At 41.9% G+C, this 121,896-nt stretch overlaps 6 protein-coding genes and 2 long non-coding RNA genes across 11 annotated transcripts in view; 2 read left to right on the forward strand and 6 right to left on the reverse strand.

The window, feature by feature from the left end:
* Positions 1 to 1,263, reverse strand: part of LOC131686037 (uncharacterized) — a 2,657-nt gene extending 1,394 nt beyond the window's left edge. Inside the window, exons 1-4 of one of the 2 annotated variants that reach the window (XR_009304913.1) lie at positions 792 to 1,263; positions 667 to 732; positions 541 to 607; positions 1 to 453 (exon numbers count right to left, since the gene is read on the reverse strand). The exon at positions 1 to 453 is cut by the window's left edge and continues 1,394 nt beyond it. This is a non-coding gene — a long non-coding RNA (uncharacterized LOC131686037). Of the gene's footprint in view, positions 454 to 540; positions 608 to 666 lie in introns of both variants that reach the window. The other variant, XR_009304912.1, reaches the window with a different exon arrangement.
* Positions 1,264 to 6,705: 5,442 nt separating this feature from the next.
* LOC131686038 (uncharacterized) lies at positions 6,706 to 8,271 on the reverse strand. 2 transcript variants are annotated; one of them, XR_009304915.1, is made up of 4 exons: positions 8,227 to 8,271; positions 8,102 to 8,167; positions 7,976 to 8,042; positions 6,706 to 7,888 (listed from the first exon to the last, which is right to left on the reverse strand). It is a non-coding gene; the product is annotated as an uncharacterized LOC131686038 (long non-coding RNA). The 2 variants fall into 2 exon arrangements; XR_009304914.1 differs by having other exon boundaries at positions 8,102 to 8,259.
* A 21,556-nt stretch (positions 8,272 to 29,827) lies between these two features.
* Positions 29,828 to 56,998, reverse strand: LOC131686039 (glycoprotein 3-alpha-L-fucosyltransferase A-like). Of its 2 annotated transcripts, XR_009304917.1 has the most exons (6): positions 55,997 to 56,998; positions 55,520 to 55,613; positions 32,039 to 32,613; positions 31,567 to 31,750; positions 30,797 to 31,499; positions 29,828 to 30,731 (listed from the first exon to the last, which is right to left on the reverse strand). XR_009304917.1 is itself a non-coding variant. In XM_058970154.1 (5 exons), exons 1-5 carry the CDS (start codon positions 56,080 to 56,082, stop codon positions 30,984 to 30,986), a joined length of 1,455 nt encoding a protein of 484 aa, XP_058826137.1. In that variant the 5' UTR covers positions 56,083 to 56,998; the 3' UTR covers positions 29,828 to 30,983. The 2 variants fall into 2 exon arrangements, 1 of the variants encoding a protein (XP_058826137.1); XM_058970154.1 differs by having other exon boundaries at positions 29,828 to 31,499.
* A 13,179-nt stretch (positions 56,999 to 70,177) lies between these two features.
* LOC131686041 (alpha-soluble NSF attachment protein) lies at positions 70,178 to 92,593 on the reverse strand. Its single transcript, XM_058970156.1, has 5 exons — positions 92,366 to 92,593; positions 91,743 to 91,929; positions 72,221 to 72,352; positions 71,835 to 72,155; positions 70,178 to 71,774 (listed from the first exon to the last, which is right to left on the reverse strand). The coding sequence occupies exons 1-5, from the start codon at positions 92,455 to 92,457 to the stop codon at positions 71,625 to 71,627; spliced, it is 882 nt and encodes a 293-aa protein (XP_058826139.1). The 5' UTR covers positions 92,458 to 92,593; the 3' UTR covers positions 70,178 to 71,624.
* A 133-nt stretch (positions 92,594 to 92,726) lies between these two features.
* Positions 92,727 to 94,261, forward strand: LOC131686040 (peroxisomal biogenesis factor 3). The gene has a single exon (XM_058970155.1). The coding sequence runs from the start codon at positions 92,889 to 92,891 to the stop codon at positions 94,011 to 94,013; it is 1,125 nt and encodes a 374-aa protein (XP_058826138.1). The 5' UTR covers positions 92,727 to 92,888; the 3' UTR covers positions 94,014 to 94,261.
* A 16,722-nt stretch (positions 94,262 to 110,983) lies between these two features.
* Positions 110,984 to 113,243, forward strand: LOC131686042 (serine protease inhibitor 77Ba-like). Its single transcript, XM_058970157.1, has 6 exons — positions 110,984 to 111,494; positions 111,650 to 111,786; positions 111,850 to 112,049; positions 112,124 to 112,415; positions 112,482 to 112,844; positions 112,908 to 113,243. The coding sequence occupies exons 1-6, from the start codon at positions 111,479 to 111,481 to the stop codon at positions 113,172 to 113,174; spliced, it is 1,275 nt and encodes a 424-aa protein (XP_058826140.1). The 5' UTR covers positions 110,984 to 111,478; the 3' UTR covers positions 113,175 to 113,243.
* Positions 113,244 to 113,249: 6 nt separating this feature from the next.
* LOC131686043 (GPN-loop GTPase 2) lies at positions 113,250 to 114,384 on the reverse strand. The gene has a single exon (XM_058970158.1). The coding sequence runs from the start codon at positions 114,187 to 114,189 to the stop codon at positions 113,272 to 113,274; it is 918 nt and encodes a 305-aa protein (XP_058826141.1). The 5' UTR covers positions 114,190 to 114,384; the 3' UTR covers positions 113,250 to 113,271.
* Positions 114,385 to 115,562: 1,178 nt separating this feature from the next.
* Positions 115,563 to 121,007, reverse strand: LOC131681187 (uncharacterized). The gene has a single exon (XM_058961896.1). It carries the CDS (start codon positions 121,005 to 121,007, stop codon positions 115,563 to 115,565), a length of 5,445 nt encoding a protein of 1,814 aa, XP_058817879.1.
* Positions 121,008 to 121,896: the final 889 nt, after the last annotated feature.

Genomic DNA, 121,896 nt, shown 5'->3' on the forward strand with positions numbered 1-121,896 from the left:
AATTCTAAGTGACGTCACTTGCTACTTGCGGTTTGGTTTTACGGGTGTAGACGGAAGATGGCCGGATCGTCGACTGGGTGACATGTTGGTGGTTTACGGTGACAATGGCTGTGTATGGCGGCAGTGGCGGTGCGTCGGTTATAACTGGGACTCTGGTCCAACGGTTAGCCGTCGGAGCGTGTATGGCGTGCGTCCTTCGCCCGGACAGTGGTATTTTCTGCTCTCGGGAGTCGATTCGACCTGCGGCTTGTGGTTGCCGGTTTTCAGGGTTGCCGGCAGGCAGAAGAATGGCGTGGTGGCTGCCGGGATTGTTTCCGGGGGGTCTCGGCACGTGGCGACGGACAGAGAGCCGTATGTTGGCGGTAGTTTCCGTTCCTGTTCTTGGTCCCGTTCTGCGAAGGAATAGGTTCCAGATGACAATCTGGATCCAAGAATAAAAGGTCCTCTGGGGACCTACCCAGAGGTATTAGTTACATAGCCATACAACCATGTGGTACCCGCTACCACCTTCCCGTCTACTTTTTTGTACCCAATTTTTACCTTTTTTTTCCGGTATTTTAATTTGTCTGTGAACCGTCTTCTCACCGTTATTTTACTTTGCGTACCACTAAATTTTAGATAAATATTTTAACGACAATCAACTTAACATGAATATTTTACAAATACCTTTTAAACTCTATTACTCTAGTCCATTAATCAGTCCTTTTGTGTTTGGACTTTTACTAACTGTAACTATAAAAAAGCATTAAATCAATTAACCTGCATCACTTTTAACACTTAACAAAAATTACTTTGGAAAATTAAGAACACCGCGCGCACTTCTTATTCCTTTGATTGTCAGAGCAGAAAGAAGGATCAGGGCCTGGAGCTGAGCCTAAAACGGTGACGTATTCGTAAGTCGGCACCGGAGATGAACCGAACACCTCCGAAGTTTGACAGCTCGGCTATATCCGTTTGCTAACCCTTTTACTGGCTACTCTACCCGTGGCGTGTAGCGGCAGCCAAATGAGACAGGTACCGCTGTAAATAAGTACTGTGAAATGATGTGGGTACCATTTGGGTGGCAGTGGAGCTCGTAGCAGGAAAAGGCAGAGTTGGATTTGCATGCTGGGAGGGCAAAATATTGAACCGCTCAAGGATTGATATTTATTGTGGCGGAGCCATCAATTGCTCATCGTAACCGACGGTTACAATGCCCCATCGTTCTTCCGAAAAATTATAGAATTGTATTTTTTTCGACTAATAGGGAAATTAACATAACGATTTGATAAGATTCTTATCTGGAAATCGACTAGCATAAATATCTAATTAACTTCAGAAATAGTGGTTGGTGATTCTCTAGTAGTTATCTGTGCCCATCCTTCACTCAGTGAAGGAGGCAAGAACTCATGAGTGTACCCCTACATACCAACACATGCGAATGTGTTGAGAACTGTCAACATTTCATTTTCACTCGGTTATTTACATTCGACATTTTTTTTTTCCGCGTGGTAAACTCGCGAGATTATTTTTGCCGCAAAAATTGTTAATTTCGCGTTTACTATTCAACGATTGATCTATCAATTGTGTCTGTCCACCAGAAAGTTTCCGCGCGCGCTGGTTACAGTGGAGTTTCGAGGCAATAATCGGTTTTCCTGGCACTAAACGGTTTATTCGTCCCCACCGAAAGGAAAGATTCTGCCGGAGGAGGCAATTGTACTGTCGTCTACTTTTGTTAAACGTATGTATGGAGCGATCGAAGTAATTTGTTGATTTAACTTTGTCCCTTTCTTAATACAAACAGGTGCAAACCCACTGATGTCCGGACCATCAATGGATAAGGAATCTATGTTCAAAACTTCAGTTTTGAAGATGTGCTTCTTCTTAGGATTCGGGTTTCAGATCCACGGCGGAAAATACTCCGATTGGTTTCCCATCCGCATCTGCCAACTCGTAAGAACTGGTGCCAATTCTGGCCAAAATTTTGCATGGCACATATAGTGCATCAAGTTTAGCGTTGTACGCGTCCCCCGCCGAGGATTGGCGGAAATTCCTTTTGAAAACCCGTTGGCCTATGGAATACACCGGCGCTGAATTTTTACAACGAAGGTTATAAGTATTTATATTCTTATTGTGAGCGTTCTTCAAATTTTTCACTACTATGGAATAAATTTTTTGATCTATTTCCCTTTTCCTTTCCACCCGTTCCTCCTCCGACATGTCTTCCTTGTCCCTGTCCATCCTGTGCTCTCCTCCTTTCCCTACTATTTCGTGTCCGAACAGAATGCGATATGGGGAGTATCCGGTGGCAGAATGGGGAGTGCTATTCAAACAGAATTCGATCTCGGACACCCGCGTGTCCCAAAGTCGCTGATCTTGCTTTACGTATGACCGAATGCATGAGTTAATCGTACGGTTCAATCGTTCGACCGGGTTAGATTGGCTGTGGTGCCTGGAATTAGTCCAATGCTGTATGCCGTATTGGGTTATAAGAGATTTGAATTCTTTTGAGAGAAATGTACTCGCATTGTCTGAGATTAAGTATTCGGGGACAGAGTAACGCCTAAACCAAGCTTCTTCTAGGATTTTTGTAACTTGCGGTGCGGAGATTCGTTTTACCGGTACTAGGAGACACCACTTCGAAAACAGATCCATAATTACCAGGAGATGCGCATGACCTGTTTTACTACGCGGAAGGGATTGAATAAAATCTAGCGCGATAATCTGAAACGGTTTTGTAGTTAAACGTTGTTTGCCGGGCTCGGGGATCTGAGAGCGATTGGCAGGTTTGTTTTGTCTACAGATAGAGCATTTACGGATGTGCTCTCGGACATCTTCTGCCATTTTCGGCCAGAAATATTTTTGCCTTATCTTTGCTAAAGTTTTATCACTACCTAAATGTAAACTATCGTCATGTTCTTCTACTAGAATTTTTGCTCTAAGGGCTTCTGGTACACAGGTTTTCCATGAAAACCGATAATCAAGGAGATCATCTGAAACAGAAATCAGTTTTTTTAGTGTTCCCTTTTCCACTTTAAAATCCTTGTATTTTTCAGGCATTTTTGCAACTTTCCTCATCATATCCACATACCACCCCTCTGTTATATTTAGTTCTTCTACGGATCTCGATAAAGCATCTGCTATCAGATTATCCGCTCCTTTTCTGTGCAGAATAATCATGTCGTGGCGTTGAAGGTCTAAACTCCACCGACATAAACGGGAGGAAGTTCTCCAACTACTTCGCATGATGTAAGTCAATGCGGAGGCATCTGTATATACAGTAAATTTGGTGCCCTCCACATAGCACCGAAACTTTTCTATCGACTTGAGAACGGCAAGGCCTTCTTTCTCAGTCGCAAAGTACCTTTGTTGAGTTGTCGTTAATTTTTGGGAAAAGTATGCAATTGGTTTTTCTACACCTTCGTGGGTTTGTGTAAGAATACCTGCTATTGCAGCATCACTGGCGTCGCAGTGAATGGAAAAGGGGAGCGAAAAATCGGGATTCGTAAGTATAGGTGCACTAATCAAAAGATTTTTGATTTTGATGAAAGCTGTTTCTGCCTGGTCGTTCCAATGTACGGTTTTTGGTTTGTTTCTGAGGAGGTCGGTCAAGGGATGTGTAACTTCGCTATAGTCGATGAGGAATCTTCTATAATAGTTACACATTCCCAGAAACCTTCGGAGTGCTCGAAGAGATGTGGGTCGTTCATAGTTAACGATGGCTGATACGCGGTCTGGGTTGGGTTTAAGGCCTCCGTGTCCTAAAATGTAACCCAGATACGGTACTTCAGGTACACAGAACTGTGATTTCTGCAAATTAATTGATAAGTTGGCTGATCTAAGTCGCTTTGCTACTTCAGCCAACAGAGTTAAATGTTCCTCAAACGTATTGCTGATGATAATTATATCGTCTAAGTAGACGAATACGTTTGGCTCCAGTTCGCCCGCACCCAGGACTCGGTCCATTAGCCGTGACAGTGTAGCAGGACTGTTGACCAAGCCAAACGGCATTCGGGTGAACTGGAACAAACCTCGTCCCAAAACGGAGAAGGCTGTAAATTTACGCGATCTTGGGTGCAATGGAACCTGTAAGAATGCTTTCGATAAATCGATAGTCGAAATGTACTGTGCTGCTCCTAACCGACTCAAAATTCTGTCTGCATGTGGGGGAGGGTAGTAGTCCCTAACGGTTCGGTCATTTAATTTTCGCGCATCCAAGCATAGACGTACTGTGCCATCTTGTTTGTCCACAGGAACAAGGCGTAAGGCCCAATCGCTGTAGGAACGCTCTATTATTTTAGCCTGAAGCATCTTGTCCAATTCGACATTAATCTGTTCTTGTCTCCTCGGTGACGTTGGGAACGGATTAATTCGAGCGGGGGGGAGTTGCTTTGCTTCATCAGTTAATTCAATTCTGTGACTCAACCAGTTAGTAGTGTCTAATATACCTTCCTCTGCTACTTTGAAATGCTTTTTAATATTCTCTAGTTCTATTAGTTGTTCTTCACTCAATTTAGATCTCCGTTCGTCTTTCGCATGGTAATTTTCTGACTCTTCATTTATTTCTATATTTTCAACATCAGCGTGGCAAATCGTCGGTCGAATTTGAAACGATTTCCAAAAATTCATACCCAGAAGAATTCGTCTTCTGAGGCTAGGTACGACTAGGGCTTCAATTATTTTTGTCTCGCCATTAAACGTGACTGGTAGGAACACTGTTCCCCTCACGTGTAACTCCTCTCCATTGGCTGTTCTTAGACACACCTCAGAGGGAAAAAGTTGTAATTTATATCGTTCAATCAGCTTTAGTGAGCCAATCCCGAGAATACTCAGGTGGGCTCCGCTATCGAGTAGACCTACTAAAGAACTACCGAAAATGGTTATTTCAACGAATGGTCTCTCGTCATTCACTAGGTGTATGATTGTTTCATTAATTTCATATAGGGAAGAATGAAAATAATCGGTCTGGAGTACTTTTTCAAACCCATAGGTTTGCAAAGCCTTTAGTTGTTCTATATTAGAGAGGGGCTTTATGAACGCTCGACTTGTCGGCCCTCGGGGACAGTCTTTGACGCGTTTTTTTCGCAAAATGGACAAGAATTCGTATCTACGTTATAAAACCCACATCTTTGGCAGAACCTATGCCTAGGTCTGTCACACTCACGAGCGTGGTGACCATGAAGCCGGCAATTAAAGCACGTACCGTCCTTTGGCGGTTGATAATTTCTCAGTAACGCATTGAGACCTTTCTGTGAATTCTGACCCTGATCCTCTCTATCGGTTCTACGCGAGTTTTTCCCTTCCTCATCCGATACATGGGCACGTGATTTGGAGTTATAAAAATTTCGCGATTTAAATTGGTCGTTCTCGAATTTCTGCCGAAATTTGGGCTTCGCCCCTGTATCCATTTCGTTCACCTGGACGTTTTTGCCCCGTGAATTAGTATCGTTTCCCGACGTTTGGTATTTGTACCAGAAAGTAGCATCTAATCGTCGCCCGAACTTTTTAAGGTCCGCTAAATTATCGATCTCGGAAGATACCGCGTGACCCTTGTAATCCGCGCGTAGATTTCGAAACACGATTTCAAATTTTTTTCGCTCGGTCATTGGTTTGGTCAGCGAGTTGAAAATTTTCTGCATTTCCATAAAATAATCTTGAAACTTTTCGCGGGGACCCTGTTTCCTCGATATCGCGCGTATTTCACTGGTATGGTCGTGGTCTGGACTGAGAAACTCACGCTTGAGCTCCTCCTTTAACTCGTTCCAGGAGGTGAAATCGTCGTTTTCCACCCCTGTCATGAACCAAGTTTTCGCGGCCCCACTGAACAAATGAATAGCCGACCTAAATACTTCTCTGTTAGACATATTCTCCGATTTCGCGTAAAATTCTACTTCCCTTATAAACTTCATCAACGTTTGGCCATTATCGGTGCCATCGTACTTTAGCTTCCAGTCCGAGACTGGTCTTCCTTTACCCGACCGGCGATAAACCCTGTGCCTAGGTTGCGGACGCGATCTATCCGACGACCATCCGGACTCCGTGCCGGAAGAAGCATTTGAACTCGACCTGATATTACGCGATTGTTTCTGTTGTTGTCGCGACGGAACCCTAGCCTTTTTACTGTCTCGATCTGCTTTATTTGAATTTTCAGGATCACCGAAAGACTCAACCTTACTATGTGCGTTATCAATTGAGCTAAACTGAAGCATTCTCTGTGCCCCCATTTGCATTTGTGGGGGCCCGAACATCCATGGGTATGCCCCAGCCTGCATGAAGAATGGAAGTAAATTGTTCTGTATTGGGAATTGACTTGATTGATTATTATCTACTGATTGTAAATTCCTTTTTAGGTATCGACCTGGCGTAACGAATACATTTCCGTCTTCTTGACTAGATAGCCCCGACGATTTATTCCCATTGTTCTGGTTTTGATTTCCGATCGCTAATTTAGACATACTCTGATTGATTTGTTTCTCCATTTCTTGTTGACCCAGCGGCGAGAAAAAAGAAAAATATTGGTTATAAGTTTGACGAATGCACGTGCATAAAGCGTCAATATCCGAGAGATCGTTCTCCTCTTCAGCGTTTTCCATAATGCGTCTAACGCGCGCGAAACAATGAACCAATCGCGTTTTTAAGCTTTCCTTCGTCCCTTCATGTCGTTTATAATTTCCGAGAAAATCTTTGATTTCCTTAACTTTAGTATCAATTATTGAAATTTCCGCGTCGACACTGGTATCTAATCTATTGAAATCTAAATCCGCATGACCCTGTTCTTTTTCTACTTTGATTTGCTCTCTTAAACGTCTGGCGAGAGCAGCGCGTGTTTCCGTTTCAGTAAACTCGATTCCCCGAATTGCTAGTTCATGTTCGATTTCTTCCCTGACTAAGTGGTGGACTAAAAGACTTTTATATTGCATGTCGAATTCTACATCCATTTTGTAAATGAAAGTTGAACAGTTCTACTACACCAAAATCTGCTTCGTTTGGAGGATGAAGCGAAATCTAAATCAGCGTACTGATTTTTACCTCCCCGCGTGGGATAGACAAATTTTATTTGAAAAGTGGGGTTTTTGAAGTTGGGCGCCAATATGTTACCTCGAGCTGCTCAGGGTAGGAGAAATTATGCTTGTCGGTGGTGAATATAAATGTCACCCACCATCATATGCACTCATTTAGAGGGTGACCCATTTGCCTTCGGTAATATCACAGACAATGCAACCAGACGAGGACCAGCAAACGGGTGTACTTACGTAGGGGATGCTCAAAAGCTACGACCTGATAAGACTTACTGGACGACAACCAACGACGAGGGCTGGCGACTCCTTTTGAGTCCGAAATTCGAGCAAAATCGAAACGTGATGCAAGTTCACTAAACCAAGGCTCAGTTAAGTTACAATATCACTAATCTTCATCATTAAACATCTTAACTCTATTTATTACTTATAAATAACCTAATTCTAAGTGACGTCACTTGCTACTTGCGGTTTGGTTTTACGGGTGTAGACGGAAGATGGCCGGATCGTCGACTGGGTGACATGTTGGTGGTTTACGGTGACAATGGCTGTGTATGGCGGCAGTGGCGGTGCGTCGGTTATAACTGGGACTCTGGTCCAACGGTTAGCCGTCGGAGCGTGTATGGCGTGCGTCCTTCGCCCGGACAGTGGTATTTTCTGCTCTCGGGAGTCGATTCGACCTGCGGCTTGTGGTTGCCGGTTTTCAGGGTTGCCGGCAGGCAGAAGAATGGCGTGGTGGCTGCCGGGATTGTTTCCGGGGGGTCTCGGCACGTGGCGACGGACAGAGAGCCGTATGTTGGCGGTAGTTTCCGTTCCTGTTCTTGGTCCCGTTCTGCGAAGGAATAGGTTCCAGATGACAATCTGGATCCAAGAATAAAAGGTCCTCTGGGGACCTACCCAGAGGTATTAGTTACATAGCCATACAACCATGTGGTACCCGCTACCACCTTCCCGTCTACTTTTTTGTACCCAATTTTTACCTTTTTTTTCCGGTATTTTAATTTGTCTGTGAACCGTCTTCTCACCGTTATTTTACTTTGCGTACCACTAAATTTTAGATAAATATTTTAACGACAATCAACTTAACATGAATATTTTACAAATACCTTTTAAACTCTATTACTCTAGTCCATTAATCAGTCCTTTTGTGTTTGGACTTTTACTAACTGTAACTATAAAAAAGCATTAAATCAATTAACCTGCATCACTTTTAACACTTAACAAAAATTACTTTGGAAAATTAAGAACACCGCGCGCACTTCTTATTCCTTTGATTGTCAGAGCAAAAAGAAGGATCAGGGCCTGGAGCTGAGCCTAAAACGGTGACGTATTCGTAAGTCGGCACCGGAGATGAACCGAACACCTCCGAAGTTTGACAGCTCGGCTATATCCGTTTGCTAACCCTTTTACTGGCTACTCTACCCGTGGCGTGTAGCGGCAGCCAAATGAGACAGGTACCGCTGTAAATAAGTACTGTGAAATGATGTGGGTACCATTTGGGTGGCAGTGGAGCTCGTAGCAGGAAAAGGCAGAGTTGGATTTGCATGCTGGGAGGGCAAAATATTGAACCGCTCAAGGATTGATATTTATTGTGGCGGAGCCATCAATTGCTCATCGTAACCGACGGTTACACTCTCTGGCGTCGGTATTTGATCTCGCAGCGGAAAAAGGTCGACGGAAAATAACTATAACATAAAGAAGTAAAGCTAAGACGTTTACTACTCATAATCGCAAGTCAGTCCCATGTTCTATGGAATTCCATATCTACATGGGACTGACTTCCGATTATAGGCTGTTTAGGTGGGGCTACTGTAAAAGCTCCAGCGAATTGTAGATCGGTTTGGAACTAATTTTTGGAAAATGCATACTAATTCTTATGTTCATATTTTTTAGAAAATATAAGAAAACACTATCAAAAACATAACTTTTGACTACTTCTCTACTAAAAGATTACCTAATTCCCTGCTGTGGTTGTAGGGTAGACGAGCCCTTAATCATCTCATTAGTCACGATGTCACACTATTTCGCAGATAACTCGGCTTAACGTAAATAGTCCCTCTTAGTTTATATATAACACATATTATCCAAACTGTAATTCTGTATCATAAAAATTTTGAAATGTATTTTAAGCAAAGAGTTTGGCACCATTAAGGACAAACGTGCGGCACCAAACGTGCCGGATCAAATAAACGAACTGAAAAAAAAACTCGGCTTACAGCGATTGGATTGCACTTAAATAGGTATTAACATGTTTGCTTCGTTTCTAAGAAGCAGATCAATAAATAATCTGACTTGGAAAATGTAAAATATTCGCGTTTGAGCGAAGCGAAAAGTCGAGTACAATGCACCATTATTCATCGTACCATTTGAACTAATGCGTTGAATAGAGATAGCAGACCCTGCACTAAGCTAATGTGTTCAAATGGGTGAGATGAATAGAGGTGCTAAGATTATTTTCTATAACCTTTGTGCCGAGTAGCTAGATTTGGAAGGCATTCTCCAGCTTCACAAAAAAACCTCCACCGAAAGAATGTGAGAAATATCCAACTTCAACAATATTAAAAGCGACATCCTAGTCTAGTCTAGTCTACACAAACACAGCCAATACAAGGGATCCTGGAAAATTGAAGACGTTCGCCTACAATTTTTCTTGGCAATATTAGGTTTGTTGCAGTATACGGACATTGCTCCAGAGCAAACAGGAGCAAAAAATACTTGCTCTTTTCTCTCCGATTTGCTACCAGACGAGGAAAAAAGATGAGAAGAGAGTACAGGAACGGTTTTCTCCGGAGTACCTTGTTTTTCCTGGTACTGGAACAAATCTATTAATGTTTGTGGCAGGCCAACTGTGCAGCGTACAAAATGAAGATGATTCGAAACTATGCGGCAATCAAATTATTTAAAGAAGAATTTAATCAACGAATCATTTCGAAATTTAAATAAGGAACATCGACAATTTCAATTTGATGGGGGTTTTATAAATCGTTGGGAGTGAAGGTTAAGAGGGTTAATGTCACTCCTTTGGTCCTCCTGGGATGGGACAGAGGTATTAGTCTTGCTCCTGATTCTTTGCAGAAACGCTAATGATATGACCAACAAGAATACGCCAGGCAACCCTAATTGACACCCTTCAACACCAGTTTGGCCGTACCAAGCCGGAATGCGGGTGGCAGCGTGAAAATTGTCGAATACGAGTTGGTGTTGCACCAAATGTATACGATCCAAAGCCGGGACCACCAACCAGCCTAGCATAAGCAGCATAAGCTAGACTCACTGTTGCTCATACACCCACGAAAATCGCCATTCATCCAAGTATTACGAAGAAAACCCAATAAATCTCGATCGTGCTTGATGCTTCGAAACCAATAGCCGACACCGCCAACAAAACGCTACCGTTGAATTTTTTTGAAGCGTTTAAAAGTTTGGGATATTGCGGCAGATAAGTTTATTATCGTCTGCTATTCCCATACTAAATCCGTACCACCACAAATCAGAAAACCTTATTCTAGCTAGCTAGCTGCACAATAAACGAAACCGAAGTACTTAACACATCCACACTATCATTAAAATGACAACGACCAAGCAGAGTCTTGCACGTACTACAATTCCCTGGAATTTCGAAATTTAGTTTTAGCATACTTTCAGGTATAGGAATAACGAATCTACTGAAATAATCATACCGAGACCAAAAATCTTTCCTGGTCAGACCATGAGCATATGACGGTTTAAGAGACCAGCGTCTCATACACATCAAGACCACCAACCAAGCATAATACCCATGAGATATAAAATTGTATTTTCCATCAAATTTAAAAATAAAGCTGCATTTCCCACATATTTTTTTTAAATAATGTTGTCTATGCAACTAAATTTTACTGCTATTATACAGACTCTATTTAGTTAAAGAGATAAACAAATTTAATCTTATGTTACACACTGTGAAATCGGGTAGCTGTTTGTGCTTTTCTAAACCATGAAGTTTCATGCTCGACACAGGTTAAGGGTCACTGAACGTAACATACACTAGGAAAGCAGTGCTCAGGCAATTTAACCACCCATTGCACTGCCGCTAGAAGCATAATTGTCCCATGTGCTATGGGAATCCCTATACACATGGGACAATTATGCTTCTAGCGGCAGTGCAGCAATGCCACCAAATATAAATTGCCATACGACCGAGTGTACGTTTTGGAAAACATCGAATTCGCAGCTGATCTACTGGTCTAGTGGTCACTGTGAGCTGTGGGTTGTGTTAAGTCTCAGGACTTTGAAAACAAATTCGATGTTAGGTCTATTTCTATTCAACGTCTCACACTTGGGTCTTACTTATATCATTGCTTCGTCTAAGATTCTATAGCGGTCTGAAGTATAGTTCGAGTGTTCCACTAAAAATACAACAGCTGCCAGCAGCACCAGCAGAAGAACCAGAATTTTGATCATGAAGAGTAGTAGTACATGAACAACATCTATGATTAGTTTCGGTAGCAGCATAATGATTAGAAAATCGGTTTAGGATTCAACCTGAGTGATTTATGTCGAAAAATCGCATCGGGACAGCGGGTAGCAGGCATTCGATAGTGAAATGCTCTCAACCTTCTATAGCAACCAATGCAGCAGGTTCCAATGCACTACCGCTTTTATCCTAAAACAGTGATTTATGCAGATACCACTTTGCAGTAACTGCCCACACACGGACAGGTTACAACTCATCTCCCATACTTGAAATATACCACCACAGGTTAACAACCGGTGTCTTCTTTCGATCAAATTAAGCTCTGTTTCCGTTAGAGAAGCGAGAACAAAATCGACATAAGTGCTGTCAAAATATGCGTGTATATCATAAAGTAAAATTCCGTTCCGTATAACGTTGTCATTAGCTGACCAATTTTCACTTGAACTGTCTCATCGATTTCTTCCATGACTTTGAAAAATGGTTTAGGATTCGACCCGACGAATTTTTATTGGTTACATTGTGGCATCTATTTTAGCAAACATTCTATCGTGCAGTGTTCTGGATGTCTTATGCAGATGTTTGGCAACATGCCACGCAATATTGTGCAGATGATTGTAATGATAAGAATTCCGTATGTGGGGATAAACACCGATAAATTCTTGAAGACCTCTTCATGGCGGGTCCAGTTTTTTTTTATTCATTTCGTTTATTTGATAGGCACAAATGCGTTAGCTTGGCGGTGCCAAATTCTTTTGTTTTTACATTTTGGATATTTTAAAACTAGGAGGTTACAATGGTGAAATATTTTTTTTTTAAAAGAAAAATTTTACAGCTATCTTAAGACTAGAAATAAGATTCTATATACAAGAGAGGGAGCAAAAGATTTTTTTTTATGAAAAATTTTAAAACAAGGAATTCAATAGTAATAGTTTTTTAGGAAATATTTACAGTTATCTTAAAACTAACAATATAGTTTGGTACACAAAAGGGGGAACAAATATTTATGAAAAATTTCACAGGTGGTTTAAAACTAGGGATACAATTCTATTTACAAGATGGGGGACAATAGTTTTAACAAAGAGTAGAAATTACAACTATCTTAAAACTAGGAATACGGAATACAAATTTGATTTTTTATCGGAGACTTATGCTTGGTCATTTCCAAAATCGGTGTAGAAGTAGTTGTATCAAGAACAGGGGAGAGAAGGCGTAGATGGTGACCGGGAGAGAAGAGCAAAACTTGCAACATTCGGGCAAACGGGAGATCAGCGAGACAAATTAGCGCCTCAGTCTAGTAGGTCGGATTGGCGGATGGTATTCTTCGGACCCGCGGGGAATCCTTCAAAAGTCATCGGACCTCGAGTCGCTCTCGCTTCAGTTTCCGTAGTGGTAAGTGCGACGGCGGTTACATAGTTGCAGTCTGGAGCTGATCGGTCCCAAAAGGCAGGAGAAAACTTCTAAAACGAGAAATAAAAAGAGAGGGGCTAAATTGGGATATTTATCGTTTTTATGAAAGTATAAATAAGGACATATAGGGGAAATCACGATTTGCCAGCATATCTCGGACTGGGACATTGGGTGGTCTACCTCGGGCCCGAAGGGAATCCTTTAACTGAGACCTGGCGTCCAAATACCCGGCGCATACCCAGACAACGTGCTCGATGTCGTGATAGCCCTCGTCACAAGCGCACAGACTACTCTCCGCAAGCCCAATACGCCGCAAATGCGCATCCAAGGTGTAGTGGTTGGACATAAGTCGGGACATTACACGAATAAAATCCCGACCCACATCCATCCCCCTGAACCAAGGCTTCGTTGATACCTTTGGGATAATGGAATGTAGCCATCGTCCAAGTTCCCCATTGCTCCACGAGGTTTGCCAACTGTTGAGTGTCCTCTGACGACAAATACTAAAAAATTCGTTGAAGCAGATTGGTCTTTCGTATATGTCACCATTTAATGCGCCCACCTTTGCTAATGAGTCGGCCTTTTCATTTCCCGGGATAGAACAATGAGAGGGGACCCAAACAAAGGTAATTTGATAAGATTTTTCAGATAACGTACACAAGGACTCCCGTATCTTCCCCAGGAAATATGGGAATTGCTTTTTGGGCTTCATCGCACGAATAGCCTCGATGGAGCTGAGGCTGTCCGAAATGATGAAGTAGTGATCTGTGGGCAGAGTGTCGATGATCCCAAGGGTGTACTGAATTGCAGCTAACTCTGCGACGTAAACGGAAGCGGGATCATTGAGCTTGAATGAAGCGGTGATAGTATTGTTGAAGATACCGAAGCCAGTGGACCCATCGAGATTTGATCCGTCAGTGTAGAACATTTTGTCACAGTCGACTTCTCGGAATTTATTATAAAATATATTGGGGATCACTTGCGGGCGTATATGGTCCGGGATTCCACGAATCTCTTCCTTCATGGATGTGTCGAAGAATACAGTAGAATCAGAAGTATCTAGGAAACGAACACGGCTGGGAGTATATGAAGAAAGATTAATGCTCTGTGCCATGTAGTCGAAGTACAAGGCCATAAATCGGGTTTGAGAATTAAGCTCGACGAGCCTCTCGAAGTTTTCAATCACCAACGGGTTCAGAATGTCGCATCGGATGAGCAATCGATATGAGAGTTCCCAAAATCGATTTTTTAGCGGAAGAACGCCCGCCAGCACTTCGAGACTCATCGTATGGGTCGAGTGCATGCAACCCAAGGCAATGCGCAAGCAACGATACTGGATTCTCTCCAGTTTGATGAAGTGTATGTTCGCAGCGGAGCGGAAACTGAAACACCCGTACTCCATCACCGACAATATCGTTGTTTGGTATAACCTGATCAGGTCTCCTGGGTGGGCACCCCACCATGTTCCAGTTATTGTTCGGAGAAAATTGATCCTTTGTTGGCATTTCTGTTTCAGATACCTAATGTGACATCCCCAGGTACCTTTAGAGTCGAACCATACCCCGAGATATTTAAATGTGAAAACCTGATTGATCGTTACACCCATTAATAGAAGCTGGAGTTGCGCCGGCTCACGCTTCCTAGAAAAAACAACCAACTCAGTTTTCTCCGTGGAGAACTCAATACCCAGCTGAAGAGCCCAAGCAGACAAATTGTCCAAGGTATTTTGTAATGGTCCTTGCAAGTCGGCAGCTTTGGGCCCTGTAACAGAGACCACGCCGTCGTCTGCAAGTTGCCTTAGCGTGCATGAATTGGCAAGACAATCGTCAATGTCATTCACGTAGAAATTGTAGAGCAGGGGACTTAGACATGAGCCCTGGGGAAGACCCATGTAGCTAAACCGCAATGTTGTTAAATCGCCATGCGAAAAGTGCATGTGCTTTTCAGACAACAGGTTTAGCAAAAAGTTATTTAAAATTGGCGAAAGACCATGCTGGTGCAGCTTCTCTGACAGAATGTTGATAGAAACTGAGTCAAAAGCCCCCTTAATATCCAAGAAGACTCATGCCATCTGCTCTTTGTTAGCATAGGCCATTTGGATTTCTGTAGAAAGCAACGCAAGGCAATCGTTCGTCCCTTTGCCTTTGCGGAAGCCAAATTGTGTATCTGACAGTAAGCCATTTGCTTCAACCCAATTGTCGAGGCGATACAAGATCATTTTCTCGAACAACTTCCGAATACAGGACAGCATTGCAATCGGCCGATACGAGTTGTGGTCGGAGGCTGGTTTTCCTGGTTTTTGGATGGCGATGACCTTCACTTGCCTCCAGTCATGAGGGACAATGTTACCCTCAAGAAACTTGTTAAATAAATTCAACAAGCGCCTTTTTGCAGTGTCAGGCAGATTCTTCAGCAAGTTGAATTTGATTCTGTCTAACCCTGGGGCGTTATTGTTACATGATAAGAGAGCAAGTGAGAGCTCCACTATCGAAAACGGTGTTTCGTTCGCGGTATCGGGAGGAGACGCGGCGCGGCACGTTTTCTGTACCGGGACAGAGTCCGGACAGATCTTCTTGGCGAAAGCGAATATCCAACGGTTTGAATATTCCACATTCTCGTTGGTACTATTACGGTTACGCATACGTCGAGCCGTACCCCAAAGAGTGCTCATCGCTGTTTCTCTCGTTAACTCGTCGACGAACCGGCGCCAATAACTGCGTTTTTTGGCTTTCATTAGACTCTTCATTCGCCTTTCTAACGACGCGTACTGTTGATAGCTAGCGGGTAACCCGTCTTCCCGGAAGGCCTTATATGCAGTGGACTTTTCCGCGTACAGCTCTGAGCACTCTTTATCCCACCACAGGGTGGGAGACCGTCCATGGGTATTCGCGCTGGGTACTGGTTTAGTCTGAGCTTGATTCGCACTGTCGAGAATCAAGCCAGCCAAAAACCTGTACTCTTCCTCCAGAGGAAGTTCTTGAGTGGATTCGATTTTAACGGATATCGCGGTCGCGTAACTCTTCCAATCAATGTTCCGTGTGAGGTCATACGAGACATTGATTGTTTCCGATGGTCTTGAACCGTTAGCAATTGAAATCACGATAGGCAAATGATCGCTACCGTGGGGATCAGGGATCACCTTCCACCTGCAATCTAACTGTAGCGATGTCGAGCATAGCGATAAATCCAACGCGCTTGCGCGTGCTGGTGGTGTAGGAATCCGCGTCATTTCTCCCGTGTTTAAGATGGTCATGTTGAAATTGTCGCAAAGATCTTGGATTAATGTTGATCTATTATCGTCATGAAGACAGCCCCATACCGTACCGTGCGAGTTAAAGTCTCCCAGAACTAGCCGCGGTGCCGGTAAGGATTCCGTGATATTACAAAGCGTTCGGTGCCCTACCGAGGCTCTAGGAGGAATGTAGATGGAAGCAATGCAAAGGTCTTTACCTTTGATTAGAACTTGACAAGCGACAATTTCAATGCCTGGTGTCGAAGGGAGGTTAATTCGGTTGAAAGAATAGCACTTTTTGATCCCCAAAAGTACTCCTCCATAAGGGTTTTCTCGATCCAGACGGATTATATTAAAGTCGTGGAAGTTGAGATTTATATCGGAAGTTAACCAAGTTTCACATAATGCGAAAACATCACATTTTAAACTGTTTAGTAAGAATTTGAAGGAATCGATTTTCGGGAGGATACTTCTGCAATTCCACTGTAGGACATTGATCGAATCAGTGACCTCGTTTGATGACTTAGCCATCGAAGGATACGATCGCTGCAAGGAGGGGCCATTTAGCAGTCAACTGTTTCAAAAATGTTTGCACCATAGGGAGAAAATGTATCAGAATGCTTTTAAGAGGATCAGTAACATTGAAAGCTGTGAAAATTAAGTCCACTATGTCAGAAAATTTCATTAGTCCGCTACTGGACTGAGTATTTGTTTGAAAAAAGGGAACACTTGGGGTTTTTGGCGTCCCTGGAAGTGGTGGATACTCCTTGTTAGAATTAAAATTTCCAAGTCCTGGAGCAAATTGCTTCGGCTTTAGTGCATCACTTCCGTTGGATTTATTGATTGTAGTTGGCGCACTCTGAGTGGACGACACCTTGGCACCCTTACGAGGCAATCTAGGGGAAGCTTGATTTTTCCTCTTCCTGGACTCCCCTGGGTTAACCAAAGATGTTCCCTCTTGTGGGTCGTCAGATTCTTGCTCAACGCCAGCCAAAAGAGCAAAGGAATTTTCGGAAGGGACAGATGGCGAAGCATTCTTAAGAATTTCTGCATAAGAGCGCTTCAAGCGTTCCTTAAGGGAGCGCTTAATTTTATCCCCGCGCTGTTTGTACGCGGGGCATGATTTAAGATCATGCGGAAGGCCCCCGCAGTAAATGCACTTCTCAGTTTCTCCACTGCAAGTGTCATCCTCATGTTCTCCCTCGCATTTGCCGCACCTTTTCTTATTGCCACAATAGGTGGCTGTGTGGCCCAGCTGCTTGCAATTGCTGCAGTTCATTACCCGCGGTACAAACAGGCGAACCGGTAGACGAACCTTATCCAGGAGGACATAGTTGGGGAGGGAAGACCCGGAGAAAGTCACCCGAATCGAGTCTGACAATGAATAAGTTGTCTTATTATTCTCAGTTTTTGCTGAATACAATTGCTTGCATTCCAGAATCTTCACATGTTCAAGTGAGGGGTCCTTAAAGCAACCAACTCCATACTTCAACACGTCTTCGCACTTCAAACCCGGTTCGGCAACGACCCCGTCGATCTCCACTGCCAAACAAGGTATATACACCTTAAATTGCTTTGTAAAGCGCTCGCTGCGAGCAATCTGGTTTGCCTGGTCGAGGTCATTCACTAATATGCGTATCTTATTAGCTCTAACACGTGTTATCTGAGCTACGGCCGGGTAGTTAGCAGTCAGCTCCCGTGAGATCTCTAAAATATTAAGCGATTTCGTAATGGGCCGGAAATAGACCACCCAGGGCCCAGTTGAACTGGGTGGGTATGTTTTAATACGAGGAGGACTGGGGGAATCAGGGGAGGGAGTAATTTCGGGTTTATCCGGTATATCCATGGGAATATCATTCCCATCCAATGGTACTTCGCCCTCGGCCATTTAGGCACGAGGATAGCACGTGGTGTAAACGAGAGATGAAACTTATATTCAGGGGAAAGGGATCTAAGAAGTAGCGACAGATCGGGGGAAAGGGAAATGAGAAAAAAAAGATACTTAGCTTATATAGCGGCTTGTCCGGTTATTGAACTATTCACTTCACCAACCTAGGCACCGGCGAACAAAGCCTGCCGCAAACAATGACTGGCCTTCACAATGTATATATTTATATTGATCCACTCTATGCACAGCACAAGAAAACGATCTGCTTCGATCGAGAGTTCAGACGATTGTGGTGGCGGGTCCAGTTGATTAGAAAGTAATCAGAACAACTCCTCTTCAGTAAGCACTAATGTGATGAATGTAAATAGCACCAGACTAGCAGTTCTTCCTGCTATGTATATACATGGTCCAAACTTTCAGCGGAACTATTTTCTACATGATCTTCGACAGCAGATCGGCCAAGATATTCGCCGAAACAAGACTGTAGAGTACAGGGAAAAGAGAAAACATTAATAATTATTATTCACGGCACACGATAGAGAAGTTCCGGTACTGACGCTGAGCTCTTCCTTCCCTTTGCACCATAAATACAATTTCTTCATGCACCAAATCCTAATTTTGTAAAACGATTCGCTTCTGCCCCTTCTGTCGGTATTTGATTTGACATTTCGCAAAATGAATACGAAGTCACCTGTGGTTCATTTTGTCACTCACCATGAAATGAACCTCTCACGTCACCCGACTCGACTCCAAGAATAGGGTGACAAAAGTCATGTGACAGTGAAGTGAGTTTTGGCGTCTCACCTCACTCGCCGCGCAGAATAGGGCCGTATGTCTAGTGCGGCGATGTCGGTGTGTAGACCATTATGCAATGCCTGGTCTAGGGCTTCTCCCAGAGATTCTATGTAGGACCCTGCGCCCTTGCCTTTTCGGAAGGCGTGTTGCTGGTAGTTCAGTAGCTGGCGTTATTCAAGGGTTGAGTAGCCTTCTGTTGACCATACGATCAAGGTCTTTCTGGTGCAGAGGAGTAGGCTAATGGGCCGAAAGTCTTTGGCCATCTGGGCCACCTGAGCCCTTTTGGGGATCAAAACAACAAGGACCGTGTGCCGTGACTCCGGGAGAGTCGCCTTCCCAGATTCGGTTGCAGCATTGGAGAAAGGCTCTTTCACCCGCCGATTCCTTGGAAGTGGGTATCCGATGTTGTCGATGCCCGTGGCCTTTCCTCGCCCCTGGCTAAGGGTGTCTCGTCCGGAGAAGCGTTTGTTCCACCCGGGCGATGAATCGGGGGCCTGGGACTTGGGTGGCAGTGAAGCGGTCGCAGAGAGGGAAGAAAAACTTCGTCCCAGTTCATCAGCAATTTTGCATGCCTCAGGGGTCTCAACCCCTCCGATTTCTAGCGAGAATCCGGTATGGCGCCTTTTCCCACTAGGCGTGTTTACTCGTCGCCATATTTCCTCTGGGCGAGTCGGCGTCGATTCCGCACATATCTACATTCCAACTTGTGCATTTGGCCTCGGCGACTGCTTTCCGTTCATCGTTCCGGAGCTAGTGGAAAAGGTTCGATCTGGTGACCCAGAACGGGCTGTCGATCAGCGCTTTCCGGAGTGCTCGTCATCGATTTCTGATAGTGTTTGCGACCTCGGAGAAGCACCAGCAGACCGCCCTCCGCGGGAAGGGGGCTCTGATCCGAGGGATACTGGTGTCAGCGGCGTGTTGGATGGTCCCCACGAGCTCATCCGGCGTGTAGGTCTTTTGTGGGTCGTGGTTGTCCGAAATTGGACCAATAAGCCTCTTTATACAGCCACCGTCGCCGCCGGGAAGTGGTCGGGCGAGGGCTTCGTTGTGGGTGATTATGATGGGGTGGTGATCGCTGCTGCATGAGTCCGACAGGACGGAGCTGAGACAGTCTGCCACCAAGTAACTAGAGCAGATTATAAAGTCTGCGACAGGACAGTTTCTCGAGTGATAATCCGACCCAGTTGCTCTCGGCTTCCAGAATTTCGTTGCAGCGATGGCTAGGGCGGAATGATTCCCAGGTGGGGTGGAGTGCGTTGAAGTGGCCCATTATCAGAAACGGGGGCGGAATCTATAGCATCAAGTAGTTTGACTTCTTACCAACCTCTTGGGGAATGTATAATGAAACAATGGTGCACAGGACAGATATGCGGATGCTATCCGCGAATGCTGGCAGCTCGGTATCCAGCCGAATTCCTTCTCCGAGAATACCGTCTCGATTGGCCATTCCTATGGTTTGGAATATATTATCTCCAGTCCGGAACTCCCATGTGTAGCAGCTCCCAATCCACCGGGAGTCGTCAGTGCTTTCGGGGTATGGGTTTCCTGTATGGCCAGTACAAAGAGCTTAGGTCGGCCGATGATGACCAGGAGGTCTTCCAGGTTCTGTCTTAGCCCGTTGGCGTTTCATAGAAGCGCTAGCGAACTGCGGGTCGAGGGAGTGGTCGGTGTTGGAGTTGGTGGTTGATATTGATCGGGTCCGCGTATTTTTGTGCTCCGTCGTTCCAGCGATGGGCGCCTGTTGTGTGATGTCGGGCTTGATGGTTGCCCCAAGATGGGGTCTCAGGCCCGGTGTTGTCGAAGTTCAGAGTGCTGGGTAGGCTCTGAGATAGGCTACCTGTTACGGTTCGGAGCTGTACAACCGGGCTTCCTGCACCAGTAACTGCCGAAGGCTCATCGGTATGGGCCGGTACATCTGCGGTCAGGGCCAGTGCAGCGGAGAAAGCTTTTTCCCTAACGCTCCTCCGTGCTTTGGTTTTCGTGCCATTTATTGGGCCGTTGGTCTTGGAGGTGTCGCTTTGTACTCTCGTCGGAAGGTTGCAGGGTGCCAGAAGCAACCAGCCACTGGACTAGCGGACCACGGGTCCGGTCCTCTAGGAGCGAGTCTTTCTTGTTCGGGTTGGTTGCTAGAGGGGCTAGCGTACTGCCTTACCAGTGACCCCTCGGGGGGGGGGGGGGGGTTGGCAGAGGGGCCGCGTTGCCGAGTGTTGCTCGTTTCCTACTGAATTCCGATAGAATCTGTTTTTGGTGGGGGGAGATCTGTTTTCGGAGGCGCGGTGTCGCACGTGTATTGATTGCTGCTTCGTTGTCTTCAAAGAAGTTGGAGGCGCTGCGCCGTTCTCGGCATATGGGTTGAATTACCCGGAGGTTTGTCTCAACACCGGCAGCCGCCGAAGACTCGGCGGAGGAGGGCCGGGACGTCTGCTGACCGGACCGGTGCAGGAGACAAGGTTTTTTCCCTGACCTTGTTGATTGTCGTGTCGGGTCCTATCGTTTGCCTTTTTTGGAGTAGCAGGCGTGATGGACCGGCGGCCTGCCCTTCCAGTGATCGCGGTGAGTGTGACGATGGGTCAGCGCGGATAAGTTTTCATCCAGGGAGGATGGTGGTCCGGGTGTTGGCTGATGGTTCGTTTCCTGGAATAGGGTTGGGAGCTGCCGAAAGGTTCGTCGAAGGTGTCAGGCACATCCACAACCGGGGTAGGAGAGAAGGCTTTCTGCGCTGGAAGCGGTTGGGTACCCCGAGCATCTCGGGGATGGGCTTGGCGATAGTTGGGTTAGCTTTTTTGTCGAGGCGTGCCAGCTGTCGTCCTCTGAGACCTCCGGTTGGTAAACCAACCCAAAACAGAGTTTTCAAATTTGTGGCAGCTGTTGAGACCATAATGGCAAACGCAAAAAAATGCATTCAGCACCCCAAAATCAACTGTCAGCAATACCGACAAGGAAGGTAATAACACAGATAACAGACGTTTAGGCTAGAACAAAATTTCTTCAAAAACCTGTGTAAACTTTCAAATTGATATACGTTGAAAATCCGTGTTTCACTATTGCCATCTGCGCAACTGTTTGCTACACGTGTTTGACATATGCACTCTAACTGCATTGTAGTGATCACTGCGCCATCTGCAAACGTTTGCCAAACATGTTTCAGATGTCTGATTTATTCGGAATTTCAGCAGCGGGTATTTACACACGATTCAAATCGAGCCTAAACGTCTGTTATCTGTGGTAATAACAATGACGACGGATTTACACTAATCAACAATAAGTGCAAGAAGCAGGGAAGAACATCTGATCGCGGACACCAAGCCAGCTTCGACCTGGACGTTAAAACCAAGAGAGATGTTACATTTGCGACTGTCGAGGTCGAAATGAAAACCTCGATCAGCCCCGGAAAGCTCCTAAAAAGCACACAAAACTGAAGGAGCTAAGATCCACAACGTAAATTTTCACAAACATAAACTTTATTGTTCCAGCATCGCCCTTTTTTCTTCGATCTTCATTCCACTCTACCTAGAGCTTCTCTCTATTCTCTATCTCCTCTCTCGACGGCAACAATCCTCGTCGAAGCTGGCATACTTAAATCTACCTTACTTGAATTTTTTGTCGAACCTGCCCGTCGCCTTGGCACGGACATAATCACTAAGCGGATGAGATGCTGGAGCGATGTATACCACCTTATCGTGGACTGGCTGTCAGACCCTTCGAGTTCACGCGTTCTGTGCATTTCCACCACCGACCTTTCGCGTCCATCACTCAAGCTGCACCGCTGGTAACGATTGCGATGCACTTCTTTCTCTCCCGACTGTGTTGTTTGGTCTGACCGACAGCCGTGCTCCAGAAAACAAATTCCGAAAGCGAATCCCGAGAAGAAACGTCCAAGAAAAGAAAACTGAAAAAGAACCCCGTTATTCAGGGTCTTTTTGTATGCTTCTCCAACCGACGTTCCCCGGCTTTTCGTAGGAGAGTTCCAACCGTTCTGGGCTTGAGTATCCACCGAAATGATTTTTATCGTCAGTTTGTCCGGTGGTATTCCTTCGGGCTGATGTTGCTGGTCGTATTTCATCAACACGCGACGTTTTATCAGCAACTGGAGCTGCTACGCTCGCTGTATCGGTTTCTCTCGTCCTGAAAACGGCGTGCCCGTTGTAGGCTATGTTCTATTGGCCAGCACCACGTGCGTTTCTTCTCGGGCACGGCCAATGATGCTACTAGCTTTTCCGGAGATTTACCTACGGTTTTCAGAAGTCCAATCCCGTTCCTTGCATCACGACAGCTTCTTGCTGCGATTACAAGTTGTCCTAGGCCTTCTGTGGCGGATCTTTGGGCAAACTTTTACTACCGGTTGTGTCAAAGTGGAGGCGTTGTTTCAAAACGTTGTTGCTCAAGGTACTGCTGGTACGACTTTCTGCTTTTATTTGTTTCGGCGGAAGCTGGGCTGACATCTGCCGATTTTCAAGATAGAGAAGTGTTGCTTGATTTTCAAGCGACGGACTCACTTGGTGTTTACACGCAAATCAGCTTTTTAGTGCTTGGCTTATTCTGCTATATCTCTGTCAAAAAAAATGCGGACGAACATGGTCAGGCCAAAGAGAATAGGGAAAGAGACGAAGAGTGAAAATCAGTCAAAACGGCAACACGCCCTTTATGATGATTTCAACACTAGAATTTTGGCAACCGCTTCTATAGGCAGCACTTTAAATGACTCCTATTATATTTTGAAAACAAACCGTATGTCGATCGATGGATTTGTTTATCAAACGATGTGCATTTCGAAACAAAGAGATGAAATAATTCTAAAGCTTATTTTTACTCATACATATACTCTAGAATGCACCTTACAATCACGATTGAACTAAATTCTGATGAAAATTCAAATTTCTTTTTTGATAGAAGTACAATACTTATCTCCTCCAACTCAGGCATGAGTAATGTTTATTTACATTGCACGATTGGTCTGCTCAATAAGGTATTTTTGGCTTCACACTATTCGTCTCTTTCCCTATTCTCTTTGGGTCAGGCGACTTAAACAGTTTGACGTTTAACTCAACTCGCCTGTGCTAATTGCCCCTAGGAACAAATGCAATTTGTGAATGCGATTTAAAGGCAATTTCAACACTTAGACAAATTTTCTGGCGGCTGAACAGGACTTGGTTGTATTTGCGTTTTTCAAACATGGCGGTTCATGTTTGGCTTATGCTTAAAATTGTTTTTTTAAACGATTGGCATGTTCTCGCTTGTATTTTGTTTGTCTAGTGCACTTCATTTAGACAACAAATGTGGGCAATTGTGGAATGGTGTGTAAATAGAGTGGAACAAGATATCTGACCTAAACTCTTAATAAAAGTCAGATTGTGGTAAGTTTTGGTGTGCAATGCCAATTTAACCATTGATTCTTCCTATAGTTTGGTGGTGATTACCTGGTGTAGAGATATTCCTAAAATAAGAAATATTTGTAATTTTCATATTAGGCAATTAAGGGCGATTAAATGGCGCGTTCCCTGGGCGATTTGGGGGCGATTTAAGGGCGGGTAGAGCGGCTTAAAAATGACGGCGGCAAATCGCCCAAATGTTGCATTTGAAATAGCCCCCTAATTGCCAGCAATTTGCTGGCAAATTGAAGTGCAATTAGCGCATCCGAGTTGGCCAATAGCCCCCCGTTAGCCAGCAACTTGCCCTTTTTGACTGGGATGGGCTATACTATGATACACTGAATCAAAACGTAACAGAGAATTAAATGACCACCCTGACGCAGTATGCCAACAGACAAATTTTTTGTCCCCGTGAAAGAAGGTCTCCGCTCGCAATAAAATGTTGCGCACATGAGATTCAATATTTGTACTATAATATTTACAGGTCGAACGCGATTATCCGTGGATTTGAAAAAAATCTCACCCCGGATAATCGAATAAAACTTTTTTTGGGTTATTTCATGAATTTTAGCTTCATTCGTGGAGAAATTGGAAATAAAATGACCATTTTCCTATTATGGTAAATATGAATGTACCTATTTTGGCCCTAGTCGATTTTTCAGACTTTCAGGGTGTGATTTGTATTTTCAGTTGGTTTTCATTTATTATTCATATTGGTAACGAGTTAACGATATGTATCAGTTGTTTATAGCTATTTGTACAAGAATTCTAAGATAAACTTTTTAATAAGGTCTTTTGCAATACAAGTCAAACTCGATTACCCAGGGCTTAGATTTTCCGAGGTAACTGATTCGATTACTCGAATACCAGAAAAAATAAAGTTAGTAAGTAAACTGGGGGTCGTCTGTTTCTTGGCTCCAGTTTAATTTACGTGGAGTGTCACATATCACAGCTAACATGTCTAGTCATTCTAATTAGAAGAGTGCGTGTTGCGCACCCACAAAGAGATCCTTGTCCTTGTAGCATCATTTAGTTGACCAATACTGGATTGTCAGGTAATAACTACTAGTCTTCGCAAACTTTCCCACTCATACTTGTCACTAGCGAAGGACTACCAGGTTCCCGGGTGCCTCAGCGAGAAGTACTGCTGGCGCCCTCTTTACATAGCCTATCATCCATCTTTGCTTGAGCTACCCAAGAATTGAAATCACCTCCAGTGACGGCCGGGTCTCTTTTCAGAATCTCGTTAACCATTTCTTGACCAACTTTTTTTTCGACCGCGTATAGGGTCCCAAAACTATTTTTCCTTAAAACTGACGGCGTCAAGAAACACGAAAAACCTGGTTTAAAAAAGATAGGTGCTTCTTTTGCAGCTGCTCAATATTTACCTTCCGATGTAGTCCAATTGCATGAAAAAGGTAATTGAGGGCAATCTAAATTAGAAAGTCCCTGGCAGCACTGCTATCTATCCCTGGCAGCACTGCTATCTAAACTACCCTAAACTATCCCTGGCAGCACTGCTTCAGCGGAACCCAATCAGATTAATTGTAATAACTTCTGTTCTAATGCTAATATTTATAACTTTTAGTGCTCAAATGAAAGATCTTAGTCGCAGTTATTAGCCTTACTTGACGTTGACGTGTAAACCAAAAGTTATAGTCATATAGAAACATGGTTGTTCATCAACCAGAAGGGCACGAACGGGTTAAATCTAGAGAAAATTTTCAATAGGACGTAAGTAACGTTGAGAGCCTCTCTTTGTTTACTTTCTCTTTCGTTTATTACGACGTCATTACAACACTTTGAACTAATTTTCCAGTACATATCGAAAGTCGACGGTTTTTACTAGAATATTATGCAAAGAGTAGAGTAGTAAATGTTGAAATAGCAGAGTAATGAACAGAAGAGAAAGACCCCAAAGAGAATCTCTCATTGTTACTTACGTCCTATTGAAAATTTTCTCTAGAAATATGCTATTGGAATTCTGAGCAGGAATCACTTATTGAAGGGGATAATGGGAGAAGACAAATATTGTTTGTGTCAAAGTCCACTGGAACTCAAAGCAGGATATTCATCAGAACATTACACCGGATTCCAATGATATTAAAGGCGAACACGAAATTATTGCGACACATTTAACAGGGCATAACTTTTTTACCATTGGGTAAAAGTCAACCAAATTTTGCACACTTTCTCATTGATGTGTATTGTTTACATGCTGTCAAACTCGAAGTCGTGTTTTTCGATTCAACGAAAATGGAGGTGAACCAACGTTGTTGAACATTCACCATTCAACCGTCTCCAGAGTGTTGAAGCGGTTCCAGGAGCGGTTGACGTTGGACCACGGCAAAGGAGCTGGAAGAAAACCGAGACCGGAGAACAAAAAGAAGCGGATGATTAAAGCAAATCCCAACGTCTCAAGCCGTGATTTGGCTAAAAAGATCGGCATGTCGCAGAGCTACGTCCAGAATGCAAAGAAGAGAGCTGGACTACATACATACAAGGTACAGAACTTCCCAAACCGCGATGAGCGGCAACAATCGACGGCTAAAACTCGGGCACGGAAGCTCTACGAGAAGATGCTGACAAAATATGGCTGCTGTGTGATGGACGACGAAACGTATATAAAAGCCGATTTTAAGCAAATTCCGGGGCTGGAGTTTTTCACCGGCAAGAACAAGTTCTATGTGGACGACAAATTTAAGAAGAAGAAAATGTCGAAGTTCGCCTCCAAATATCGCATTTGGCAGGACATCTGCTCTTGCGGACTGAGGAGTGAGCCTTTCGTGACAAAGGGCACAGTAAATGGCAAGATCTACAAATCTGAGTGCCTCGAGAAGCGCCTTTTGCCGTTCTTGCAGCAGCACGACGAAGCTCCGCTATTTTGGCAAGATTTGGCATCATGCCACTATTCTAAAAGTGTCCTGGAGTGGTATGAGGCCAATTCTGTCCATTTTGTTCCAAAGGACATGAATCCGCCAAACTGTCTGTAGCTGCACTCGGTGGAGCAGTACTGGGCAATGATGAAGCGGGAACTTCGGAAGAGCAAGAAGACAGTCAAAGACGAGAAGGACATGTTAAGAAAATGGAAAAAAAACTGAGAAACTGGTACCGGATGACACTGTAAAGACTTTGATGGAGGGCATCAAGCGTTCAATTTTACACTCAAGGCTCCATCGATTAACTTTTCTTTTTATTCTTGAAGTAAATATATGTATAAAACTACCCTAAAATTTTGGTTTGATTTTAAACATTATAAGAAAATTGGCATGCCATTTTCGGTGTCGCAATAATTTCGTGTTCGCCGTTTAGGACCATGATTCTGTCAGTATCTGGAATAAAGCATAATCTTCAGCAGAATTCTATCTGCAGAAATATTCCACTAGACATTTAAGAAGCTTTTCTCTACAATCCTGCATCAAAATTCAGAGAAAGAACCGTAGAAATGCGGATAAATATTGAATCGAAGTTCTAAAATATATTTCTATAGATTCCATTGGGATGCTAAGAAAACTTCGAACAGAATTTTGAAAAGTATTCAAACAGAATCCTGAGAAGCATTTTATCATTATCCCAAGAGATAGCCAGAAACCGACCGAGCAATGTAGGTATAATGACGTTTTATGTGGCCTACAGTAACCAATGTATTACGAGAAAAATGTACTTTTAGTGTAAAATTAAAAAGTTGCATATTTGGCAATATTGGCATTAAACTTTTAATTTTTTTGGAATCCCTAAACAAATCTTAAAAAAATATCTCGCTGATTGATTCTAGTGCAAACAGTACCAGAGATATAATCCGATGAAAAACATTTTTTAAACAATTTGTTAAAATTAACCTTTATGTGTCCAACAAAAAACACCTATAACAGGCCAACGAGGGTACCCGGGTACCCACAAATTAAAATGCTCATAACTATGGCTTCCTTTAACCGATTGTGATACTTCTAGATGTTTTATATTCAGGAACTCGTCCACTTTTAGGCTCTGTAACATTGAACCGGATGAATGGATCTGGTTCTTGGTAATCCGAATTTTCCGGAGTAATGTTTCAGTACTAGGGTATGACTTGTAAATTTAAATCATGCCCTAGCAAAACTCTTCAAATTGTCTCGGAAGTCTATTATTTATTGTTACGGGACCCTATGGTAGTTTGAAAAATGGAATTGGAATGGAATGGACATTCACGGCCCTACGGGAACCTGCTCCGGAATGTCCGTTCCCTGGTGAAATCATCAAATGGCTCCAATACGACGAGATATAGCCTATTGATGCTATGCCAAGAATTTTGATACCCATATTGCTAGTATTCCATTGAAATTCACAAATAGTATACAAGCACTGGAACATGCTTCCGGAAATCCGGATTCCCGGGAACCGGTTGAAATAACCCGATTCATTTTTAGCAAGTCTAAAAGTGGATGAGTTCTTGAATCCAAAACACCCAAAAGTATCAAAATCGATTGGAAATTACCTTAGTTATTGGCATTTCAATTTTGGGGGTACCCAGGTATCCACGTCGGCCTGTGACGTAGTAAAAAATTCAGGAGCCTCTCCTCACTCCCTTCTTACTACATCAAAAATATTATTACCCCAAAAGCTTGACTTAGTGAAGTTCTAAGATGTCACAAAGTTTCAATTTCCAGCTACGGATAAAACATCGGAATTTCATTATTTGTAACCGCGGGTACCGCGTCGGACATATAACAGTTAAGAGTGTTCCCATGGACTGAGGGGCTGTTTAAACGACACAACAATTTAGGTTATTATATATTGGCTCTAAATGAACAATTTCTTCAAAACTGGTTCCAATCCATGAAGGTCGATTCCAAGTTTTGTTTTTTAGGTCACTTTGCGCGGAATAACCCATATATAAGCTATTTTTGAAGCAGGTTAAAATTTGAGAGGAGGTTAACCTTAGACCCCCAAATTGCCCGAAGAAATGTTCTAGGGACTGCAATGATCGAATTAGCACTATAATAAGACATTATAATTGAAATTTGATTTTTTTCAAAACACCCGGATAATCGAATCATTTTCCCCGAATAATCGAACCACGGATAATCGAATCCCCGGATAATCGAATCCCCGGATAATCGAGTCCGACCTGTGTTTGTATTTTTATTTTTACATATTGTAAATATACAAAAGATCCACGGCTCCGTTAAGCTACCGCTATGAGCCGTGTAAAATAGACGAATTTAAAACAAATTATGAATGAGAGAAACAAAAAATATAAAAATTGAAAAACGGATGGGTATTCTAGAGCAAATCAGTTATAAACTTTCAACGAAAAATTAGAGGTTGGCGGGCCCATAACTATGAGCGAGATTGAGGGGAAATATGAAAAATCCTTTGCCTTCTGCTTGCTAGGAGTCGGGAGTTCCGCTGGAGTCTAATAGCATGGTCGGTAAGCGAGTATAACTCATGCATTCCACCGACGCAGACAAAAAATTCTTCACGATTTCTCGTTTAGGTGTCATTCGTTTCTATTAGTTATTATTTTTCCGAAAATAGCCAATGGCTGAGTCTTGTTACAGAGGTATTAAATTGACATATATATTTTAAAAGCACATTTTTCACCCATATCATCTAAACTAAATAAGCCAATTTACTATAAGGCTAATGTCATCCAGTAATCTAATCTTTTTACAGTTTTCCTTTAGTTTAAATTTTACAACAAAAAGATTCACATATCCTTATCTTTATTACCATTTTGAAATTAAGTATAAGTAAGTATATTCTCAAGTAACACAGCATTTGCTCGAAATCGGGTTTACCTTTCCTATTTGCTTCATTCCATGCATCGCCATACAACCTCACGTTCGCTCGGTAGTTATTGTTCCTGACTTTCTGAGAACGACACTGCTTGCATTGTTCGTTAAACTTTTTATGTACTTACTTAACAACTAAACGTGCATGCGCGTGGTAATTTGACTTAGAACGCATTTGGTAATTTAATAAATTTATTGTTTCGTTTTACAATAAAGTACACTGCTTTTGACATTTGTAAGTAGAATTTTAACTAAGCTGTCAGTTGAATCTAACTAAATTAGTACAATAATAGTAATAGTAGTAGTTGTAGTAGTAGTAATAGTAATAGTGAAATGTTGAATGAGCGATTTTCATCTGGTATAGCGTTATCACTTGCGGTTTTGTTTGGTTTTGTTTCCATTTTCGATATAAGATTAAAAGTACGTGAATAATACTGATGAGATAGTGTGTGTGTGTTTGTTTGTTTGTTTGACTACTCAATGATGCGACTTATTGAAACAGATAATTTAACTAAGAACAACAACTAACCTAGTATAACTAAAATCACAAATGAGTGGATATCCTCATGAATAGAATGTTTTGTTATTAGTCTTGGTTTTAGTGCTTTGCTTGTCTTATTCCCATTCGGTAGGGAGATTCACTGTTCTTCATTTTCTTTCTTGCTTTGTTAAAGTTTGTCAATATCTTTAACGACGAGATTTTTTTTGTTACTGTATGTCTGTTTTTCATTTTTTTTTTTCAATCTTTTGCCATTGTAAAGTTGGACTAGATCATCTTGCATGGTACTGGTACGGTTAGTTCAACAAACTATAGGCTTCTGTAAAGATAATTGAAGTTCATCTTTTTATCAGAGAAAAGCTAATTCCTTTGTAGCTTTCCCACCTTCGCGTATATTTACGTTTCTTCACGAAACAATTCTAGATATTTTTTCTGCGTTTTTTTTAGAATGAATTTGTTCTGCAACTGTCTAATTTATTGTTAGAGACCTTATCGTGACAAGTTTGGTTCGGCCCTTCCCCAACATCTTCGAGACAAGTCCGGTACGGCGTCTGACTAAATAATGATTCCATCACTCTTCGCTAATGGCATCCTTCCTGGCCCGAAAGTTTCGCCAGGACCCATTAGTACAGACACCCGGTCCGCGCCACCAATCGTTGATATCTTCGTATCCCTTGGGCTTTTGGAAGGACGCTTCGTCGTGCAGCATGGCACATATCCGGCACCAGAAGTACGTGTTGATGAATTCACCCGTGCCTTTCCACTTAAAGTATGAATTGTACAACTCATCGTTCCTATCCAGGATGTTCAGATATTCGGCCAGTTCTCTCGGCGAGGCAAATTCATCCACGTGAATGTAAGATTTCTGCGGCGAACTAGCTTCGTAATCTTCCGGTCGGGCACCCATCACGATCGGCAGGATGTTGCGGTTCAGTGCATTCACGAAAAACTTCTCCGTGATGTAGTCCTTGCAGTTTGAGTTCTCGAACGCCAGGTAAAACTTGTAGTCCCGATCCAATATTTCGAAGCACTTTTCTGCCGTCGAGCGGGAACATTTGTACGTACCGCAGGCACCGTAAATATCCACCTGAAAAAGGATATTTTTTTAAATATTTTTTTTAAATTTAAACCATTTAAAAGATGGTTACGCTTACCTGAATATGCTTCTGCAACTCGTGAGCATACTGGAGACGACCATTCCGGGCCCCGCAGTTGGACACGAACCAAGCCACTTTGCGCGTTTTGTTCAGCGCGTAATTGTGGTCCTGCTCGACCTGCCGAATTCGAGGATCAAAGTATTCCCACTTTTCGTAGGGTGCCACCACGTCACTGTCGGTTCTGTAAGTTGAGAATGATTACTAATTTGCTTTCATTTAAAAAAAAAATAATAAAAGCTCGTCTTCTATCAATATATATGAAAGGATCCCTAAGCTCACATGTAGATTCGGTTCTGATACAACCGCAGCGCAATTCATTCTTCACATAAAAACCCACAAAACGTGTTACAATTGAATCAAAACATGTAATCCATGTGAGTCTTATCGCTGAACCGTGTAATAATTAGTACCGGCTGAAACTTTCAATGTCACCGGAGCGTGACAATGTCAACATCACACGGCAGCTTACCTGTAGGTAGCCGTCCAGTTGAACACATCGGGAAATTTAACGTGCTGCGTGTGGTACGGGCACTCGAGGAAGTACATCATGTAGATCTGTCGAGCTGACCGCGGAACAGCCGGTGGAATGTAGTGATCTTTGAACAGGATCAAATCGGCCATGGCAGCTTTTTCCCGGGCAGCTGATATGCTGCACGTCGACACCGGACACTTGGAGTTGAGGAACACATCGCGGCCGGCCTTCACATTCCACGGTCCCAGTCCGTTGTAGAGCAGGATGGTTTTTAATTTACCCTTCCGCTTGATGGCATCGTAATTCGGAGGAACGAACATCAGCTGGTTGGTGATTCGATCGCCACGTTGTGTCTCCGACGGCAGTAGTCGAGCGTTTCGTTTGTTGGTTTTTCGATTCCGCCGGACCGGTTTTGGGTAGCGAACTCCGTTCGAGAAGTACCATGGTCGCTCACCGAACGTTAGCTCATTCAAACTGTGTGGCGGGAACTCGTCCAGCTGGTATCGAGCATCCAGCACGGTGTCGTCCTTTTTCGACCGATCCGATCCCGTGCCGTCTGTTGTGAAAGGTGACTGAAAAATATAGAAATGCTTAGTTTAGCTTCAGAACTACATTTATGCTTAAAAACTACGATTGTCAGTTCCAAAAATAATGTTGCTATCGTATAGTAATTTGTTTCATGGCCCAACATAGCCAACTATTATCGTTTTTTCGTCAAAAATGGTTTTGTTTTGGAATTCTGATTGATGCAAACGGAAGATAACTCTTTCTCAACTACATAATTATAAGGTCATGATCCGAGGTAATTGTGGTTGAAAGCTGTCCATCTGTAGAGTTGGCTTCTAGAAAGGTATCTCCGTCAGAATTACTCACTACAATTGCAGACGAGACGGAAAATGTCACCCACGAAAACACTGCTTAAGGTCAATGCATTTGGGGTACGGTTCAGATGTGCTGCGGGCGTAGGGACGTCACGATCGCGTGGCAATGTTCACGCTTGAGATCGCGTTGCTCAGATTATGTATAGCTATACCGTTCACTAAACATTCGAGTCGTTTTTGTGTTTGGGAAAACTTGGGCGCAGATGTGTGTAGATGATAACGATTGCATGGTCGTCTTTGTGTATTATTGCGAAGGGCTCGAGTGATTGTATGTTAACATGTTCGATCGCGTGTGTGTGGCTGAATGGTTCATGGTATCAGGAGCTAAATGGATCACTGAGACAAACGCTAAATAGCTCACGAAAACGGGAGCTTAACGGCTCACAGAAATGCCTTGCGGTAACTTGCTGCTGGGTAATATCCAAGTGGAGGTCAGTGATAAATGACTCAAGTACGCAGACGATCTATAAAGGGTAATAGATGGAGAGAAAGACGGAAAATAAGAGGAATATCGGGAAATGAGTGAATAGATCAAGCGAGGCTCCGAGTCAATTTCAGAAAACTCGTAAGCAAAAGGCTTTGTGATGACCAAAATCAATGGCGTCTTCATGTGCAGCTGTTATGCACCTACAAGGCAATTGGCAATTTTATTAACTGTACTCTTAAACGATGTAAATTGATAGTATAAATTGCACAGATCCCTTCTATGTGTACAAAAGTGGAGGCCATATACGTGCAAATCGGTATAGTAGAACTATGAGATTTACGACGAATTTTGATCTCATGAGAAGCTATATACTATTATCTAGGTTTTCATTTCGAGTTTGTATATGATCAACTTTACAATCCCACATGAAGGTTCATACAACTGAATGTTCTTAATGAGTTATAAAGCTTATGAGTTGCATTCAGATAGTATGTGATAGCAAGAGTATTTTTAAAATAAATATTATTAAAATAAAAAAATCAGGGTAAAATTTCCTATAATACTATTTTAACTGATGTTTCTCATAGTTAAAATTACTGTTTTATGAACATCGATTTGTACATTTACCTGCTACCAGTTACTACTTCCAGTTTCAATCCTGCGATCTTCGTATTCCCAGCTTGGTCGCTATGTACTCATCTATCTATACACTGTCGAGCCACGACTATTTTTGATAATTTTTATCTCTTTGTGATTACGATTTAGAAATACCATAATCCAATCTAAATATGGTACTCCAATTATACCTTCTATACTTGTCAAATCACAACCGACGTTTTTTACACAAGCCATTTTTCTTAATAGGTAAAATGCGTACATTTTTATTGTTTAAATATTGAAAGAGTTTAGAAGAGAATTTGTGAAATGTTATAAAGAGGTGATTATTTTTACGAACGATTTTGCAGTTTAATTCAATTGCAAATTGATTCATATACAATGTTTCAAAATTGTCATAAATATTCTAGATTTACAATTTTGTTTTAAGTTGACGTGGACTCATAAATAACTTTAACCCTCAAAAAAGCAACCGGGTCTCAGAGGCCCGGCACGTTACAATTTTTTAGTTACAAAAATGTGTATATAGTGTAAGCTTGGGCATGGAAATTTTGATAAGTAGCTTTGAAATCTATAACAAAAATAAAGAATTGTGAAATTTTCATCTATGGAGTGATGCGCAGCTATGTTTGAATTTTTTACATGCACAAAACGGCAAGCCGGGCCTGGCAGGCCCGGTGTGCATGCAATATTTACTAGGAATACCACGGGTTTTATACATTAATATTTATCTGAAACAAACATTTTGATGAGTTCATCTTCATATTAGCAGGAATTTTTTTCATGTTTTGATTGATTTTATCTTTTCTAAAAATCTTGAACGTTTGAGCGAATTCTATACATTTCTTTTATAAGAAATGTAAAAATAGCATACGAGAGGTGTGCACCGATGCATTTTTAATCGGCGGCGGCGTAAGCGACATTTTTGGTCGGCGGCGGCATCACGCAGTTGGACCCTATCGGCGGCGGCGCGCAGGCGTGTGTCGGCGTGACGAATATTGACGCCTATGTAACTAAAAAAAAAATCTTGACAGTACAATTCCTTTCCCAAATTTTCGGTTTCTATTGTAACAGACTTCACAGCACATACAAACAAACGTTACAGCTTAAAGAAAATCTAAAAAAATCATCGCCCACGATGTACTAGCGACATCTGTTGAATACATTGCACAAAATGTAATTCTCGCAACCATATCCATTTTTTTTTTTCAACTGAAGCTCCAATAATGCCCACCCTGCTTGCCAAATGCGAGATAATAAATGAAAGGTGGAACTATTTTTACAGTTGTAAAATTTGAAGAACGAAATAGAAAAATTGTCGATGTCGTATACTACGACTTCGCATGAAATAATGATTGCAATGGACAAATTTGAAGAATGCAGAGTAACGACTGTATTTCAATGACCCAAAATAATTATTTATTGTTCTATATTTGGGAAATTAAACAACGGTAAAACAGTTTTTGTTTTGTTTGAGGAAATTAATTGTTATTGTCGTTTCATTGTTTTTTGTTTCTATTTAGTTCATTGGCCAAAATGTTTTTCATTACATCTCTCGAGATAAAAAGCACCTATGATTTAACGATTTCAAACTTCACACAACAAGAAAACCAAAACATGTTTAGGAAGGAAGAGAGCCAGTTGTTAAAAACAACGACTTCCAGCTAAATATATAAAAAGATTTATGTAACTTTGCTGACGGTTTTCAGTTAGGGATAAATTTATTCTCTAATAATAGTTTTCTTTATTCACATTTTGGAATAAGCTTTTTCTAAATGTTGTTCTAGCCGCATTGACGGCGTTCATAACACACGTAACGAAACATGCTTTTCTCTTGAAACTTTTTCGTTTCGTTGTTCGTGGTACTCATACAGAGAAGGCATACTAGCGCCACCATCAAATCGGTGGTGCATATATGAAACAAGCACTATCTGTCAAGTTGTCCCTGGGTTGTTTACCGTCGCTCTTTTAGAATCCCGCAGATATCAGGTACCCTAACACGAGGCGTTATTATTGGCATTACTGCGCTATTGAAATGTCACTTTTAATGATTGTGTAAGGACACCTTTCAAGGTAGACACATTACTTCATTTTCCAGGCTGGTGTTTACTTTTATTTCTTGTAAGTACAAAATCGCCACGATGATAAGGAATACGATTCCCTGGCACTACATTTTCTTACAACGTACGATCTGCTTCTATCTTGAGTGCAAAGCATGCTCGATGTGGAATCATACAGATCTACACCTGACGAAACCTAAATATACAGTTACTATCAATCATAATCATTCCACGACTTGGCGTGTTAGCTCCTGTTAGGTTGAAACTGATCACTAAACAAGTCTGATTAAAAATGGTCTGAGCTTATCTCTAGTTTTCGTAGCACCTGCACTCCGCCAATTTCTCCAGCAGTTCCGGGGACCAACAAATTCTAATCCATTGCATACATTCGATACACCGAATCAGGCAAATTACTAACATCCTGTTATGTGCTTACTTACCGATCGGCATCGTGTTGTAACTTAAGAAATGGTTGTGAACAACTCCCACCTTGGGCACTTCGACAAGAATGAATTTCACATTTCCGGCCCATCTTGTTTCTTTTGGCACCGATTTGTAATTGAAATCGACCGTTTTTTTCTACGAGTGATGAAAATTCATCTCGTGTTACGTCTTATTTGTCTGTGATACCGGGCTGGTGCAACTGACACTGAAAATCTTTCTTGAGTGGAGCTAGATCACACGATGAATAATTTATGAGACTAGAAATCTTACCCTCTGCATCGCCACATCTGTGCACCAGCGTCGCGAAAAGTCAAGATCACTTTGCTCAACTATTCTTCGAGAAAATTTTTTTTTAAAATAGGTCACGATTCAATCAACTATAAATAAACCTCGTATTGAAAATATTTTTTGTGTTTTCACAAAACTAGTTCACGCAAAAAAGTTGACATTATATGTTTAGTAGGTGGTTGTGTCTGAATATGTTTAATATTTTTATGATTCTAATTCATAACTCGATGAAACATTGATTTGTATTAACTTTATTGACTAAAACAGTCAAGAACTGAACGACGTGCAACGATTTTCGTAAATTCTCGTCATGTTATCGTGATATTTTTGTCTTGAGCTTACCGTTGGATTTTGGATGAATTGTGGCTAGGTAATGTATTTTGCTCAGCGCAGTTTCATTTAATTCCGAACATTTCTCTGAATTTTAACAAAGGCATAACAGGGATACAGCTCCTAGTAATGTCTTTGTATCTAATGCTCGTGCCTATGAGACTGGTTGCTAGCAGTTGTACACAATAGCTCACATAGAAATTTCCAAACCAAAAAGCAGAGCGAATAATCCATGAATAATAGTCTGAGTTCTTTGTAATTGTTTACGTAAGTATAATGAGATGATGTGGAAAATTAACTACTTCATGAATTACATCATGAACAGTTTCACGAGCTCGACTGGTGAATCGTGTGTAGTATATTAGGAATTAAGAAACGGTTAAAAAATCAATGAATAATACACTGAGTTCCAGTGAAATTGATTACGTGCAAAAATTAGCATCAGGCACATAATCGTAAATTTCAGGCACATATATCTTGAAAGTGGATTTTTTTTAATTTGTGGAGCATTTCACGCACACGAATTGTGAATTGAAACTTATATGCTCACAATCATAACCAGTTGACGAAGCAAGAATGGATCTTTGAATTATATAACGAGTGTCGTGTAATGGTTTTCGAGAAAATATCAAGATTATTTTAATTTTGTAATCCAATTGACGACCACTAATACCAAATAATGATCAAGATGTGATAAATCATGAATCAGTTAACGTCGTATATTCGGTCCATAGACAATGTTCCTAGATTTGTGGATAAAATTATAAGTCAACAATTTTAGAGTTCGCGAAATGTCGGCGTGGGAAAAATGCATCGGCGGCGCGCCGCCGCACAGTGGTCCAAAACGCGAAAAACGTGATCGTTTTGAATAACTTCGAAATGATTAGTTATAGCGATATACTATCTTCGGAAGAATTTATGACAATGAGGCCCTCCATCTTCATAATTCAAAAGTTTGATGATTAATCCTCCTATACGTGAGATACAAAATTTATTTCTCATATAATTAGAGATAGCAAATTGGTGTATTCTGCAAAGTTGTAGTAAATTCTTCTACAAGAAACTTTACTGAAGGTGGTGATAGTCTATCTTTAATAGTCTTTGAGATATAGAGCATTATTAGAGGACATACCGAAAAAATCATTTTTTCCATTATAACTTCTTTCCAAGATTTTTTGGAAGTTCAAAATGTTCTACAAAACTATCACAATTGATGAAATACAAAATTTCGGTAAAAGAAAGCAACTTAATATGTTGAGCAGATTCTGAGATATTCACGATTTTTATTCGAAAAATAGCCTACTTTGCACTCAAATAATTCATGAACGGGCAAAAACGGGCAGACCACTCTATATGTATTTGAAAGTACAAAAAAGATGCTGCAAAATTCTGTATGAATCACTTGTATCCGGTTGTACCCATGGCTCTAATAGCTGGATTTAAAGAATATCATTAATTAGTCTAAAATATTGATACGAAACATATTTGGCAAAACTGTTGAGATAAAGTGGTGGTACCTTCGGCAAAGTGTCGGGGAATATTCTTCTTAGAAACATTGCCGAAGACACCAGTTTGCCATCTTTACTAGTTTCTTAGATACGATGCAATATTTATGGAAAGCCTACTAAAAGCGATTCATTCGGTAATCGCGCATGCTTTGATTACAGTGCAAAGTAGGCCATTTTTCGAATAAAAATCGTGAATATCTCAGAATCTGCTCAACATATTAAGTTGCTTCCTTCACCGAAATTTTGTATTTCATCAATTGTGATAGTTTTGTAGAACATTTTGAACTGCCAAAAAATCTTGGAAAGAAGTTATAATGAAAAAATTGATTTTTTCGGTATTTCTTCTAATAATGCTCTATATCTCAAAGACTATTAAAGCTGGACTATCACCACCTTCAGTAAAGTTTCTTGTAGAAGAATTTACTACAACTTTGCAGAATACACCAATTTGCTATCTCTAATTATATGAGAAATAAATTTTGAATCTCTCTTATAGGAGGATTAATCATCAAACTTTTGACTTATAAAGATGGGGCGTCTCATTGTCATAAATTCTTCCGAAGATAGTATATCGCTATAACTAACCATTTCGAAGTTATTCAAAACGATCACGTTTTTCGCGTTTTAAACCACTGTGCGCCGGTCTACCGTTCGGCGTCGGCGTACGTTAAAAATTATCGGCGGCGGCGTGGCGCGGCGGCGCAGAGGTCTAACGATAATGACCTGTGTCATATTTTTTTTGGGTAAACCTAACTCTATCGTTATTGTCTATTCTTTGTGTTATAGTTGTCGTAATTATTCAAATTGTAGGATCTAAAATCAACAAAAAATTGAAATGGTTATAAGACGATATGTCGATGTTTTCAATCGTCCCAAAGAATCTGAAATAATGGAAGAAATTCGAGCAAATTCAACAGCAGACGATTCCGAAACTGATTTGCAAAGCGAGGAAGAAGATGTGAATGATATTGCTTCCGACGATGAATCTGATGCAGAAAAATATGAATAAGTACTCCGGTTATGCATCAGAAGAAATTAATAGCAACCCAGAAACATTTATTGGTCGTGTGCAAACGAAATGAAGCTCAGAACCAATCGACAGTCGACGTGATCTTCCGAGTACTCACATTTTGGAAAAAATTTTGACCTTTTTACATTCATCGCCTTATACGCTGAAATCGGGATTTGCTGCGTGTTCGTTCTCATCATCCTGTAATTCCGGAACCGGATCAATTAGAAATTCAACAGCAGCCAATGGGAGTGCTGTACCTTTCATTTGAAGATAAGTTTGTAAAAATCGGTAAAGAATTCGCTGAGAAATAGGTATGACATTATCTTAAGTTCCCCCGGTGCATCAAGAACCGCCACAGCTGGCCAATGTGGTCGAAGTGCCTTCGGTGGGTCATTAATGATCTAGACATGCAAAGCCAAGTAATGTTGCACATATTTTTATATATATATATTGCACCATTTGGACATCATGGTGGTATCAGTTTCTATGAAAATTTGCTGTGTGATTGTACTCTTCAACACGTAACTCCAGAACCGAAAGTCGGATCAATAAAAAAAATCAATAGCGACCGATGGGAAGGCTGCACCTTTCATTTGAGACTAAATTTGTACAAATCGGTCCAGCCACCTCAGAGAAAAATCGGTGAGATTGTTTGCCACATACATACATCCGTATATACACATACAGACATTTTACGATGTCGACGAACTGAGTCGAATGGTATAAGAGATGTGGCCCTGCGGGCCTCGGTTAAAAATCGAAATTTCGACCGATTGCATAACCTTTCTATATGAAAACGGCAAAAAGGAGCTTGAATTTAGACGGGCCTGAGAGGCCCGGCTTGCCCTTTAATGTTAGGATTTTAGCTTGCCTTCACAAGGGTTAAGTAAATGTTGTATTTCGATCATAGATTTGCATTTAATTTGAACTTTGTACAACAGAACAAAATTTTCGCTTGCGCTATTTATAATTTTGATCTAGTATGTCATTATTTGTAATTTATTCTAATTTTTCTTATACGATTGCTGGTGCAGTTCAGCCTGGAAAAGTAAACCGAGCAGTTGAATAGTCGAAAGCCGGTGGTCATTGGTGGTGACTTCAACGCCTGGGCTGTGAAGTGGACAGTAGAGTAACCAACACAAGAGGATGTATCCTGCAGGAAACTCTAGTAAAGTTCCGATGGCACATTTCGAAGAGACGGGATGGAGTCTATCGTTGACGTCATATTCTGTAGTCCTTCATTTATGGCGAACATGGACTGGAGAGTGTAAGAGAAGCATTCCCATAGCAATCACCAGACGATTCGCTACCACATCGGCTAAGGAACCCTTCTGTAGCACGGAGAAGGACGTTGAAGCATTTTAGCCGGACAGCGAGACCGAAAACGTTGATGCGGCTGATCTATCAAGAAGTATTGTGACGGCTTGTGACGCCACAATGCCGAAAACTGGAACCACACAGAAGACGGCGTCCAACCCCGGGACCGGATGGAATACCAAACGTGGTGCGGAAAGCTGTGATCCTGCCATATTCGGGAATGGTACTGAAGAAATGTTTAGATTAATGCAACTTCTCCGAAATGTGGAAGGAACAAAAGATGGTGAAGCTGCTAAACCCAGTGAAATTTCCGAGTGATACTACCTCCTGTCTACTGGATACAAGCTTGGAAAACTAATCGACGACCGGTTTCAACAACCGCGTCGACTATGCCTACGAAAGGTCAGCGAAGGCAACGAACGGCATAGCGAGGATCATGACAAACGTCAGCGGTCCGAGAAGCAGCACGAGACGTTTGCTAGCTAGTGTTTCGTCATCGATACTGTGATATGTGGTTCCGGCCAGGTGTGCACTAGAGCATTGCAAAAAAAAATAATTCTCGAAGGTCCCCCTCTCTCATATTGTGACAAATGTCAAAGTAAGCTCAGATGCCAAATTTCACATCACCCCCGCCCACTTCGCTTGAAGTTTTTGAAATTGGTACTATGGGAAAATATGGAGGGAAAATATATTAAATGCTATAAGTTTTGAAGTAGCGCTCAGAAAATTACAATTCATACCTCTATTTAAAATGAAATAACCTTAGTGTTTGAATTGAGATATTTCTGTTTCTCCCGATAGAAATAAAGCGAAAACCAAAGAAATATCAGTATCGGGAGAACTTCTTCTGCTGGGAAACTCCCCGTCGGCGTAAGCAGGATTCACCGTCGGGGACTAGACTGTGTAGATCGCGACGAGCCACCACCAGGAATCACCGGACTGACCTCGCAACCTGGGGCTGGTTGGCTCGGTTTCGGGAGAACTTCTCCCGCCAAGGAAGTCTTCATCGGAGTAAGCTAGGTCCATCGTCGGGGACTAGACCGAGTAGTTCGCGAACAAGTCGAGAGCTCAACAAGGAAGTGGTGTAAAATGGCACAAGAAGAAAGCCAAAGGGTTCAAGAACTTGCAATGCTGAATGGTTCAAGGGAACCGATTCGCAGTGCTGAATGGCACAAATGAACGGAAGGACTCAGCAAATTAGACAATCTGGGGTTACCCCCCCCAGATTGTCCTCGTAGGGGAAGATCACTAATTCTTTACCCAAAGCTAGCTTTTCTATTGTCATACAGAAAATGCCACGTTGTTCCCTGCTAAAGAACCAAACTAATAAGTAGTCGGATTAGAGTGTATGCTATGCAAATAGAAAAAAAACCCTCCCCGAAATAATACCGTAAGGTAGTGCCGGGGAGGAATCAGGTTGCATGCTGAAGTAGTTGTTTTAGTGGGTCGGGATGCTGCTTCAACCCTGTTCTGAGTTGTTAGTGTTTGTTCATTTTGTTCCTGCTCAGGGCGTTTTTGAACATTTCTTCTGCTCTCAAAAAACATACATACATTCCGGAAGGTTACCAAGCTGTTGATACCAATTTGTAGGGAGAGAGGGTAACAATGAAACACATTTTTTCTACAATTTAATTTCGATGATAATAATTGTTATTTGTGTAACCAAAAGTGATACATAGTGCCACTCTGTTGTTAACTAATAGATATATTTTTTCAGCTGGTGAAATACACGGGAAATAACATTTTTTGGATAATACAGTCGGTGGTAAAATGTATCAGTGTGCCCCATGGGTAGGGACTATGAAACACGATGTCGTCTATAGTGAAATATTCTACTTATAATTTTTTTTCTTTTATTTTGACGAAGAATGATCCTAACGCTTTAAATTAAAGTTATATTGAGGCGAAAATCGTTTGTTTGCGAAAGAATCCACTATATCATCGCGTAACATCGAACCAAAATATATGCATATTAGCTGCAATCCTGAAATAAGAGACAATTTCTACAAAACTTGCCTAAATTTACTAATTTTGCACTATATGAGTAGTATTTACTGTGGAAAATCAGAACCCATTCACATTTTGAGTAAGACCGCAAAAACAAAAAAAATCGCTGTTCCCCATACGCCATCGTTCCACAGTTATCCAATGGGTCTATTCATGAAAAGTGTGTAATTACACAGAACCATGAGAATAGGGTTGCCACCTCCGGCAAGGCTTCCAGGATTTTTACAGACCTGGGATAGGCTTGTATAGAAGCACTAGTGTTCGTTGAAACCAGGCCTACCTGCTGAATTAAAGTGAGACAAGTATAAACTCTTGCAGTCTTTTTGTAACTCGTCAAGGTATCAATTACCAAAATTGACTCACATTCACCGTTTAGTGATTTGATTTGGCATAGCATAATGTACACCACTGTTCTGAGCTTTTCTTATTAAAATATCAAGTTTTTGCATTTGTAAACCATTTCGACGCTTTATATATGTGTGCAATTTCAACTCCCCGACTTACACAAAAAAATCCAAATGCCCCGACCACTCTCGCTGTGGACGATAAGCCGAACAAAGATTGCCCTCTACCACAGCTAACAGGAGAAGTAGAGTGAAGCAGGCAGTAGAGGGGACACGGAATTGTTGCTGGGCGCAAATTCGGTTATTCATTATCAGAATCGCTAGGGAGGTTCCAACAAAGGTTTTCTCTCAGAAATTCATACAAAAATCGGAGATCGGCTCCAAAAACCGGAGTCTCCGGGTCAAACCGGGCGGGGTGGCAACCCTACATGAGAAGTTACCAAAAAACTTTGTTCGCGGCAAATGTTGAGCATAAAATATGCTATAAATAGCAATAGACTAAACATTTATTCAATGAATGGTAACTCATAAAGATGGAATAAAGTTTTTCATTGCAAATTTACTCTGGCTATCACAAAACAAACAAATATCCATTAAAAGAGATACAGTTATCAGATCTCTTCCAAAATATAGCAACACGTGTAAAGAATTAGAAATCGTGAAATATGAGGCAATGAGACGATTCTGATCATGCATTATGATTTTATTGCGAATGTTTCATAGTTCCTGCTGATCCACTGTTACCCTCTCTCCCCTACCCATTCCAATACGGTGAAATTCCACCATTTACCTCATGCGGTACTGGTAATGTTCAACAACATTTGTCACGCAGAATCATTTGCTTTGCAGAAAAACTTGAAGCACGTCGTCGAATGTAATGACATTTTATGCAGTATTGCAACGTAAATAGATGTTGACAGTATTGAAATACAGCTACATGACCTGGCACCACGTGCTAGTTCCGCTGCTATCAAACAACTCATGCCAAAATACGGAGAGGTGAATAGTGTTAAGGAAGATACTTGGAGGAACTTCTTCCCAGGACTTCGCAACGGCGTTCGTGTAGTGAGAATGCGTCCGACAAAAGTTCATTCGTCGAGATCGCAAAATGTCTGTGTGTGTATATGTGTATATATGTGTGTGTCAAATAATATCACTCAATTTTCTCAGAGATGGTTGAACCGATTTGCACAAACTCAGTTTCAAATCAACGGTATAGCGCTCCCATGGTTACCTAAGACGGATCTTGATGACCCCTGGGAACTCGCCAAGTTCCCAAACTAATGTCACACCTATTTTCCAGCAAACCCTTAACCGATGTTTACAAACTATTGATTTTCATTTAGTTCTGACTTTTGGTTCCGAAGTAACAGGTTGGTTATTGCTGTCTCATAGAAATTTCTCATTTAAACCGGTACAATCGTAATACCTCATAGGTTTAAAATCTATTGAAATGAACATCAAATTACTTCGAGTCGCAGGCCTAGATTACTGAATGCGAATCAAAAATTATTGGAATGTATTGTCCACTATCGATAACTCTGGAAGTCTCGGGGTTCCGGGCAGATCTAAAGCCAGGTGACGACTGAACCAAATTTCACTAATCTAGTATCAAATGGAAGGTATAATATGAAGTTCGGTGTTAAATCCTCCATCTACCTCTCCTCCTCTTACCTGTAAACCCGCTCCCCCCTGTCTCACCCACACCCTCTCAGACCAACCTTCCACATGCATCCCTTTCATCCACCCCGTATACTAAAATAAGTTAGATGATTTCTGACACATCCTCCCCCTTCAACTAATTATATCCCGTCCCTTCTCCACCATGAAGTTATCATGAAGACAACATTGAACTCACGATGATTTAGCTATATGCAGATTATATTTTTGTTTGTTTCAAGTGTGTCAGTATCGACATGTATCTTATCAGGTTCGTGAAAGTCGTGCACTTATATATGCTCATCAAGTGTAATAAGAATGAAATCGACACTTCCACAATGTTATATTGAACATTAAATCATAGTTTGAATAAATGAGAAAGGCACAATTGCACCACTAGGTGGATTAAAACAGGTTTTTGTGCCTCCCCTCACTAGCAAGCAGGTAGGAAGGTGAATCAAACTACAATTCAGATAAAGATTGATCGAAAGAACGTTTTGCCTTCCTTATATAAAGTAAGGCTATGCAATCACTGTAAAAATCGACTTTTTAACCGAGGCCCAGTGGGCCGAGTCTCATATACCATTCAACTCAGTTCGTCTAGATCGAAAAATGTCTGTGTGTATGTGGGTGTGCATGTGCGTGTGTGTATGTGTGTGTCATTTGAACTCTCACAATTTTCTCAGAGATGGCTGAACCGATTTACCCAAACTTAGGTATAATGCTCCCATAAGCTGCTATTGAATTTTTAGTTCATCCGGCGTTCGGTTCCGGAGTTACGGGTTGAAGAGTGTGAGCAGACAACAAATTCTCGTATAAACTGGTAACACCATGATGTCTAAATGATGTAATACATATTAAAATAAGTGCAACATTACTTGGATTTGCAAGTCTAGATCACTTATGACCAATCAAAGTATCTTTGACCTCATTGGTCACCTATGACGGTTCTTGATGCTCCCGAGGAACTCACCAAGTTCCTAAGCTAATATCAAGCCTATTTCCCAGCGAATTCTCTATTCTCTACCGATTTTTACAAACTCGATTTCAAATGAAAGATACAGTAATACCTTTGACTGCTGCTGAATTTCATTTGGTTCTGACTTTTAGTTTCGGAGTTACCTATTAATTAGTAAGGTCACACTGGAATTTCCCATATAAACCGTTACAAACGTAATACTTCATAGATTAAAAATCTATTGGAATGGTCACCAAATTACATCGATTAGCATTGCCAATCAAATATTCTTTGAATATATTGTTCACTATCGACAATCCCGGAAGTCCCGAAATGCGGGCATATTCCACAATCAAAATTACATCGATTCTTCGGTGATGACTGAACCGATTTTCTCAAACCAAGTCTCCATTGAAAGGCAAAATATGCAATTGAGTATTGCGTCACCAGCCCCTTGCTTAACATGTAACATTTCCCGTCTTGTCTGGAATTGTAGTCACTGATTCTGACGGGGTACCCTTCCGAGAAACTAGCTCTATAGCTCCAGTAACTCTTGAAAAAAAAGACATTTGTCAATGCCAAACCACTATGTATTCCTTATATAACATGTTCTGGGTAAGATATAATCAGTTTTATTCATTGACACACCTCAAGTAGGGTTATGTGCCTATTTTCGCTATACTAAGGAGGGTTCCTCACTAATTCATTAATTACTCGGCCTGCAGTCAATGGAATGGGTACAAATTGGTATCAACAGCTTGTCAACCCTCCGGAAGTCGCGCAACTAGTTCACTGAACGAGCTGCCGCAGCTGCTCTAAGACGATTTCGCAAGGTTTTCAGAGCAGCGTGCACTAGTGCGACTGCCGAAAGGTTAGGGACCAAGACAATAACCCAAATGCGCTGAAAACGGTGAAATTCTCGTGTTTGAACGCAACTCCTATTGTTGCGCTACCATTTGACTATTGAATTAAACAAAGATGGCAGATGCTGCTCTAACCAATGGTTTCAAACGGCTCATCACCCTACAATAATAAAATCTGAACTTGTTTGTTAAAACTCGGAACGTGAGATATGGGATGTTCGACAAAACAACATTCTGTTCATAGTAGCTCGTGATCTCGATTATATAGAGGGCTACTTTCTTCGGTAAACTTGTTCAGAAGATCAAGAGCTAGCCTGTCAAATCGGATGAAATAAAATTCTGCCGTTAGGTAGCGCCAGTGAGCATGTTATTTTTCCATCTTACTGTATCTCAAGATGCAGATTTTTAGAAAGCCTGTTTCGTTGCGTTGCGTTGTGACGATGATTTTGGCGGATTGCACACTGACTTCATCGTGTATGACTGCTAATTATCTAATAAGAGTTGCTTAGGAAGTGGTAAATAGGAATTCGTACCAATCCGACCCATATTAAAACCTCAACACATGATAGCCATCATTGCCAGCCGCCCGGCATCTCCATCGTTCACGGGAAGGATAAAGGATAAGGTAGACGGGAAGTGTTGATGCTCCACCTACTTAACGGAAGGACGACGATTCATCAGACTCTTCCATAGGTGTCGCGGAGTTGGTGGTTTGGAAGGGTATAAGGTCTAGGATTTGCTCCAAGCAAGCGATGCGACCTGTAAAGAATATTTTATTATGTAGTTGTTTAGTTAGTCTTAGATTACAGGATCATTCGAAAAAGAAAATATCTTGTTTAGTTTTTAATTCTTTTTAAACTCTGGACAGCCGGCTACCGAGAGTATCCTGTTTCCTAAACAAAAGCAATTTGAACTCCTCACAGCCGACCGTGGGAGTATTGCCTAGAAAAGCTAATCTTATCTGGGTAATGCGCCGGATCACTATCTATTGTAACGGTATTTAGACAGAATTCGCTACTTCTTCTCTACGATATATTTATTTAGTTGAAAGCTACCGAGTGATAACACGTTATACAGACAAAGAGTTATGATAACGCGAGATGTTATAAATCAAGGTATTGCATTTCCTATTTTACGTATCGGATGATTTGTAAAATACACGTATACGAGCGATAATAACGACCATTGAAGAGAAATACAAAGAATTGTTAACCTGATACACGGGCTGATTAGCAATAACGGAACTTGAAATTAGATTAATAAAAAACAGACGCGGCTAATTTTCAGTATGTATTGACACGCGATCATCGACACTAGTCAGATTAAAGTCTTGTTGCGGCTAATTTCCGATCAGATATTCATTCTTACGATAGTGTTTCCTTGATTAGATCTGTTCGCACCCTCTCATTCTGCTACTATTGACAGAAGGCTGATAGCACCCAGTCGTCGCCGATCTAAGGACCAATTGTCATCAATAGACTTAGACTCGCGTGGAGGCATGAGATAGGAGACTTGTGAGAACTAAAGAGATTAAAAAACGATGAAATGACATGCTCCGTTCTAAATCCGAACTCAGCTATAAGCTTCTACAGCTGAATTGAAACTCCAAACGGAAAATAGCGTCTCCTTGCCATTCCAATCCCTTTAGTGAAGACTATGTTATCTCATCGTTTGACGACCATGTTATTTTTCCCTCTTACTGTATCTCAAGATGTAGATTTTTAGAAAGCCTGTTTCTAGGACGAAGTTGCTCAGGAAATCAAAACCTACGAGGTATACTGAATATTTCAGAATGTACCTAATGTATTTCAATTTTCCGCAAAGTTGCTCACGAAATCAAACTCTAATGTTATAGGGTTACTGTTCCCCAATTCATCTTCGCTCCTGGTGGGATCCCATTTGAATACATTATTTACATTTTTAGTTCAATCTGTGCTCAAATGAATTATATAAAAAATAGTGTTTTAGCTTTTATAGTTTTTCTGTAATCGTGCACGGAATTTTGAAAAACTTGGTTTTAATAAAATGGGCTTGAAAGCGTTTAGAAGTAAAACAATCACATTAAAAGAAACTTATAGATATGAGATGTTAATCAGCTATACTTTGAAACTTTGCAAAAATTTTCTTTTATAATAATTCTAACAATTGAAGCAAAAAAATCGATTTTTTAAGCTGAGGAGATGAGGAGACCCCTTTAAACAGAACGTCTTTTCTTGCGGAACATCACGCTCAAGAGCACAAATCGTATCTCAGTCAATCCGGCGCAAGTTTAGTCTTGTCCTGTCACGAAGTTAGTATCCGATTCTGATGAGATAAAGTCGAAACGCAAATTTCATAGCTTATGTTTTCAATGTTAGTCTTGACCCGAAACTACGTGTAGCGACTGGACGCCCAAGAAAACTTCCAAAGTTAATGATACTCATAACAAACGAATTCAAATCAGCTTCGAGGAGCAGGAATAAGCTGAAATAATCAGTGTCACCTCCAGAGGAGGCTTGCGAAAAATAAACGTGTTGATAGGAGCCCCAGGGAAGTTCTCTTATCTAGCAAACATCTGGGGACTCGATCACAGACCAACTGAAGAAGGCTGATTCCGAAACTTCAAAACAAACGGCAACTTCATCCTATGGTCAGATGAGACAAGCAGGATTAGATTTGGTGAAAAACAACAGGTTCGAAGCTCAGAAAATTATGAATGTTAGTCACAGTACATCAAACATGGAGAAGAGAATATTATGGTTGAGGGTTGTTTTTCTTGGAATACGGAGGTGATCTAATTTGCTGGATCAAAAGTATTATGGGTCAATATGCTCATTTTCTATTGATTAGATATTTCATACTATGCTGAGCTAAAATGTCTTTGAAGTGGTAGTTTATGCTAGACTATGAACCAAATATTGCCGCTCGAACCATTAAAATGTGGTGGTGTGTTGTTGGTAGTTTGTTGTAAATAGACAGTATTACCGATCATGGATATTTGTCATGTATGCGCTAATTCCCTCAGCCCTGAAAAGTCCGTTGTCTGCAGTGGTACATGTCATCACAGCTTTCACCTGTGTTGGAATCAATAAATCCCATTTCTCTGCATGGTCAGCAAGAGTGAGGCTACTCTGGTTCTGCGAAAACTGTCATCTTAACGTTGAACCAGCAGTCTATGATAGAGAAACGTTGATCATGAAAGCATTACGTGAACTCCTGATTAGAATGGACTCTATGGATACACGTCTCGGTAATTACGGTGAAAACCTCAGAAAAATAAACAAAACCAGTTCTCGTCAGCACAAGAAATCAAACCCAATACATAATTCAACATTCCACAACACAATAGACCAGCTTACTCTCGATGATTCTACTGAAGACTTGAACCGCTCCAGATCGTGCAATGAAACGTCATTTTTTGAAATATTGGATGAGATTAACAGCACAGTAGCAAAACCTGTCGATAAATTTATCGTGAATACAAACAAACGTGTTCAGATCCTGGATAGTGTGAAAACAAACAATGCATTCAATAATAATGTACCATCTACATCGGCTACCACTAATAGATCATCCACAAACATCGCTGTTCCTCCCCAGACCTCTGTGGCACCCGTTGGAGATGCCATGTCGCGCCTGAAAGTTGTCGTAAGAGAACATTCGCCTAAAGACTCCGCAGTATTCTACGTAACACCGTTTGCTCCCGATCAATCAGAAGAAGATGTGAAGCTACATGTTTGTGAAATTTCCAACTGCAATCCCAATACGGTGAAAGTGGTGAAACTTGTACCCAGAGGCAAACGCCAAGAAGGTCTTTCATTTATTTTATTTAAAATAACAGTTCAAAGTTATGTATCGAATACCGCCTGTGATAGCTTTTATTGGCCTGATGGTGTATCAGTTCGACCTTTTGAAAATCAATCAAAAAAGGACAAGTGTCGATTCGAACGAACGTTGCATAGAATTTAGTGAAAATATGCAAATAGCCCATCAGTCGGCCATAAGTCGTGATCTTAGCTCAATCACCTATCCCAACTGCCCCTCTGAAAACCCTTATCCTAATAACTATTTCAATGCAATTGATACTCGTATTCAACATCACTATCTGACCGACATTGAGTTAAAAAGGCTTATTGCTAAAAAGTCAAAAAACTTCATAAACATTGCCATGCACAATGTTCGCAGCCTCATTAAACACATAGACAACTACAAAATAATCTTTGATCGTAGTGAAATATCAGTATTGGCTGTAGTTGAAACATGGTTGCGTCCGTCAAATACCAAGTGTTCTGTTGATCTCTCGGGATATCGCATAATTCGCAATGACCGTACAACTAAGAAGAAAAAGCGTGGGGGTGGAGTAGCCTTTTACTTGCGAAAATCTTTAAAATATAAAGTAATAAAAAAATCAGATAGTCATTCGGACATTGAATACCTTTTTATTAAACTCACCAAAGCTAATCTCGTATGCGGTGTAGTCTATAACCCGCCATGGGCAAAGATGGATAGCCTTAATGATTTTTTCAATACGACTACCGAACTTGCTGCCACTGAACCGAATATAGTCATTTTGGGTGATTTCAACAAAAACCTATTGGATTTTTCCAATGAAACTGACTCTTTCGTCGATAATATACGGTCCCAATCACTATGCATTTTACCTTCCAATGCAACATGCCATAAACCTGGCTGTAGACAATCTTTGCTAGATTTGATACTGTCAAACTGTTCCTCCAAAATATGTAAAGTTCATCAAGCCTCTCTTGTTGGAATAAACACATGACTTTCTTTGCTTTGACTTTAGATGTCGCGAGCCTACGTCCCACCCGGAAACGTACAAAACTCGTGATTATCATAAATTAAATAAAATAATTTTCATGCGTGAACTCACGAATATTGATTGGCAAGTCATGAATAACCTGATAACGTCAGATGAAAAAGTATCCTTTTTCAATGACAACATTGTTTTGCTCTTGAATCGATTAGTACCTTTAACGACTAAAACAGTGGTAGATCGAACAGCACCATGGATTGACAATAACATTCGTCAATTAATGGATCAACGAGAGATCGCTTATGAAGAATGGAAAATCGCCAAAGATAACAGGTATTCTTGGAATAAGTTTGCCAAATTACGCAACCAGTGCAATAGTTGCATTAAGAAATCACGTCTGAAATACGTTCAACATGTTTTCCAAGCAAAGCTTTCGTCGAATGAATTGTGGAGAAAAGTGGAACAGATTGGCTTAAAAAAGTCTACCGCACTATCCTCTCCTTGTGATGTCACTGCAAATCATCTCAACAATTACTTTGTATCAAACAAAATTCTCTTCTCATTCAACGAAGAACTCAACAACAATAGGAACGGAAACTTTTCCTTCCGGAATGTCATGCAAGATGAAGTGGAAAAGCATTTTAACACATCAACTTACGGATCGATAGGCGTTGATCAAATACCAATAAGTGTACTAAAGCAATCTTTATGTTTCTTACTTCCTATTATTACAAATCTGTTCAATTCCATTATAACAACTTCGTCGTTTCCAACCTGTTGGAAAACATCTCGAGTTGTTCCAGTTCCGAAAGTTGATTGCCCCACCAATGCTTCTGAATTTAGACCCATTAGCATTCTACCTGCATTGTCGAAGGTTTTTGAGAGCCTGATAAACGATCAACTGATCCAGTATCTTACAGAACATGATCTACTCTGTGCCTTTCAATCAGGATATCGCAAGAACTGCAGCACGACAACAGCATTAATCACAATTGATAATGATATACGTCAAACCCTGGATAAGTCCAAAATAACCGTCTTAGTGCTACTCGATTTTAGTAAAGCTTTTGACTCCATCAATCACCGGTTGCTTATTCATAAACTGAATTCAAATTATCGATTTGAAAATACAGCCGTAAAGCTTATTTCCTCATACTTAGAGAAAAGAAATCAATTCGTCGAACATAATTCCATAATTTCAAAATCACAGTGGAGTCCCCCAAGGTTCGATCTTAGGACCAACTCTGTTCTCATTATTTATAAATGATTTGCCCAGCGTACTGAGTCATTGCAGCTATCATCTTTACGCGGATGACTTTCAACTATACCTCTCTGGTGATAAAAATGAGATTGATAATGTAATTGCCAAAATCAATATGGACATAGTGAATATAGTGCAGTGGTCTAAACCTAATGGATTAATGCTTGATAGTAAAAAGACACAAGCAATTATTTTCCATATATCATCTAATGTTATAAAAATGATTTGCTAATATCAGTAGACAAAACCTCAGTCGCATTTACGGATCAAGTTGTAAACTTGGGGCTAATATTCGACTCTCATTTAACTTGGAAACCTCAAATCAATGCATTATGTAGAAAAATTTATTACAGCTTACACTCTCTCGTCAGTCTTAGAGAAATTAATCCTTTTCACATACGAAAGAAGCTGGCTCAAACTCTCCTGGTTCCCCTATTTCAATACTGCGATGTTATTTTTTCCACTCCAAATACTACACTATTTAGAAAACTGGAGGTAGCATTTAACTCAGTTACTAGATATGTTCATAATCTATCAAAGAAAGACCATATATCACAATTCAGCAGGTCAATTTTACGATGTACCTTCCAAAACTATCTGAAATATAGACACTGCACAACAATGTTCAAAATTCTACACGAAGGACCGCCTTATCTGACTACTATTTTTACAAAATGCAGATCAACTCGCGTCAATAATATAGTAGTACCCAGAATAAATTCAAACTACCTGAGAAATTCTTTTCGAATACGTGCTATTAATCTTTGGAATAATCTTCCTTACAACTATTAAATCCAATATCTCCTTAACTCGTTTCAAAATCGACGCATTTAAATTTTACTCATCCCTCAGCTAAGATCTACGTAGTTAGGCAATAGTGCATACTTGGAGAACAGTGATGTAACTTGCACAATTGTTAGGTTAAGTTGCTTGATAAATAAAAAAAATAAAAATAAAAAATATGGTTGGATGATCATAACATCTGCATAATGAAGAGGCTAGCTCAATTTTGAGATCTCACTCAAAATAAAAAATGGTGACAGATTATTAAAAAATCAATTGACACTGACCGCGAAACTAACCAGAACAGTGCAAAAAAAGTCAAGAAGCATGGTCCGCTATCTCAATTACTGGATGTCGCACTTTAACTCAGTCAATGTCGAGCATAATCCGAGAATTTATAAGAAACAATGACTGTACTACCAAATACTACACTCTTACAAAAAATGGTAATTACATTTGACGTAAACAACGTGGCGACGTATTTTTCTGTCAGATAATAGGAGTTTACATGTTCTGATATGTAAAAAAAATATAGTGACTCTTATGATGTAAAACTCAAACTGAATGAACTAGGAAAAGCCAAACAACTCACATTTTTACATGTAATTAAATGTAAATTTATTTAAATTGGGACGCTCCTTTTATGTGCATCTTGCAAGACGTAAAGTTACAAGATTTGTTTTGCTGTGTAATGATAGAATCTTCAAACTGAAGCATTAACTTACTTGAATCAATTTGTACAGAACTTATCTTATCGTTCCCTCAAACAATCTTACTTCGTATAAGGGGGTGCTGGGTCTAGTTAGAAGCGTCCTGCGGTACAAGCCATTTCTAATTCTAGACTAAGTCTATAGTTTGCGGCACCCGCGTTACAAATACCACACGCTATAGCTTAATGAACCGAGAATTCCTCGTCCGGTTAGTATCGTTCCGCGTAACAAACCAATACTAATTCTGCTCGTAAGCTAGTTTGACTCCCCGCTTGCGTTATAAACAAGAAAGTAAATTAACTTTGGATTTAACAAAGTGGAAAAGCGACGAAAGAACTTCAGGGTCGAAGTGAGGGACTTGTGTATGGTCTGGTATGGTTCAAAGTGAGACTGATCGATTTCAATGTTTTGATTCTGCCGAAAGGTTGCTTGTTCGCTGCGAAAAGCTGCTTGTAATTATGCGTCGGCGACACTGCTGTACACTGGTCTTATTGGTGACTAATTTTTCGAAGTTCAACTATACTTTCCTAAACTGGCACCAACATGCTGCCAGTTGGACGATATATACAAACTATATACTAACAGTTACACATTAAATCTAAACAAGTCACACAACATGTATGAACGCCTAAAGCAACTGGCTGGTGATGTCTCGGTTAGCCAAGCACGGAAGCTCTGGGTCGCAAACCGAGACATCACTAGGTACCAGTCAGATGCTTTTGCGTGAACTGTTTCGATTTAATATCTAACTGTCACCAATTTAGTCTAAGTTTGGATATATCGTATAACTGGTAGCAAGTGGGTGCCAGTTACTGACGAGTGGAACACGAAACATTTAAATCCAACTTCCCCATTTCCATTTCATTGTTCTGAATCCTTTGAAACGTTTTTTTTTGTGATAACGACTTTAACCATGTCATTTGAATATTTTTGTAAAATTTGATCTTATATAGATATCTGTTTTCTGTAGTTTAAAATTTCATTTTACCCCTAGTTCGCCCACATGTACTTTGTCTAGGAGCAAAACCAAAGTAACTCTCGAAACTATGCAGAACAGTCAATGGCACATCGTATGCTCGTTCATGCTCCGATGTCGTGCCATCCTAGCTAGACGATAGCCCTCCAGATGATTATGCATACCCGCACGCACACTCAATTACCATAACCTACATTTATGTGCCACATTTTAAGCTCTCTTTGTCACACCAAGTACCAATAGTAGAACAATATAGCCTGATGAAGTCAGTCTTTCGCTTACCTCATCTTTGGCGCTATCCTGATTGTTGTACTCCACCTGGAACTCATCTCGATTGTAGACGGGACGCGCTGTTTTACTGCTAAGCTCTCTGTCTCTGATGTTTGGAACGTGGTAACAGGAAATCAAAATTCCATTACATTTATCAAGTGTCCGTTCGGGGGATTGTATGCAAAATGTACAGAGGGAAAACATCGGAGAGCGTGGAAAGAATTCGGATTAATTTTGAGACGTGGTGAAAATTCTCCCCCCGTTTTCCTCTGCCACCGGGATAAGGTGGGTGTTTTGGAAAATCGATACCACCGCACGCACGTACAGTAGTAGCATTCGTCGTCATAACTAAATTATTAATAAAACCATGAGAGTGGCCCATATTTCTTCCTCCTGGGCGAAGGAACGGCGATACACGTTGTGACGTACGATGGCATCGATTTCCACAAGAAATAGCAGGCTGTGCGTTGGAAGGCATGCGATACTCACCTCAAGTTAAAAACTAGCAGAACAAGCACGGCGAAACACAAAACAAGGAAAAAACACTTTTTCGGCGATACTTTGGGGAATCTCATGATCGATGCATTTCAATGTTTGATTAGGCTCAGTCTCAAATCCCCCGCTCCTTGCGATGGGATGCGATTTGTCAATGAAGCTGGAAGAGCAGTTCCGCGGTTACTTGAATTTTAATTTTCTTTTTAACTTAGAATCGCGTTTTTTTTGCGACTCTGTGAGGTAATCGATTTCCAGTGTTATCAAATATGGGTCCTCTGATGGATCACACCGTTGTAGCACTGGACTTATATAACTGGCTGTCTAATAATCCACGGTGGCACCGAAAACGAGCACAACATCTTCACTAACTTTCTATACTATTTTTTGGTAGTCCTTGACTAGCATTGGCACTACTAGTAGCCACATGATTTATTGTACTATATCACAGGGAGCATTACTGCTATGACCAACTGGACTCACGACTATTTTTCATGCACCACGCTCTCATCTCGACTGAACTGATTGCTGGTGCTAGCGCTGCTCCGGGCTGATGCAAAGTAGAAACATTTTTCCTCTCGCGTTTTCCGATTAGCATCAACACTGGTTCCAGTCATAGCATGTCACGCAAAAACCACTGGAACCCAAATGCACACAAGAACCAACACTTAAATCGCAATTATATCCAAGTAGGCCACATAATTTTGAAACCGGCCGAAAGCATAGAACTAACCTTTTGTGCTTTGTTGTATGGTCGTTAAATTGATAACGAAAATTGCCCGCTGTCTGGCATTAATATACGCCTATTTTTCAACACCGTACCGGACTGAGTCTGCTTTTGACGCCCTGTTTCGTCACGGGCCAACAACGATTTGTTTGTCACGATGTACTTTTCTAGAGTAATCGAAAATCAGAATGTCGCGAAAAAAAATGGTTTTGGGTGCCACAGCCCATAAACGTATTAGCGGAATGAAACGCACCCTTCGAGCCCGACCAGTATTCAACTGGCAGCTGTGTATGTGTGCATAATTTTGCGCGAGAGCTACAGGGCTTTAAATCTCACAGTAGGCTAAAAAAGGGGGTTGAATGCATGCTGCTCTCGCGCAAATGTACATACCCGGACTTGCAAGGGGTGGTTGCCGCCTGACGAAAAGGTCCTTTCACGTGAATCATTTTGTGTGGAATGCACTAATACATAGGTCTGTCATGGTGGAAATGTCATAAAGACGTTTGGATCACTCGGCAGTAGGCCGTGTGCTGTTATTTCGAATGTCAAATAAATATACATTATGGAGGTTTGTCAAAAATTAACCTCGATCGGACATAGTTTGCACTCATGATCCGCCGGTGTCTATCTACCTGCTTTAGCATTACAACCGTGTCGATCTCTATTTCATTAGCCTTCATCACTACAGCAGAGTAGAAGGAGGTAATGTAGTTCTTACTGCATTAAAGTGCCTATGAGGCTGTACTTTTTGACTCATTGCGATAATCCGATAGAAAGATGAACGACCACTTTGTTTTCAGTAATGAGAGATGGCGTTTGGTCACGGATTTCTTACAATAATATTTTATTGCGTCTATCACCAACGTTTCGAAGGTCCTTCATCTTCTGGGCAAAAAAACACGAACAATATTATCTTATCAACTTGACTAAGATAATATTGTTCGTGTTTTTTGCCCAGAAGATGAAGGCATAGACCTTCGAAACGTTGGTGATAGACGCAATAAAATATTATTGTAAGAAATTCGTGACCAAACGCCATCTCTCACCATTGCGATAATTAAATGTCTTTTAACGAATTTTAATGACCATATTGAATTTTATTTATTTCACCGATTATTTTGTCAAAAGTTTACGAGAAGCACAAGAAAAATTTTCATGCGTTTCGAAGAGTTTAAGTTAACCACCTTAATACAGATGTCTTCCTTTAATTCCACTACAATAATAATCACAATAAAAGTGCATTTCACCATCAAAACTGATACTCGTATTTCGTCTGCGAGGTATACTACCCATGATCGCATATTTGTCCCGTTATCCATAGGATTTCCTATCTTTATGGGAATGACTTGCGATCATAGGCAGTATACTACCTTTGATCGAATCCATAAAGACAGGAAATCCCATAGAAAATAGGACACATATGCGATCATGTACATTCTTCATCAGTGTTCATAGTTGTCTAACACTGAAGACATTCGTCGTTTTCGAAATACTAGTATCTGTTTTGATGATGAAATGCAAATGCATTTTATTATTAATATTATACTGGAATTAAACTAAGACATCAGTCTCAAAAATTTTTGATTCATCCTATCGTATGCAAAGCAAGTGCACTACCTTACCCCTCTCTACCCTATGTATGAAAGAAGCAAAATTTCGGCATTTCTATACGATGCCGAGCAAAGCATACAAACATTAACGCAGACCAGAATCGTGTGTTATTAGTAGGGCAAGATCGAGCGTATGGCGAGGGGTTGGAAAATTGGCAAGGTTTTCATTCGACACAGAATAAACAATGATTTCGGGAGAGAAAGAGAAGAACAGCGCGAGCTTGAAAGGACGAAAATGCATTTCTCTTAGAGAGAGCGCATGAGAGAAAGTTGGTTTTAATGTGTTGGTATTCGTGAGAAAGGTACTAGGATGTAATGTGTTTTTGGTCATATCCTACCAACCGATTAAACGCCATCGATGGGGCTGTTGGTAGCTGAATCTGTTGGTAACAGGTCTTTCCATTGGCTACCAGTTTTGCAATGAAATCGAATTTTAATTATTTAATATAGGGGAGTTATGCCTAAGACGGACGCCTTAAGGTTAAACAGCAAATTCGACTCATCCATTGATGCATAGCTCGCAAATTGTACGCAATCTGTGATTTTAGATAATGTTCCAGTTCTTACACTAATAAAATTTCAAACAGAAAGATATTTAATCTGAAAAGTTGGATACAGCTCACACGACATATGTGAACGCCTAAAGCAACTGGCTGTACCGAGCGATGTCTCGGTTAGCCAAGAACAGAAGTTCTGGATCGCTGATGAGTATAGGGAAACGAAATCTGTCTTTTGGATATACACTAAGGTTTTTTTACACGATTTTTTACACGGCTTTTTTGCACGGTTTTCGCAATCAACACGGCTTTTCGCAAAAGTCCTTTTAAAGGCAAAAGACATAGTCGATTTCTCAACAATTTCGCAATTGACACGGGTTTAACAAAAATATTATTAGCACGTTTGAAGTTTTTCTAGTATACGGTTATTCTGGAGTTGGTCGTAATCTGCCCCGTGTGATCTGGTGACTACATTTGATTACATTTTTAGTAGATCAAGTGTGTCGAATAATAGGTGTATTCTCTTCGGTCTCTCCAGGGGGAGGGGGGTTTGGGGGTTAAACGCCCCCCAAACCAAAAATAATTGGATTAATAAAAACAAAATTGATTGATGCCGACTAATTCTCGACAAACATATGATTACGGCCTAAAAGACAACTGTTAAAATCCACTTTGAATGGAAATTTCGGACAAACCGTTACTAGCCGAACACAGTTCACAACAGTTTATGAAAGAAAAAATATTTTTCTTTCGGTTACTATAAACATCTCTGATTGGCGCGTAACGGTTTGTCCGGAATTTCCATTCAAAGTGGATTTTGACAGTTGGCTTTTAGGCCGTAATCATATGTTTGTCGAGAATTTAATTAAATATTGTGCAATAATAATTTTGGAAGTATATTGTCAGATTACTTAATTGAGAACCAATTGGGGACTATCATGGGGACTTTTGAAAAATTATGGGAATTTAATTTTGTATCTGATCTCTTAGCCGAGTTCCCATAGTTGTTAATTATCATGAGCTCTTTTTAAGAGATGTTCCAGTTTATGTATTAGATACAATCCTTCGAATGGGAAGCGAAGTTTGATTAGGTTGATTATAAACATTTCAATATTTGCTTAAAAAATGATTTTTTTGAGAATGCGTAGAGTTGAGACAAAAACTCAATGTCATTAACAACAACAATAATATTGTGGAAACTATAATGAAAATCATAAAAATGACCAATGAGCATTTGATTTTGTTGCATTATTAATTATTTAAATAGCCTTTAAGCAGGATTCAGTATATTTCAAGTTAGTGGCTATTGATTGTGCTTTTTTGGGTTGGTGAATTGAATGGTGTAATAACATTTTGTGTACGAGGACTCTTTCTGGAGTTGTGAGTTGTAGTAGTGAAGAAAAGCAAAATTGATACTCTAGAACATTTTTACGGATACGATCACATTATTTCGACACTGTAAACTTTGGATATTTAGCATCATTGAAGAATAGGCAAAACATAACGTCAAACTTATCGATATTCATCGACACTTAAAGACAAAGAACGAACTATTTTGTAAGTACAAAAACATGTAATATTAGAAAGAGACTAATAAAGACATTAAAATCAGTTTTCCTTGAGGAACGTGCCAAACAGCGTCGAAACGTAGAGCAAAAATTAAAATACGCTCTACTCATTACTTAAAGACTGACAAAGCCGTTGAAAGCAAATCAAAAGTTATAGTAAACTGTCACAGTCGAACTGTAAGAAAAAATTGAAGAATACTACAACGTTAAGCAGCACTTCTTCTAATAAAGTAATTTTGGAGGTTCAAAATATATTGTCTTAAATGGCACGTTCCCCGCACCTCTTCTAATAAAGTAATTTTGGAGGATAATCCTCCTAGAAGTAATTATAAAGAATTCACTCTTCAAGCAAATTTAGTTCGAGATCAATTGTCTTCAGCAAAGTTTTCGAAATGCTAACTTAGTTGAATGGAGCGGGTATAGTGTAGTTAGTCAGTCGTTGGCCTTGAACGGAGCTCACTCGGGTTCGATTTTCTACCCCCGTACATCAGTCTAAAAAATTTTCTAGCTTGAAAAAAAGATAGGTGGGTAATGTCAGAGACATAACCGGAGTGAAGTAGACTACACTTTAGACCGGTAAATTCTGCTCTGGAATAAGCAATTTCTTTGCGATTTTGTCGTCTTTTGCACATTCATAGTTTATTTGGAGTATTTTTGTAATTATCAAGTTGTCAATTTGCAACATTCTTTGAAAATATTGTTGAACTTTTATGAATGAAGGCACGAAAACGAGCGTTTGACCGTCGTCCTATTACCAGCATCAGAGAAGTAGCAGATCAGCATTTTTCGCTACATGGCCTGTACCAAACAAACCGCTCGTAAGTCCACCGGAGGAAAGGCTCCTCGCAAGCAGTTGGCAACGAAGGCCGTGTAAAAGTGCCCCAGTGGAAAATTTAGGTTTGCGCGTTTTTCCCAAAAGTTTTTAAGCTGTGCTGTTTTCAAGGAAGTTGTAGTTGAATTCAAAATAAATTAGTTTATTTCTATTGTCAGAGATGGACCTTCCAACGAAAACTAGTCTGGCTCGCTTGGAATCGAATTGTACGGACCAACCACTTTCTTCTGCTTTCACAAAATCTGTTATTTTCAGTAATTGTACATTCTACACAACTATTTCCAATCAGCGCAAAAATCGAAGGTTTTCATTCAGTACAACAGCCGATTTTCACTTTTAGAAAAACAGTCAACATTCTGGCCGAAAATTTTAAAACGGAGCACCTATATCGAAACGTTAGAAAACGTTCGATTTTTGTAAATTGAATCATTACACTAACATGTCTACAAATCACACAAATAACTTTTTTTATTTTGTGCCATTCTACTTGAAAGTGACGATATTGTTCACAAGTGGCTCACTTACTATCCAACGCTCTTGGCAAGCCACTTTCTGATGCTTGTAATAACAAAACTTCAATTTCATTCTTTGTCGATAAATTGATGGCCCTGAAAAGGGCTTTTTGTTTGGGCAGCGTTCGAAATTTACTTGGAGCTGGTGTATATGGTAACAGTTTTGGTGCCATCTGAGACGGTGTGCTTGGCCAACTCTTCTGACAGCAGCAAACGGACGGCGGTTTGAATTTTGCGGGAGATGCTGCAAACGAACTGAGCGTGAGCAACAGCATGCTGAGTTGTTATACTTGACTACAGCACAACGTAAGCTCGTCCTTTTTTGTGTTGTCCTCAATATGTGTTCTTCGTAGCTCCACCCCTTCTTTGGTCGACCACATATTTTTGATAAAGAACAAAATTGAAATTGTGTTTCCAATACGGAGATTATCGAACACTCAGGGTAAAGAGAGTAACGTAATACGGCACCTTGGTAAAATGTTTGAGAATTGAAACCTTTTTTGAATGCGCCTAGTAAAAATGTTTTCCACTTCACTCCAATTTGTTTCTGACCATATTTGCAATTTGCGTACTGAAATAAATCATAATTTAGGGTTTAACCCAAATTGCTCTCCAGGGAGAAACAGTCCATGAAACAGAAAATGCAAACTTATTCTTTGAAATGATTTTGGTGGCCCTGAAAAGGGCCTTTTTTATAATGATACAAGTGAGTTCTACCTTTTCAACTTCCAAATCCATACAAAGTGCGTCCCTGCCGCTTCAGAGTATAGACGATATTCATTGTGGTTTTGCGCTTGGCGTGTTCAGTGTAGGTCACGGCATCTTGGATGACATTTTCCTGCACACCATCAGCATTCGTAGATTAAATCGGAGATGCATTTTACACCACCACGACCAACCAGACGCCGAATGGCGGATTTGGTGATTCCCTGAATTTTATCACGAAGAACCTTGCGATGACGCTTGGTACGGGAACGCAAACATGATACCGCTCATTGCACCGTCCGGACGAGCATGTTGCTCGTGTGGTAAGCGAGCACCCACTGATACAAAACAAGCTCGCGTGACCTGTATATATAACATTCCCGTATGTAATGAAACACATACATGCTCCTTTTTGACGGCTCTGCGTGGGATACGCTGGCAAATTGCGCATTTTCCTCGCTGTTTCCGAACACTGAAAAAAATCCAAACGTTAATTCTATTTGCTTCAAACCGCTTAAAATTCATATGAAGAAGAAATGCTATTGCTATCACGCGCACACATACCTTCTATGTGTCAACTGTATAAACTATGTATGCACACACATAAGTTATATATGCATACTGTTATAGAATGGGGTTTTATGTGCCTAATAGTTATGAAATGTAAATGTAAGATTAATATTTCTTGTAAATACACACATTAGGTTTATGTTCCAGCAAATAGTGTCTATATGCCTCCGTTAATTGCAAAAATCTATGTGTAAAATCAATAGGCATAACGTTTACTTTTTTTTGAGTGAAGGATTTTCTGAAAATCCTTGTTTTGGTTTATTTATAGTAGTCGCAGTAATTCCGAAATTTAATACGAAATACGTGCACAAATTTCCGATCAGATAGAGCAAAAATATTGCGATTTCGTCCAGTAGAACGGAAGATATTCACAAACCTGGGAAAATTTCTCAACTGAAATTTTTGAAACGGGACCCCATATTGAAACGTTAGAAGTATTCTACTTCAAAAAACTGTTGAAGACGTTCCAAAACTAATTTTGTTAAAGACTTGAATATTCTGTGTATTCAGAATATCAAAATGTATAAGACTATGTGTGCAAGAAACTTTTTAAGCAAGTTATTATGATATTACTGCAATTGATAGATCTCTTCTGCTGTGTATAAACAATATAATTCATACTCTATTCGAGGTAGTCTTTGAAGCTTACAATAAAAAGTTTTATGAGAGAAAAACTGACTTTAACCTACATAAATGCAGTATATCTCGATTTGCTGCATTTATGAATTATAAATATTTTCAACAAAGTTGTTTAAAATGACATTATCAACAACTTTGCTGAAGACACCAACTCTTTTACTATTTTTGAAGAGTTACTTCTCCGCAATTACTTCCAAGAGATTTATTCATTAAAATTATTGTATCAAAAGATGCATTTTTTATGTTGGAGAGCTTCTTTGAGGTTGTTAAACCTCCAAAGTTGATGATTTCCAAATTACGCAATTTTACCGTTTGAAAAGTTTTCGAACATTTATTCTACCTTGAAAGTGCACTTTATATTTGCATTCTTTGACTTCATTGATATATTATAAAAGAAATTGTAAAAGGCATCTGTTACACAAATTCTGTTTCTGAACTTTCAATTATTTACCATACAACAATTTATTAATGTTCATGTTATATTAATACCAGTCTTCATGTAAAACTTTGAAAAATTAGTGAAACTTGCTTAAAATTGCCTCCGACTGATCACATGAAATTTTCGTTTAAATTTGAAACCGGATATGTGAACAGTTCAACTCACGGTTTATGAAACTTCAATCAATTCGAGATCATTTGCAGGTGTGTTGGTTGGAATTGGTTTTGAAATTAATTGATTTGAAAACCACTTGTGCACCAAAATGATGAGATATAGAACAACAGCGGTCAAGGTTTTGAACAAAAGTTTTCACAAAGATACGTTCATACACTGAAAAAAAATCCAAACGTTAATTCTATTTGCTTCAAACCACTTAAAATTCATATGAAGAAGAAACGCTATTGTTATCTCGCGCACACATACCTTCTATGTGTCAACTGTATAAACTATGTATGCACACACATAAGTTATATGTGCATATTGTTATAGAATGGGGTTTTATGTGCCTAATAGTTATGAAATGTGAATGTAAGATTAATATTTCTTGTAAATACACACATTAGGTTTATGTGCCAGCAAATAGTGTCTATATGCCTCATTAATTGCAAAAATCTATGTGTAAAATCAATAGGCATAACGTTTACTTTTTTTTTGAGTGTATGAATCTGACAGAAATAAATATTCACTCAACAACAATTGCGCACAGTGTCTCCAAGCCAACAACCGGTACTACCAGCAAAAAAGTGAACACAGAGGACAAATACGCTTGTCCGTGCGCTAGCAATAAAAACTTTGTGTATTTTAGAAAACGTCAAATATCAAATAAAGCTGTGGTATCCGCCCCCTCTTACCCTTACACCTGCATCCTTCATTACCACCCCCGCCCTTGAACGACCCTCACACCCCATGCCCTTCATCGACCCTTCATCCCTATCAGGCATTGTAATTCTCTCTCACTCACGCGAGAAGACGCTTATCCGATGTCCAACTTTTCCGAGATAAAATGAGTCGCAAAATTCTCCGTCTCCACAAATAGCGTGAGAATGATTTTCCGGATAAAATTCCTTTTTCCTTTTCACCGGAGAAGGTGATAAAATTTTAATTTCGGAGGAAATCAATTAAAACTTCAAAAAATACATTTAATTACAAAGAAAAGCGGCAAAGAAGTATGATAGACTTGTTTTTTCGTGTTTTGGAATAACGACAGCAAAGCAGCGAACGCAAAAAGGATACCGTGATAAACTCATTCGCTCATTCTCCGGCTGTTTTATTTATCCGGAGAAATAACACGTTGTATTTATCCGGAGAAGTTTTGTGAGTGCCAATAACTTTTCGTGTGAAAATGTGAGTTTTTATTGTCGCAGTAGCAAACTATCCGGGCGCATTTACTCATATGAGCGATAAATGCAATGCCTGATCCCTATATAAGATAAGGTATTTCTGACACATTCTCCCATCTCACGCTACTAACCCCCTCCCTCCCATTCCAATCCCATTCCCTGCGCATTTTTAAATATGATCACACACTTAATTTTTTCTGCCGAATCTCAGCCTTTTTTTTTGCTTCTTTCGCCGAAATCTCCACAGCTGAGATTCAGCAAACATTATTTTTTGTTGAGATCTTAGTAAAAGTGGCGTTTGAGTGCTGAGACTCGGAAAATATTTCACCGAAAATCAGCAAACTAATCTCACTTTACTGGGATATCAGTTTCTAAATTTGCTGACTACACAGCTGTTGGGAAATTACCGAGCCGAATTGAGTGTGAGAAGATAGCTTATGCTGATTAAGCTTATTGAATATTATTCTTTTGTTTGGACTTTCGTAGCAGTAATAGGATACGTGCCTAGAGTAATAAGAATGTTATAGACATTTCCACAATTATATTGAACATAACCAGCTAATGAATCAAAGTTTAGATAAATGAGAAAGGCAGAATCGCACCACTAGGTGGATTAAAACAGGTTTGATTCTGTTTTGTCAAGCGACGACTTCAGTGTCGGATGTGGAGAATAAAATTCAAATCGTACAAGTTGAGGGTAATTTTCCAGTTGTTATTTTTGAGAATGCATGAAACATAAGAGAGGAAATGATTCGCTTCTTCCTATTGTTTCTAGACACAGTAAAAGATGATCATCAACAAGTAGAAGAATCTTGTTAAAGAAAAGATAATTATGGAGAGCAGACACGGTGAAGGCCACCCGAGTTTGAGTTGAAATAAATCGACTTTGCAACTCAATATTTTCACAGGCTTAAGCATCAGCACTATGCTATATTTCACCCTAAGGCGAAAAATTGGGTAAACACCAAAATTTCTCACTAGGACGAACATTTTTGGTTTTGCACTTGAAGGGCACAAATCCTTACTTATTACTTGGGTGCGTTTCGACTTCGTTTCATCAGAAACCGACACTAACTTTTTGTCGGAATAGATTAGCGCCTGCTACCCAAGACAAGTTTCGGCTTCACTGTGTCTTATCGGCATAAACAGAACTTCTGCTCGGACGAGACATCACGTTTGACCAGGCGTTCGATTGAAACACAAACTATGTTTTAGTTTTAGAGATTTGCGTCAAACCGGCGCTAATCTATTCCGACAAAAAGTTAGTGTCGGTTTCTGATGAGACGAAGTCGAAACGCACTCAAGTAATAATTAAGCATGAGGCTCTGAAAATAGCAAACCACCTGTTACAACAGGACCGCACATTTCAAACTCAAATCGAAAACCACACCATCAATCTCGACTTCGTTTGCAGGTAAGTAATCGAGGTTTACCTTCGTAAAAGACCGTTATCTGCAATATCATTTGCTTGCTTTAGACTCGTTACTACCATCCATAAGTTTATCAGTGCGATTTTTTGATATTTCAGCTACAGCCAAATATCGTTGGGTCAGAGATCTCGAAATCTCTAACAGATTTACTGTTTTTTCATCTTTGGCCCGGAAAAAAACCCATAAAGGGAAGATTTTACTTCAACATCCACTTCACCTTGAGGGAAACCATTGGAAGTCAATTTTACACGGGTCTTGAGCGCAACGCTGGATGGCTGAAGACACAGAAATTATGATGGTGGTACTGATCTTTGTTCCACGGTACCCAAACGGCTCACAGAAAAGGAGCCTTTTTTACTGATTGAGCAAAGGCTATTGCACGAAAAAATGCCAGCTTGAGAGGATAAAAGCACAGCAGAAAATCTTGATCTGAGAATAGGAAACATTGCACAGTACTGTTTAGCGTTACATGTATCTTTTGATGTGCCTAAAACATAAAATAAGGAGAATCATTTCTTTTTCTTTGTAAAGGCCAAAGATAACAGCTTGAGGAAGCGCTGCTACAAAACCAGAACAAATACGCCCTCCAATTTTTAAGGGCGCCTAAATAATTTTTGGTATCAGAATCCTGAATTCAGACAAAGAGTTCCCAGCACTTCCCAAGCCACTTAAAATACCAAGGGGTCCCATGTTTCAGCCCGAGAAACAACCTGGGCTGCACTAGTGTAATTCTATGACATTGTGGCCCGGGTTTTTACAGCTTTCAATATTTGTGGCTTACTTAAAAGTCTTCTGATAACGTTTCTTACTGTAGTAGAAACAGTATGTCGATTAAAACGAGCATTCCACTTCTGATATTCAAAGAGTGATGGAAGCCAATCATTTTTGGAATACGTCATTCAGCCACTGCATTGCAGAAAGCTCTTAGTTTTCGCGCGTGGTTGGAATTCGTGCATTCACATTCGACTGTGAGTATATTAGAGTACCTTAGTTGAAGATTGATTCTCCTAAAGACAGATTTCAATAACAGGATACCTATGGCGATAACGATAAGGGAGGGTCATCGCCATCTCAAAACCAGGCAAATCAACCTCCGACCACAACTCGTATCGGAATACTTCCGTATCTGGAAGATGTTTAAGAAAATGATCATGGTCAGCCTTAATAATTGGATCGAACAAAATGGCTTGCAGTCAGATACACTGCACGATCTGGAAGAGCTGAACAAGTTCGTTGTTTGGACCAAATATTACTGGAGGGAAGTTGGCGAGAAAAGGCCGCGAAGGTGTTGACTTCATATTTGTTTCTATACAACCGAATCTTCTTGATGTAGAATATTTTCAGAAGATAAAAATGGAGCGAAGGCTAACGAAATTCGTCCATCTTCAGTGCCATCACTTACGCAATACAATACTGATATCAATAAACATTTTAGGCCAAGCAGAAAGATTCGTTATGCTGAACAACCAAAGACATGTGATTGATAGCGTTAAAATGATGATTCCCGTGACTATGAAAAATGATACGTGGTAGTTGAAGGAGACAGAATATAAAGTGCTCGGGGTGTGTGAGAGAAGAATTCTGTCCTCAATACTCGTCGATGCAATGGAGATTGGAGAATGGCAAAACGCATAAACCGCGCGCTATACCATATGTACTACTATGTTGACACCGGAAGGCTGGTAAAATAGATTGCAAGGTGCTGGACATGTAGCACGAATTTTGGAAGAGAAATCAACTAACATTATGTAGACGAGAACCAGGAATGTCGACATATTGCCTGAAAACTCCTGGTTACATATTAAAAATAATTGAAAAACTGCATTTTAAGGAATTAACCTGCAACAATTTTTTTTTGAGGTCGCTAGCCGTGCATTGAAGAATGCTTAAAACTCTGAACTAGGCCCCGTCGAGTCCAGTCCGTCATCTGTCCGTCTCGTCCTGTCGTGTCTGGGGCTTCCAGGTTACATGCATTCACTAGACGAGACTAGCTTATGTCAGCTTAATTGTGCACTGGTTTCGTAGAATCGAGGCGATCATCGAAATGATAGATCCTACGAGTGAATGCACTTGGTCCAGTCACCTGTCGAGCATTTGTATATTTACGTGTGTGAATGTTTACGTGTGTATGGGAAGTGTTGCATGTTGAGATATGTGGGTTACCTGTAAATAATATGTTAATACAAATATGCATGATGTTAAAATAAGACATGTGTAATATGCTACTTACAGTTTGTTGTTCGTTCCTACTTATCTGATTCAATTGAGTATGAAAGTACATCTCAATTTTTCTAAAACCTGGCGACGTCTGATGGCAGTGAATAGTCATTGTTGACAGCAATGTTGCCCTTTTATGTTAAATTATCTCGGAGAAGTCATCAGAGGAATATGACGCATGAGACCGAAAATAAATAAAATAAAGAGTAGAGTTAGTACTGTTATTGAATATTAATTGAACAACACATGTACCATGCAATAAAACTACTTGGAATCGTCCAAAGCCAGAAAATGATATATATTTACCATTAACGACAATTAACTCCGTTAGAAGTTTCTCATGCTATGCTGGACGGGAATGGATGATTGACGTACATCGGTAAATCAATCGTACCTTTATTTATCCAATCCGAATGAATCGAATCGAATGCACGAATTGAACACCAGTAAAAAGTGACCAACGAATCCCAAGAAGGATCACCCACTATTCCATCATATAAGCCAGTTCTGCATCCATTCCCTGGTCCACATGTCACAAATACTCAGACGCCCACATACACAGATAGACACACGGCTAGCACACAATTGTACACTAGTACCAAAAACTACAATTATTACAACACAACACAACACAACTAATAGGGTTCTACTGTTATTTTTTTAATGCGCCTGTGCACGCTGCCGAGGTCGACCGATAAATCAACACACAATGACTTCCACTGCGAGCCGTGCTCACAAAGACTGCCGTTAAGCTGTTGAACAATGTCTGCAAACACAGCCCACAGAAAAAGTCAATCCATGGAGACCCGCCAATCGGCCACGCCAGCGTGCACAAGCTCTTAGTTGACTGTTAGTTTGGGCTGGTGCAGAGTATGAAAAAAACATAAAAAAGGCCCATAAGCCTTCTCGGTCTCCTCAATGCAACACTATCGAGGCGCAATGCAATAACCATCCTAAAGCAGGTGTCTGCTCAAATATGCTTGGAGAGGGTATTAACCTGCAATAATATTATTCCAATATTTTTATGTGGTGTTACACATGAAACTGTACACGAAAGACACTGTGAGTGGAACGGATAATAAAACAAATACATTTTAGATCTTTAAGTATTTTTGTTGTCTTTATTGCAATTCGGAAACATGTAATTGTTTTAGTTTTTTTTAACTTACTCATCAGCTACGCGCTTTTTCTCGTTTGCAATGAAATATCATTCCAGCCCTTCCTCCAATGAGTAGCGGGTTGCTAGCTTGTTTGCTCATATCGACAAATACCGCCGCCTTCGTTGCGTTCTCCTTCCGGTCTCTTGACGCTGGTTCACTTGTATCGCTATAATGTTGTCAACATGATTCAAAATTTGACTAACAACCTCGATATTATTAGTTTGCTAGCTTTCAGTAGTTTAATATAGTCGGTATAATCGGCTCTGGCGTTGCTTCAATAACGATACTGCTCAGAGTTACGCTTTTTTCTGCTGAATTCACGCTTCTATAGTAAATTACTAAGACTTGTACCGCTCAGCTAGTGATAAGGGTTTTTTTTTCTAAATTTCTAATTAGTTTTTCTTCCAGTGTGGGTTGATTTTCTTTCGGTTGTTTAAGTTCTATTCTCACTTCAACGAATAGCAGTTAGTTACGGACTTTAGTTTTATTTCAATACATTGATGTGTGTGTATGTTCTGTATGTGTATATGCGTGTATTTAGAGTGGAATTTTCATATTTACTTCACGAAAGATTGACGATTTAACACGATATTGATATCGTTGAAGCATGATTTTAAACACATTTTTGACTTAGATGAATTTACGGCCATATTTTCTCCAATCGATTAACTGCGTTGAACTGAAAATGTACATCGTCATTGTGTTTCAATTGATGTTGTTGGTATTATCAAAGCGTTTGACAAGTTGAATGAATTTTACGATTCGCCCTACTTTCTTATATTTTGATAGATTTAATAATTAAGCAACAAACATATTAATCATGAAAATAATGTACGTCATTTTGAGAGCCATAAGTTATTCGATTTTCGTGAGAAATCCATTTTTTTAAAGGAACAAACGGTTTGCAATTTAGCCGAACTAACTCAACTATAGTCTGTAAAATTCGCCTTTAACTTTTCCGACGAAATAGTTTTTTTTTGAAAGACGGTTAAGACGAATGACGTACCTCAGTTGTAACAATCTTGAGTGGCTTGATTTAACAACTAAAACGGAATGATAGATCCGTCGTAACAAAACGAAAACCTATACGCCATAAAGTACATGTTTTGCTCCTTCGGGATAATATTTCGCTTAATCTAAGTAATTGGTAGTATATATGCATATGTATAATATTGGAAACTAGAATTCAATAAAAAAGATTGCGATTCTACGCTCTGTTGCTGGTCTATTAGCACGCACACATCCATCGATTATTATTTGCTAGCTCTGCTATTTTGCTGCTGTATGTCTTAACGAATATCTCGAATCAAACAAATTTTATATTTTCCTTTAGAGATAGATATATGGAGTTGAATGATCGGCATGATCCCGGTTGCTGTTTATCGCAGATCGGGGTTATCGTTGGCCTGTTTTTTAATTCTCAACAAAATGGTGGTGTACCACTGATCCAACCGGGAAATGCTGTCGTATTCCTTGACCGCTTCGGTGAAACCATCGACGTTCTGTTCTTCCAGATGTTCGCACAGTGTCTAATGATGGCAGAAAAATTACAGATTGTCTTCACTCAGAATAGCATACACTCGACTTACCTTAACCAACTTGTACTCTCGTGAGTCCTGAAAGGCCGGATACTGTTGTGCGTACTTCTCAAGGGCATGCTGCGCGTTTAGCAGATCGACGCTTAGATGACACAACGAAGCTCGGAAAAAGTACTCCTTTGCACTGTACTTGAGGAGCGAGCTGTCCAGACAGGAACCGGCCACCTGCTCGTAGATTTGAATAGCCTTCTCGTAGTCCTCCAACTGGGCCGCATATTGGGCAACCTTTAGCATACACTTATTAGCCGAACTGGTCGATTCCTCACCCTTGAAGTAGTCGGCCGCTTGCTCGTAGTGCTGCACGGCGCGTTGCTGATGAAAAAATGGCGAAGAAAAAATTAGTTCAAGATCTGTAGAGTAAAAGAGGATGAATTTACCAAATCGTTGGCTTCATTTTCGTACATTTCGGCGATGCTTTGATGATGCTTGGCAGCCATCGTAAAACGACCCATGTCGGTGTAGATGTCGATCGACTTCAACAAACAGCTGACGGCCTCGTTCGGGTCGCACTGAGAATAAGATGAAAATAAATTTTTAAGACATGCTCTTTGGTTACCGTTTTAATTTTTGTTGTCAGAGAGTTTCGGTGAAATGAAAGGCCGAGAACGAGAATTAGTTCAAATTAAATATTTATTTATTTATTTATTTATTTAATATAATTATATCCATCGGACTTTGCAGTCTAAATGGACAGATAGAGTTATAAATAGTTATAAATGACAATACATCTGATAAACTAAAGTAAAACAATATCACATCAAATAAAAACATCAAAGCACAGTAGAGCGGCTAATCTTATTGATGAAGCGACTGGACAACTCATTAAACTCAAAAAACTCTTCCACTGCGGTGAATGTCCGAGTGCATGCGGTAATCGGTTCGTTGGATCCAAACAAGGTACGATGAAATCTTTGCTGAAGCAGTGTTGTATTACGTAGTGTTCTATTAGGAATCCGAAAGTTTACTTCCGAACGAAGTTCTGGAGCATCCATCTCACCGTTAATCAGTTTTGCGATTACCAGCGCTTGCTGTATTTTTCGCCGGCGTTGCAACGTATCGATTCCCAGAAGTTGACACCTATCCGGATATGCTGGCAAATTAGCTGGATCATTCCACGGTAGATTTCTTAAAGCCATGCGCACAAATCGTTTCTGCACACGTTCGATTCTAATGCACCACGTTACTTGATGCGGACACCAGATCACTGATGCGTTTTCGAGAATAGGGCGGACGAGTGAACAGTACAGTGCCTTCAGACAATGTGGGTCGTTGAAGTCCTTAGCAATCTTGGAAATAAATCCCAACTGACGTGTTGCTTTTGAAATAATCTGCGAGCGTTGCAAATCGAATGTCAGTTTCGCGTCCAATTGCACTCCTAAATCACACACCTGCTCAACTCTTGTCAGAATTGTACCGTTAATCCTATAATCGAACTGTACCGGGCATAAAATACGATGGAATGTAATCACTTGACATTTCGCCACGTTAATGACAAGCTTATTTCTGCCACACCAATCTACGAAAAGTTGTAGTAAACCTTGTAGGCGCCAACAGTCTTCTACAGAACGAACAACAAGGTACAACTTCAAGTCGTCAGCATAAACTAGTTTGCAGCCGGCTCCCAGCAGCAATGCGATGTCGTTGAAATATAGTACGAACAGCAGAGGTCCCAAGTTACTCCCTTGTGGAACACCAGACTTGTTGGAAAATTGTGACGATGTGCAGTTATCTAATTTTACTCGCAGAAATCTTCCGGAAAGATAAGAATCTAACCAAGACACCAATTGTGAAGAAATGCCGAGACGAGACAGCTTGCATAAAAGTATTCTATGATCAATTTTGTCGAATGCTGCTTTCAAATCAGTGTAAATGACATCCATCTGCGCTTTTTCCTCCATGCTAGCGACACACTTGGACGTGAAACTCAATTGATATATTGAAGTTTAAATAAAACACAACCGTTCACAACGAGTTCAAGCTAACGATAGATACTATAAAATCGCTGCTCACGCGCGCTAAGCTATTGCTGTGCAGTGGTGCCAGTTTATGATGCAGAAGATAAGCAGCTTGTACACTGAATGGCAATGATTGTTGTTTCTCAATACTCTTCCTCAACGACACTGCCACTCTCAGATGATAGACCAAGCATCTTTGAGAACTTAAGTTGTTTGATTGCATTCAACGGTTTAGTGAGAATGTCTGCAACCATATCCTCGGTCGGACGGTACTCCAACAGCATCAGGCCATCTTCGCAATACTGCCTGACGAAGTGTCCCCTAGTTTCGATATGCTTAGAACGACGGCTGATTCGGATGCTATGAATTTTATGCAGCTCTGGTTGTCTTCGAAGACTTTCACAGGTTGCTTCATTTGCTCTCCAAAATCGTTAAGAAGACCCCGTAGCCACACTCTTGAACTGCCTCACTTAGTGCCACATACTCCGACTCCATGGACGATATAGCAACGTAGATCTGTTTTCTACTCGTCCATGATACAGCAGCCCCGCTGTAGTGGAAAACGAATCCGGTCGTTGACCTCCTGGTTTTAACATCGCCGGCCCAATCCGCGTCCGAATGACCAATCAATTTCCCACCAGTATCGCCGTAGACCAATCTCCAGTCCTTGGTCTTTTTCAGGTAACGCGCGACTCGTTTCGCAGCCAAATCCGCCTCTGAGGGCGAACTCACCTTCCTTCCCAGAATTGTTGCGCTTACCGCTATGTCTGGTCGTGCACAGACGGTAATGTACAAAAGTGCACCAACAAGACTTCTGTACAAGGTCCCGTCATGAAACAGCGGACTTTTATCATCCACCTTCGCATAATCCACCTCCATCGGTGTTTTAGCTCCCTTAGCGTCTTTGAGCCCAAACTTTTCCAATACTCGGTCGATATAGCTTTCCAACCCAACACTATATATTCCATTTTCTCGGCGCACTTCTAATCCCAAGAAGAAATTAAGATCACCAAAATCCGTAATTTCGAATCTTTTCTTCAATTGTTCGTTCACTATTCGAATTTCTTCTTCGTCTTCACATCCAATCACTATGTCATCAACACATACCATCAAATACACTGCCATTTTCTTCCCTTGCTTTGAGTACACACATGGGTCAGTCTTACCCTGTTTCAAACCCATTTCCACCAATACGCTATGTAACCGTTGATTGCAGCATCGCGCTGATTGTTTCAGCCAATAAATGCTCCGTTTCAAACGACATACCATGCTTTCTTTACCAGCGACCACAGGGCCAGGTGGTTGACGCATGTAAAGCTCCTGATCTAGTGTGCCGTACAAGTAGGCCGCTTTCACGTCCAAATGCCGAAGTATCATTTTCTTTCTGGTCGCCAATCCTAACAGTACACGAAATGACGAGTGCTTCGTTACGGGTGCAAAAGTTTCTTTGAAATCTTCGCCATAATGCTGGGAATATCCTTGCGCTACCAGCCGAGCCTTATATTTCGTGACATCCCCTGTTGCATTTCTTTTGAGTTTGAAAACCCATCGGCATCCGACAGCTTTCTTACCAGCAGGTAAATCAACCAGTTTCCAGGTAGTATTATCAGCATGAGATTTGAGTTCGTCTAACATGGCCTCTTGCCATTTCTTTTTTCGCTCACAGGCCATTGCCTCGCGAAAAGTTCATGGTTCCAACTCCTCAAGCAATAATCCAGCAGCAAAAGTCTCTTCGATCAACCTCGTTAGCGGTATTCTTGTCATGATCCGCCCTGAACGTCTTGCAATTTCGTCCAAGGGAAACCCTCAGAAAGAGCGATCACCATCAGTCGCACTATCGTATAGCGACGCATCAAGATCCGGCTCGAAGACCGATTCAAAGTCAGACTGCTGCTCACTGTCTACATACCCATTTTCTTCCTGCTCGACTAAACTAGGTGTAATTAACGGAACCTCGAAATTTTCTTTCCTAGCACCTCCGGTCTCTATTGGATGCTGTCGCACAGCTACCTCACACAGCTAGAGAAATTTTACATCTCTACTGATCGTGATAGAATCCGTTGCCAAATCCAGAAAACGGTCGGCCTTCCGTCCTTCAGCATAGCCAACAAAATGTAGTTTCTCTGCTTTCAGATCAAGCTTACGCCTCCTTTCTTTTGGGATGTGCACATAAGCCTCTGAACCGAAGATTCTCAGATGCGCATAGGACGGTTTCATCTTGTGCCACAATTCGTATGGAGTTGATTCAACCGACGATGACGATAAGCGATTTTGCAAATAGTTTGCCGTTGTAATCTCTTCACCCCAATACTTATTTTGCAAACCAGATTCCGCCAACATACATCTCACCATTTTTACCAGGTACCGGTTCTTTCGCTCAGCAACTCCATTTTGTTGCGGAGAGTATGGAGCAGTCTGCTGATGAATAATGCGCCAGAGTATTCGCCACCTCCATCTGATCGAATAATCCCAGGAAAGCGACCATGCTGATTTTTCATTAGGCTACAGTACTGCTCTGCTTCCGATTTCCGCTTGAGCAGGTAAATTGTCGTGTATCTACTGAAGTCATCCACCATCACCATGTAAAACCGATTACCCCGCGGTGTGGTAACTTCCATATGACCTCCCAGATCTGTATGAACCAGCTCACCCACTGCTTTCGATTTGCTTCCAGAAACACTCGGGAACAGATCCCGACTCAGTTTTCCCTCACAACAAGGTCCACAAATCGATTGCACGTCGCCAGCATCGATCTTCATACCTATACCCAGATTTTTGCTGACTACCCGAGAAAACTGCTTGTACATCACGATGACCCAGACGTCGGTGCCATAAATGTTGACAAAGATTGCCGTGTTTAGGCGACGCTAATATTACCTTTTCCGGAAACTGCTTGAGATGGTACAGCCCATCTCTACGTTGTCCCACTAACACCGCTTTTCCTCCTTTCAACACTCGACAACCCATGTTCTCGAAAATTACAGTAAAACCCAAATCTGTGATTTTACTCACCGAGAGAGCGTTGGAACATGAAACACGCTGTCAAGCCTAACGTTGATGCGGGTACCAGCTTCGTTTTCGGAAATCAACATACCTGTACCACAACCAGCCGATTTGATGGAACTTCCATCCGCCAGACACACAGTGGGCATTCTTGAACTGTCCACATCTTGCAGCATTGATGCATCGTTCGTCATGTGAGAGGTAGCACCAGAATCAAGGTACCACAAACCACCTCCAGCTACACCAGCTATCAAACACAGTTCCTGATCACTAACGGTACATTTAGCAATGCGCGCCTTCTCCGACGTTTCTCTTTCCAGTCGGTCTTGCACCAACTTCCGGCAGTCCCGACGAAAGTGGCCTTCTTGCAGTAATGACAAACCTTTTCCTTCTTCGCTTTTGGCCTCTCACTCACTTTTGGTTTTCCAGATCCAGTAACAAAAGCCTTTTCGCCAGAAGATTCTCAGCACAACGGCGCCCTTCATCCAGAAGCATACCCATTACAGAGATCCGTGAGATCCGCGTCAGGGCGACCTTCAAGCGCAACAATGAGGGTGTCGTACGACTCAGGGAGACCAGACAGCATCAGAGCAACAAACCAAAAATCCTTTACTTCTCCTTCAGATGATCCGCCATATTCCCACCTTTTGGCATCCCCATAGTAATCAAACGACGCACGACGTGAATTACGCTAGACAGGGACGCACGCTCGAAATAATCTTTCAGCGCATCCCACATTCCCTTTGCCGGCATCACATGCACCAATTGACTATCCTCAAGAGTCAAGCCAATTATTGCTTGCGCCCTCTCGTCATTGGATTCCCGATCTCCAGGAACAGGTTCCGGCTGCACATCTGTCACCACATTCAGCAACTTTTCGCGTGTTAACCCATTATTGCCCAACTTATTTTTCACGCGCATCACAAATTGTGTTTTCCGATCGAAGAAAAATGATATAGTCATTCCAGTAAAATTATTTTTGTGCTCAAAGTAGCTGATATAACAAGGAACAACCAGTGAAAATTTAAGATTGATTGGTTAATCGGTTCCTGAGATATCGTGATGGCCGCGGATGAACTTTTCAACAAAATACAACTCCGAGATAATTGAGCTTTACTGTCGGTGCAGCGTGTCAACGGTCTAGCGTATCAAACACTACACATCGCCTACGAGTGGTCAATGGGTATCGGTCTATGAATAGCTGTAACTCAAGTTGTAGTATTCTGATCTTAATGAAACTTTGAGAAAATTTTCCTCAGCGTATGTAGTTTCAGAATATCTAATTTACAAAAAATCGATTTTTTTCATCCTAACAAAAATGTGTAACCCCTTAAGGAAAAATTGATTAAAAACAAAACATAAACACTGGTTAAACCACTCTAACTTCTCTAAACATATTCTGCAAGAGTATATGAACAATATTACCTCTTTGATAATGCCTGTTCTGCGTTATTAATTAAGTAATAGGTGTTATTCTTAGCACCTACTATATATAGTAGGTTGGGCAATAATGGGTTAATAAAAGTCGCATCTTAAACATCCAAATAGCGTTTAAACACGTTCCAATAAGCACGACAGAAAATGATGTCTATTAATCACACCAATCCGCGTAAAACAAAAACCACACTCACGTACTTTCACCGTTCTCTGGGCCCATAACCTGTTGGCAGTGTTTCGGTGAAATGAAAGGCCAAGAACGAGAATTAGTTAAAATTAAATATATTAAAGTTTAAATAAAACACAACCGTTCACAACGAGTTCAAGCTAACGATAGATACTGCTGTGCAGTGGTGCCAGTTTATGATGCAGAAGATAAGCAGCTTCTACACTGAATGGCAATGACCGTTGTTTCTCAATAATTTTATGGATTCCTTTGCGTAGGAAGATCAAGATCACGTCTGCGTGTCTCATAGGAAAAACTTTACAAAGTATGACTATTACATTTAAATTGGTATAGAAAATCGCTACATGAATAGCGAAGGAATCAGCGGTAAAAATGATAGACGGAATTGGAATATCACTGCAATTAACTCAAATGTCCAATGCTTTTCGCTTGGAATACTGTGCAGTATCTACCAGGCGAATATGATTGCTTTAAACTCATTTCAAGACAGTAGACATCAGCATCAACTCAACCCTCCCACAAAGAACTGTCAATGTTACAAACTATGTAATCTTCAAGATGACGCTCATACCGAAACTGCTAGCAAAAATATACTCATCTCAAGTCACCTTCTGAGATCACAATCGTGCCTAAGTTCTGAATGCAAACTAAACGCCGTATTCTGGGAGCTGCAATATCATCAGTGATGCCAAATTCCATTCATAATCGTTCATTTTTTCTATTATTTATTTATGTTCATTTTCCGCCGATGACCACACCGAGTGTCTATTACGGACACCAAAGAGGTGACTTCGCTATGAGAACCTTAGTTGGCGGCTACGCACCTTCAACGTGTGTCACAGTTTCAGACATTCGGTGGATCTAACATATCCGACAGCTATGTTTCTCTTCTGCCCACTAGTCAACTGAGAAAAACGTTCCTGTTTCATGAGATAGTTGCCGACATAAACAACTTGAAATATACTACTAAAATGTTAGAGGACTGCGTACCAACAATTGATGACAATTTTTTGTGTATAACTAGTGCTAATTTGGGTACTAGTTAAGATACGTCGTCTAACTAGACATCCAGATGGTGCTAGTTACTGACGAGATGAATTCGAAACACAAAAAATCAACACTTATTTGATGACCTGTTCGTCGTTGTTTTGGGTGGTGAGTATGGTGTTGTTGTTCTTACTGAAACGTGGCTGAACGATGCAATCAGTTCGCTTCAACTGTTCGGTCCAATGAATACGGTTCATAGCAACGACAGGGACACAGCCTGTGCTGGAAAAAAATAGGTGGAGGTGGCCTCATCGCAGTATCCAATCGATTGTCGTCCGAACGAAACTGTCTGCAATCTCGAACAACTTTATGTAAACATACGTATAAATGATACTAGAATATGTGTGGCTGTTGTTTATCTTCCACCCGATCCAGCCGACGACGTAAACGTTATTCAGAAGCACAATGACTCTGCAATACACATCACAAGTTCTCTTGGCCCCCAGGCGGCTCATTTACTATTTCGAGGCTACAATCAACCTGGCCTTGTTTGGAGAGAAACTCATTTAGGGTATGCTACCCCAACTTTGAAGCGCGGTTTATGTGTTTGTTAAGCCTGCAACAAATGCCAACGGTTACTAACCCTCTACTTGTTAACTAGGAAGCTTCAATGACGGCACACTAACCGTTAGTTCGCATTGATTCACACCATTCACGTCAAAAAATCCGAACGATTGGGGCTGGGGTTGAACACAGACCCACCGGGGTGAAAAGCGGTCACCAGCGCCGCCTTCATTTGAATCCACTACAATCAATATTCAAATTTAAATCCCCCTCAATAAAATAATTTACAAATTGATGAGATTTTCGAGCGAAAGTGAACGACTTCAGTTTGAAGCAATTGTTCTTCTTTCACCAACCAACCCCTTCATCGGCACTGCAGTTTAGGTTCACCTGATCGCAGTAGCCTAACGCGTCGCTCGTGGTATTTTTTTCGCTCCCGTCTTTCTCAAAACTTCTGAAAAACAAAAATTAACACAGTTTTCAGTGATCGTTTCGGAGCTCTCAAATTGTCCATATTTTGCCATTCTCAAATTAAGAAAGGCTATGCAATCACTCACAAATAAATTTTCCGCGGAGGGCCAGGTTACATAAACCATTCGATTCGGTTAGTCGAAATCTTATCACGGCCGGCCATATCACGATCTACTTGGATAATCCCCAACCGCGAACTCTCCCTACTCCGACCGATAGTTCCCCGTCGGAGGAATTTCCCCCAACACCCAAACCCACTTCATTGGACCATTTGGCTCCCAGCTTTATCAAGATCAATTCGGATATTATCCGGCGGTGAACTCCGACTAAGAGTTCCCTGACAACGAAATTTCTTTCGGTACCGGTGTTTCTTTTCGTCACGATTCTGTCGGGTAGTCCACAGCGGCGAATCTACCCTACCGTAGCTTCCGGTTCACTGACGCTACTCTGTTGGTTCCTTCGCTACGTCCTCTGCAGCCCGGAGAGTATACTCGTCACTACTCTGTTGGCCGCATCCTAGATATGCTCGTCGTGGCACATCTCTTCGACGATATTGTCGAACCTAGGGCATTACTTTCGGAAGCAAAACTGCGTCAAATAGAAGTTCACCTCTCCATGCTTCTTATGTACCCAAGCAGACACATTTGGAATGATTCGGTGGGTCCACACTCCTTTCTCCGTTTTGTCCCACTCTTGCTGTCACTTAGCCGCTTGGACCAGTCTCCTTGCATTACGTGCATTTCTCCGCTGGTAGCATTCCACGTCCACAGCCAGAGTGATGCAGATGGGAATCATCCCGGCAATTACGCATACCGCCTCCGACGATATCGTTCTGTACGAACAGCCATTACGCGAAACTTGCTTGTCAACTTCGTCCGGTTCCGCTTTGAGGTCAGTTCAGCAGCCCAGGCCGGTACGCCATACTTCAGTATTGAGGATGAGACACCCGTCAGGAGACGTCTCGTGCCTCCTCTTGCTCCTCCATGATTCCAGGTGCTTCGGCGCACGTATCGATGGGATGGATTGTCCCCCTACGCTGATCTCGATACGCTGGATTTTTTTTTACAGTTGCTGACCAGCACTACCTCAATTTTGTGGTGAGCCAGCTGCAACTTGACGTAGCCATCCAGGTTTCCACGATTCCTATTGTCTCTGTCGTCAACATCTCCACCTTCTCAAGGGTCTAGCGTATTATCGTCAGGACTACATTATCTGCAAAGCCGATCTCCACTCCCCTGGGCAGTTCCAATGTTAACACTCCATTGTACATTATATTCCAGAGCGTTGGGTCGAGTATGGAGCCCTGAGGTACTCCCGCCGTGACCCTAATCGACCTCTGCCCCATGTTCGTTTTGTAAACCAGTACTCGGTTCTGGAGATAACTTTCCAGAACCTTGCACAGATAGTCCGGAACCCGCATTCTATGCAGCGCTACGGCGATCGCTACTACTTGCGTCTTGTGGCTGGTCTTCGCTGGGTCCCCGATGATGTCCGTACCAGCGCCTGTCGAACTCGGCCATCCCGACCCGGGAACACATCCTCGACCCGTCCTCGAATCCACTGGTTCCTCGCCGTTTCGCCAGCCACCAGTACCAGATCGCCAATCTCCAGGTCTTTTGCCTCCTCGAACCATTTAGTTCTCCGAGCGATAACCGGCAGATACTCCTTCAGCCACCGCACCCAGAACTGGTTCGTAATGTATTGGGCTAACTTCCAGCTGCTGCGAAGGGTTGTACCATGATTCACAGGTTCCGTCGGAAGGATCTTGATTCCGGTTGAACTGCCCAGAAGAAAGTGGTTGGGCGTCAATGCTTCTTGGTCAGCCGACTCAAGCGGTATGTACGTGAGCGGCCTCGAGTTGATCATCGCTTCTGCTTCATACAGAATGGTTTCCAGAGTCTCGTCGTCTGGTTTACGAGGTGCTTCCCAGATTGCACCAACCGCTACTTTTACCGAGCGTACAAGACTCTCCCACGCACCGCCCATATGTGGGGAGGCCGGTGGGATGAATTTACAGTCTTTTTCTGCACTGGTGAAGGTGAGTGCCAGAGTTCGGGTAGTGGATTCAATCTCCGCCTTAAGTGTACTACTTGCGCCTTGGAAACAGGTTGCATTGTCCGTCCAGAACTCTCGGAGCGGTCCTCTTCGCGATACGAATCGTCGTACTGCCATTATGCAGGACTCTGTGCTTAAAGAATGCACACTTCCATGTGCACGGCTCTTATTGTCAGGCAGGTGAAGAGAGCTACCCAACGTTTTGCGTTGCTTCTGCCCACCTTAGCTAGTACCGGTCCGAAGTAATCCAGACCAACGAAAGTAAATGGTCGGACAAAGGCTGTAAGTCGCATCTCTGGAAGCGGAGCCATGGCTGGTGGTTTTGGGGTCACTTTCATTACGCGGCACCAGATGCAGTTCTTGGCAACCTTCTTCACAAGCGACCTGAGTTTGGCGATCTCGAAGCGTTGACGAATCTCATTGACGATAGTTTCTCGGTTGGCGTGACGGAAACGGCGATGATACCAGTCTACAATAAGAAATGTGATTATGTGGTGTTTGGGGAGGATAACGGGAAACTTAGCTTCGTTCGGTGCATATGGTGCTGCACCGATTCGTCCTCGCATCCGTAAGATTTTGTTGTCATCTAGGAATGACCAAGTCTTAAAGATTGAGCTGGACTTGTCGACGACACGGTGATGGTCTTTTGGCATGCCTTGGGACTTGGTTAGTAAAGTAATTTCGTGCGGGAAGGCCTCGATTTGCGCAATCCTCCACAAAACGTATTCAGCTCGTTGTAGTTCATCCTGGGTAAGTATACCGAGTTTCAGATGTCGACCCTTGCTCTTCCGAAGTAGGTTGTCGAGGTAACGGAGAATATAAGCTGTGGCATGATGCAATCTGGTCCATGAGCTAAAGCGAGAGACATTCATGTTCGGAGCGAAATGACCCAGATTGACATGAACCGGGCGAAGTTCTTCGTAAGTTTCTGGAACTGACTGTTCTTTAGGCCACTGAGCCCTAAGCTTCTGCAGGATATCTTGTGGTCGAAACCACGGATTGTTCATTGAAATTTGCGGCCCAAGCTTCCATTTTGTTCCCTCGGTTCGGTCGACATTAGTATTTCACCCACACGAACTGCAACAAATTGTTGATACCGACGATGATCTTTTGATTTAATCCATGCGAGGCTCACTGTCAAATCAGTCCACATAAACTGCCGGGTAATCGGGAGCGAGTGATGGCTTTTCACCATGTTCAGCAGTCGGGTACGGAGTGAAGCCGCCATCAGTTCAAGTTTTGGGATCGACTGTGTTTTCAGCGGAGCAACCTTGGTTTTGGCGCCGACGAATGCCACTTGCACTTTCTCCTCTGCTTCCAAACGAAAGTACGCAACACATGAATACGCCACTTCGCTGGCATCTACGAAAACGTGCAGTTCAAGGCGATCGAAAGTTTTCGGGAAAGGCGACTGAAAGTAGCAGCGCTGGATTCGTAGTTCGTCCAGTTCCGGGAACAGTTTCGTCCATTGTCGCCATCGCACGTAGATATCCTGTGAAATCTGTTCATCCCATCCTGTTCCTCTAGTCCAGATGTCCTGCATCAGAATTTTTCCGTGGACGAGAAAGAAAGCGATGAAACCAAGAGGGTCGAACAAACTCATAACGATCTTGAGGACTTCTCGTTTGGTGGGAATGTGTTCGTCGTCCAGAATTTGCATGGCAAAGGTGTATACAAATACGTCGTCTTTCGGCCACTTCATTCCCAGTACCGACTCGGAGTTTTCCCCTCTCTCCAAGCTCAGATTTTTAGCTACATCCTCAGCTAGCTCGCCGATCCCTCGCAGGACATCCACCTCGTTCGACAAGAAGTGACGTAATGTGAAACCGCCCCTGGAATGCACCAGCTTAACCTCGTTGACCACCTCGATAGCCTCTTCAATCGTTCTGAAGCTGTCCAGGTCATCGTTCACATAGTGTTTGTGGAGGATAGCGGCTGAAACGCGTGGAAATTCTCGGGAGAACTCCTGAGCATTATAGTTCTTCACGAACTGGGCCGTGGCAGGCGAGCTAGTCGCTCCGAATGTGGCTACGTCCATAATGTAGACGCGTGGACAGTCTGTTGGGCATTCTCGAAAGAGGAAGCGTTGGGATTGGCAGTCGGGAAAACGAATTTTGATTTGGTGGAACATTTCCATTATGTCTCCACACACAGCAACAGGAAACTGTCGAAATTGGCACAACACTTGCGGGAGAGGAGTCAGTAAATCAGGGCCTTTATGCAGTTTCGAATTGAAGGATACTCCACCTACTTTCGCCGCTGCATCCTAGATCAATCGGAACTTGTCGGGTTTCTTCGGATTGGTCACAACGCCAAGAGGAAGGTACCATGTCCTATTCGCATCCACGGAGGTCAACTCGGCGAGATTTGCTCTGTGTGCATAGCCCTTCCGCTCGTACTCCGCTATCTGCTCCCGAACCTTCTCGCCTAGAAACCGGTTCCACCTTCTGTGCGCCGAGTTGTCTCCTGCAGGATCCGCTTAGCTCGCTTTTCGTCTTCAGGCTCTAGTGTTGCTTTCGGGATGGTAACACCAGAATTCTCCAGCGCGAAGTAGTCGCGAAGCTGCTCGTTCATCTCGCGGTCCGAATCAGATACCGCTCCAACGTGGAAGTTGACGACTGCTGTTGAGGTTGAGCGCCCAGGGATACATCCGTAGATGCTCCAGCCTAGTCGGCATTTCCCGGCGATTGGATCTCGCGGCCCTCCTTCTCGAAGCTTGAGCGGAACACAGAGTGGCAGATTATCCAAACCGATCAGCAGCTGTGGCTGAACCAACTCATAATCTTCCAATGGTAGGCCCCGCAGGTGCGAAAAGCGGGTTGCTAGATCGTGGTACTTGAGGGTTTGAGAGGGGAGTAACAGATGACGCACTGTACGAGCATTGTTCAAGCGGAACCGATGATTCCTATGACAAGAGATGTCCAGTTGCACATGTTGTGATTCGGACTCAACTCGAGTCACATTTCCTGTCCACTGCAAGGTGAGCGGTTCTTTCTGACCGGATACGTTGAGCATCTGTGCGACCGACTGTTCCAGAAGGGTATAAGAGGAACCCTCATCGATGAAAGCGAAAATAATTCGAGAGCACGTTTTTCCGTACACGACTACCGGTAATACCCGAAACAATGGCCAATTGAACTCTCCCGAGGAAACGTGACTAGCAGAAACACTAACGTTGCGGTTGGTAGGGGAAGAGGAGTGGAGGAGAGTGTGGTGTTTTTGTCGACACCCTTCAATACCACATCCATTCCACGATCGACATGGCCATTTCCCGTGACTGTTCAGACATGTCCTGCATAGGCCCTTCTGCTGGATCAATTTCCACCTTTCGTCTACGCTAGCTGCTTTGAATTGATCGCACTCGGGTACACGATGACCATCACGCCCACATGCGAACCAAGATTTAACTGCTTGGCGGGTATTTGTTCTGCCGCTCGGTGTGATTGGAGACTCCGGTACATGTGTGTGGGCGTTGATGATGCTAGCAGATGATGTCTGGCGTATGGATGTCTGCACGAGGTGGAGTGGGTGGTAGAGACGAAAGTATTGGTAGTGGCTTTGGAACAGGTTTCGGTTGGGGATCCGGCGTTGGTAATGCTGGGATCAACGATGATGGAGCAGGATTCGGAGAAACATCACGCTTCGAAAGGACTACGGAAGGAATTTTGCTGTAGAGATGTTCACTGGTATTAGCCGGGTTTCCTTCTGTCTCATTTGCCTTATTCTGATTAGCTAGCCAGCACTTCACCCGTTCATTTAGATCCGGAAGTGATCCGCCTCTGCTGCTGCATTGGGCTAGCTGCCGCACAATTTCATTCCGCTTTTCTAGCGACTCTCTCCTTAATTTTTGTTGTAGCATGTTCATGGCCAATTCATCCGCCAGCTTCCGTTCACGAATTTTCTTCTCTTCCTCTAGCAGCAGTCTTTTCTCGTTCAGCTGGTGCTCGGCCTCTGCTAGTTCGAGTCGCTTAAGTTCCTTCTTTTCCTCCAGTTCTTGTTCCCGCAGAAACTGTTCTTGCTCTACCATATTCAGTTGTTCCTCCAGAGCGGCTCGATTGTTGGAAATAGCGCTCCCATTCTGCAGTCCTGCACCGACGGAGAGTATGGACTGGGCTGTGAGTGTACACCCATTGTGACGACCAGACGATTCGCTACCTTTTCGTTGAGGCACTTCGGCCGTACAGCGGGACCAATAACGTGGAGGCGGTTGTTTTATCAAGGATTGTGACGGCTTGTGGCGCTACAATGTGGCGAAAACCGAAGACACGCAATGGATTGCATCTAACTTACTGGTGGAACGAGACGCTCGGTACACTACACACTGCTTGTCTTGGTGCTATAAGGCAGGTTCGGAGCGAAGAATCGTAGGCAGATAGAGAGGAGTGTATGTGGTATTTCAGGAAGCTATGGTCGCTTGAAAATGGGAGGTCATGAAGAAAATGAAGGGCTTGTCGACGCCAGCCGAAACATGCATAGGTAAGCCGAAGATAAACGTTGAGGGTCTCTACCCGAAGCACGGTCCAACTTCCATGGCACCGACACCGTACGACGAAGAAGAAGGAGCAAACACGGATCGGCAAAGGACTAACGACGGGTTCGCAGGTGAAAGGTACAGAAACTGGTGGGGCTGCCACTGAGCGATTTGGTCTCGAATAGACCCATTTGTCTGTTGGGTACACTCGGAAAACAGGACAGAATCATCCTTAACGGGTTGACGAAATGCACGCAGAGTGAGTGGAACTCTTCAAGATGTCGTTGGGATCTGGCAAAGGAGTATCGACAGTAGATGTAATTCGGACAGCACTAGAGAGTGCCGAGAAGGCATCTAAACAGAAGCGATGAGGAGATCGATACTGCGCTGTGGTCATGATAGATGTGAAGAATGTGTTTAACAGCGCCAGCTGGGGAGCCAACGTTGCACATAATGAGGGTCCCAGACTCTCTGCCTATCCTGAAGAGCTAATTCCAGAGCAGAGTGCTGCAGTGCGAGACGAACGAAGGGCAGATGTCCATGCGAGTTACAGTTGACGTTCCCAAGGCTCTATTCTTTTTTCAACTCTGGAGCGGGTTGTACAGTGGGGTTTGGACACTAAGGCTGCTCAGGAAAGTGAAAATCTTGGGATTCGCGGACGACGCACAGTGGAGTATTTGACCGAAAAAGCTGGCCGAAAGTTTTCAATATTTTCTAAAACCGCTATCAAGGTCATTATACTATATCATAATGTCCTCTATTAATTTCTGCATTAGTAGGCATCCATATTGCGTGTATTTGCTAAGGTTTGGCAACACTGTTAGCTGTCAAAGCTATAGGTTTTTTTATTCTGTTTGGATGATTCAAAGCCTGGCGTGGAAACAAAATCTTCGAATTGTTCCGAGTCAAATATCTTATGTTCTTAAGCAACCTAGGTCAGGGTTATATTTTGGCGTTGATAGATCCATGCATTCTACAAAATATCATACAATGAAAAAAATTACGATTTTCTCAGTTGTTACACAGTTTGCGTTATCGCCGGGATGGTTATCTGTATCAACCTGACAGGGATATCGAGTGCTACAATTGGAGAAACACCAGAAACGTGAGGAAGATGGTAAGATTCGATTAGATGGCGAGGTGGCAGCAGGAATCGGACAATACGGAGAAACGAAGGTAGACCTATCGGCTTATTCTAAACCTGTCGACGCGCAGTTACGCAGATCACCTAGATACTTACTGCAAGTAACAGCACTGGTTTATATTTTACAAAATTTCTAATAAAAATTAAAAAAATGTAGACGTGTGATCAGGGTGACGTACACCGGCCGATCCACTTCCACATGGTCGTTTGTGCACCAAAATTTGTAAGTAGGATACATAGAGACTATGTGAATCACACTAAAATAAAGAAAATTTACAGCTTGAAGCTTACAACGATTAACTAGTGTTGCTATCTTGGCTTTGGTCAATCACAGCGATATTCTCCTCAACATTCTTCAAGAAATTTTGATTGAGGTTAGGAATGATGGATGATCGTGCCAACACGTGTGTTGACATCACGGAACACAACTGTCAATCCTGCGAACGTCCGGATGCGGCGGAAAAAGAAATGGTTCAATGCTGTCTATGCCTGTTGTGGGAACACTTTGGCTGCGCAGGGGTTGATGATATGATTAAAGAACCTGGTGTCAAATATGTTTGCACTACTTGCAGCAGCAAACAGAAAACGTCCGCCTCTGCGTTCACCAAAGAGCTACTTAAACCTTCCACCCGCTCTGACCGACTAACTCGGGCCGGATCCCAACGCAGCAAGCAACTCTCGAATGCTAAAGTCACGTCTATAATAGACTCCCTCTCGTCTCTCTGAAACGTGCTAACGGAACCTTTATTGCACAATCGTACGACTAACTTAGCTAGAGCTTCCAGCGGGATACACCCCCTTGTGATAGTTACTCTACTGCCCAATCCACAGCCCAGGCATTGAGGTCATCACCAACGACTACCAGCTTTCCGGCGGTCAAATGCTCGGTTAACTGCTCCAGCATTAGGCTGAACTGCTCCACTGTCCACTTTGAAGAAGCATATTACCCGCACAGAAGACGCCGTTGATTTTGGCGATCACGAAGCCTTCGTATCAGAGTTCTACCACTTCCTGAATGGGGAATCTAATATAACTTGTATCGCAGCCGGTCCCGTTCTATCCACCATCCAGTTTCCGTTATCAGAGAAACGCAAGATGACCCGCCTTCCCGCATTCCCAGCCCTTCCTGGATCTGTCCGGGCCATTGCAAGCCCCTGCCACTTGTCTGATTCCCGAACACTTGAAGCATTTATCCGCTTGTTTATTCACTCGTGAGGCAACTCTCAATGGAATCTCGACCATCCAACCGTAACATTGCCTCCAGCGCCTTCTCAGGAGCGGGTAACGGTAAACAAATCATCGCCTATAAGAGTTCCACCGTACCCCTTCATTAACCAGATCCTCATGTTCACTTCGCCCAGGTTGCACTGTGCCTTCAGTGCGCCTCTCAGCTTGTCTACCATCGTGATCTCAACCAGATCGTTGCAGAAAATCATACCGTCTCCGGGTTAAAGGCTTTAACTTCCGCATCTTGGCCCAGTGATTTGGTCATAATCTCTTGCATAGTCGAGTGGTTACTAGCGTACTTTATGTTGTGTGACGCGCTTCTCTTCAGCAGTAGGAGCATCCTCACGCGTCTGCCTCTTGGTCTTCCGTCTTCTGGCGAGGTTCTTGTCCTCTTTGCTCCAGCTTCTCCATCCGTTACAGAGGGAAGGTTTTAGTGGAGTTCTCACTAACCCTCTTATCAGGCTACAATAAAACCCCAGACTGAAGCAAATTCAACTTGTTGCAAAATCTGTCAGCCTCTGCCAAAAGACGCTTGTTGAATTTATTTAATACGTTTCTTGAAGGTAATAATGTTCCACACGATTGGAGACAAGTGAGTATCATCGTCCTCCAAAAACCAGCCTCCGATCACAACTCGTATCGGCCGATCACAGTGCTCTATCCGGAAGCTGTTCGTGAAAGTGAGCCTGTTTCGCCTCGACAGCTGGGTCGATTTGCTTCGATATATAATTTGTAGCTAATAACATAAATTCAAATGGTCTATCATAACAAAAAAGCAGATGCCATTGGCCAAGTAACAACAGAAGTTTTATAGCACGCTATAGATGCAGTCTAAGTTTTATGAGTAGCTATAAAATTACCATAAAGCCCCAATTGTTACTAGGGTTAGATAACTTGGACATTAGGGTAGCTTTTGATGCAGTTCAGCATTATTTCAAAGAAGATGCACCAGTATGGTATTTCACCAGGGCTCATGTCAAGTCCCCTTGTATACAATATTTATGTCAATGATATTGATGAATCTCCTGTTTATCCTGTTGAAAAACCGATTTTGGGATCGATGTGATTCTCACAATCCCGTCCGTGCTCATTACTAGACTTCTGAATCTACAATTTTCTTCGACATATCTATAAAATATGAGTGTTTCTTCGTGCTGAGGACTGAATGGATGGCAGGACTAGTTGCTGTGTTAAGCGAATCTCTGACACAGTGAACGTTTGTTTATTCGCAAATCGTGGGATTCAAATGATGGTCGTGTCTCTAATACCCATTTCGGGGTTCGCTATAGGCGAATATAAGCTAACGTGTTTGGTATCTTCTAGTTGCTGAAAAACTAATTAATTAACTTCCATAGCTTTGGTCCAAGATGCGTATTTCCCTAAAGGAAACTTCTATGTTGGAAAGCTACTTAACCCCGTCTTCATAGCTTTCAACAACAATGGCGTAACAAATCCACATGAAATGTCTCATGCATGTAAACTTGTGAATAGTGCTATCGACGCATATCTTTTATCCGACCTCAAACTTATGATATTTGTACTGTCACAGTCAATGTGACTGATAATATCAAAAACAGGAAATACGTCTATTCTTCGGCTCGGCAAATTCGCCGCATTATGAATCATCACCTTCTAATGATTTCAAAACGGTTGTATCATACTGTGGAGAAACGGGTTTCCACTCACAATCGGCAGTGATGCAAATACCCACCACATAATTTAAGGAAGCTCAAATATCAATTTAAGAACTAAATTGATGAAATGCTTAAGCAGTGCAAATCTGCATATACTCAATGCAGCAAATCGCCTGCATATACTCAATGCAGGAAGCCCCCAATGCATGATCTGGCAGGGAAGAGGTGTTAGATTTAGCTCTCTGCTCTGACGGTATTACGCATGAGTTGGCAAACTGGCTCGCACTCAACGAACTCGAACCGAAGTTATTTGATCATAAGTACATCGATTTTGATCATTGATGATTTAAAAGTCTCAGTAGATATCATCACATACCATAATCTACGAACTGGGACCCATACATGGAGCGCTCGGCAACTAGATTTCAGGGTTTTTTCAACGATTGAATCTCCAATGAATAGTAGTAGTAGCATATCAAGGGGCTTGTCCGCTTAGAGTTATGCGTGTCCTGGCGGAAAGCCAAACAAGATAGACTCAAAAAGTTGTGTAGAAGAGCTTGGCATCACAGAGTGAAGTGGTTGAAAAAGCCTCTGCACAAATGTCTCAAATCTCAACTAAATGTCAGTTCGATTAGTGTGTCCATTATGGGCAAAAATAATCCGACCGTTTGGTAATCGTTGCATAAGTGTGAATAAATAAGAAAATGCATCTGAATCGTAATTAGTATGCTTGAAGTATGCCCAAAACGGTCTAGACTACTGACCTTCTTGTAGCAGTTGGATGCATCAACATAGTTGGTGGCCGCATCGTGACGACTGCCAGCCTTAGCGTGCAGGCTGGCCGCTTCACAAAACGCCGATCCCGCTTGGGGCCATTTCTTAGCCATCTTGAACATGTTAGCCGCCCGCTGATAACATTCCACTGCTTCTTCGACCTTGTTGGAACCGCCACTGAAAAAAGAAATGGAAAATACAACACTGTCAAAACAGTTATTCAATGATTATGCATAAAATCAACTCCTACTGCTCGAAGGTCAACAAGTGTAATCAAAATGATTTAATATATTATTGATTTCGTTGGTAGATGTGGCTTATCATCGTCTGAATTGTAGATGCTCCGATATTGTATCCATACGTGAGTGCATATGTACCAAAGGCTATGACGATTGAGAACAATCAGCTCCGTTCTTCTACTATTTAGCACAATGAATAGCTAACTGCTAACTCGAAATCTATTACGGTGGTGCTTAGTAGACATTTAACGATGAGTCATTTACACGCGAAAAAGCTAAATCCAGCATTTGCTTGTTCTTTCGCGTGTTGATGAGTATGAGGAACCAGCAGAGTGAGCTGACCATTTGAATCTGCAGAAAATGTAGGTACATACCCGAACAGTGATCCGAAAAAACCCTTTGAAGAGTTTAACTTCTTCTCGGCCTCGGCAATCAGCTGCATTGCTTTCTGTTCGTTATCACCCATCGTTGAATCAATTCACTGATATCCGACGGTTCCGAATGTAAGCAATTTTCACGAATTTAGCTAAAATTTTCTTCACTTACAGCGAACGAAAAACTTTTATTATTGATTTTTCTCACACGCAGATTCTTTTGTATCTTCGCCTGACAGTTCACTGCGTCGTGCGATGCGTCAGCTGTCCCATCTGGCATTTTGAAATATTTCAACACCCATTCAAAAACGATTACTAAACGCACCACTGTAGAATTGACAGAATTGTTAAGAAGTTACAAACAAGACAGAATCAAAAGTGACTACAACATACAAAAGTCAAAACCGTCGCAGTTTCAAGCCGAGCATCGAATTGGAAAAACATTGGAAAATCGTATCGTAATTGTTACATCGTATCTTTCGCATTGACCTTTGCCTCCGGTGAAAAGTCTGTAAATACAACCATGTGGAGCGCAGTTGAGAATTTCTTCTACCGCCACCGAAGGAAGTTCATCACAACCGGAGTGATACTGGGAAGTGGCATATTTCTGATCAAACTTGCCCAGTGCAAGCTGCGCGAGTTTCAGGAGCGACAGGCAAAAGAAATAGCCGAACGATTTAAGCGGATGCAGCACTTTGAATCGACGGAAAGAACCTGTAATCAGACCATCGTGGGAGTCTCATCGACTGTTTCGGAAAAAGTACTACGAAATTTGAACACAGCAGAGATACTGGAAAAACTGCGCTCTAGTCCGGACAATAAATTTGAATTATGGGAAGAGCTGAGGATATTAGCATTTGCCAAAATCGTCACCCTAGTGTACGCTTCATCAATGCTAGCCGTAACATTGAAAACGCAGATTAATCTTCTTGGTGGCTATCTGTATAAGGATACAGTAGAGCAAGAGGATAAACTGGTTTCAATGGAGATTCAAAAAACCTATCTATCCATGATTCAATATTTCATGGAAAATGGTATGGATAAATTGATCGATCTCATCCGAAACAATGTAGCCCTCGTTATGGAGAGGTATAGCTTAAAACAGCAGCTCACACTGGCGGATGCGGAAACCCTGTTCTGGTCGATTCAGATGGCTCTCAATAATGACGAAGCCAACCCTGCAAAGTGTTTAGCCAAATTCACTCTTCCCCAAGATGGCCACCGCGAGGACATCGTGGGTAAAATGTACGACGAAACACTGGATGTTATGGAAAGTGCCGAAGCAGCGGACGTGTGCTTATCAAACATTTCCATCGGATTTTCGTTGATTGTGGACAAGCTTGCTGAATATTACGCTGAAGCAGAACCGGGCCAAACGGTCGCTTCCACTTCAAAATCCTCCTTAAACGTGGACAACCTGTCCAACATTAACCACGTTAAGATATCGGTGGCCAAACTAATCCCGATCGTTAATGGACTCACTTCGAAACCACTGGGAAGCTTGGCGACATCCGCTGGCGGTAGCAACGGGCTGAACGGGTATGACCATCGACACATCGACATGATGTCATCTCTGGTGGCCCGATTTATGCAGTCGGAAAAACTGAAGACCCTCGGTATCAATGTGTACGAGGCGTTCTGTCAGTGAGGGCTGCATTGAGTTTCTTCTTTCGACTGTCAAAATAGAACAAAAGTATAAATATCGGTTTGAACCGGAGAATCACATTCGCGCGGTAGGATTAAGCTATCTCTTATCTCTTTCTACGGTATATGCCCTCCTATAGTAAGTTAAGGGTGAAAAGTTTTTGTTTAATTTATGGAACAGAACAGTGTTTTCAGGGCTTTGCCAGCAAACTGGATTTAGATTTGTAGTTTTGAGAAATGATTAATAAATATATGTCCTAAAACGTTCCGATAGATAGCTCATACGTACGAACTGAAAAGAATGTAATTCGGTGATAAGACTAATCTATAAACACCCTCTTACCTCTCCTCGCTATCATCGACTATCTTAAGAAAGTACTGTTGGTACTTATGTTAAGAAACAATGTGAGCGTGTGTTAGCATGAGCCAGTGTCCCTCCACTAACAAAAATGTTGATGTTCAGACATAGTGTTTTAGTGGAAGCATCCACCATCTTAGCCTTATTCTCCATTACGACGGATCGCTTTTTCGAACAAAATGTGATTTTCTTTCTCAATAACGATAGTAAAATCAAACGGAACCAAGATTCGATCGAATTACATTCGTTCGAAAAAACAATTCGTCGTTATACAGAATAATCCTTTGTGTACTTGAGTCATCTAGGTCTGAACATGTAATCGGATAGGTCCCGGTAGTGATCTTCCATGAGCCATTTAGCTACCGTCGCAATTAGCCATTTATCTCCTGGTTCCGTGACCAATTCAACTCCCAGTTTTGTGGTGATCTAGTCGGATAGATGGGCTCGGCGATTTCGGATGGAGTTTAGTTTCCGGTTTGCCAGCCGGTTCGTTCCGGACTCAACCTAATAAATATAGTCCTCGATGGTGGATCTAGCGAACTTACGGACTTCTCGGTTGGGTACAGAGCTCGGTCTGGCGATTCACGGTGGAATGTGGCGTCCGTTAAACTGTCGCCTCGACGACACGCTGCCAATGCGTCGATGTGAACTACTCTACCTAATCCCCGGCGGTGAAGCTAGCCTACACTGCAAAGTCGAAATAATATGCACGATGACTCTGTTAATGGTGTTCCACGTACTTTTCGGCTGATAGCAAACATTGCGCTTCACATTGAACCGAACTTTGATTCGGTGTCTCTTCAACCTCTGGGCACTCCGAACGGAGAGGGGACTCTGCTTTCCCGTACAGATGGTTCCTGTAGCAGCCATGGCCTGTCAAAAATTGACTTCTCTGTACTTCCAATTCATCCACGTGGGCATGATCGGGATCAATCGGTGTCCATTTTCCATCCGCCGCGTCATCCCATTCCTCTTGCCACTTCCTCACGGTGTTAGTTCGCCTTCTTCGGCTGACTCCGCTGTTCATATTGCACTCCTGATCCTCCACCATTAATAATCAACGGGGATCATTCTTTCAATGGTGCAGATCATGCTTAACTAGCTAAACGTGCTGTTCAAATATGACTTGTTTGTTCTCGTCTTCATTGCTGGGAGCCAGGTCGGACTCCCGCACGGGAGAATTGACGTTGATACACTCGCCAGGAGCCTCCTCTTGCTACTGCTTATCGCCTAATCCTTCGGTATGATTCTAACCAAAGCTGTGATCGCTCTTGACGCTTTCTCACAGGCGCAATCAACGCTCAGCTAGTCTTCAATCACCACGCCCAATTGCTTTACCTCACACTTTGGTATTCTCCTACCGTAATTTTTGCCTACTGCACTACCTTTCGGTTGCTTATAAACACCACCTCTGTTTTATGATGGGCTATCATCAGTTTCTTCTCCCGCATCCAGTCTTTCGCCTCGTGGCGAGTTCCTACACCTCTTCTAGCGATTCCCCAGCTGTTTGGAGCACCATATCATCCGCGAGACCAATAACCTTCACGTCTCTTGAAAGGTTCAGTTTCAATACTCCATCGTACATCGCATTCCACAGCGTCGGGCCGAGGATAGAGCCCCGAGGAACGCCTGCCGTAACTATCATTCTTCTCTCTCTCCCTTGTCCGCCTCGTAGATCAGTGTTCGGTTCTGAAAGTAGCTCTTCAATATCTTGGAGACGTACTCAGGAATCCTCATGCTGTACATAGATTGGGCGATTGCTTCCCCGCTAGCACTATTGAAAGCATCCTGTTTTTTGCCTGCTGTCTCCGCAGCTTCCACAACCTTTTGGAATCCACTGTAGACCTGCCTTTGCGTTCTCACTATCTGTGTGCTTGATAAGCCTGCTCAGGATTACTCTCAGTAACAATTTTCCGACTGTATCCAGCAGTTTAATCGCAGCATGTTCCACAAATTCTCATGCGGATGATCATCTGCGCTTCCCCCAACTTGCACTGCTCCTTCATAGGTAACCTTACTTCGTCCTCCGTACAAACTTCATACCAATCATCGGTGCCCTCTTCATTTGTTGAATATGCGCCAGTGTCTGGAAAGTTTCTGAGTTTATTGAAACCACCCGGTTTTACATCTCCCGGCGAAGGTCTTGGCGTCACGATATGCAGGCGGACGGTTCCTTCCGACCCGACCCGAACAACAACAACCAGGTTTTCCTTTGGTCGTTCCCGTTGGCTGCTCAGGCAGCGGTCCTTAACATTAAGCTAGATTAAGAGAGTTAAGATTTACTCAATCGCCGCGCGAGATCCCAGAGATCATCGCATTGTAATTCCCAGAGAGCTCCTTTGGCTTCCCTGCTTCGCTCTCTTTGACTGTTAGCTGTGAAGGAGAGCTAAACTCATTTCGCTGATCCTTCACAGCGACGGCGTAAAGGCGTCTTCTGGGTCCTTTATAATTAGCCAGCGAAGCGAGTAGCTCCTTAGTGCTCAGCGTCCCTTATCGGCGACCCGACACGACAAACTTGTTCTCAGATCACATAGCATAGCATAACACGAACATCTGCACAAATCGTAGATGGAGTTGCAGAAAATGAGCATATCCATTGTCATATCAGATTTCACCACTATCCTCAATGGCATAGACTCGCTCATCTCCACACACCTGGCCACGTCCTTACAAGCGTTTTTATTTTATAATAGTCCTATCATCTACTTAATGAAAACGCTCGGAACCGAAACAGTTTCCATAGATGACGGAGAAACTTGTTCTCAGATCACGGGCCAAAGCTTTAGCGGGAACAAACTTGGCTTTCGCAATCACACGCCTAATTTCGCGGGCTCGAGTTGTCCAGCAGGGAAACATTCACGATCGAAAAAGAACGAACTGAACTCTACGTGGACCGAAACGACCATAACAAACGGCCATCGCTGTCACCCACCGATCCGCAAATTCAGCACACTTTTCGAGAGCAAGAGGAGAGTTTTGGCCTATCTAACCCTGTTAATTATATACAAAAATTAAGCACCGTTACTACACCTATTTGGACTAATAATAACGTTTATGGACTAATATTTTAACAATATTTACATGAAAAATATGAATGAGCCTATAATGCCAGCAGCGAGTTATCCCGGTACGTCCGATCGGAAAATGTTCCGGAAATCTGGTTGGTTCTAATTGTTTCCCCGCCCCGGCTCCAGTGACACCCAGTAAAGCTCAGCCGGAATTGAACTGGAATTCTGGCTGGTTCCAGTTCGTACACGGGCTCCAGTGACACAACCGATTCTAACTAGAATCGGTTGTGTCACTGGAGCCGGAATACGAACTGGAACCAGCCAGAATTCCGGTTCATTTCCGGCTGAGCTTAACTGGGCATAACTGATTTTAATTAGAATCGGTTGTGTGACTGGAGCCGGTTTGCTATCCAAAACCAGCTAGAATTCCGACTCATTTTGCGGCTGAGCTTTACTGGGATGTTACCCTGTCAAAAAAATGCGGACGAGCATGGTCAGGCGATTTAAAAAGTTTGACGTTTGACTCAACTCGCCTGTGCTAATTGCCCTTAGGAACAAATGCAATTTGCGAATGCGATTTAAAGGCAATTTCAATACTTAGACAAATTTTCTGGCGGCTGAAATGGACTTGGTTGTTTTTTGCGTTTTTCAAACATGGCGGTTCATGTTTGGCTTAAGTTTAAAATTGTTTTTTTTTTAAACAATTGGCGTGTTCCCGCTTGTATTTTGTTTGTTTAGTGCACTTAACTTAGCCAACGAATGTGGAAAATTGTGGAATCGTGTGTAAGTATAGTGGAACAAGATCTCTGAGTCTAAATGAAAGTCAGATTGTGGTAAGTTTTGGTGTGCAATACGAATTTCACCATCGATTCTTCCTATAGTCTGGTGGTGATTACCTAGTGTACCGATAAATTTATGTGAGTAGATAGTGAATCCGAAAATAATTATTATTTTTAATTTTCATATCAGGCAATTAAGGGCGATTAAATGGCGCGTTCCCTGGGCGATTTAGGGGCGATTTAAGGGCGGGTAGAGCGGCAAAAAAATGACGGCGGCAAATCGCCCATATGTTGCATATAAAATAGCCCCCTAATTGCCAGCAAATTGCTGGCAAATTGTAGGGCAATTAGCGCATCCGAGTTGGCAAATAGCCCTCCGCTAGCCAGCAACTTGCCCTTTTTGACTGGGTACAATAAACAATACACGCTACGGGGTAAACAACACAAATTTGGGTATTTTCAACCCTGTGCAAAATTGTTACCCTCGCATGTTACACTTCTTTCCAGATCCCGTTCGCGTATTGCCGTAGAGTTCCGTTGACCCACTGAGACGTCCAAAAAATTGTTTCAAAATCGTTCAACACGGGTCCAACGATGGACGTTTGTTGAACGTTGGACGTTGTCCAAATTGGTCCAACGAACGTCCTTCATTGGACGATTTTGAAACCAACCGTTCTTAGAGGGGAGCAATGCAGTAATGAATCGTCTGATGGTCGCTGTTTGTATACTATTCACTAACTGTCCAGTTCATGTTTCTCACCAACGACGAACGGCAAAACATTACGCCAATGCTGGACTCCCGAGTCCGTCCTTGCGAAATGTGCTTGATCTTGGCAATCAGGAAACTTTTGAATGAGTGCTCCACTACTTCTACCCGGTCAGCGTGGCAAGCAGAAAGTTAGCAAAAGTTGAGCAAAGCGAAATTGATGCTGGCAGAGTTTCTGCGAGCATTTTGTGCGATTTGTGCGAGAATTATGGCAACGAATTCGCTCAAATGCAACAACCGTTTCTGCTCACTTTTATCAAGAATCGAGCTAGAAATGTACGGCCAAGATCTCTGCACGCTTCCTGCCACATCTTTGTCAGATGTTTTGCTCGATTCGTGCTAAATTCTACCAGGTTCCTAGGTATTTCCAGGATCTATGCACAGTTTATGTCCGAATTATGCCAGGGTTTAGCTCGGTTCCTGTCAAAACGCGAGCGAAACCGAGTTCGCCCTAGCTCAACAGGATACGCGCAGAAATCTGACAGGGCTGCCAAACCAAGACTTACAGAAATCTTGCAGAGCGGTCTCTGTCAGAAAATTTGCTCACTGTGTAGTATGGGGAATCTGTCCATAACTTGTATCGCAGTAATGCCTGCTCTATCCGCAACCCAGTTGTTGTTATCGGGGGGACCTGATACAGTTTTGCTATACTCGCAACGTCACTTTTTTCTGATTCCATCTAAAGGGTGTCCCACATCAAATTGCATCACGGAATAAAACGCTGTAGAAAATTACCTAGTGGACCGAACCTTTTCAGACTTTCAGACAGTAAAATATAACCCATTAGTAAGCTTTAGGCATAGTTATTTCATTCAACTTCAATACCATAACCGTACGCTCCCACATCACGCTTAACTCCAATCGTTAGGTTCTGTGCAACATCTGGATGTAGCTTCTTCTGTATGAAAACCCACTTTTTCTTTACGTCTTCCTCAGATTTGACCTCTTTGGGATACTTCCGCTTCATAATTGCCCAGTATTTTTCATGGGTCTTAGTTCCGGTGCGTTGGAGGATTCATCGTCGCTGTTGTGCTATCTTATGACAAAAGCCGTTTTGGGGTAAGCTGAGTTACCCAAGTAACCATAAGCATTAAGCCATTACACTATATTGGCTATACATTTGCACTAATGTTGCATTGAAACTCTATTACAGCATTAACAATGCAATAAAACTCTAAATTAGCATCAATAATGCATAACTGCACAGCTGACATATAGCATTATCGCTTGCTCTATATGCGTATATAAAGCTGATATAACGCGTACATGCTTCAAGGATCTTTAAAGCATGTAAGCTTTACAAGTGCATTTAATGCCATTATAGAGCAAATAAAAAGCCGATATAATGCTATTGTAATGCTGTGGGTTTATTTGTTATGCAACTCTTCTTGAAGATTATATTCGGCATATTTCATTTCAATCGAACATATGCAATATAGTCCTGGGAGCAAACGCAGCACACTTGCCGTGAAGGACGAGGTAAGGTACCTCAGTTGGAGACTTACTAAAGGTAATTTTCGTAAAATTGTCATATCATATCAGAATGAAAACCCATTAAGGATATTCATTACAATGCTTTAGAAGAGAGACCATTACGGTTTTAAACAGAATATTTTACCACAGAGAACAGACATCCATGATCGAACAAAAATATTTAAAAAACGTGTGTAAACATTTGAATTAATATACGAAAAACACTAGCGACGCCACACCAACCTATCCCAACTATCCGTCAAATCGATTCCGGAACCGGTTCGAAATCCTGGATGGATTCAGCATGGAATCTAGCTCAAAGAAAACAACCGATACCGACTCTATCGGTTGACGCATTTGAGCTGGAATTCATGCTGGAAGTCCGAATCGGTTCCAGACTAGTTTGACTGGGTATAGGAATAACCGCTGTCAATTCTGTCGCACTCAGCCACAAAAAAACATGACGACAGTAGCGCACCTGGTTTAGATATCCAAACTACCTTCGAAACCGTTAGAGATTTTACACAAGTTGAATGCTGAAGTTGGACGTCTGTTCTCTGTGATTTTACTTTAATTTTTTTCGTTTTTGCTCATCATACCGAAAGGAAATATAAGAAATGGTTTTAAAACCATGGCGGATAATGACAGCCAGCAGAAGCCTTTTAATAGCATTAGTAATGCTAATATAAGGCTTTAAAATTTGACATTTGTGCGCTGGTGCTATATAATAGCATTAGTACTGCAGAAACGAGTTGTCAATCTCTGCACAGTAATAGCACTATATTTCGCCTTTTCTGGCATAATACCAGCATTATATAAGTATTTAGGGCTATGGTTACTTGGGGAGATACAGCGAGAAACGTGTTGAGTATTTTTGTGATTTTTGCTTAAAATGACTGTATCTGGGGATTTGTATAAGTTATCTTGATGTATTAGATGTTTTCTATGTAAACTTCTGAGAAACACAATGGCTTAATCATTTCCAAAACAAAAAGACACGAATTGTTAGAAAAATGTAATTTTAATTTTGAACTGGAAATAGCCAATTTAAGCCAATGATATGAATGAAAGTTAATAATTTATGTTTATTATTAGTACCGTGAGTTAATATCTCAGTCCTTCTCCAATTTTTAGGCCCGAAACCATTGAAAAAAACAATTTTTAGTTTGATTCCTTTTAGGACAATAACACATCCAAACCCATGCGACTTGCACGACTCTATAGGTTGCCTTATCAGATCTACCATAGTTTGCAGATGAAACTTCCCGGTCAGCGTGGCAAGCAGAAAGTTAGCAAAAGTTGAGCAAAGCGAAATTGATGCTGGCAGAGTTTCTGCGAGCATTTTGCGCGATTTGTGCGAGAATTCTGGCAACGAATTCGCTCAAATGCAACAACCGTTTCTGACAGAAGCGGCTAAACCAACCGATGCTGCTCACTTTTATCCAGAATCCAGTCAGAAATGTACGGCCAAGATTTCTGCACGCTTCCTGCCACATCTTTGTCAGATGTTTTGCTCGATTCGTGCTAAATTCTACCAGGTAGGAATTGCCAGGATCTTTGCACAGTTTATGTCCGAGTTATGTCAGAGTTTTGCTCGGTTCCTGTAAAAATTTGCCAGAAAACTCGTGCGAAACCGAGTTCGCCCTAGCTCAATTAACCCGACAGGATGCGCGCAGAAATCTGACAGGGTTGCCAAACCAAGACTTACAGAAATCTAGCAGAGCGGTCTCTGCCAGAAAATTTGCTCACTGGGTTGGAATGGCAGGCTGTTAGCGGATTGACAAAGTACCAGATCGTGCTGTCCCGATTAACAATGAGGCGAACGAGATATTTGCTGATACGTCATTTAGTCGGACAACTGTCTGCGAAAATATCCTGCGCTAAAGGTAAAGGATAGCTGTTGGGAATAATTAATTTATTGATGGACGCCTTACAATCTATTACCAACCTAATCTCACCATCCTTTTTGGGAACAACGACGACTGGAGAAGCCCACTCACTTGTTTTAATAGGAGTAATAACATTTTCCTTCTCCAATTATCCTAAATACTCAATAATTTTCTCCCTAAGTCTGAATGGAACTTCATACGCTCGTTTAAAAATAGGAGTATTGTCCTTCAACACAAGATCCGCCTCAAAACCAATGATTGGCGAGGTAAGATCCTTTTAAAATACTTGAGAATACTTTTGCTTTATTTCCAGCAAAAAATTCACAGCTAGATTTGGTAAATGTAAATTGTTAATCTGAGAAACCCCTGTAAAATATTCTTTCCAATCCGGGTAGAATACGTCAATCCATCTACGTCCCATTAATGGCACAAAGTCATAATTACACTCCAATACAAACAATGGCAATTAAAGTTCAATGGTCCTAAAACGAACCATAACGTCAAGTTTTCCTAATATATTCAGCTTCGAACCATTCACCACCACCAATTCCCTGTTAGTTTTCTGTAATGGCAAGTCAAACAATTTCTCATATAAAATAGAACCAATAACAGAAACAGCCGAACCGCAGTCAACCTCCATTTTAACCAGCTTTTCTTGAACAAGTAACTTCAAAAAGCATATTTCGCTTATTTCATTCATGGACGACACTTTCATACATAAAAAATCACCTGAATCGCTATCGCTCTCAGGATTGTCCAATCAGCTCGCAAACGGTTGAAAATTTCGCCGATTTTCTCATTGCCAAAACTCAAACCTTTTTTCTTGTCATCACCAACAAACTTTACCGAACTCCTGTCGCATGCGCTTGAAACAAGTGCGCTTGATGTGACCCTTAATTCCGCAAAAATCGTACTTTTTATCCGCATACCGTCCAGCTCGTCGAAACTCACCACTCCTGCTTCGCCCTTGCCGTTTACAAACAGCATTGCGACTACGACTTCTGCCCTTGTCACGGCTGACCTTTCTGTCGAACGTTTGTTTTCGACCCAAACGTTGCTTTACCGAAGCTACATGGCCGCCTTGTCGATCGCCGATCATTCGAGCCCGTGACCCAGCCAACTCCCCAAACTAGTGTTTCCTCATTCAGTAGCTTTTCCTGCAAAGATTTATCGAAAACTCCCATCACAAGTTTATCTCGAATGGCAGTTTCGCGAAATTCGCCAAACGCGCAGAATTCGGCCTGTAATTTTACAGCTAGCACGAAATCCTCTGCCTTCTCCTTTGGTCCTTGCACACGGTTATTAAATTTATAGCGCTGAATCAAGTCTTAATCGACCTTGTCAAAACGCTCACGCAACTTTTGCGAAATATCACCGTAACCAACATTTTTAAGGTCATCTTTTGAAGGATACAATAGTTTAAGCTCCTCGTAAACTGCCGGTCCACTCAACGTGGTAAAGAGCGCTTTTTGTTTCACCGGATCGTCAATTCACTTGGAACAAATATTCCAACCGCTCAGAATAATTGGTGAACGAAGTACCAACCACATACGGTTCAATCGTGCCAATCAACACGTTGGCCTTACCATTGCTACCTTCAGCCATATCGAATCTGCTAAATAAAACAATTCAAACGCAAAAATAAAAATAAAACAAAATATGCTTTTATTTATTTCGCTCACCGTCCCGTATATGGTACCTTACCGTACTCGACACCCGTCTCAACGAACAAAAAGTATCGAATTCTGCTGAAAATTTCAGCCCGACACAATATTCGGCAAACTTTTCGCACGACTCAAGCCAACAGAACTGCAGTAAAACTGGCAGCACTGCGCTGAACTGTCCGAAGTTATGTTGGGATCTCACTGAATGAGAACACTACCAACACCAAGCACAACAGAATGAACACCAAAGCCTAAAAGGAAAGAAAAAGAACGAAATACACAATCACCGCCGCCAAAAAACACTGACGCTATCGTCACAAAATGGTGATTAAAATCGTTCACAAGCACATAAATTTTGCGAAAGAACGTTTTATTGGCGCAACAACGGTCAATAGCCGTATACGCTGGCCCAGATTTCGATTTACCTTGCCACTGCCGTGTGTAATATCGCACCTATTTTCACCGGCACTTATTCCACAGCAAATCAGTTGCTCTCCCTTTAACCTTCTGTTCACTCCTTTCAGCCGCCCGCTATCAGCAGCGAAAAACACCTTTATATTTTTTTTTGCAATCACTTTCACTTAAATTTTTTCTAAAATATTTTCACCTCGTCGCCACTGTAAACTATGTAAACTGAGGGACAGTTCTCTTTAATTAATAACACGCGTATGTTTTGATGGTGTACACACAGAGAACAGACATCCATGATCGAACAAAAATATTTAAAAAACGTGTGTAAACATTTGAATTAATATACGAAAAACACTAGCGACGCCACACCAACCTATCCCAACTATCCGTCAAATCGATTCCGGAACCGGTTCGAAATCCTGGATGGATTCAGCATGGAATCTAGCTCAAAGAAAACAACCGATACCGACTCTATCGGTTGACGCATTTGAGCTGGAATTCATGCTGGAAGTCCGAATCGGTTCCAGACTAGTTTGACTGGGTATAGGAATAACCGCTGTCAATTCTGTCGCACTCAGCCACAAAAAAACATGACGACAGTAGCGCACCTGGTTTAGATATCCAAACTACCTTCGAAACCGTTAGAGATTTTACACAAGTTGAATGCTGAAGTTGGACGTCTGTTCTCTGTGATTTTACTTTAATTTTTTTCGTTTTTGCTCATCATACCGAAAGGAAATATAAGAAATGGTTTTAAAACCATGGCGGATAATGACAGCCAGCAGAAGCCTTTTAATAGCATTAGTAATGCTAATATAAGGCTTTAAAATTTGACATTTGTGCGCTGGTGCTATATAATAGCATTAGTACTGCAGAAACGAGTTGTCAATCTCTGCACAGTAATAGCACTATATTTCGCCTTTTCTGGCATAATACCAGCATTATATAAGTATTTAGGGCTATGGTTACTTGGGGAGATACAGCGAGAAACGTGTTGAGTATTTTTGTGATTTTTGCTTAAAATGACTGTATCTGGGGATTTGTATAAGTTATCTTGATGTATTAGATGTTTTCTATGTAAACTTCTGAGAAACACAATGGCTTAATCATTTCCAAAACAAAAAGACACGAATTGTTAGAAAAATGTAATTTTAATTTTGAACTGGAAATAGCCAATTTAAGCCAATGATATGAATGAAAGTTAATAATTTATGTTTATTATTAGTACCGTGAGTTAATATCTCAGTCCTTCTCCAATTTTTAGGCCCGAAACCATTGAAAAAAACAATTTTTAGTTTGATTCCTTTTAGGACAATAACACATCCAAACCCATGCGACTTGCACGACTCTATAGGTTGCCTTATCAGATCTACCATAGTTTGCAGATGAAACTTCCCGGTCAGCGTGGCAAGCAGAAAGTTAGCAAAAGTTGAGCAAAGCGAAATTGATGCTGGCAGAGTTTCTGCGAGCATTTTGCGCGATTTGTGCGAGAATTCTGGCAACGAATTCGCTCAAATGCAACAACCGTTTCTGACAGAAGCGGCTAAACCAACCGATGCTGCTCACTTTTATCCAGAATCCAGTCAGAAATGTACGGCCAAGATTTCTGCACGCTTCCTGCCACATCTTTGTCAGATGTTTTGCTCGATTCGTGCTAAATTCTACCAGGTAGGAATTGCCAGGATCTTTGCACAGTTTATGTCCGAGTTATGTCAGAGTTTTGCTCGGTTCCTGTAAAAATTTGCCAGAAAACTCGTGCGAAACCGAGTTCGCCCTAGCTCAATTAACCCGACAGGATGCGCGCAGAAATCTGACAGGGTTGCCAAACCAAGACTTACAGAAATCTAGCAGAGCGGTCTCTGCCAGAAAATTTGCTCACTGGGTTGGAATGGCAGGCTGTTAGCGGATTGACAAAGTACCAGATCGTGCTGTCCCGATTAACAATGAGGCGAACGAGATATTTGCTGATACGTCATTTAGTCGGACAACTGTCTGCGAAAATATCCTGCGCTAAAGGTAAAGGATAGCTGTTGGGAATAATTAATTTATTGATGGACGCCTTACAATCTATTACCAACCTAATCTCACCATCCTTTTTGGGAACAACGACGACTGGAGAAGCCCACTCACTTGTTTTAATAGGAGTAATAACATTTTCCTTCTCCAATTATCCTAAATACTCAATAATTTTCTCCCTAAGTCTGAATGGAACTTCATACGCTCGTTTAAAAATAGGAGTATTGTCCTTCAACACAAGATCCGCCTCAAAACCAATGATTGGCGAGGTAAGATCCTTTTAAAATACTTGAGAATACTTTTGCTTTATTTCCAGCAAAAAATTCACAGCTAGATTTGGTAAATGTAAATTGTTAATCTGAGAAACCCCTGTAAAATATTCTTTCCAATCCGGGTAGAATACGTCAATCCATCTACGTCCCATTAATGGCACAAAGTCATAATTACACTCCAATACAAACAATGGCAATTAAAGTTCAATGGTCCTAAAACGAACCATAACGTCAAGTTTTCCTAATATATTCAGCTTCGAACCATTCACCACCACCAATTCCCTGTTAGTTTTCTGTAATGGCAAGTCAAACAATTTCTCATATAAAATAGAACCAATAACAGAAACAGCCGAACCGCAGTCAACCTCCATTTTAACCAGCTTTTCTTGAACAAGTAACTTCAAAAAGCATATTTCGCTTATTTCATTCATGGACGACACTTTCATACATAAAAAATCACCTGAATCGCTATCGCTCTCAGGATTGTCCAATCAGCTCGCAAACGGTTGAAAATTTCGCCGATTTTCTCATTGCCAAAACTCAAACCTTTTTTCTTGTCATCACCAACAAACTTTACCGAACTCCTGTCGCATGCGCTTGAAACAAGTGCGCTTGATGTGACCCTTAATTCCGCAAAAATCGTACTTTTTATCCGCATACCGTCCAGCTCGTCGAAACTCACCACTCCTGCTTCGCCCTTGCCGTTTACAAACAGCATTGCGACTACGACTTCTGCCCTTGTCACGGCTGACCTTTCTGTCGAACGTTTGTTTTCGACCCAAACGTTGCTTTACCGAAGCTACATGGCCGCCTTGTCGATCGCCGATCATTCGAGCCCGTGACCCAGCCAACTCCCCAAACTAGTGTTTCCTCATTCAGTAGCTTTTCCTGCAAAGATTTATCGAAAACTCCCATCACAAGTTTATCTCGAATGGCAGTTTCGCGAAATTCGCCAAACGCGCAGAATTCGGCCTGTAATTTTACAGCTAGCACGAAATCCTCTGCCTTCTCCTTTGGTCCTTGCACACGGTTATTAAATTTATAGCGCTGAATCAAGTCTTAATCGACCTTGTCAAAACGCTCACGCAACTTTTGCGAAATATCACCGTAACCAACATTTTTAAGGTCATCTTTTGAAGGATACAATAGTTTAAGCTCCTCGTAAACTGCCGGTCCACTCAACGTGGTAAAGAGCGCTTTTTGTTTCACCGGATCGTCAATTCACTTGGAACAAATATTCCAACCGCTCAGAATAATTGGTGAACGAAGTACCAACCACATACGGTTCAATCGTGCCAATCAACACGTTGGCCTTACCATTGCTACCTTCAGCCATATCGAATCTGCTAAATAAAACAATTCAAACGCAAAAATAAAAATAAAACAAAATATGCTTTTATTTATTTCGCTCACCGTCCCGTATATGGTACCTTACCGTACTCGACACCCGTCTCAACGAACAAAAAGTATCGAATTCTGCTGAAAATTTCAGCCCGACACAATATTCGGCAAACTTTTCGCACGACTCAAGCCAACAGAACTGCAGTAAAACTGGCAGCACTGCGCTGAACTGTCCGAAGTTATGTTGGGATCTCACTGAATGAGAACACTACCAACACCAAGCACAACAGAATGAACACCAAAGCCTAAAAGGAAAGAAAAAGAACGAAATACACAATCACCGCCGCCAAAAAACACTGACGCTATCGTCACAAAATGGTGATTAAAATCGTTCACAAGCACATAAATTTTGCGAAAGAACGTTTTATTGGCGCAACAACGGTCAATAGCCGTATACGCTGGCCCAGATTTCGATTTACCTTGCCACTGCCGTGTGTAATATCGCACCTATTTTCACCGGCACTTATTCCACAGCAAATCAGTTGCTCTCCCTTTAACCTTCTGTTCACTCCTTTCAGCCGCCCGCTATCAGCAGCGAAAAACACCTTTATATTTTTTTTTGCAATCACTTTCACTTAAATTTTTTCTAAAATATTTTCACCTCGTCGCCACTGTAAACTATGTAAACTGAGGGACAGTTCTCTTTAATTAATAACACGCGTATGTTTTGATGGTGTACACACAGAGAACAGACATCCATGATCGAACAAAAATATTTAAAAAACGTGTGTAAACATTTGAATTAATATACGAAAAACACTAGCGACGCCACACCAACCTATCCCAACTATCCGTCAAATCGATTCCGGAACCGGTTCGAAATCCTGGATGGATTCAGCATGGAATCTAGCTCAAAGAAAACAACCGATACCGACTCTATCGGTTGACGCATTTGAGCTGGAATTCATGCTGGAAGTCCGAATCGGTTCCAGACTAGTTTGACTGGGTATAGGAATAACCGCTGTCAATTCTATCGCACTCAGCCACAAAAAAACATGACGACAGTAGCGCACCTGGTTTAGATATCCAAACTACCTTCGAAACCGTTAGAGATTTTACACAAGTTGAATGCTGAAGTTGGACGTCTGTTCTCTGTGGTGTACACTAAACTGAGAACGATCGCCCAGCAACCGTCTGTAATATATTTATTTACTTCATCGTATCCTCACGCATACTTGCGTACACTGTGGTACTCGCTTATTACTGGGTCATTCGACAATACATAACATTGGCCAGATCATAGGGCATTCGTTTTGCTTCAACAGAGGAAGCTTCTGTAGACACTCCTTGAGGTAGATCTCCCCGTTTATAGTCCTGCTAGCTACGAACGGCGCACTCCGTTTGCCACATAAGCATTTCGGCACGATTTGGAGCCTTCTGCACTTTGCACGTATAGTCCCTCCTGGTCCTTGGCTCTCTGAAAGAAAAACTTGGACAGATTCAACTTTTTGGCCACATCCCTGACCGAAGCGTTGGGATTCCGCTTAAACGCTTAAACTACACGCCTGTGAACATGATCACTAATAGAACATTCATTCTGACCTTCCGTTCGATGCTCAGTTTGGTACTCAGTTCAAGGACGTTTCATCACAGGACTCACCGTTGACTGCACGAATCCGAGTTGTTTTCCGATGTCCCGATGAGAGAGTTGAGGATTTTCCAGGTGCTTGTGCAAAATCACCGCAACCGTTGCTTTTCGGGTGACGCCATTTTTCCAATTTTCGAAAAACTGACAGCGATAAATATACAGTGTAAACAATACACTCTAAACTACTCCTTCCCAAATGTTCAAGAAAAAATGCTGAATGGATTTTTTCAACAGCGTTTTTTTTCGTGATGCAATTTAAAGTGGGACACCCTTTACCACAGCAATTGCTGTGCGGCCTCACAGCGATTGGGATTCTTTTAGGTTGCCTTCATCACAGAGAACAGACGTCTAACTTCAGCATTCAACTTGTGTAAAATCTCTAACCACAGAGAACAGACGTCCAACTTCAGCATTCAACTTGTGTAAAATCTCTAACGGTTTCGAAGGTAGTTTGGATATCTAAACCAGGTGCGCTACTGTCGTCATGTTTTTTTTGTGGCTGAGTGCGACAGAATTGACAGCGGTTATTCCTATACCCAGTCAAACTAGTCTGGAACCGATTCGGACTTCCAGCATGAATTCCAGCTCAAATGCGTCAACCGATAGAGTCGGTATCGGTTGTTTTCTTTGAGCTAGATTCCATGCTGAATCCATCCAGGATTTCGAACCGGTTCCGGAATCGATTTGACGGATAGTTGGGATAGGTTGGTGTGGCGTCGCTAGTGTTTTTCGTATATTAATTCAAATGTTTACACACGTTTTTTAAATATTTTTGTTCGATCATGGATGTCTGTTCTCTGTGCCTTCATATTTGTTTAACTTACGACCCCTAAGAAAATAGTTGATTTTACCGACAGTGTCTAAAAAATCGCAATTTTTCCAAGTTTTTGCAATCAATATTTTCAATGCAATCAATTTTTTAGGCGGTGAAAAATGTTAAAAACCTTCTAAACAAGAATTCTGCAAAGAGAATGTAATTTTATTAGCTTAGTGGTAATTCAAAAAAAAACAGGTAAAGCTTAATGTGTCGGTGTTACCCGCCATTCCCCTTAATGATCTCTTTCTGGATTAGCCTATACACTATTGCCATTTAAGAACGCCCACAACAGTTGATCTATTGGAGCATTTTTCTGAAACAGCTGCTAGAAGCATAAAACGAGCATAGGTCGGACGGCAGGTATGCAACGAACCAGCAAGTCAGCCTTTAAATGTAGAAAAGGGAAAAATAGTAAAATCTAGAAGACCAAAACACAAAAGAATCTATAAACAGAGAGAGAGCGCAGTGCATATAATCACTCTTCGAATGAGTGCGACTTCATGTGGGGGGGTCGAGATTTCACCCATTCCCATCGCTCGCATAACAGTGACGATCAACAATCGGATTTAGACGGATGCTCGTTCGCTCGACCGCGCGGAGAAGTAGAATAGGAGAAGTGCTAATAATGTGATTACGCATAGAACCTTCAGGACTTCAAACGATCGTTGCACGATAGTGTGTAGTCTTATGAGCGATCGATTCAATTAGCAGTGGAATCGCTCATCGAATTCATTCATCATCTTCGTTGCCGTCACACTGGACACTGTCGGTGGTATTGGTGCTTCGTACTCAAGACGTGATCGAGGGTACGATTTTCAGAAAGACGAAAAACCGGTTAAAGCTGTTGTGCCGTGATCTCTACCTGAAGGAAGAGTGGTACTAATCGTGTCGGGCTTCAAGAAGATAGCCACCATATCTATCAAACCAGGAAGTACTTGTCCAGTGGTGCAGCTAGACCAAACCAGACCATCGATCGCGTTTTGATCGATGCGGTGTGAGTGTGTGTTGTGAAAATCCCCGCAGCAAAATGACGACCGTCCGAGGTATGCTATTGCGTTTTTTGTTTGTAATTGCGATAATAGCATAGAACCCAATCAGTGACCTTGGCTCGGTTTTTGGACAATTCGAGTGTTACGTAAATATAATTTTAACTATGGAATTTGTGACTAAGCTTCGCCTGGTATGATGATCGTTTCAGGGTGTCAGTTTCTGCCGTGGACGGTGGCGTTTGCCTTGATCACTCTTGCAGTGACTCAGTCGGAGATATCGATCACAGAAATCCCAAAGAGCAGTCTTTACGATAGTTCACAGCAGTTTGCGCTCAACTTTTTCAAGGTATGCTATGCTAGAGATGGTTGATCGTTAGTGAAAGTAGCTGAAGTTGTTCTGTATTTACAGAATGTCAGTCGAATCGTTGACTCCGATCCAAACGTGACGACCACCAATATCATAGTGTCCCCGCTGTCGGTTTGGAGTCTACTGGCATTGGTCACCGAAGGAGCTGGTGGAAATACTTTGAGCGAGTTACTACGCGTTTTGAATGTGCGTGATCAGAATGAGATCAAGTATAATTATAGAAAGCTCCAGGAAACGATCAAGTAGGTATCACGCACCAATGGCTGATTATTTACTATTTACTTGATCTTAAGCACAATATGTAATACCTTTCCAGTGTCAACACAAGTGAAGTAAAGATTTCACCAAGTCAGTTCATCTTCACCGATATCAATCGCCCTGTACACCGAGACTTCGACAATAATATTGATCGATACTATGGAAAGGAACTGTTGGAAGCTCTGGATTTCAGCAGCTCTAATGAGGCGATCAAGCAAAGTTATGATCGTATCAATCAAGTTGTTGCCAGTGCAACCGAGGGGCAGATCATGAAGGCGATCCATCCAACCGATATTGTCCAGGCGAGGATGGTGATTTTATCGGTTCTGTTTTTCCAGGGAGAATGGACGGTAAGTGTCATATTTGACCTAGACAATTGTATAGATTTTATGTTTATCTTATAATACCTATTACAGCTTCCATTCAATCGAACTTTAACGACACCAACTCTCTTCTACGATGAGAACGAACGAATTGTTGGTAACGTTCAAATGATGTACCAGAAGGCAGTATTTCCGTTTGCTGCTTTCCGCGAACTGGAAGCACAGATTGTGGAGCTTCCCTATGGTAGCGATCGCCATTTGAGTATGATGCTGATTCTACCTCGGAAGGGTGTTCCGCTACAGGCCGTCATTAGTCGTTTGGCTGATTTTAACATGGAGACAATCTACCAGGAACTGAAACAGGCTGCAATAGAGTACGAAGATGACGAGGTGGAGGTTTATTTGCCGCGGTTTGAAATCACGGCTGATTACACTTTGATACCGGTGCTGAAAGAAGTAAACTCTACTCCAAATGTACGTCTGGAATAGATGATCTAAAACCCCGCTCTTTTATTTCAGATGGGTATCCGTGATGCATTAAACAAGGACACGGCCAATTTCAACAAGATAGCCAATGACATCTTTCTAGGATCGGTGATTCAAAAATGCAAAATCATCGTAAACGAGGAAGGAACAACGGCGGCGGCAGTAACGGCTGCTGTGTTTGCTAACAAAGCTACCCCACCACGATTTTTCGCAAATCGACCATTTGCCTTCCTGATAGTGGATAAACGATATGATCTGATACTTTTTATGGGGCAAGTGAAGGACCCCCATTCGATTTAGACTGGTGTTACAATAGACAATACACAGACCCAATAAAACGAAAAACATCTTTCGGTTGAAATGAGATAAGCTACATAAAATAGTTTCAATTTATTATCTAGCCAATATACGGATCAATATCCCTTTCCATCCGTTCATTTTGCGTCTCAGCCCCCACCGCACAGGCGAGAAGTGTGTTGACATTCTTCTCCTCCCCAGCACCGTACACGTACCCGTTAGCTTTGTCGATAGCATTCTTCAGCCTAAGTAAACTTTCGTCCTTGTTTGAGTCTAGCAGATGAAAAGATACCAAGCTATAGTCTTCCACCATTGACACAATTGCCGCATTCAACTTTTTGTACTTGTTTCGTGGGCCCGGCATAGACTGATCCACACATTCCAGTAAGTATTGCAGATCCAGTACTTCGGTGTAGTAATCCAGACTGAATGCCAACTTTGATTCATACTCCTTTAGCAAATCAGCCTTACTAAGAACATTAATATGGGGCAGTCCCATCTGGAGCATCGTATGCAGTGACAGTAGCAGTGTGGAGATGAATTTGTGCGGTTCGGAACAGTGATGAGATTCAACCAAATGCACCGTACAAAGATGATATCCAAGTCTTTCCAGCTGTGTAAAAATATTCCTCACAGCGTTATGATGAGTGTAAAGCTCGACCTGTCCGGGACAATCGAAGATAAAGTAGCGACTGGGGGACGTTTTCAACTGTTCCAACAGCCAGCCAAAATTGGCCTCGAGAAACTCCATGCAGTACATTAGTGCTCCATTTGGTCCCAGGCTGAACTGTTCCATTACATCCTCGACGGTGATTAGCTGCATGATGTCAATACTACTGTCATATTCCATGTTATCGTTTGCCGGATCCAGATTCACAACGGTTACTTTTCGACCCAGCTTTTCCAGAAATTGTTTCATCTTGTTACAGTAGCTTGTTTTCCCGGACCCGGGCGGGCCGATTATCAACTGACCGAACAGGGGATTCTGAGTTTTAATTGTGGCTATTTTGTTCTGCATTGTGGTGCTTGAAGGAATAAAATTCGGAAAGTTATCTAGATTTGTAACTGCTTTATAATATTATTTTTTTAATAGTCTAGACAAATTTTGAACTCTTGAAACGTCAATAGTAATAATATTAATATTATTATATTTTAATATAACAAAGTTGAACGAAAATATCAATCACTGTGGTTGTTTTGGAATTTCGCAACTATTTACATGCTGAAACATTTCAGGTTTCCACGCACAGTAAAAAAATTAAGATTTCATAACATTCATGGGGGTGCATATGCGATGGATTTCATTCGAAAAAAATGGGCATAATCGGAGTTTGATAAAATAAGTGATACACTCAGAATTTTATGTATGCATCGATAGCATACTTTTCTATTTGCCTCTTGTTTCTTTTGCTGTAAATTTTATGCATTGAACATATTCGGTCTATCCACTCATTGAATGCTTACTAGAATGCATAAAAATCACAGCAGAAGAAACGAGACGGGAATAGAAAGTATGCTAACGATGCATATTTTTGTTTCTCAGTGTAGTTAATAACATCATTTTTCAACATGTAAGTACAAAAATAAAATTCTTTCTTTACTTTTTAGTCTTTTTAACCTTTTTAAACTTTAAAGTTTCAGCAGCTTTAGTGAACACTTGCTGCTCTTTTCTTCCGCCAGCAAATGCTTACGCTTGCTTTCATTTTACTTCTCCTCTGCTGCTTTCATTGGGAAATTGGTCAAAATTTGAGTCGATCGGCGCTTACAACCTTACTGGTAATTTACAATTTGGTCAACCAGCCCCGCACCAAATTCTGGCAACCTTCCCCAATGCATCTGTCGAGAACAATCACGATTTACCAAAACAAAGGTATGGGTACACTGGCAATCGTTATACTATTTTGTTGGGTTTTGATTACCCTTTCCAGCAGTACCACTGTAGGCTACTTCCTGGTAGCAAACAGCGGGACAGTGCTCACCTGCGGAAGAAGGACCAAAATGTAGGCTACTTCCTGGTAGCAAACAGCGGGACAGTGCTCACCTGCGGAAGAAGGACCAAAATGTAGGCTACTTCCTGGTAGCAAACAGCGGGACAGTGCTCACCTGCGGAAGAAGGACCAGACTCAGTTTAGCTGCGTGCTGGGAACGGAACTCCAAATCCAGATTCCTCTATTCCCGATCAGTACATACACGTACTGGTGCAATAAAAGTGTGAATTAATAATACAATTCTACTTTTTATTAAAATTATAGATATTAAAATCTTCCGTCAAATTGGCTTCTTGTTCGAAGGAATTATTTCTTCAGAATGAAAAAATAGGAAAAATTTTCACCTTCGTCTCCTGCGGTTTGTTTTTTGCTGTTTCCTTGGAAGCCCGGTACCCGAGCAAAACTAGGTGCTTGCAGTGTTGGCAACATTCTCCAGGCCAGGAACCGAACTGATGGCTTGCAGCAAAACAATCTTACTGACTGGACGCTTGTAGGTTGACTTCATCGTTCTGACCAACAATGTCCTAACCTTCCCGTCCGGACCACGATAGACCTTTTCCACCACACCTTTTGGCCAGGTACCACGATGCAAACTTTCATCTACTATCATCACGATGTCACCAACTTTGTAGTCGTGATAGCTTCTGCTGTCAGGCCACTTGCGACTTCGGATCAGCTCCGGACGATACTCTGCAACCCATCTACGCCAGAAACGATCCGCGTAAATCTGAGCATGCTTATACGCAGCACGGCAGCTTAGGTCTCGTTCATCGAAATCATGGTCGAATTGGATTGTATTGTTTCGTCCTAGCAGCAACATGTTCGGTGTCAACGGTTCTGGATCCAACGGGTCATCTGCAACATGCGTCAACGGTCGGTTGTTTACTGTGTTCATTGCCTCGCACAAAGCAGTACGTAGCACCAAGTCGGTGGGTTGTCGTTCCTGCAACATCGCACGAAGAGCAGTTTTAACGGAACGTACCAATCGCTCCCAGCAGCCTCCAAAATGAGGAGCACCAGGCGGTATAAACTTCCATTGAACACCTCTAACACTCAATGATTCTTCAATCTGTGGATGATCCAGCGTCTTCACCAGTGTCTTCAACTCTTGGTTAGCACCGGTGAAGTTGGTCCCATTATCAGTCATGATGCACTGTGGCAGTCCACGAATCGACATGAAGCAGCGAATTGCCATTATACAGCTGCTTGTATCGAGTGATGGGACCACCTCCAAATGTACTGCTCTTGACGTCATGCAAGTAAACAGCACTACCCACCTTTTCTCGACACGACGGCCGACCTTCACAGCCATCGGCCCAAAGTAATCGATGCCCGTACAGGTAAACGGATACACGAACGGCGTTGTGCGCTCCATTGGCAAGATGCCCATCTGCGGAACGGCTGGTTTTGCTCTTAGCTCTCGACACTTCACACAGGACATCGTGTACTTCTTTACTTGCGAACGAATCTTCAAAATGCGGTGACGTTCTTTAATACTGTTAACGACGGTCTCTAATCCCTGATGTGCATTGGCAATATGATACATACGGATGAGCAATGTTGAGAACGGGTGGTTATCAGGAAGAATGACAGGGTTGTTTACTTCGAACGGTTTGTTGTGATCTTGAATACGGCCTTTCATACGGATGATTCCATCGTGTAGAAATGGTGAATATGTTCTTAGACGACTGCTACTCTTCACGAAACTGATCTTCATCAGGCTGCGCAACTCTGCACCGAAAATTTCAGACTGTACCTTCTTATACCATGCACTTCTAGCATCTACTATGTCTTTCATAGTTATCATCAATCGTTCGGGTTTTTCGCATTTCGGCAATGCTAAAAGTTTTCTCATCTTCAGGTAGTATGCGGTTGATCTAACCAATCGATTGAAGTCAGAGAACCGCGCAATATCAGGAAGATCAATCAATTCTTCAGCGAATGCACCGCAACAAACCTGCTCCGTGCAATCCAGTTCCGAGTGGAAACTCACAAGCTCTGCAGAAGACATCTCCAACGGTTCGTAATTCGGCCAGTTGACACTATCACGATAAATGAAGTCTGGACCACGAACCCATTCTAGCATGCTGCCAAACTTAGACCACTTCGTAGCCAAATCGGCCACGTTCAGCTGCGACGGAAGCCAATGCCACAACTCTACGCCGTGACCATTCTCTTTGATTTGCATAACGCGAGCACCAACGTATGCCGTCAGTTTTTGATTTGTCTTCAGCCAACTCAAACAGATCTTCGAGTCACTCCAGAAGAAAATCTTCTTGACTTCTATCGTCAGCTCTGACTGCAGTACATGGATCATTTGGCTGGCCAGAACGCATCCTTGCAGTTCCAATCGCGGCACGGTTTGTGCCTTCAGGGGCGCTACCCTTGATTTTGCATAAACCAAAGCAACGTGTGACTTACCCTCTCGACGATGAACCATGTAGATCACACAAGCGAAGGCCTTATCACTCGCGTCACAGAAAGCGTGTAATTCCACATTATCGAATGACGGTACCGTTGGATAGTAGTATCTTGGCAGTCGTATTTCTCCTAGTTTTGCAGTTTCATTTAACCACTCCATCCATCTGGGAACAAGACCGTCCGGAATTTCATCATCCCATCCGGACTGCAGCCGCCACAGTTCTTGAAAGATGAACTTCAGTTGAATCGTAACAGGACTGAGTAAACTTAGCGGGTCAAAGATGCCCATCATAAATTTCAACAGTTGCCGCTTCGTAGGCACCGCTTTCCCGGTCCGATACAACGCATCCAGTTTTGGAAAATTCAATGGAAATACAAATTCATCGGACTGCAGGTCCCACTTGATTCCGAGGACATGAATACCATCCTGTTTCTGTTCCGCTACTATTTCAGGATCGAGTGAATCCAACACAGCTCTGGAGTTCGACGAGAACTTTAGCAGCTTGAATCCACCTTGTTCGTGTACCTTTATCACACGCTGAACCATTTCGATTGCCGCTTCCTCCGTGTCAGCACAATCAAAATAATCGTCCACATAATGTTGTTTGACGACAGCTCGTTCAACACCAGGGTACTTTTCTTCAAGCTCTTTCGCGTTGAAGTTCTTAATGAATTGCGCCATCGATGGAGACGAAACAGCGCCAAATATCATCACCATCATAACATATACGCTGGGAGGGTCCATACGGTTCATACCACGCCACAGGAAACGTTGGGAGTCTTGATCTTCTCTACGGATGAGTACTTGGTGAAACATTTCCTTGATATCCGCGACGAAAGCAATCCTTTTCATTCTGGCGCGGATCAGAATCGCAATCAGTGGTGGAACTAAATCGGGACCCTTCAGTAACAGATCGTTCAGAGAAAACCCATGTGACTTTGCTTTGGCATCCATGACCAAACGGAACTTCTCGGAGCTCACCACACTGAAGTGTGGCAGGTACCAGGTGTTCGATGTTTCAGCTATTTCTTCAGCCTCCAATTTCCTAGCGTACCCCTTATCAACGTAGTCTTGAATTTTGTTGCAGTATCGCTCTGCGAATTCGGGGTTTGAGTCCATTTTCTTTTCGATAATCTGGAGCCGACGTAGCGCTTGTGGTTTGCTATCCGGGAAGTCAAAGTTGTTGTATTTGTAAATCTGGCCTACCTCGAATCGTTCTCCACGCCGTTTGATCGTGCGGTTCATGATATCAAGTGCACGCTGATCTTCATCGGCTATTTTCACAATCTGACCAGAAATCCCAAAATTTTCAACTTTGTACATTTTTTTCACCAGATCAGTAAGTTCAATGTCATCATTTTCTGAGCACAGGAATGCATGATGTTTATTCGATCCAGCAATGGTCGGATCTATTACTCCATGGATCGTCCATCCCAGGTGACAACGAGTCAATTGCAAGCCTTGAAGCGAATATTGCACCGTCTTCAGAGGTACAATCAGGCCCGCATTATTCGAGCCAATCAGTATACAGGGACAGGCATCCTGGATCGCAACTAATTTATCATCGTCTAACATAGGATACAATCGCTTGATATTCGCAACGTCGAATTTCACCGGAGGTAGAGCGATATTCTGCACAGTTTGGATATTGCTAACGTTATACCATTTCGCTTGCTCCGATGGTCCGGAAATGCGAAACGACAGCATCATCGACTGTTCTTCCTTGTGCAAAATACCATTAGTCCAACGATAGGACACAGGAGCGATCGGTCCTCGCAATCCAATATTCTCCGCAACTGCAGCATCCATCATCGACAGAGACGAACCTTCATCGAAAAGTGCAAATAATTCTGCTGTACCTCTCGGACCTTGGATCCTCACCTTTCCTACTCGGAGCAGTGTATTCATATTTTTGCCATGGACATTGCATACATTCTGCTGACTGTTACACGTGTTCGTACGGGTGTACTTCGAGTTCCTCGCAGAATCGTCGGAGTGGACTAACTCGTGATGATTCTTCTTGCAGATTGAACATTTTTTCTCGGACTTGCAGTTTCTTCTGGAGTGATCTGACTTGAGGCAGATGTAACAGACTTTGCAGGAATTAGCAGCAGACCGACGTTGAGCAACAGACAGCTTATGGAACTGTTCACACTTGTCTAGACCAACGTGAGAATTTGCCGAGCACAAAGGACAAATCTTTGTTCCTTCATCGTCGCGACAGTTGACATTCAGAACCATCGGTTTCGGCTTGAGCTGGTAGTTGGCCTTCTTGGCGCTAAATACAGGATTGAGACTAGCAAGTTGGTTGTCCATTTCATCCTCCAACCAACGCGAGAAAGTGTTAAACTCGATAATAACGCCTTCTTTCATCAAAGCGGCCTTATGCCGAATCCACATCTGTTTGCTGAAAGCAGGCAGTTTATCAGCCAGGTGAGAGATGAGTTCGGGATTCATCAGGTAGTTATCCGCCTTCGCGTTGGTCATCGCAACCTTGGTACCAATTACCGCATTATAAAAGGCACGGAAAGATTCGATGTTACCTTCTTTTACGATCTCCAGGTTTCTTAGCGCTTCTAGTCTATTTGCCACCACCCATTCGGTGCGTCCGAAGTTTGACTGCAACATTCGTATAATCTGCTGCACATTCTCAGGGGATGCAAGCAGTGATTCCACAGTCTTGCGCGCTTTACCTTGCAACGCTTTGTTCAACCGTCTCAGGTTATCGCGATCAGTTAGTTTATATTCCTTAGTTGACGTTTTAAATTCGCTTTCGAAAATCGTCCATTCCATTACGTCACCCGAAAACGAGGGCAGGTCTTTCATGTTTCGACTCTGCAACGCTTTAAAGGCCTGAGACAAGATTTCGTTCACCCCAGGCTCGGGTGCTGTCGCGTTTCTTACGCCAGGTGTCGACGTATTCCGTACTACGGTTTCTCGTGAAAATGCATGATTCATCCGGTGGGATGATTCTTCATATTCGTTGTGTGGCCTTACCTTTTCTGCCTCAGCAACCCACTCCTCAACACGCTTAGACGCATTAGTGTACGCACTCGATCTGCTCGAGGTACTCGATCTAGACAGCAGCTCAACCTTTCTCAAATTTCGCTCACGTTGTCGCTTCAGAAACGCAGCTTTCCTTTGTTCCGTCTTCAGTGCCAGGTCATGCTGAATCTGCAATTCGGCTAGTTTCTGTTCGGCTACAATCCTGTCTTGTTCAATAGAAGCACGCAGTTCCGCCTCCTCATTTTCCTCCTCAAGATCTAAGAGCTTGATTTGGCTGTCAGTTATGCTGCTTCGCGATGTGCCTCTTTTCGATACGTCAGAGACAACAGATTCATTTTCTGGTACTTTGTCCTGATTGTCTGCACCTTTTTCCCCGTCTTGGATATTTGGATTCAGTTGGCTTGGTGGAGTGCGTATCATGTTGCTGTGCTTCGGAATTTCAACTATAAAACTTTCTAACCGCTTGGGAATTGCGCCTTGGTTTTTCCTGCTAGAGCGACGTAATTGTTTTTCCATATAAACTGGCAATTGGCATTCGAAGGACCAAAATGTAGGCTACTTCCTGGTAGCAAACAGCGGGACAGTGCTCACCTGCGGAAGAAGGACCAAAATGTAGGCTACTTCCTGGTAGCAAACAGCGGGACAGTGCTCACCTGCGGAAGAAGGACCAAAATGTAGGCTACTTCCTGGTAGCAAACAGCGGGACAGTGCTCACCTGCGGAAGGACCAAAATGTAGGCTACTTCCTGGTAGCAAATAGCGGGACAGTGCTCACCTGCGGAAGAAGGACCAGACTCAGTTTAGCTGCGTGCTGGGAACGGAACTCCAAATCCAGATTCCTCTATTCCCGATCAGTACATACACGTACTGGTGCAATAAAAGTGTGAATTAATAATACAATTCTACTTTTTATTAAAATTATAGATATTAAAATCTTCCGTCAAATTGGCTTCTTGTTCGAAGGAATTATTTCTTCAGAATGAAAAAATAGGAAAAATTTTCACCTTCGCCTCCTGCGGTTTGTTTTTTGCTGTTTCCTTGGAAGCCCGGTACCCGAGCAAAACTAGGTGCTTGCAGTGTTGGCAACAACCACGTTATTTGAAATCGGATGTAAATTGATTCGCGTTACACAAACAAAAGACAAACGTGCTCCTGTACAAACGACAGCACAAAACAACTGTAATTATGTCGGTACATGGACGACCTAATACCACATCAAAATCACTATAGATGTAGTTACCGCGCATAATAGCATTTTTATAAAATAACACTCGGCCAACCTGCCCATTGGACCAACCAGCCCCGGTCTC

Source organism: Topomyia yanbarensis, chromosome 2 (assembly GCF_030247195.1).
Source record: "Topomyia yanbarensis strain Yona2022 chromosome 2, ASM3024719v1, whole genome shotgun sequence".
NCBI classification, from domain to species: Eukaryota; Metazoa; Arthropoda; class Insecta; order Diptera; family Culicidae; genus Topomyia; species Topomyia yanbarensis.

Coding starts and splice junctions, on each gene's coding strand:
- LOC131686039 (XM_058970154.1), bottom strand. CDS start 56,082: ATGAGATTCCCCAAAGTATCGCCGAAAAAGTGTTTTTTCCTTGTTTTG. Junction 31,751..32,038: donor AACTGGACGGCTACCTACAG/GTAAGCTGCCGT, acceptor CTCAACTTACAG/AACCGACAGTGACGTGGTGG. Junction 31,500..31,566: donor AGTTGCAGAAGCATATTCAG/GTAAGCGTAACC, acceptor ATCCTTTTTCAG/GTGGATATTTACGGTGCCTG.
- LOC131686041 (XM_058970156.1), bottom strand. CDS start 92,457: ATGGGTGATAACGAACAGAAAGCAATGCAGCTGATTGCCGAGGCCGAG. Junction 91,930..92,365: donor TTTTTCGGATCACTGTTCGG/GTATGTACCTAC, acceptor TTCTTTTTTCAG/TGGCGGTTCCAACAAGGTCG. Junction 72,353..91,742: donor CATCCAACTGCTACAAGAAG/GTCAGTAGTCTA, acceptor TCTTATTCTCAG/TGCGACCCGAACGAGGCCGT.
- LOC131686040 (XM_058970155.1), top strand. CDS start 92,889: ATGTGGAGCGCAGTTGAGAATTTCTTCTACCGCCACCGAAGGAAGTTC.
- LOC131686042 (XM_058970157.1), top strand. Junction 111,787..111,849: donor TTGCGCTCAACTTTTTCAAG/GTATGCTATGCT, acceptor CTGTATTTACAG/AATGTCAGTCGAATCGTTGA. Junction 112,050..112,123: donor AAGCTCCAGGAAACGATCAA/GTAGGTATCACG, acceptor ATACCTTTCCAG/TGTCAACACAAGTGAAGTAA.
- LOC131686043 (XM_058970158.1), bottom strand. CDS start 114,189: ATGCAGAACAAAATAGCCACAATTAAAACTCAGAATCCCCTGTTCGGT.
- LOC131681187 (XM_058961896.1), bottom strand. CDS start 121,007: ATGATACGCACTCCACCAAGCCAACTGAATCCAAATATCCAAGACGGG.